The sequence below is a fragment of the Salarias fasciatus genome, chromosome 2 (assembly GCF_902148845.1).
Source record: "Salarias fasciatus chromosome 2, fSalaFa1.1, whole genome shotgun sequence".
In the NCBI taxonomy this organism is placed as follows: Eukaryota; Metazoa; Chordata; class Actinopteri; order Blenniiformes; family Blenniidae; genus Salarias; species Salarias fasciatus.
In genome coordinates this window covers 14,759,461-14,863,450 of record NC_043746.1, presented here as the reverse complement: position 1 = coordinate 14,863,450, position 103,990 = coordinate 14,759,461, and the positions used below count along the sequence as shown (strand labels likewise).

The following is a 103,990-nucleotide window of genomic DNA, read 5'->3' as shown; positions in this document are numbered from 1 at the left end:
GCTGAGGGTGGGACAACTTTACAGTCACCAGGTAACATCAATACATGTTTTTGTATTGTGGGAAGAGAGATACCAAAATAATCCAAAATAAAATCTTTAAATGTACAGGAAGAACGTGCAAACTCTATACAGAGAGGCCTCCAAGCTGGGACTCAAATTGAGTTTATTCACACTGTGAGGAAGTCGTGTTTAACATGCCATCCTCATGCAGCCCCTCAACTAGTCACATGAAAAATAACATCTTTATCTGATAAGGCCTTTCTTTCTACATTTTGATATGTAGATTTTCCAGTTAGCAGATGGTACCCTCCAACACCTACCTAGCTCTGACAGATGTTATTGATTGCAACACCCCAGGGAACACATGTTTTGATTTTACTGACTTAGGAAAGCCATAAAAACAAAACAAAAAAAACATGTAAGCACAAGTGTGAACTTGTATTGAAACATTCATTTTTTCTTTGACATACTGAGTCTCGACAGTAATGCTGTCTGACCAGCAGGTGGCGATCTCTATCAGGAGTCCCGACGCTGACAGGGCAAAATGTGTGTCCTCTGCAAGGAAAGTGCATGAGACGCATACACTCAGTTTAGTTTCACCATGGAGAGAGGCCAGACTTCCAAAAACAAACAACACGTGTTTTGCTGTGATAAAAGCATCCACCCAGTGTTAACTAGTCCAATGCTAAAAAACATCACAAAAAGCTCTTCAAAGTAATTCTCAACTGACTATAAAGACATGAACCTACTGCAGCCCAGAATCTTCTCTGCAGTGAAGTTTTGAAGTGGGAGTCAGGACCACTGAATCCAGTGCAGACTTCAAAATTTCCCATCACTTTGTTTGCATCCATTTTATTCCCTTCTTTTAATAAGTCATTCTATTTAATAATAATAATAATGCATTGGTTTTATATAGCGCTTTTCAGGACACTCAAAGACGCTTTACATTGCATTGCATTATTCATTCACACCATACTGGGTGGTGGTAAGCTACTACTGTAGCCACAGCTGCCCTGAGGCAGACTGACGTAAGCGAGGCTGCCAATCTGCGCCATCGGCCCCTCCGACCACCACCAACCATTCACTCTCACAACTTTCATACTAGGCAAGGTGGGTGAAGTGTCTTGCCCAAGGACACAACGACACGTCACATACTCACAAACTGACATAACCACACAAATCAAACAAGTGAATAAACACTTAAATATAAGCTGAATGTGATCCTCATTTGCTCTTTGACCGTCATTAGTTGCACTTAAGGTTTAGAAGACCTTATAAACTTTACTTTTTAAGACTATAAGGCTTACACAGTTCACCTTTAACATAATGATTTTACAATCATGTTTGTCTTGAAGCGCAGTTTCAAATTTGAAGCCCATATTTGTTCTCACTAAAATGTGCCTTTTGTATGATTTTGTAGAATGGCATGAGTGGTTTATATCTTGCTTTTCAATCTTTTCACTTGGGTACATGTGGCAAAAATATTTTTTTGCCAAGGGGTTTTTTGTTTACTCTGTTTATGACAGCTCAGGAAGCTTTGATGTTTCAAAGAAAAGTACAGGTTTAAACTGATGAACCATATTCTGAGGAAATAAAATGTCTTTTGTGGTTACAGATGCCTTGACCTTGTGGTGGTATAACTTTGAAGGCAATTGATTTTGTACAAGTGATAAAACATATTTGTGTTGTATTGTGAATCTTTCAGGTAAACAAATCTGTCTAATTCAAAAACATTGTCTACATATTTCACATAAATTGTCTTATTTAGTGAATGCTGTCTCCAATGATGTGGCTTTCAGAAGTAACAATACATGCACACATATTTTTTTCACAATTTGAAAAGGAATGTATCTGTACTGCCTTTTGCTTTACCCTCATGTCTGATGGTCTAAGAGCAAATTGACTTGACTTTTTTCTTGTTCACATGAAGTTTTCAGGTGGGGTCAGAGGCGGCATTTCCTGGTGCCCACAGCTGGAGAGAGCTCACACAAATTCCACGGGGATTATTTGATTAAGAAATTGGGTCCCAGAGTTCACAGATTTACACCTGCAGCTGGAAGAAATATGTTGTGACCAACTGTAAAGCTGTCACTAACATGACTACGCCAACAGCAAATTGCAATAGATTTGAAATGGAAAAGTTCCCTGCGAAGCCCTGCAGGGGGCTGCTTTGATTTTCTGATCCAAACCGTGTCAGAGTCAGGAGTTAAAGGGACTAATGCTTTTGTATGTGCCTGAATTACCCAAGAATTACCAGAACTTGGCTCAGTCCAAGCAGGTAATAAAGCTGAATGTCTGCACACAGGAGGGTTAAGCTGATATAACCTCAGTGCTCCTCTGTGTTCAAAATTACTGCCCTCTCTGCAAGTGGAGGATTATTTTTAGCAGATTTCCACCTTCAAATAACAACACTCATTAGTGTATCTTTTATTAGTGGGCTAGTGATATTTTGTCTCAGCATTAGAGATGTACTTCAAAGCCATTCAAGATATTTCTTACTTTTCAGATGATTTCAGCTCCTTTTTTCAACATTTCCTTCAGTTCCACAATTATCATTCCATTCCAGTTCCACAATTCCATTTCTCACATCACTTTTTACATATGCGCCACAGTTGATGCATTTCTCAAAACAATTAGTACAAATTGCAAAACCTAGTTTCTTTCTTTCTTTCTTTCTTTTCTTTCTGATGACAAGCAATAGTGTGTCACTTGCATAAAATAGATTTTGTAGATTCATTTTGTAAAAGCACATTTTCAGGTCAATGAAAGCATCAGTGTCTTTAAAAAAAAAGTCCTGACACTATTGTTTATGAACAAAATAGTCAAATGGCTTGGTCATTTTTGTTGTTGTGATGGTTTACTGACAGTTTTCAGAAGAAAAACAGTCAGATCTTGATGAAACTACCTGAAAATGATCAAGACAGCCCTATTATTCACACAGCCATTTTAAAACTACACTAAAGTTACACATTGTTGTATTTAGTGAGGTGACAGAGTCCAAGACTGAATATTTACTCCATAAAGCAACAGACACACCAAGTGTGTATTTGTGAGGTTGCCTTCATTTCATATTATTTTTCTGTTAGCTCTTCAGGTTTAAGAGAATAATGACACTGCGGTGCACAACAAACATTTCCTTCCAGTTTGAGTATTAGATTTGTGCTATTGAAAGCTGTTGTGCTCTCACTTAGTTAAGAACCCTAAAATCAATAGACAGACACAGACAGATAGATAGAGGCCAGTTCTTTCTAGAATAAGTTTGCATGGTCTTCCTATATGATTGGGGTTTCTCCATTCCAGTACTCTGATTTAAGGTCAGTCTCAGAACATGTGTTTCAGTCTGTGTCTCTTATGCCCCCTTCAGGTGTGAATATTATGAGACCACTTGTTTCTCTGTTTGTCCTGTTACGGATTGGTAGCCTGCACAGGTTATCTTTGCCAGTTCTCTGCTGGACTGGCTCCAGTACTTTCCACCCAGCAAGTTGGATGGATAAGCTTTGTGTTACTGTTGTGACCTGAGTGATGGTTTCAGATATCAGTGACGGCAGAGAGCTGTTAATGTTGTATAAGTGCAGTTCATATCCACGTTTAAAGTCTTGGTAAAAGTAGCAATAAACACTGAAGTTAATATTTACAAATAAAATAAACGGATGTACTCTCAGTTCCTCATTGAGCAATAAATAACAGTGAAACACACACACGATTAAAACAAGGAGAGCGACCTGGTGAAAGACACCACTTGTGACAGAAACATGTACCATTGTATCTACAGCTTTCTTCGTGTTGAGTAGTGCAATTTACATTTCAAGTGCCTGACTGCAGATTCCATGGGGGGGCATTTGCATTGAGTTAAGTCCTGTAAATGCATTTGGCCTGTGGAGGGAGAGGTGGTGAATGGGTGACTTCTCTCCACCCTCTGAGGCACTAAACCACGCAAAGAGGCAGGCAATTAAAAGTCAAATGGAAAAGAAGAGGAGGAGTCTGCAATGTAACCAGAGAGAGGGAGTGAGAGAGAAGTGTCTTATAGGGTCTAACACCAACCCTCAACAAGGAAGAAAGAAAGCAGTGTGTATGAGAGAGGGCAGAATTTTAGGGTCCAGTCTGTCACATCCTATACAAAGTGAAGAACCAGTCTGCTTTTGTTTGTTTTTAAACCTCAATTTGCTATCAGAGAACAACTAAAGCCTTCAATTCAAGCATTTCCCTTTGTGAGAAGACACACGAGTCAAGTAAGTAAGTATTTTCACGTGAATATTTACAACTTTGCTGCTCAGTGTTTGTTAAACGTGTATAAAGTGTAATAATGCACTCTGAGAAAGTGAATTGCCGTTGAAGGCTGATTTTTACTTACACACGTGGCATGAGTCACACGGGGACATATTTCTCGTCACATCCAGAAGAAAAACGCGCCTCCCTCTTAAAACCCGCCAAAGAAATAAGTGATGGTTAAAAAAAAAAAAAAAAAACGCTAACAAAATCTCGAAGCAGGAAAACTGAAACGAGAAGAAGCTACCTGGAGTTGATGAGTGAAAGACTGCAAGTTTGGAGTAGTTTCGGAAGTGAGTGCCTTGCTGTTACAGGAAGGTTTTTTTTTTTTCTTTTTTCTTGATTTCTTTTAGACAAATGATGGTTAAAGTTAAATAAGTTCTGCCACGATTCTCGTTTATAAGTCAATAAACAACCACTTCGGCTAATTTGTTTAATGAAGCCCAATTAAAAAGTTATCATTGTGGGAGCCGGAAGAGGTTCACGCACGAGTCTTTGTGCCACCAAACTGAAGTCATGCTGTGCTGCCTTCACGGACCCCGCGTGGACTCTGCTCACTGCAGCTGTGGAGTGGAAATATAGTTAAATCTTTAAACATATTCACACTGTCGCTGCATTTAGAGGAGGAGATTCATGATGTGGGGGAAAAAGCAGGAAAAAAAGTGCCTAAAAATCAAATTTAGAAATTCATTTTTATCATGAGGCAAAGTATGAAATATAATAACTGTCCACTAGTGGTAATGTCACACCTGGACATCTTATTGATCACAGCAACACAGTGTGTGAAGTTTCAGACTGAAAATTCCAACACTTAGAAATACCAATAATTTAGAATCAGAATATTGTCATTGTTTTCAACAACTAAACTGTAAGTGCCATCTGTACATGTGCCACATTATAAATATAGAAAGAGGTGTAAGGTTTACATGTGAACAATACAGTGCTTTAAAAAAAAACACTCACAACAGTCAGTTATTGCACTTTTCATTCCAGTTGTAATGGACTGGTCAGTTTGATGATGGCTCTGTATAATCTTATTCTGCTCCTTATGTCCCTTTAAAGCCGATCAATAGTTTTATTTGGTCAGTTGTTATTTGTGTGGCCTGCAGCTTCAGAAATAGATGTGGGGCAAAAAAAAAAGTAGTGTGCACAGGATTATTTCATGTTCTGGCTCTCCACGCAGTGCTTTATGCTCACATTTTCAACACGTTGGGCAGCAGGTGAACGCAGCCCCGCCGGCCGGTAACTGGACCCGGGGTGAGGTCACGCCCGTGGAGAAGCAGCTGCTCGGTCGCGTTGTGGGACTCATCGGGGAACAGAGGCGCCTATGGAGTGTGGTTTATTTTCTTGGAAACTTGTGAGGATAAAGAGTTTGGCCTGCGGTTCTTTGAGTCCTGCAGAGGTTGATAAACACGGCTGGTCAAGGTCAGCAATAACCCCGCGGGGAAAAAAGAGCAGTGCTACATGTGGGCAGCAGCAGACAGACTTGAAAGGAAGCCGCACACGTGATGCTTAATTCTCATTGTGTTCATATCCATCAAGAAAAGATAACTTAAGTAAACAATAATCTCACAGGTGGCTCCATTTAACATCCATTCACTATCAAAACCTAAACTCCCCCTTGGCAATAAAACTCCTCACAAGTCTACAACATTGCATCATGCAGCTGAAGCAGGTATTTCAGGAAACAACCTCCTAATATGGTCAGCCAGCCATAGCAGCCTTCACCTGCTCTTCCTTTCAGCAAACACACACACACACATACACACACACTTCACAGCTTCATGACAGAAGCTCACAACAGGCTGCCAACACTAAAAGCACCATTCTTAAATATTTAACTTGTAGGTGTGCTTTTGTTGTGTGTCGGCATCCTACAACACACGACTACAGAAAAAAGAGATAGCTACAGAAGAGTGGAGGAAGAATATGCTTATGATAAGCAGTTAGGGAGACGGTTGCGTTGATGGAGAAGTTGTTTGACTGAGCGATCGGCATCGGTCCATGCGGTCCCTCAAACTGAGATAAACCCTCCTGACGACTGATACCTGACACCCCAACGCTTTCTTATAGACGCATGCTTGTGATGTGACACCGAGTCGCCGTGACTCCCTGTTTTATTTACTACATTATCTCCCGAGCAGTTTGCCGCCGGTGCGTGAGTGGTGAGCAATGCTTATTGTGTGTGTGTTTGACACTCGTGATACAGCCACGGCAGTAAATCCAACACATGTGACGGGAACCCTCTATACTTAGGCCTCTTTAATGGACTGGGGCTGTCCTGTACGTGCACATGCACTGTTTGCAGTATCAGCAAATAAGACAAGTCAATCTCATATGTGAATTGTAATGCTCCAATTTCATATTTGATGCCAACAATGGCAATGATCACACCCAAAACACCTTCTTTAACATAGTTTCACCGGAACATGTAAGAAGACAAAAATGAAATACCTCCTGAAAAGTATTAAATTGATATGATATGCAGAACAAATCACTGGAGGGACCGTGCGCCTCAGTCAGTAAACCGGAGCTACAGACAGCAACAACAGACCGAGTGATGTTTACACAGGTATCATGGATTTTACTGTCTGTGAGTTCCAGTGAAACTGCAGGCAGACATGCAGAAATTGTAGTTATTTTTGTTTCTTGGTTGTTAAATTTGGTTTTGAGGTGCTTGATTTTCAAATGTAAAGATGTGTTGGTTTTCTTCTGATTCTCTTTGGTAGCAATCCCATTGATTTTTGTGTGTTTGTGTGTGGTGGGTGGACTAAAGGAATGTTTTCCCAATGTTGCCAAGGTTTTAGGAGGAACTACTGACTCAAGCAGCAAATGTCTCAACTATCGATGTATTTGGATTTAATTAACAAGTTAATCTGCTGTACAACTACTTGACTTTGTGAATGAGGAGCCTTGGTCTGTTCGCTCATTGTCGAGATTTGGGAGAAGTGTGTGTGTGCGTGCGCATTCATGTGTGTGTGTGTTGAGGGGGTTTTTTTTCATGGGGTGTCAATTACAAAGAAATCCCCCCTTTTCAAACTCTTTTCAGCACAAAGCCAGTTGACTGGGCTATGGGTAATCGCATTACACACACGCCTCATGAGCACCCAGGCAGACACATGGGCACACGCAAAGACAAATCTGTCCCATTAGGGCCTCCTTCACTCTGCATGAACGCGCTGAATTGACTCCCTCATTAAAAAGTCCTGAAAGTGTTTCCTGTTTGAGGCCTTGACTGATGCCTCCAGTTGGCTCTCCTCGCAGACTTTTCCTCTCTGTTCTTCCTTTTTTTTTTTTTTTTTTTTTTTTTTTCTGGTTCTCAGCCAGAAGACTGAGAACCTGGGTTCTCAGTTCGCTGGGTATATTTGGATCTTTGAGCCGTGTGTGTGTATACGTTCTCCATATGCATGCGTGTCTATTTGTGTATGATCCTGTCAGGTTTGAATTGCTGGAGGAGCTTCGTGTCCCTCGTGCTGCAGGTTGTGGCGACTGCTGACCTCCCCCGTGTGTGTGTGTGTGTGTGTGTGTGTGTGTGTGTGTGTGTGTGTGTGTGTGTGTGTGTCTGCGTGTATCCGTGTGTGTTTTTCAGGTGGTCATGACTAACCTGACATTGATTCCCTCAGTCGTGTCGCTGTTTGTTAACCGTCTTTGTTTGCTTCTGTTTTTTTTTTTATGTTTGCACAAAAGCTTGTCGTGTTTGCATGAGCTCAAAAGAAGGGAAAAACATGGCGAGACATGCTCGCGCATCTCGGTGCTGCTTCAGGATGAAAACGCTAGTTTTCAGGGCAAAAGTGCTCTGACTCATTTCTAAATCAGTTCTGAAGACGCTGCCGTGTTGACGGCACATTTCATGGATCACTGTGGACAATGAAAGGTGACGGCGAGATTTACAAAAGGAACGACTCTCCACATGATCGGCTGTTGTGTAAGCTGGGAGAAAAATGTACCACCTCAACCAGGAGGCTCCATCAGCTCTCCACAGCGACGCAAACACACTGCCTCAGTAGTTTTCTCACAAACCATGTGGAGCCGAGTGAGCGGAAAGTTTTGCAAGAATTTGACTGTGTTCCAGTGTGTGTTCAGTGGAAATCTGGTGAAAAAGTTGAAAGGTTACATTTTATCAAGGAAAATTCCTGTTTGCCGTTGCATGATGGCAAATTCAATATCTTTAAAGCTATTATATCCACTAACAAGGGAAATATCTCATCAGTAGGCATGCGTTGGTGGTTTTGCTGATTTTTATTAATTTACAGTCGCTGCGGTTATTCCTGCAGGAAGACTGATGAGAAGTGCCGTGCTCTGCAGTTTGTACTGTTGTGTTTTGATCTTACATAATCAGTGTTTACAATAAGCGGCTGCCAGGTTTCTCTTGAAAAACAAATATTGGATATAAACGGTTAAATAAAGGTTCAGTGAAATTAGATAATCATACCAAAGAAAAGGTCAAATTTTCTTAAAATTTTTAATTTTATTCAGAAAAAAACAAATAAATCTTAATATTTCAGTGGTTAGATTGAGACTATTTCACTTTTTAAATACTTTTTTGCTCAGCAAATGGCTAAAATGGCCGAAAATTTTTCCATCACTGTCTTTTTAATTTTAATATAATAACTAAAACAGCTTTGCGGTGCTTCTCATATTATTTTTCTCTATTTAAGATTTCAAAAAAATCAAAAAATAAATTACCAGGACATGTTCCTAATAGTCAAACAAACTTATTCAATTTCATTTTATCTTAATCTCCTGCCCACACTGTTAGAAATAATGCGACACATCAGGATATATATTTAGTTCAACAGCTGTTTTTCTGTCTTCTTCCCGCCTCCAGCAGACATCAGCAGCCATGGCGCCCTCTCTCGTCCAGGCCTACAGACGGCGCTGGTGGATGGCGGTGACGGCGGTGATTGAAAACCTGCTGTGCTCTGCGGTGCTGCTGGGCTGGGGCTCCCTGCTCATCATGCTGAAGAGGCAGGGCTTCTACTCCCACCTGTGCTCAGGTGAAGCCACCCGACTCTGTCATGTGTTCGGTTTTTAGAGCGCACACACACACACACACACACACACACATCTGGCCGTTTGAACCTCAGAAACACGGTTCATGTTTGATCATTTCGAAATGCTTTTGCTTTGATACCATGTTACTCATGTTTGCTCAAGACAATTGAGACAGCGGTTCTGTTTCAAGTTCCTAAACACAGTATTAAACAGCTTCTTTTTTTTTTTTAAATTGCACACCAATCCTCTCAAAGTTCATTGAAGATTGCTTCAAATTTACTCAATGCGTATCCCCAAAACATTAAAAAAAAATCACTCGGATGGAAAGAGGAAATTATGCATTTAAAAAAACAAAACGAAACTGTGTTTTTTTTTTTTTTTTTGTTTTGTTTTGTTTGGAATTGATTTTGTTTATGCTTATCCCATGAAACTTTTAAAACATGAAATAAGTCATTTTTATTCTTTAGAAGTATCAATTGTTTCCTTTTCGGTTCACCCAGTTGCACGACAATACTCAATAAGTATCAAGACGATAAAAATAAAGAAAAATGATCGCGTCTGATTTTTTGCAATCATGAGACTATTTTGACCTCTGAAGACGTCACACCATTAAAAATCTGTTTGGAACTCATCCTCATGTATCCTATTCGAGTCTGTTTGTTATGTGTCAGACTGATGTTTCTTTTTCAGCCGAAATGCTCTTCTTTTCCTTCACTGCACACATCCTGCTAGATATGTGATATTTCGTTACAGTCTCAAGTCAAGATAACCCCGGTGACCCCGTGAGGAGACAGGGCTTTCTGTCTGTGGGCTGTCTCTGTACCCTGTCTTATCACTTGTCCACTCTTATCGACCGTGCACACTTGTCCCCACAGAAAATGACTCAGTGGTTGTGAATTTGGGCAACCACTCTGCTGGCGAGGAGGAGTGGCTGAGCTGCGTGGACCAGGAGGAGATGCTGAATCTGGGCTTCACCATTGGCTCCTTCCTGCTCAGCGCCACCACCCTGCCTCTGGGCATCCTCATGGACAAGTTCGGTCCTCGTCCCATTCGGCTGGTGGGCAGGTAATGAGATTCAAGGGTCAACACAACAGACACGGGGTTATGCTTGGTAGAGGTCACAAACAGAGTGATGCAAGATTTCATCAAGCGAAAGAGCGCACATGCCACAAATATCTGCTGCTACTATGCCCACAATGAGTAGTGAGAGTAGCCAGATCACATTCCCACAGTGGGAGGTGGAGGGTTCAGCCTTTAGTCTCTCATTCATGTGTAAGTTTCTCATAGTGGGTGTGGTAGTATCTCCTCTGTGAGTAGCACTCTTGCATGCCTTATCGGTGGCAGTGAGAATATGAAAACAGCTGCACTGTCTCACATTATTGTTTGACACTGGTATGTTACAGTAGAGTAGTCACCATATGAAGAAACACAGAAAAAAATATATATGTATAAACATTGATGTATGTTCAGACATGCATGTACAGGCATTTTAAAATGCTTTGCATTCTGTAAGATTAACAAAGCAATTGTATTAATTAAACATAAAAATGAATATGAAAGGTTATAAATTCATGGCTTAGACAAGCGACACCTGAAGAGGTCCGTGAGGTGATATTTTAATGAATAATAATCATCGTGATGACCTGTTGCTAATATGATAAAAGAGGGAAAGTTTCAGTTGTTTGTATTATTACGTACCTTCCACTCTTTAGATCTTTCCTGCTTGTGAACTTTTGCGGGTCCTCACTTGTGATTCAAATTAAGCCGAACCCTTTTCGTAAGACTTCCTGTAAATGGTGCGTCACTGGTATGACTCAGATGTCCCGTCACTCTTAAGTCATCAGCAGCTAATTATTTTTCACCTATTTTCCTGCCGTTCGCTGCAAGTTTTAATGCTCTTCTTTTTTCCCCCCATTGCAGTTCATGTTTTGGTCTGTCGTGCATCATGATGGCTTCGTCTGCGTACGACCCGAATAGTGAGTATTAGTGATTGCACATTAAGACTTTTACCTGTAAACAATCATCACTGGCAAGCCGTTACGTCCATATCGCGTTTTTAACTTGAATGCTCACCTGTAAGACTGCTGTTTAACATGAAACTCTTCATTCAACTCTCTAAACCTGCACTTGAGTCATTCGATGCAAAAACGCAAACCACTATATCAGCCTGCGGTCTTAAAGTACTATCATTCAGTGTTTTTTTTTTGGTCATGGCACTTCACTGAGTCATTTCACTCAGACTGCTGAACCACACGTTTACACCGTTTGGAAACTACTCCAACCACCTTGTTGAATAGTTTGGATCACTAATCACTCAGATTATAAGAAGTAGGTCAGCCGCATGGTGCAGAAAATCATAAACAGGGAGGGTTGAGTACTAACTCTGTTACACACAGGTCCAGTATGATACTTGTCATTGTTATTTGTTTGACATACAATAACTCATTCACCCATGAATCGTATTCTCTTCTTGTGGTCTCCAATTATTGACTGTCAATTTTCTCATCAATTTATAAGTTAAACAGAATTGTTAGTTCAGTCTGATTCAAAATTGTTGTCAGTCAGATCATTTATAAAGTTTGGCTCTTGGTTTGCATTTTGGACAAAGCGTCCTGGAGTTCTGAGCAAGTGATTTTTATTTGTCAGTGTTGATTTGAGGACTCTCTTCCTGCTGTTTGTCTCCAGCTCTGTCAGCGCTCATCTTCTTGGCTCTCTCCTTGAACGGCTTTGGGGGAATCTGCCTGACCTTCACCTCCCTCACGGTGAGACTCACACACCAGAGACCAACACGAGTGTAAAATGTCTCATTGATAGTTATTGGAAAATATTTATGAATGTAAGCCACGTGAATGTTTCCACCTGAGACGAGGTAGAAGTTGTGGGAACACTGAGGGTGAGGAGTAAACATGACTCCTTCCTGTCTTCATACACTGGTCACAAAAGGCCCAACCTAAAGTCAAGCTCCAGCAGGTTTTCACTTTAACTGAAAAAGTGTGGTAAAGCACACAGTGTTCTTTTTGTCCAAAGAGAAGTATAAAAGAAAGAAAAGAGTTAACGGTAACAATCCTCCTGAAACAGTTTTTTCTTCCCCTCCGCGTTTTCTCATTGGCCGCAATCCCCATATTATAATTCTGAAACTCCCCAAAAAAGGATCTGCGCTCTGGTTACATAACTGAGATTCTGAGAAAGTCCCGATGTCGGGTTTTGTTCCTGGAACGACCGAGCGGAGAGGTTTTGGTAGCTGACCGTCTCAGCGTGTCTGGCTCCTCTGTTTGTGTCAGCTGAGGAAACAGCGCGTTGTCACCGGGAGCTGTGTTTGTTTACCTCCACGTCAGGCTTGTCGAGGTGCTTGTGATGTGTCAGCTGGTGCCACCATTATCAAGTGTGCTTTATAGCCGTCCCTGCCTCCAGTGTCCTGCCAAGCATTTCGATGTTTGCTCTGCATGTCAGTACAGCGTGTTTCCATCAGAGCTGCACATGACTTCTCCCAGATGGAAAGTTTTGTTTCAACCAATAAAGACTCGCGACTCACCACACACCCTCCCAAAGCCGAGCCACGCTACCTCTGTTCAAAAATAGCCAAGGACGCTTTCTCTCTCTCTCTCTCTTTTCTTTTTTTTTTAAATCATGGCTTCCATCTGTTCTCTGTTCCTTCTCCACGATGTTCCCTTTCTTTCTATGCTGCTCATGCAAGAAAATCAATACAAGCTTTAAACTCTGCATGACTGTGCACACATGGGTATGTTCACACAGGGAGACGAACATGAAACAGATGTTTGGATAGCGATGGCCGCGGCGCTCCGCGGACAGATGACCTTGTGTTATGACGTATATACTGTACGCCTGTTGCCGTCTGACTCTGCAGTCTGGTGTCGAAGTGGAGGGGCGTCACAAGCGATAGAGGAACACCAGGGCTGGATGGAAAATTTGGGGGTTTAAAGTTTTTTTAAAGAAGTTTTTCAGAAAATTTAAATCATTCAAAGGAGGGACTAAATGGTTAAATTTATGCAAAGTTTAAAATTTGACTGATAGTTTACACAATGTTCCACAATTTTATTGACACCGGGCCATAGATTCTGGGGGGAGGGTTGTACATTTTGTACGCTAAAACCGATGAAAGCAGAATGATAATGATTCAATGGAAAAAGCAGCAAAACTCAAGGTTTTAGCTGTTCCTCCTGACAATGGAGAAAATAATAGATTTGGACTCAGTGGATCTGTATGAGCAGCATGAACACTCAATCTTTAATATCACGTGCAATTACATAACGCTCTGTCCGTCGCATTAATCATACCATCACAAAAGGTTAACACTACACAAACACACACTTGAGCAATGTGCCGCCGCCCCCTCTTGTTTTGTCCCCGGCCGACCTCCACATGCGTCGTCCCCTCCCTCTGCTTACGCTGGTAATTGGGCTGAGTTTACCATCAGTGCCTGACCTCCACGCTGCTGTTGTTGCCGTTTTGAAGTGCGAATGACGGCAGAGCATGAGGACCGAGAGACACGCACACTCATGCCATCATTATTTAAACCATGTGCTGGAGGGTAATAAATCTGACTGGAGTGCAACACAAGACCACTCTGTTCTTTTGGACTGTGGTGGAAGAGAGGACGACTCTTACAGACCTCTTCATTTGGATTTGTTATTGTAGCTTCTATTATATTTTTGTTTTTATTTCTTTTTTTACTGCTTGTATGTCTTTTTTAATGTGCGACCTCACTTTTATGCATTGATTTTAAAAGAAGCACATGAAGTGTGAAGTGCATCATAAATTAAATGTGTTATTATTATGTTATTATTAAGTCAAACAGTAAAATACACCCTCTAGCACTCTCTCCTCTAATGTGGTGGAACGACAAAAACACTGATGAAGTACCCTTGAGCCGCACTGTTGCACCAGTGCAGTTTTTTTTTCCGTGTGCACAGTTTCTCTTTGTTTACAACAGTAACACCACATGAACTAATAAAGCCATGTTGTCAAGAAAAGCATCAACCTGGCAGAGGAAGGATTCCACATCGACTGCACAGGAGAGGGAACGTTTGAAACCGAGCCTGTTTCGAGGTTTCTGCTCGGAGATGATTTTATGTATCAAGGCGTGACTGAGATTTGGAAAGTGGCAAAATGATCATGATTCGTTAATGTTGGAGTTGTGTTTGGAACAAAGAGCTAAAAAAATGTTTTTGTCTGCATTCAAACGATCAGTTTATTGTTTTTATAACACAGATTTTTTTTTTTTTTTTTGCCAGCCACCTAATTGGAGGTTCCTGTTTTTGAAATGTGAAGTATTGCAGAGTTTGACTAGAAGCAATGGAGGAAATTTGAAATGACTCAATTACGAGATAATCATCTCATTAATTCAGAAAAACAGAGCCAATTCTTCCTTTCTTCATGTGAATGCAGTAGACCTCTGTGGATACGCGTCTGTAGCAGCGTGTTGTGGAAACTGTCTGCAAATGAAGTAATTCACTTTGAGAGTAACTGACTTATCTGGTTAAATTGCTTACAAAATACTTGATGGGAAGGTAACTAAATTAGCTTTTGCAGTCTATTTGTGTTATTATGTTAGGCCACATGAGAACATGAAAGTGTGTGAATTGGACAGCCATTGACGTGTCAAGAGGTCAATGAAACTGGTGCCGAGAGCAGTTTTTGTCAGTTTTTTTTTACTTAAATGTAACATAAAAGAAAGTCTGCCAACTTCTTAAAACTACCATTAGCCTCTCCTCCAACAGCCTGAACCGCCACTGCTTTCCACTCTTGGAATTTCAAAGTGTGGGTCAGTTCTTCATCAGGTGTTCACAGAGCTTGGGGCCTCTGCACCCGTAGTTTCAGGAGAAGACCCATCAAGAATCCTGTGTGGACATGCTCCTGCACTGTGCTTTTTAATAGAGGCGTGGCTGAATAGCAGCCTGCTGATTCACTGGTGCATTGTTCACCTGAGAAGCAGCGAGGGTTGTGCCACTTTTTTAATGGACGAATACAAGTATGGGCGCTGACGTTCAGCTTACTGCGGACACCCAGTACCGATGACAGCACTTATTGAAGGCCATGAAGCCTAATTTGTTGATACTGCGTGTACCTCCAACAGACAGGCTCCAGCTCGCTGCTAATGAGTGTCTCAGTTAAACTTTAATCACATTCAGCGAGTAGCGTTGCTGGTTTGTGCGCCATTAAGCTCCTTAGCTTGTAGTCTTCATCCTTCTCAATAACAATACATTCGCTCGTGCTCTCTTGCGTACCTGCGCGCGAAATTGCTGACGCACGACGTCACGTAGAGCTCCCCGGGTTGTATCTATTTCCGAGCATGAGTGCCTGACCTGATACCGGCATTGATACCGGTGTCTCCCTGGAGGCAACATGCCGACACAACTGTCAGCGAGTCGCGAGGGTCACGAACCACTTCTCAACCGTTAATGATCAACGTTAGCTATGTTCAGTATGAATGGGAGCCGGTGCCGACGTTGACATCGGAGGAATGACTGGCCGCCTGTAGTTGGTGAAACACACACGGGATCGCCCTCAAACAGCACTGGCTACAGGCGGGGGCCCGTCCGATCACATGCTAGCGGTGGGGAAAAAGAAAAAAGGCCTCAGTTGTTCTTCACACGTTATAAGAGCTGTCAGTCTTATGCCTTCATATATAAGTGTCAGGGAGCACACGGAGGCCACATTCATTTAAAATTGTTAAGCAAACAGATGTCAGTACAGAGAAGTGAGGCGAGCTCCTGGAAGGATGCCTTCGCTAACATGTGAAGAAACCTGGAAAGCGACGGTCACATACCACCGCTTTGATGGTTTATGTGGTTATTGTGCCACATTTTGTCGTATACGTGTTGTTCTGCTGAACAGCGGGGGCAATAAAGGTGGACCGATCTTTGAGTGGCAAGAAGAGGCGGCGAAGAGCTGAGATGGAAAGAAGAAACCGCTGATAATCATCGGGGGTTTTGTGTTTCCTGCTGCGATCTCTACAGAGAGAGGAACTGCAGCTGCAGCATGGGGAGATCACTCAAATCCAGTGGGGTTGAGGGGGTCTCTGTGTGGCGTTTACATGTTCTCCCTTTGCATCCGTGAGTTTTCTTCGGTTATACTTTCTCTCAAAGTTGCACAAACGTGTGTGAGCAACTTTCAGTCTCTTTGCAGCCATGAGTTTGATGAAGCACTATAGAACAAGAGCCGATCAAGATTACTGTCTCGGCTAACTCCAATGCATTTCTCAACTTTCCTACACAGTTTTGCCACTTATTTATGTAATCTGCCTTTATTTCATAACTTCAGGGCTCAATCAGAACTTCTGTGCTCATTAATCTACTATTTGGCCCTTTCTTTTAATGATTACAGTCTTAATTAAACTCGGTGCCAGGGTCTTACAACACCCAAGTGAGTGAGCACAGTGGGAGCAGAGCCTGAACTGATTAGTCCCGACAACCAAAGCCCCACTCTGTGTGGCTTTCTGACACTGGTTGACCTCTGTGTGCCTCCCTGCAGTCACGTGTTCGCCGCAACGTTAGCGTGCGAGGATGTGCGCTGCGAGGCCCCCCCTGTGTGAAATGTGTGTTTTATAGGTGCTGTCAGAACAGAGAGGTGGCGCATGCAAGGACATATTTCACACACTTGCTTGTTTTCTGCATCGCAGGCAATTTGTTTGACACATGCATCTGTTGTCCGTCTCCTTTGAGCAAAGGCTGGTCACCTCGACGCTCACGTGGGCGGACTTTCTCTGCTTTAATGTTGGTAGGAGGCGCAGAGTCTCCCCAGTGTGCTCCGAGGGGCCGGTTTCATACATTCTTCAAACCTCCGCAGCCCGTCAAGCCCGGCTCAGCAGATGCTTCAGCCATATTTAGATGTGAAGTATTTTGTTTCTTAGAATCACTGAATGAAGACGGGTGTTCTCTTGGATGTTTTTCTTGTCACTGCCAGGCAGTCTGACTCTCCAACATCCTCAGGAAAACCTTTTTTTTTTCCCTCCCTGTTTACCCTCTAGCGTCTTGGTATCAGCTCTGATGACTTTGTTCTTCCCGCCGTGTGTGCGTTTGTGCGTGTGTGTCCCAAAATTGTAAAGCTGAGACGGTGTTTTATTTGTTGTAGGCTTTTACTCTAATCTCCAACACAGTTATTACTACTGGCTACACACTAATGCCATCACCCACAAACTGAAGTGTATGCAGCAGGGGAGGTCATGACAACTTCCGCCGTGCAGCGATTAAAGGATTCCAGCTGTACTGAAGCTACTTGAATCACTATTTTCATATCAAAAGTAGATCAGGTGACAGTAGCGTGGGGGAGGAAGTTCACAGTAATGCATCCACAGACTGCAGATTCCATCCTGTCAAAGACCAATGCTCCTGTTTCACTCTGTTTTGGTTCTTTTGGCAGACCACTCCACTTCCCCACCACTGGAGCAGTGTTATTTCGGTAGCAGCAGACAGCTGCTTTCAACAAAAGCCCTACTGTAATCTATGTATCAATCACCAAACAGCATAAAGCTGTAAAAGCGAAGCTGTAAGCATGAGATGGTACAGACTGAAATACTCGTAACTAAAAAATGTAAACACATCACAAGTTACAGTAAAGTCTAAATAAGATACTCTTAAAAAGAACTTAAATTATTAACAGAAAACCATTTATATATGATTATCAAGAATAACAACAGCAAGATGTATATTTGAACAAAAATTAGTTTCTTCAAAATCTCAATAAAATCTTGTGAAATGTTGTGCAATCTGTGAGAAAAAGTACCCCGAATGGACAAGAAAGTAAACCTGAGGTATTTGCTCTTGGTTTAGGTTTACAGTGGACATGCTGAAGCAGGGCGTTGTCATTTTTGTTGAAAACATCAATCAGGTGCTCTGACTGCAAACAAGGAAGCTCAGGACAAAATCATTTCCCTTCAAGTCTCGCAGGTCCGCAGGAAAGCAGCGCATATCTCAATCTTTTTAATCATTTAATCTCTTACATAACTTAGCGTATATTATGATTTTCAGCAATCATTCCTTATCCATTCACTTTGAGACATGCATTTCTTTTCTTTTTTGTCCATTCATTCCTCTTTCGGCCACCTGAAAACTGAAAAACACCTCGTTGACATAAATGCTGGGGTTTGGAGAGTGCACACTGCAGTTGCATGGAAAAAGAAGTCCTGACACGGCTCGGTGAACTCTGACACAGCGAGGAGATTAGGTGGCAGCAGTTTGGAGGACCACGTTCAAGCGCTGAGAGAAAATAGCCAGCTTGTCATGCAGCGCACCAAAAATCCCTCACATGTGATTTTATAATCGTGATTGACCCACTTAAAACTCTAATCAAAGGACACTAAATGAGCTGCCAGCACAATAGGTCATTGTTATGTTGACTAAGCGCCTTACTACTGTAAATAGGTCGACCTAATATATGATGTGTGAGTGCCTGGTGCCCGCCACCTCGTCCCTGTTGCCTTGTGTCATGCATGGCCTCGTGCTGGGTGCAAAGAGCCCAGTGAAGTTCACCCACAGCAGGCTATAGATTGGCTCTAATCCCCACACTGGAAAAATTGTTGAAACGGCAAAAAAAAAAAAAAAAAAAAAAAAAGTAGCCATGAATGTTGTCTTAAGTAAGGCTTAGTCTGTGTTTGAACCACGGGGTCAACACACAAACTGGGTCGCGACTTTGTTTCTTCTTTCCCATGACATGGACACTAATATTTTTTTAATGAGGCTGCTCTGCGGGGTGAGAGAAGTGTTACTGAGTGCAAAAAGTCTGCAGACAGGAACAATTCATGCCTGTTGGTCCAGACTCACCTCCTGGGTCTGGATCCTGCGGCTCTCGCAAAGCAGCCGTGCGCCCTCTGCTGACAAACCGCTGTAGTGCGCCGCCGCCGCCTCCACCACGGGCCTTTCCTTATCCTCACTCATTTAACCAGTGTGATAAATCTTTTGTGTTTCCATTCCCTCTGCAGCTGCCCAACATGTTTGGCGCCCTGAGCTCCACCGTCATGTCTCTGATGATCGGTTCGTACGCCTCCTCTGCAGTCACCTTCCCCGGAGTCAAGGTAAAGCACAAAGGTTAAGTTAACAGTCTGTTATAATTACACGCTTACCTGCTCTTCAAGCGATGTGAATTTAAAGGCATGTGGCTACATCCTGATGCCTCTGAGACATCAGCAGGGTTATGAGCCATGGCTGTAAAGCGTAATTGGCCGAGACCAGCACTCTCTAGATGGTAATATTGTTCTGTGTTTGCCGGATGAGTAAAAAAAAAAAAAAAAAGTTGGTTAACACGTTCACTGTAAAAGCTTTACAAGGTGATAATATGTCAATGTTGTGTTTACAACTTTGTCTGTTGCAGCCATGTGGTTTAAAATAAAAAGAACATTGAGGGTTTTTTTTTTTAACAGAAGAGCAATTTGAATCTTACAAGCCCTCAGCAGCCCTCTCCCTTCTCCTCAGCTGATCTACGACGAAGGAGTCTCCTTCCAGGTCATCATGTGGGTGTGGGCCGGTCTGGCCGGGTTCGTCTTTCTCAACTGTTTCTTCAACTGGCCCATCGAAGGCTTCCCAACCCCAGATGAGGTGGACTACAGGTCAGTGTCTGCTCAGGTTCGCAAGTCGTCAAAGTGTTTTTCTGAATCTTAATCCCCTCATTGGTGTGTTTGTCTGCAACAGTAAGATCCACACGCTGCTGGAGGTTCCTTCGCCTGAGCAGAACGGTGTCATTGAGGGGCTGAAGGAAAAAAACGGAGACGTCCCACACCCCACTGAGAAGCTTCCCAATGGAACTGATGCTGCACCCAGTAAGTCTTCACTGACGTCAGTTCAGAGGACATTGCTCTGATCTTTTCCTGGAGACATTTAGGACAAAAATTCACCCTAAACTCGAATAGTGCACATTTTGAGGAGAAATTAAAAAGAATATTTGAAACCGTGTGACAGTTAAAACCAACTTGTCACATAAGCTGACGGGTTATTTTGCAGGAATGTCTTTGTATGGATAGAAGATTAAGTTGATGACAGAATTAAATTTCCCAATAACCAAACACAAATTCAGGCAGGCTTCTGAGAAATTATCCAACATGCTTTATGATGACTGAAAGCAATCACTGGTAAAGAAAGAGCCCAAAAATCTCTGGAAACAAATAATACAGACTGACCCACTGCGATTTGCTCTGATGAGCTGAATGTTGAGAGGCTGAAGAGGGTCGTCTCCCCCCTCAGGTGCCGTTCCTTTCCGTCGGTCTGTGTTTTCTCCCATCTTCCTGTGGAGTCTGGTCACGATGGGCATGACTCAGCTCAGAATCATCTTCTTCATGGGCGCAATGAACAAGATGCTGGAGTTCATGGTCACACATGGACAGGAGCACCGTGAGTTTCCAGCAGTTCTTTCATCCTTTTCTTTTTTTTTTTGAATAATGCTTCTTTATTAAAGCATCTATAAGCCATATTAACAGCAGGCATCTTTTTTTGTATTGCAGCATCTGATGAGCTGGCGCTGCAAGCACAGGAGCAAGGTGAGATACCCGACGATAAAGGTTTGTAGACTTCAGATCATTTCTTTGTGATTTAAATATATATTTTTTGTCACATCTTTTCATAGTGAGTTTCTACTCGTCCATCTTCGGGACACTGCAGCTGCTGTGTCTGGCCACGTGTCCTCTGATTGGCTACATCATGGACTGGAAGATGAAGGAGTGCGAAGAGGAGAAAACCAAGATCTCGGGCACAGAGCAGGGGTACATTATGCAATGAAACATGGAAAGAACATTATTTTTGCATGTTTTTTCAGTTCAGGTAACACATGAATGAGTTTTGGTCATCTTATTAGAAACAAGGCCACTAATTTGCTCGACAATTCTTCTTTTTAAATAAAGTGGTGCAGGACATCAGCAGATTCTGACTTAATCAAAATTCTGCAAATCAAATGTTTAATTTAATTTAGTAATTCTGGATTTGTAATAATGGTGGATCTGTTAAAGACAACATAGACAGACAAATAAAGTGAGGTCAGATAATTTAATAAAAGCTCAGAACAACAGTTGATCATCAGCATTCATGTTTGAACACTGTTTCCTGCCGTCAGGTTGATGACCGGGACCAAGAAGAGAGACCGTAAGATCCAGAAAGTGACGAACGCCATGCGGGCCTTCATCCTCACCAACATGCTGCTGCTCTCCTTTGGAATCTGCTGCCTGATCGACAACCTTCCTCTACAGGTAGTGTAGAAATGTGTTTAAAATTAAAAAAAAAAAAAAAAAAAAAAAAAAAAGTGTGTTCTGTTGGCTGCATTGTGTCATTGCTCGTTTCCGTGTTGTAGATTTTGACCTTCATTCTCCACACGATGGTGCGAGGCTTCATCCACTCCTGCTGCGGGGGGCTTTACGCTGCCGTGTGAGTGCTGGACGGCTGAAACACTTCTGTCAGCTTCATGACACTTCCTGTTCAGATCACACAGGACGACTGAGTAACGTTTTGAACAAAATCAACATTTTTTTTTCAACTTTTTGATTCATGAATAAGATAATGAACAACTTAACAGCCATACAGTGTGTGAGTCCTGGCGGCCTGTTCTCTCACCCATGTTATGTTACTTCCTAACACCATATAAACACCTGAACTAAAGCAGCGCTTTACAGTGTGATAAAAGCAACCAGATGTGGTCACAGAAGGAGATGGCGTACTGTGTGTGTGCTGAGAAACCGCAGCGCCACAGCCAAACAGTGTTTTCTCATCGACTGTATCATTCATGATTAACCTGAAACACAAGGAGAGTCTCCATTAATGTGGCATAATGTGCGTGACAATGTGTGGGCCTGCACAACATATGAACAAACAAACAAGGGAAACAATTCTCTTTGTGTGTCTATTTTTTTTTTTAATCTTCTGCAGCTCGCCGTACATTCATTCAGACTTTAACCACCTTGTTTCTGTCCCTCTTAGTTATCCATCAAACCACTTTGGTACACTGACCGGCCTTCAGTCCATGATCAGCGCCGTGGTCGCTCTGCTGCAGCAGCCGCTCTTCATCGCCATGTTGGGACCGCTGCATGGAGACCCCTACTGGGTGAGGGAAACACTGTCAAAGTCCACATGTTGCTACTGGGTCATTATTACTGTAATTGTATTATTTGATAGGACAAAACTAAGAAAAATCAGAAAGTTGCTGTCACTACTTTCAGAGACACACCATGAAATGACTGTAAACTTTAACTTTCCATCTCTGTCTTCTCTCAGATCAACCTGGGCCTGCTCATCTTCTCACTGGCCGGCTTCTGGCTGCCAGCCTATCTGTTCTACCACCGCAGAAACCTGCTGAGGGAAAAGGAGTCCAGAGAGAAGCGGTAAAGAGACGGGGGCCTCTCAGACGCAGCGAGACGAACGGCCTCACAACAAAACCGAAGCTGAGGGAGAACTCTGCCTTCAAAAACGAGCACCAGCAGCCTTTACCCTTCCAGTAGTTTTATATTTTTTAGAAATATAAATATATGGCTGTCGTGCCACAGCGGGGTCAGCTTTCCCTGCTCCCATTTCAAAATTAAAGTCCGAGTTTCAAATCAAAGCCCTCTGTTGTTTCGCACACAGGCCAGCCACGTACTAAGTTCTGATACGGTCGGGTTTCCATCACTGCTGGTGCCGACGTTGCTCACCACAAACCATTTCTGAACTGACCTGGAGTTCTCTGCGACGTGGGAGAAGATGTGTCATCTTTTGTTTCTGTTTTATTTATTTTGGTGTCAGTCAAAGAGCCAAATTAGTGTGATACAAAGCCATAGATTTCATTTGCAGCCAATGCAAAGACGACCTGTGGACATCACAGTACTTGAAATGCTATCGTGTACTTTTCACAGCAATCATCACAATCCTTGCTCAAACCAAAGAATAGCTTGAAATTTGAAATTTTCAGTACTGTTTTGCACAATGGAGCTTTTAGTATATAAATTGTGCTACTACTGTATTTCCCCCTTAAAGAACTAGAAGTATGTGTGTTCCACTGTATTCAATACAGAGAATTGTAAAATTTGGATGTTTGAATATCACAATTTGTATGTCATTTTGAAGGACTTTTGGGGGGTATTTTTTTAAAACCTGCTTATTCTTCAACAGACAAACACACACCCACACACACACAGAGATAGGCTGGTTAGAGAGACACATCTACCTCCTGTTTCCTATTTTATTTTTTTTGTATTGTCTCTGTGCAACTGACTCCTGTCTTTTTTTTTCTCATGAGTTTATTTTTAACGCCAATTGTAAAAATCCGCAATCAGGAAATGCGTTTTTCCCTCTCTACAGAGGTTGACTTTACTCAGCCCCCGGATTAGTGAAACTTTTATCATAAAGCAATAATAATTGAGGACATTTCTCTTTGGAAATTGTGACTGATTTCAATCATTGTGACGCACAGTGCGTGTCAGTGTTGTGGAACACTTTTTACTGCTTTATGCACAGAAATGAACTAGTGTGTATAAAATATGTATTTAAGTGTATTTTTTTTATACTCTAGCTGCATTAGTATTGAAAAGGGAAGTGTTTGTTTCAATATCAGAAACTGCTTTTTTGTAGTGGGCGCATTATAAATAAAGTCCAGATGATTTATTGTGTATTCTGCTTTTACCTTTTTTTTTTTTTTTTGCCATGTATTGATTTAGGAACAAACATCTAGCACATTTATGTTTTGTAAATAGAAGTGAGGTGTGGCTGATATGTTGTTACATTTTCTGCTTGGTTCACTACATATGGGTGTGTACAGTGTCTGAACTCGTATCTGAGTCGAAACCAGCTCGTGCCTTTTACAAATCAGCGCTCACATTTTAGAGAAAAACATCAAAAATTTTACATTTTTCTTCCCAAAGTGACACATTTGTTTGATACAATTCATTAGAATACCTAAGTTGGACTCTTTCACTGCTTGAACAGTTTACTTTGTAATTTTGTGCTCTTTTCTGTTGCGTTGCTTCTGTTCTTGAATCATATTAAACTTTTTTGTCATTTTTAATTAAGCTATTTGCTGCCTTCTCATGCCACAGAAATGTAAGAACAACACAATCTCTCTGTATACCAAAGCCATCTGTAGGGACTGTAAAAAAAATGTGTGACACTGTTCCTCAGGTGAGCATATAGGAACAAAATAACAGCAGTGTCTCATCAAACTATGCATTACTCTGTAAATAAAAACACGTTTGTTTCTTGATGACTGACACAGGTGTTGATTTACGTTGTTTGGTGGTCATAATATTTTCATAAATGAGGGCATTTTAATCAAACCTCATGCTGACGAACATTCAACTTAAAACAAGCTCCTTTGTATCTGATTGAGTATTTTCTTCCTTAAATGTTATTTGATAACATTTAATCAACACCTCTGCCAGTCTTCAAGAAAAAAAGTCATCTGTATGTTGAGATCAGATCAATGTGTGTGTGTTGTTGTTTTCCAATGGTCTCGTTTCAGCCCGTTGTTCCGAGAGTATTTTTTTGGTAATTGTACACCTTTTTGCTGCCTTCAATCATTCTATCCAGCTTGTGCGTTTGATGAACAAATAAATGTATGAACGCAAAATGTATTTTTGGTCATTTTTTACAATCTGTTACTGTTAAACATCTAGCCCAAATCATCATGGAGCATTCAGCATTTTTCACCAAAGTTGCTATTTCTCATGTGTCCACTGGGGGTCGCACGTCATTAATAATATGTATTTGACACCTCCGCAGTAAATCAGCTCCAATAATATAACCTTGAAAGAACAGTAAGAGGAAAACAAAGATAATCAAAGTTCGTTTTTATTTTGGCATTATGGTCAAAAGATATCAACACACGCGCAGCTTTTACACTGTTCTGTAACATTTTGTTTGCTCCATCACGAAACATCCACTCTGTCACTGCTCGCTCTCACAGTCACGCAGCATTCTTCAATTTGTTTCTCTCATTAAACATACTCTGAATAATACAATTATCTGTAAAATACACACACACACACACACACATACCCTCTTACAAAAGTTGCACATTCAGACACGGGCATGCACACAGTGGGCTCCTGTCTATCTGAGGCTGTTGCTGTTGGGTTGTGAGCCAGCGAGCCCGGGGTGGTCGGGGCTGTGTCGGTTCTGCAGGCAGAGAGAAAGGAGGAGAAATGAAAACAGTGTGAATACGCATGGTTTTCATACACCGTCCCCCGACTGAAGCCCCGCCTCTGAAACATCACCGAGTTGGCAAAGTGGTTTTTCATTTTACAGCTTAGATTTTAGAATGAAAGGCAAGATCTGAGAAAAGTAAAACACAAGATGAAAGTGTGGATAACATATCACGCTGCAGCATTATTGATGTTATCATTTCATTTAGTCAATTAGAAATCTATAATTAAAAAACCCATCTGCACTGTCACTTTAGACTTGTGTTACTTTTAATTCATAGAAAGTACTAAAAGATCAGGATTTGATTATTGTCCATCATTATTTGCTTTCAAATGTTGGAAACATGATTAACAGATTATCAGTGAGTCTTCCCCAGAAACAGAACCGTGCACTGATCAAAACATGTGAAAATGAGTAATTTTCTAGCTTTACTATTTTCACCTTTTTCTTTTTCTTGTCTTTCTTCTTTTTCTTGCGGTCGGGATCGTCGTCTCTTTTCTTCTTTTTCTTCTTGGGATCAGAGTCTGATGGAGTTTCTGTGTGTCAGAAAGAAGAAGGTCAGTCACCCCCCCAAAAAATGTTGTTTTTGTTTGTTGTTCATGTTTCTTTGCGTCCGAGTGGAGGGTACCTGGAGTCGTACCTTGTGGTAACGGGTCTTGCGGTCGATGGTGCTTGTGCTTGTGTTTGCTCTTCTTCTTTGGAGGCTGTATGTGCATGAGTCTGTACTGTTCTGGAAGCTGTGGACAAACATCAGGATGCACATCAGTAAGGAACTTTACAGGAAATGTGCACGAGCAGAAAAGATGTGGCGTCTTGCTGTGTTGTGCTATAAGTACCGGTCCTGTGTGTAGTCTGAAGCCTGTGAGCAGCGCGCCAGTCAGTGGGCTGAACGAGTTCCCACAGACGGGAGGTTTATCGATGAGAGAGCGAAGTGAGCTGCCATCCTGAGTGCCCGGACAGTCAATCATCCCTGCACCAGGAGGAACACAAAGGAATGTTGGAATTAAACAGGGTCACAAAAATGAAACCACTCGCTGAATTAGGAACTGTGTTTAGCGTTTTATCAATAAGGGATCCAGAACGGATTGAAGTCAGTAATTAGCAATAAAAATGTAATTAGCAGTAATTAGCAATAAAAATGTAATATCACAGCTTAAAGGTATCCAAATTACTTTTAACTGAGGACCACGTGTCTCTCTAAAAGTTAGTATTTCTTATGTTTAACACTGAATCATGGGAAACCCCTGGCCCATAGGTTTGGACACCTCTGGAGCAGTACTAGCCATAAAAAAGAAGACAGAAGTGAAAAAGAAATAGTTTTTTGATTATTCTTTGTAGGACCAGACTTGGAAGGTTCATCAAAACCAATGATGTACAGTTGCAACTATCAAATAATCATGAGTTGGTCCATGCTGAGGTTACTCAAGTCCAAAACTGTGATGGCTATGTTACATAATATGCAAAACACATGCAGTGTTTGTGCACAGATCAGTTTGCAGCTTTAATCGATGATGTCCATGCTCATGTGTGTGATTTCTTAATCATTAAGGTTTGCAGGTCTGAAGCTCACCTGGCAACTCTGGCAGGAAGTTGCTGAGTTTCTCCTTCACCTTCTTCCCACAGAACTTGTTGTAAGCGTGCTCCAAATTGTAGTGCGTGATGAGGTTGGTGTTTCCCGTTAGCTCGTTTCCAACTAAACACAAAGAGTCATGACAGGATAATCCAGAAACCACAAGTAATGCAACAAATATTTCCTACATGCAAATAATGTCAGTAAGTCAACAGGAACAAGCTGATCATATGAACATTCGTTATAGAGGAATGTTCGATGACCACTGTTCGACCACCTATTCACTGAAAACAGAGACGTAACATTAGCTAAAGGATATTTCTCTGTATAAATACAGAAAACACAACTCTTCACATGAGGGAAAAAAAGCATGAGGATTACCTGGAACCTAACATTTATCCAACACCTGTTTAGTTAGCCGCGTTAGCTAGCATTGTTTACAAAGTGCTTAGCAACCTCTGACGGCAGATAAACGTTCTTTTTTTCCGCAAATCATCATAAAAATAATAAAGAATACACGCAACAGCCTTAATAATCTGACTGTACCGGGAAGCTCTCGCAGTAAGTAGAAAGGCTCATTCATGGCTCCGGGTTTCCGCAGAGCAGGCCCTTCATCCCCGAGCTGCGCTGGCATCTGACCCGTCATGGAGACTTGATTCTGCGGCATGGGCGGCGGAGGTTTCCCCGGTCCGAAGCCCAGAGACGAGGAGCCGGCCGGTCCCTGAGTTTCGTTTTGCCCGAACAGAGTTGAGTACATTTCCGTCATATCTATCGCTCATAATATATTTAAATCCAAAGAAAACGTCGATTAGTTTTAGCTTATGGACTGCTTATTAAAAGGCAACGCTTGATGGATTCCTCAGAGATCACCTACTCCTCTCCTCACTTCTTTGTGGCATTATTTCCAGCAGGGCCCAGTACCGTAATACCCTAAAGCAGCACGCGCGCTACCGTAATGCACAGTGTAAACAACAGACGGAGTCAGGTGTCTTTGCTCCACAGAAAAAATAGACCATAAAAGAACGCAAATAACAAGAAATAAGAATGTAATAAGTGATATTAAATATTAATATATAGGCTTAATTATTACTTAAATAGGCATGGAAAGAATAAACAGTTTCCAACATTTCTTCTTTATTTCCAGGCAAGGTGCAGCAAACAAACGTAAAATATACAGATAAGATAGTTTACACAAGAATCCTTTGTGGGTCAAACATCGAACACATCAGCAGGTTGGAGAGACGCTGCCAGTGTTTCAAACTCTGTAACCGATGCCTGAAAGTGAAAGGAAAAGAAAACAAAAGCAACATTATGAACATCTGAAAAAGATTTTTGGCTCAAAATTCAGCAATGGAAAAATGTCCGTAAGACATTTATAATTTCCCGCATGATTATAGTTATGACCAGTGAAATGGTCTGCAGAAAAGTCACAAGAACAGACAAACATAATGTGACTAAAATGGTAGATTAAAATAAAAACTCTCATTCTTGTTAAAACAAATGAAATATTTGAATATATGAATCATGAAATATAATCTATGTATTTCGTGAACATTTTGGTGTTTGCACTCCCAGATGTATGATGCATGTCAGCCATACAATTTACACAATTTATTGTGTTAAAGAAAACATGCAAAAACCCATGAAACAAAGCTTTTAAAAAGAAGACATTCTCAATATGACCGTTGAGCTTTCCCTCTTACCTTCCATTCATCAACCGCAGCAGAAATAGAATGTTCAGTCTGAGTAATACTGTCTCTGCCAGCCTGAACTTTCTGTGCAAGCGCAGCGTTCTCTGCCTTAATCTTCTTCAGCTTCAGCAGCATGTAGGCCTCCTGCTTTTGATAATACGGCACCAGAAAGCTGCAAAAGTCTTTCTCAGGGACCCCAGTTGGTCGCCTAGGAAAACATCGAACATGACACTGCATTAAAACACTTTCAATGTCAGGTGTGATGATCCCACATGTACTGTTATTTACCATATGTGATTTCATAAACCTGTGCCCTTGGTATGGTTTTGATGCTACTTTACTGGCATTACCATAGTTTCACTGCTGCTTCACTCATTCCTTCACTGCACATATTACTGTCTACTACTAGTTTTTGACTTTTTTGTCATTTTTACACTTTCCAGAATTTGCCTTTAGCCATTTTGGCCCTGGGACAACATGTTTACTCTCTTGAGGTAATAAGTAGATGCTCACAGACTCCTCATTGCTATTCAGACATGCACAATTCTGAATGTAATTTTAAGAGTGAAAGAAGTTAGTCAATTTTTGACAAGCTCGTGTAGCAACAGAAATAAGAAAAGATGATCGACAGGATTCTAGGTGGGAGTTAGTCTCATTTCAGTGGTGTGAAAACAGAAGGAAATGGAAGAGTTGTAATGGCGCTCACTGACCATGCAGGGCTTGGATTGCTTTTGGCAGCGCTCTCCAATTTGTCCAGCTCATTCAGTTTGAGTTCCAGTCGTCCTTCTTCAATCAGTTTGCTAATGTCCTCCTTTATGCACGCACAAACACAAACATTCTTTAATGAAAATGGAAAACAAATATATCTAGAGCAGTCTCTGTATGTGCATGAGTATAAAGACTATTTTTCTGTAGTTTTGTTCTTTGTTAGTTTTTTTGCATGCTGAACAAAATGAATTTACAAGGTTTAAACATTGAGACAAAGTAACAAACTCAATGCAGTCCAGCAATTTTCATGTGAGCGGATACTTTTTTTCCAAACAGAATGTGGTGAAGAGCATAAAGAAGTAATAGCATTAATTAATGTTTCTTAACTATGGACTTAATTCAATATAATTGAGATAGACATTTTAAGATGCTCTCTTTCATATATGGCACAAACCTGTATGCTCTTTTGTAAGTCCTCTATGAACTGTTCATGAATTCTTTCCATCCTCTGGGGGTTCTCTTTGTACAGTGGACGAAACATGCTGGCAAATCTGTTGAAACTGAGTGAAACAACAAACACAAGGGTAAATTATATATAAAGTTAAAACAATTCAGAATGTTCTAATTTGATATATCTGATATTCACAAGAATTATCGACAACAAATGTGGTTTTTAATCCATATATCAGAATTAAACAAACACCAAACACACTTTGAAATAACTCTTAAATTCAACTATACTAAAATGCCTTATACTTGCATTTAAGAGGCTTATCAAATACTGATGTTGATCTAAACCTTGGTAATGTAGTCTGAACATTATAACGCCAACTCATAGTAATAAAATAAACCTCTAAACAAAAATAGTAGACTATTTGGATTATTAATGTAGAGGAGGCAAAATTAATGCTGTTTGTTTATGAATCCATTGATTTCTAAATCAGCTCGGATTTAATGTTGGCATGAATGCAGGAGCACTGCACTGATTAAACAACCAAAAATAAACTTGCATTGCCACTTGGCTTGATGCATAGAAACGCTGTTTTGAGAGGTTTAGGAAAACAGTCAGACACAAACATGTTACCTGATATGCTCGATGAACTTGTTCATGCTTTTCTGTATCACCTTATCGAACAACTTCAGCCTGTTGAACCGAGGCTCGGTCTTCTCGGACGGTTTTCCCGCAGACATCTGTGAGGAAACTTCTCCCGAAGCGTCAGTACTTTGGTTTTGGGTAGACTCCTTTGAACTGACGTTGTTTGCAGCCTCATTCTGTGTTGTATCTTTACTTTCCTCCATTTTTGCTACTCGGTCTCGTCTGCAGTGTTTACATTTCACATCTCCCGCCAAATCTACGGCGAGCTGTTGGACCCACAAATACCGAAACGCGCATTTCCCGGCGCATGCGCAGTGCACTCCGTTCCCTTGATTCTTCAGCTGTCACTTCACTCTCAGCCTCGCGCTGTGGTCTCCGTCCACATGGCTCTAATAACCGGACTCTTCACCTTTTTATACCATCTACCCCAGATCTACAAATGGCTTCTCAAACCGTATTACGTGGTGTCCTTCTTGATGACCGTCGCCTTCGTGCTGGTCAGGAAGGCTCCGGGGCTGTGCGAGCACCTGGCCAGCGACAGGGAGGACGGAAACTCCTGCGACTTTGACTGGGTGAGAGTGGTGGAGCTGCTGCGGATTGTATTGCGCTGCTAAATATGGAGGGACGATCTGCAGCCCTGCTGCAGTCCAACGGGAAGGTTGTTGCTGTCATTTTATAGATATTATTGTTTTATTTTTTTCGTTTTGTTTTGCAGAGGGAGATGGAAATCCTCATGTTTCTCAGCGCAATAGTAATGATGAAGAACAGAAGAGCCAGTGAGTACTCATCATCACTACCCCCCCCCCCCCCCCTCACACACACACACACACACACACACGCACGTGTGTTTATGTGTAAACTCACTGGTTTACACTGTCAACATTAATGAAAAAAAAGAAAAAGAAAGCAGCCTACTCACGCATGCAGCATGGGCGGATTTGGAAATAAACAGGCCCCTGGGCCAGATGTATGTTTATCGACCCTCTCACAAAGAACAAGGCCTCCACACTGAGATACACAATCAGAAAATTGAAAGTGTAATTGTGGACTCAAATTAGTTATTTTGCACATTTACTGGATGTGTGACTTTCTTGAAGCTCATGTCTTCTGGAGGAATTGTGTCATCTATTTGCTGGAGTTCTGTGTCTCTTTGTCTTTCCTTCAGCTAGATAAACATTCCTTTAGGGGTCTATTTTATAGACCCTCTTGGAAAACACCTTTGACCACTTCTTGGCACCAAGCAACTCAGTCACCAGGGCAAATAAGAGATATCTTAGAAGTAGTTTCCTGATCGAACCTTATCTTTTACTTAAACCTTCACAGTTGCCTTAATGGCGCCGAACTGGTAAACATTAACTAGGATGGTTTGAAATGTAACTGCCTCTCGCGAAGGAGGCACTTCTTGAAAGCGTCAGCTTTGTTTTGTAAATGTTACAGTCAGGCCTGCTTTTATCTGACCTTGATCACCAGTGTGAAGGTCTTTTCTCCTCATCTCTCCTTCTCCTGTTCTTCCTCAGTCACACTGGAGCAGCACGTTGGGAATTTGTTCCTGTTCAGCAAAGTGGCCAACGTCATCCTCTTCTTCAGGCTGGACATTCGGCTTGGCATCCTGTACTTGGCGTTGTGTGTAGGTCAGTGGACATAAAGCACCTGTTACAATCCCCTCAAGGCTGCAAGGTGATGGAAAGAGTTACAATCTAATAGAAAAGAGTTATAATCGAATTGAATGTTACAGGTTGTTTAAAAGGACTGAAGGAAGGAAAGTTTTTCAGTCTGGAATTAAGGGAACAATAATCTTTGATATCTGTATGTGTGATGCTTATGCTTAAAGCTTCAGGCACATTTTTATGACAAAATGCTTGAAACATGAACAGTGAGCTGAAAACTGCAGTCTCTTGTGAGAATGTGTGGCAAGTCAAATGTGTGACAGGTACAAAAGTAACTTCTGTTAACTTATCTTTGGTGAAAAGGAAGAAATAATAGGCAGACGTTAAAATAAGACAGCACACTGTTTTTTTTCTCTGCTGTGTATGAATTAGTTAGTTCTTCTAACTAACTAACCTGCACCAAGTTGAATAAGTTGTGTACCTCTCATTGTACTTTCAGGTTTTTGGTAAAGGTTAATCTGTTGATTGCTGATGTGAACTTACCTGTTGATGGGTTTTGTCCCCAGCTTTCGTCATGACCTGTAAGCCTCCTCTCTACATGGGCCCGGAGTACATTAAATACTTCAGTGACAAGACCATCGATGTGAGTCTGTTTTGATATTGGATTAATATTTGGATGTTATTAGTATGAAAGGCCTCTTTGATATTATTTAAACCCAGCTGATTGGTATCTTTTTTCAGTGAATAAATCTGCACATTTATGCGGTTGTTAGTGTTTTATCCATGCTCTGATCATGTGATGCTGGCGTTTTTCCCAGTCAGCAGAGCGAGTTTCTATTTACTGATATTAACAAACAACTGACAGTTTCTCAAAAAGACACATTCACAACTAAGTACAAATTCCAGTCACCAAATAGCTGAACTGAAGGTTTCTGCCTTGATTCAATAGTGGACTTTATTTATGGAGAAACAGTGCCCCCTACTGGAACATTGTGTCACCTGCAATCACGCGACCTCGTCTTATATGGGAAAAAATAAGGAAGTATTTGAGGAATTTGTATCTTTTTCTAATTGTTTTTAAATGCAGTTTGCATGCTTTTTACATGGCACTCTGCCTTTGGTTCAGTATTAACTGGAAGCAGCTCTAGACACAAATGATCCTCGTCTGAATACAGCAGACATCAAGGATGGATTGATTTTTTTTTTTGACAAGTGTCCATCAAATAACTGATACAGCAGGAGTTTGTCACCAAATGTTAGAATTAGATAAACATACTTTGCCAAACGATGATGTCCCCATGTCAAAGGTGAACATTTGCTGTGATGTTTTGTTGAACTGTCAGGACGAGCTACAGAGGGACAGCCGAGTCACCTGGATCGTGGAGTTTTACGCAAATTGGTCCTCTGACTGCCAGTCATTCGCTTCGATCTTTGCTGACCTTTCTCTCAAGTGAGTAATCCTCTCTTTCTTAAATAACAGTGTCATGTTCTCTCACCGAACAGTGTTTACAGTTTGTGATATATTAGCATTTCTTTTTTTTAATCAGTCAGAGATGATACTTTTTAAAAAGGCTGTGGTTATGGTCAGATTCAAGAAAACAGCCAAAATGTCACATTAACTTTCTGCCTGCAGGTACAACTGTACTGGACTCCGGTTTGGGAAGGTGGACATTGGACGCTATGGAGATGTTTCACAGAGGTCAGTCATCCGTTACATTCTGCCTTTACGTTCACAGCTTAATTGCAGATGCATTATTCAGCCATTACCTGCAGACGTGTTAACTTTTCCCTGAATTCTGTCTGAGCAGGTACAAGGTGAGCACGTCTCCTCTGGCCAAGCAGCTGCCGTCAGTGCTGCTCTTTCAGGGAGGGCGAGAAGTCATGAGACGCCCGATGGTGGACAACAAAGGGAGAGCTGTGTCCTGGACCTTCAATGACGTGAGTTCAAATGTCGCGGAAGATTAAATATTTCCTGTTAGTAGATGTCAACAGTGAGCCCGTGTTTTCATCCACAGGAGAACATCATCCGAGAGTTTAACCTCAACGAGCTCTTCGAGAAATCTAAGAAGCTGAATAAAAGCCGGGGCTTGAAAGAGGAGCAGCAGAACGGCTCGCCGGTCGAGGGTGGTGATGAGAACGACGGCACAGAGCAAACCCCAGAGAGCAAGAAGGACCAGTGAGGAAGAGGAGCAGAACCAAGCCTTACATGTTTGCAAGAGCAGATTAGTTCAACCTCGACTGAATACGGATGGTGCCACGTCACTGGGTGATTTCAGGCATTTTGTTGAAGCCTTAAAGTTATTTTAGACTCTTTGTTTTGTAAATTGATTTTTTTTTTCCTCTCCTTGCAGCAAGCTCTCATCACTGCATGTGAACTGTATTTTACACCTGCTGTGTTTACTTTTGTGTTGTATTTCATAAGCAAAGTAAAAGTGGTAATGAGACCGAAAACATGCGTGGGATTTTTAACAGTTTGACCTTTTTATTCTGAGAAGACATCTTTTTAAAAAGTCTTTGTAAGGCCATTTTGGAAATGTTTTCAATGTACTTGTTACAGATATTTGTGAAACTCATTTCATTCATCATCACAGCTCACAATAGCAATATTTTATCTCACAAAACAAGTAGATTCTCTTTTCTCGGTAAATTTCAGATTGTTCAATGGCCGCCGTCTCTTGGCCAGTGCAGGAAGAAAAGTAACACAGGTTTTCTGAATCTCTGTATGATGGTTGCGTCTTGTGCCATTAATGATGCCTCTTCCTCGATGCTGCCCACACACACACACACGCACGCACGCGCACACACACACGTCTGGTGGACATTTAACAATAATCACACAAGAACGCACACCAGTGAAGCATTCAGCATGACAGACGGGGGAAAAATAAAAAGTAAAAAATTAAATCAAATGCACACTGAGAAGACGCAGCCCAGCTGGGTTGAAAGCTTCTGACAGCTGTTTGGGTTGACAGATGATATTTGTGTGCTTCAAACGAGTAATTTGCCCCCTGAAAAAAAGATGTGCCACCTTCAGACAGTTTTGACTTTCTGCTGTGGGGCTTGATATCAAAACAGAATTCAATAAATAAATCCTCTGTAATGCCCAGTCCACAAAGAAACTGACGAACCCGTATCCTTCCCTCGAATTATTCCTCTCTCTGCATGGCAGTGGATTAACAAAAACATCGGCTGTACCTTTACTGAAGTTTAACAACTCAATCAAAAGAAATCTAATCTGCCTTGTTTCAGGATAATTGTTTAAAAAAAAGTTTGTCAATAAAAAAAAAATTTAAAAAAAACTTCCTTTACTGAATGGTCTCAAGGCAAAAACCAGAAGTGTCCAACTACAAACCAGTCTTCTCTGAATCTACATCTAATATTTCATGTACAACCATTTTTTTTTTTCCTCATAAAAATATTCCAGCTGTCTCATCTTTGAAATTATGTCCAGACCTCCAAGATCATTGTTGTCTGGTGAAATAAATAAGCCCTTCCCTCACTGCCCCATTTGGCTGGCCATCCATTAAAGGTATGACTCCACTAGCGTCTTGATGGACTGACAGAAACTATGCTGAAAAAAATAAACAGAAAAAAAAAAAAAAAAACACCAAAAGACATAAAATGATCTTAAAGCTACAAACAGATTTTGCATAATGTCTCTAACATCAACATTACAAGCGTACATTCCACAAAGATGCTTGTGCTGCAATCCTGACAATTAAATTTCTTTGTGGCTTTCAAGAAAGAAAGGAAAAGAAAAAAAAATAGTTGAGCTAAACTATTTGCCACTTCAGGTGTCTACCAAAACGATCGTCATCTCTGGACAATGAAAACTCCAGCAAGAGCTCAAGACCGGCTGATGCAGCCATCAATTATAAACAGGCAACTGATTTGAAATCGCTTTCATGAATAATTACATACAGTACATCTGCCAAAAGTCATCAAGGTCATCTGCCATACCTAACAATTTCACCCAATGATAATCTGTACGATTTTTATACATTTATAAAAAAAAAAAAAAAAAAATCTTAAAAAAAGATTTATAAAACTAAAATGATACTGTTTATAGGTCGGACTCTTCGATAAATCAGGCTGTGTGGTCCGTTGAGACGTTCATCATTGGTCAGCAGTCCTAAATCCTCCCCTCTGAAATTTTTTTACATCCACGGGATAAAGGCCATCCATTCCTCGAGTGTCGGACACCGTTGTCAATACGCCGTGTGCTAATGTACCAAAGTAAAAGAGCAAATCATTTGGATAGCGATGTGTATTTCTATAGACATATCTGTACCCAGCCGTGACCGTACGGTCACATCAGTCTATGGCTCTCGCACGGAGACAACCGATCCTGTGAAAAATGAAGCAGTTACTCTTTGTTCAAATCTGAAAGGCTGGCAGAGAGAGAGAATGGCCAGTGGCATTAACAAAGATGACAAACTGAGTACCGGACAGGCGTGCTCCTTGAGTCCACTGCAGCAGGAAAACGGTCATGAATAATATCCAGCTCAGACAAGAGACAAGTGGAAGTTGTCCGGTGACTTTTTTTTTTCCCCCCAACCAGTCTTTGTGAAACGACCTCGTGGGGAACTTTAGTCACTCAAACCGATATCTCGTATGTGGTCCCTCCAACGCCGGTTACCTTCTTCACTCCGCCCCCTGGTTTGGATGTGGTGTGATTGGCCAAGATTGGGCGAGAAGTGGATCTGATTGGACAGCCGCCCGGAAAAGGGAAGCAAGGGGAGGATGGAGGGGGAGAGGGGAGTGAGGAGAGAGGAGAATGGGAGGTGGAGGTGAGTGGTTCTACCTCGAAAACATCAAGCAAGCACAGACAAAACTGTTTCTTTTTTTGTTTTTGTGTTTTTCTTATCGGTGGTTTTGTAAGGCATTTGGTAGTTGAGGATGTGTTCACACCGTGGAAGTCTTTATTCTAACATGAACAAATTACAGTGCGACTGCTGCTCGGGGGATTTGTAAGTACAAATTCTGCAGAGTGTACAAATTATGTGAGCAAAAAGTATATATTCTTTATAACAGTGACTCCATCTCAAAAGAAAAAAAAAAACTAGCACAGCTCGACTGAAATCTGAAATCAATACGGAACAAAAGAGCCTCTGGACAGACTGAAATGAATCAGAGCCACTGTACTGATTTAAAAACTTTACATTTAGCCCGTCTTGCACTATTGCTGGTAAATTTATTACATTTCTGCCACATAATTGGCGTCAAAAGACAAATTCAATGCAAACGTTTCCACTTTTGGATCTAATGCCAAAAATGTCAAATTCAAACTTGTCTACTTTGTCCCCCTTGCTTTCGTCCAGACAAACCCAGCAGTGTGAAAACAACCCAAGTGTGTCAGGGTAGACAAAGACGAAAAAAGGCTACAGGACAGAAGTAAATCGCAGCATGAGTAAGCATGCTGTCACAGAGCTAAACACACACTGGCATGCTTTTAACACTAATGGGCGCGCACACACACACACACACACTGCAACTAGGAAACCCTTAAAAACATCCATACACACATCAAACAACATTAAACAAGCACAGACTGAATGTAAACCATGAAGGAGGAAAAGGAAGACTCACACAGATCAGGGAGGAGCGGGAGAGCTGACACAAACCGGGCAGGAAGAAGAGGAGGTAAAGGAGAAGGAGGAAGAAGAGTATCAGGCTGACGGATTTATGGAAGGATCACTACTCACTGTGGAGCCGGCTGCCCTCCTCCAACTCCTCCCCCTCCCAGCACAGCGCCCCCTCCTGCAAGTCGAGGCTTGTGCTGGGACCCTGCCTCCCCAGTGTAGGACAGGGACTTGCCGAGGGAGAGGCCACGAGGTGGTGGGGAGACAGGGGGCTCTAGGGAGCGAGCCCCGGGGGAAGAGGACGAGGAGGAAGGGTTGCGGGGGGCTCGGGAGGAGAAGTCCTGGTTGTGTTGGAGCAGGTGGTGGGTCTCGGGAGGCCCGAAGGAGGAAGGGGGGGGCGGGCTGACGGCCCGCAGGTACGCCCTGTGTGGGGAGGAGAAAGTGGCAGAGCCCTGGAGCAGCTGCCCTTCCCTCTGCTGGGCGAGCTGAGCTGAGAGGAAGGGCGACGTGTAGCCCTGCAGCGGGCTACCGGGGGACGCCACCCCGGGCTGGCCTGACACCACCGCCGAGGGAAACGGAGCGCGAGGCTTCTGCGGCGACAGCTCGTGGGCGGCCGACTCGAACTCCGGGCTCTCGGAAGGCGTCAGCAGGCTGTCGTACGACAGGCTGCCGTTCCGAGGCGTCTGATTGGCCAGGCTTTTGTAGCTGGTGTCTGTGGTGCCCTCTGACTGGAGCGTGGCCAGCGGGTTATGTGCGGTGTGCGCCGAGCGCAGGCTGGAGGAGCGCGAGCCGCCGGTGGACAGAACCAGAGAGGATGGGTAGGAGGTGTAGGAGCGCCCAGTCAGGGAGTAACCTGACATGCCCCCCGACACCCCCCCAGTGAACCCGCCGGGGCCCCCGGGGCCCTCACCCCTTTCCCCTCCCACTCTGCGCACCCCTACACCTCCCCCCACCACTGTGGCCCCGTCCAGGCTGCTTGGCTCCGAGCGGTAGCTGGGCTGGCGGCTGGACTGGAGGATGGATGGAGATGGAGAGTCAAGGCTCTCTCCACGGATCATCTGAGGAGAGAGGAGGACAGACAGACCAGAGGTAGAGGAGGGGAGAGGGTGAGGAAAAGAGATGACGATGAAGAAAGGAGCGGAGGAGGAGGAAGGAGGGGGTTAAAAATTAACGTCTTACCACTGGGACAGAAAGGTTTTTTTGGTTTTTTTTTTTGCACAATTTTGGATAGAAGAGTGGTGAGGAGAACTGGATGCTTGACCGGTGCTCTACTCCATCATCACACTACTGGATTGTAAACATTGACTGGTTGGAACCATCGACTGTATAATGAGACGGAGGACATGACAGCGGCTCGAAAGTGAAGCTAAAACATCTTCATCGCTCTCAGCGGTTGGCCGTTGTTAAAACTCCAAGGTACTGTGTCAATTTAGGGCCATTTTAAATCTCCATCGGTGTCCAAGAACTTCTTTTTTATTAATTATATTGTGTTATTTGATACCATAAAATCGGATGAAACATTGAGCTTATTTGTAGCCCTGGTGACTAGTAACTTGAGACAGAGTTGTCAGGACTGCAGTTCTTTCGCTCAGTCACTGCTGCAGTCTGGTAGCCATTGATAGAACTAGTTAGGCGATCGGCATCTTGTATGTCTTGACTTCACTTTCAAAAACTGTGTGAAAAGGAGATGACGAGTCGTCCATCTTTATATACAGTCTGGTCTGAACAAGCACTGATACTGCATGTCAAGGACTCTGTGTGTCAACACGGAAATGGAGGTACAAATACATACGATACATGAACTACACATTCCAGTCAATGCAGTCTCGGGGGGGAAAAGGAGAGATTTCACTCAAACACACAGAGACAGCCAAAGAGAAACACACACACTGAAACTTACTGATCGACCGATGGCCACTGAATGATCAATTTAGAGTAAAAACAAAAAAGAGGGGCATGAATTAACCACAGAGAAAAATATAAGGGGGACGGCATATGAGCCACTAATCCCACTGTTACAGTAAACTACAGGAAATTGTTATGCTCTTAGCAACTGACTACAGCTGTTGTTTTAGAAAAGAAAAAGACAAATCAGGAGCACTAACGACCACCACAGCTGTTTGTTCCCTGGATATACGCGGCGTATAAAATATTAACTACACCGAAGAGCCAGTGTCGTGCGTGCATGTGTGACGTACCTTGTTTGTATGTGGGTGGCCGGCGTGGTTCCTTCCCGGACTGTTGTAAGCTGGCCGGTACTTGTACATCGACGGTGTGCGTGGAGCTTCGGTTAACAAGCTGCTCTCTGAGTGAAGAGAAACCAAGAGCGACACTTAAATGAGAGGTGTGTGTGTGATCAGAATACGAACGGATGTCTGCTCACCAAGAGGTAAAACATATCCAGCAAAACACCTGCAACTGGCTGGATTCATTTTTGTGTTTTTGTGTGTGTGTTTCTCACCCTCTGTGTCAGCCCGGGGCAGGCCAGGGTAACGAAGCTCCGGCTTCGGAGGAGGTGGAGGCTCTGCATCAGCTGACTGGCTCTCCATCGGATCCAGACTGCTCTTGGACTGGAAAGAACAGAAACAACAGCAGGAACAGAAACGTTAAGTTCAGACTCGCAGACAAGGCTGTCCGGTACAGACGGGGATGGGAGGAAAAAAAAGAAAAAAACACATTGTTTCCAACATAACTTGATGGTTTCCATGAGCTCAATACACGGCTCAATACTTCATCCTGGAACAGCAGTTACAGAGCTGCCTGTTTTGTATTATTTCCATAAGTTCACATTGTCCAATAACCAAACATGAAACAAAACATTTCAGTACAATTTCACAGAGCTAAAAAGTTTCTATTTTGTAAAACCAACTCCAAAGTACTATTCTAAGTTAGTTTTCAATATGCTCTGGCTCTCTACCACAATCCAACCTGTTTAGAAAGAACCCTCCCTTACGCCCAGCATCTGCTGGCGGGACCTGACTGACATGGTCTGATAAAGCTGAGATCTAAGATGGAAAGATGATCTGAGACACAAATATTTGCAGACTCCTCTTGTTCTTCAATAACCTCTTAGCAGTACAGTCACGGAACCCCTTCAAATTTAAAACTGCAATGCATTCATCCCTCCGAAGTATGTATTTTAAAACTAAACATGCAGCATAAAGCAGACATGTCTGAATATCGCAATTCATGTATGAAGAAGTCCTCTATAAAACATGTATAACTCATGTTTCTGTTGGATTGAATGTTCCTCACCCTGGTGCTGTGCCGGTCGTTCTGAATGCCGTTGTCCAAGACCTTGGCTTCAAGCTGAGCCTCGGTGAGAGACGGTCTGAGGAACGGTGGCTGGACGTCCACCGTCTGTTGGCTCCGCCATCGGCCCATGTATCTACAGCACATACATGTACTTAAATACCGTTGACCCACGCATGAAACAGAAGGCGGAGCAAGGCCAATCTCATACTTACAAAGAACAATAAAGTGTGTGTGTGTGTGTGTGTGTGTGTGTGTGGGGGGGGGGGGGGGGGGGGGGGGGGGGCATGGAGAAAAAACAATAATTGCGGAGCAGGGCGTAAAAAGACTGAAGGAGAAGAGGCGATGACTGACCTGGGGGCCTGGGAGCTGCAGAGCACATGCGAGATATTCCTCAAACAGCCGTTGGTGAAAGGGTTAACGCCTCCCCGAAACTTCCCTGTCACCTACGGGGACAGACAAGGGGGAGTGGGAAAATCCACTGTCCTTACTTATGCATAGTTTCCAACCCATTTCAGTTGCAACATAAACAATACAGCAGAACAAAAGGTGTTAAAATTAATGCAACGACGCAGGGAGAAAGCACTTGTGTGTACCTGCTCGTTTGTGGTCCGTCCGCGGGCCACCAACACTATGTGGAACCCAGTCAGGCCAGCGACTGGGACAAAAAACAGACCGGCTACACACATCACAGCCATGCTGGGAACACAGGGTCAAGGAGATCACACCACACCAAAGGAAAGTGAAACAATACATAAGTCAATATAACAACGTAGCTGTAATGGAAACAAAGTGTTTTTAATGTGTTCGGAATTTTTAGGACTTTGGCCGGCCAAGAAAAGGATACGTAACAGCAGCATGTGGCGTGTCCAGCTGCTGGCGGTGGTGCAGGACATAAACCAAGCCAAAGCCAAACACATCTATGATGTGGGTGGTGAGTGACAGCAAGAAGAGGAAGAAATAGCGATAATTTCTCCGTCCAATACAGTTGTTTACCCATGGACAATGGTGGTCAAAATCCTAAGAGAGAACAAGGTCGAAACATATTTAAAGATATTACTGACAAATAAGTAATGATGACAAAGCTCCCATCCAGACTTCTACTTTCAAGGTTCCATGTGGAAAACTAAGAATCTGAGAGATCTGGGCGGTTGCAGAAGCTCACTGTGAAATCAAACTGTCTCCTCTGGGATTAGAAACCATCCTGCTCCCAACTGAGCCAAAGCTACATCAGCCATTAAAGAATAAAAACGCATTTATTTTCAAATATGTAATTGAAGAATTTACAACCTCAAGCTGTCTTATCAGATGTTACTTCTAGATAAAAAAAGAAAAGCTCACATGGCAAAGTCATCCCCCCCCCCCCCCCCCCCCCCCCCCCCCCCCCCCCCCCAACAGTGGTTTGAACTTTCAAATCTTCCTCTTTGATATAATTAAACAAGTAATTTATTGATATGACACAGCATGTCATTGCATCGTGTGCGTACACATACCTCCACACAGTTGTCGCAGACTGAGCAGTGCGAGCAGCGGGGCGGGCGGTAGAAGCGACAGGTGGAGCACCACTTCATGCGCACCTGGATGCCTTTGATCTCCACTGTTTTGTACAGGGGAGCACGGAAATCATCCTCTTTGTCCTCATCCTCCTCCGCTAAAAACGACACGCAAAGACACACAAAATTGACACCAGGCTTCTTGGTGATCACCGATCGCTCTCACTCTGTCGGGTTATCACTTCAGTTGGTTTCCACAAGCTCGTGGTCACAACCGCTGATAGTTTTCACTGTATTTCAACTCTTCAAGAGCACCGCACTGCCATCATTGGAACTTTCTTGGAAAGAAAACTCACACTGCTGATGTGTTTTTACCTCTGGGGAAAACTCCCGGGTCCATGAACGTGGCCATGCAGAAGTTGGCGAGGGTGAAGAGAAAGATCACAGCAACGTAGATGGGAATGAGGGAGGAGAAATACTCTGACAACCATGGGCATCTAGATAATGAGAGAAGAGAGGAGGGGATCAATACTCAAACAAAAAAGGAAAAAAAAAACCCCATCATAATGTTGGCTCGGCACAGAAAAATAATCAAGTGAAACTCCATAGTCCAACAACTGTTAAAAAGCTTTTTAAAATCTAAGTCACTGAAGTGAGGGTGTGATCGAAAATGAGCTTTCACGTGTGAGGATGTGAAACTGCAAACAATAAAAGTCATCTGAATGAAGCTTGAGGAAAAAAACAAACACCGCAATGTGTACACTTCTATTGCAAACACACGTAATATCATCAGCACATTCACACGGCCTCTTTTTCTCTACAAATGTAGATGATGTGCGAGTGTGCACTGCAGGTATTACATAGTCCAGACACCAGAAGCCACATGAAGGAAGTATCACTTGTAGTTACTGTTATATTAAAAACGTACGTGTCAATTTAGTCGATAAAATTCCATCGTTATTTAGATTTAATGAGGTGACGTTTCTCACGATGGTGGAAATGTTAGTGGCAAATACATTTTCGCTGCTCAAACACATGAACACTCAAAGTTGCCTTGAAACACTCACGTGAAGCAGAAGAAGAGGGTTGTTGATCCGACAAGAAACGTGGTGGCTGCGGACACCGGGACGTACCGGCTGGGGCGAAACGGACGGGGAGGAGCAGAAGCAGGGCCGCCTACTCCTCCCCCGACCCCGCCACCGCTGAAGCCCGGCATGAGAGAGGAAAGGGAGACGGAGAGATAGAAAGAAAACTATTGTCTACAGGGGTGAAGGGGAAATCTGAATGGTCAAAAAGGTAAAAAGAGTGTTTGTCTGACGGGAGGGGCCATGACTACAGACTTGAAGAGGGGGGACACTATGCAAAGCAGCCGGTGGAAGAAAACATGGGGGATTCTCTGTTTAGACACAAATCGTCTTCCAAAACTAATTTGTTCACAAGTAAACAAATTAGATTCAATTCAGTTTGCAAATATTTAATATCTATGCATAATGTTCATTAAAGCTTATCAAAGCAAAGCTATACAAGAGCAATGTGATACAAAAATATGTGTAGATAATATGTATATATTTAGTTATGGCTTGAATGCAAGTGGATTTGGTGCAAAATAGAAATTTAATCCCTAACTTCTCACTGGCACCAGTACAACTGAATGACTGCAGTGCATCTACAAGAGATTTTTTTTAATGCTCCTGAAACTTGTGCTGACGAGAATGTTCGTCACTAGGCTTCAGTTCTGATTATCTTTCTCAGAGAAAAGTGAATATAAAAAGAAACAACCGAAAAATTAAAGAGGTAACTGGTGGGAAACCAACAGGCCAGGAGCAGAAGCACATGGAGGAGAAGAGGCAGAGGATTGAGCGCAGCAGCTGCTGATGACTTCTGTGATCGTCCCGGGAGGGCTTATTTAGGCACTGGGTGGGAGGAAGAAACTGAGGATGGCGGCAGAAGGGACAGTTCCAGCATTTCAAGCGTCAGCAGAGGAAAATAAACAAATTCACTTTTGAACCAGTGGTGGGAAGCTGCTCAACATTTAAAAAAAAAAAAAAAAAAAAAAAAAATAGTAAAATAAAAATCCAGCTGCAATTTATCTTAAAAAAGCTGAATTAAAAAAAAATAATAATCCAGCCTTGCCAATACATGTAAAATGGCTCAGTTAGCCAGGCAGAGTCCGCTGGATCTCAAAAGTTCCTGATCTTCAGTCTTTGTTAAAATGAGAGAAAAATCAGCTCCTTCCATAAAGAAGTCCTGCATATGTCACAGAGGTGTCACCGCACTGGTCCTGGTGTGGGTGTAGCAACCTCTCGCTCCTCCAAATTCTCTGCAGAAACACCTCCTTCGCCATTTCGCATCTCTTCCAGAATGTCTTTTACAGCGTGGGTGCTACATGGTCTGAAACATTGTCGTCCCTTTTGAAAACCTTGGTGTCCCGTATTCTGTCACCCGCTGGTTCGCTGTGTACACTGCAAAATGCCCCTGTCAAAAAAATAAATAAATAAATAAATAAAATAAAGTGACACAAGTGACTGGACATACAATGACTGAAGTGATCACAACAAAAACGACCTAATCATAAGAGGAATGAACTGTAAGTCTATCAAAAATCCTGATATTTACAGAAGGGAAAAAACATCAAGCTTCTTCTCACGGTAACTTTTGCAATTTCCTTTATAACACTGATGTATGATAAATTTTCTGATGGTGTTAAGAGATATTTATCTAGGTCAAGTCTAGGGCTAAGCCTAAAGCGCCTGTTAAGTTGTGAGAGAGAAGTGAATAGTTTCACTCAGGTTGCGCAACAATCTGAGTGTCTAACAAAGTGTCCTAAAAAGATTGCGTTAACACGTGTGAGCATACACATTTCACCATTAGGCATAAAAGTGTTGTTTAAGAAGTTCCTGTCGTTAGGCAGTTGTCATATCAATGTCTTAAGGTGGTCATAAGAAACCCCTCCCATTATGGAAGTCAACGCACAAGAAACCACAACCTGTCATTAGTCCAGACATGTGAACAACGCATGTATCAAATTGTAATGCCCCACCAAGGCTGGCTGAGATTGATCATTGATTTTATCTGTCACTGATAAAGCACAGCAGGGCCGATCACTGGATTACAGCTAAATTGCAGTCCCTGTTCTAACCTGTGTGTTACTTAAGATCGTCAGGCAGAAACCTGCTGGCAGTTCCTGCCAGTGCCAAAATGCTACGGGAAAACAACCTGCTGGATGATCTCCAGATCCCTCAGTCAGTATTATCATTTAAGAGCATCTTTAAAGGACCACAAGATGAAGTAATGGGTAATCATTTCCCTTGGCAGAGAGAATATGAGCAGTTTGAGCATGAGCTGGGTCTGTCTGTGCTGAGTTTGCATGTTCTCTGCATGGCACTGTGCTTCTGTAAAAAGCCTTTTTTGTTATTTTCTTGGTAGTAGTGATATGCAGACTCTTGGATTTCTGATGGAGGGAATACCTGTAAGTCACCTAATGTTCAAAGTTTCTTTACTATTCAACATTTAAAGTTATGTGTTGTGAAAGGAGTTGTAAATCAACTTGAAACACTGGTTTTACTTGCTCTGTATAGATATTTATCGATGATTCAATAACCATGCTAATTTCCTTCATTTTCGGGTGAAAAACTCGTTTGTGAACACAGTGAAAACGGATCCGGAGTAACAGCGTAACCTGATAGTTTGGACACACCCCTCTCCTCAGCAATCATCCGTACGAACAAACACACAGCTACAGTCGAGGCAGAATGTCAGTGTGCCTGTTGTTAATCATCTCATCTGCCCAACAACAAATCCCCCCCTCCCGACTATAATGGATGTTAATCCTAAAATCTGTGTCCAGCCCTGCCTGTCATGCCGCCGCAACAATCTGTACCTCGCAGGCGACATGGCTAAGTGGCCGACCGAGACGATTTAACCCGTTTACCGAGGGACAGTGACACACCTACAGTCACTTGCTGGTGTCTTGTGTAAATCCCAGCCACTGGATTTACTGTCATTTCATTTTTTTGGATGATAAAACAGACCGAGCGGTGCACAGCAGGCCAGCGCAGAGGAGTCAGTCAAGACAACTGCCATAATCTTCTCCCAGCACCACGAACCTCATCAAAAGCCCTGCCTCAAACTAGCACACCATGCAGTGTTCCGCGTCAGCGTATTTTCAAGAACGGCGTTAAATCACTTGGTAGTGGCTCCCTGAGCTTTCACCAAGCCTCGAAAGTTTTTTTTTCTTTTTTTTTTTTTTTTTTGTTTTGCGACACCACTCGGTCCTTTACCACAGCTACAAGAGTTAGCTAACGTTAGTTACCTGGCGGACTAGCTTTCACTGATGACCGACGCGGCGCCTCAAGCCGCTTTCATTTCAACAACAAACAGCAAAAGCAAGAAGAACACACACCTGATATTAAACATGTGGGCTGCCTTGTCTTTAGGATGTAGGTAGTTTCGGTCCTCCTTGAGTTAGCCGCTAGCAAACTACTTAGCCCTCTTCCTAGGCCGACATCGGAATCCCGGAACTAGTCCCTCGTCCCCCAGGTGGGACGAGCAGCCAATCAGAATCGAGGGGGCGTGGCCTGTAGAGTAGCTCCATACGTCACAATTTAGTCGTGAATTTAATTAATAAAACACCAGATTTATTGACAATGAATCAATCGATCATACAGGTAGTTTGTAGTAAACAGCTTCACACTTGCATGGTAAAAAATAAACATAAAAGGATAAAAAAAAGACATTGCAACGAAAAAAAAACATTTGATCAATTGAGTTTAATTAAACAAAATAGCAACGGATTATTTGAGGGGCTGAATGAAAATGCAGACATAAAAGTCAATCAAAAATAATATCAAAATAAAAAAGAGAGAAAATTAAAAGTAGATGTTGATTTACTGAATTAAACTAAAAAGTCAAGTTAATGTAAGACATGCATCGATGCCATTTAGATCCAACTGGTATTTGAACTCATAGCATTCTGGCAATGAGGTGAGAGCACCATCCTATGCATCTTCAATTTGAGGCATGACAAACGGTAAAATAATTCTAAGAAATGTAGTATGTTATTATTGTGTTATTGTTTTTTTGTACACCTGTCACATAACATCACACAGAAATTGGCCAAATGCTTAATTTTGGTTTTCTTCATGTTCAAAATATCAATACTACTAGCTATTGTAACAACTTGGACTGTTCACTTTTGTTATATATTTATTACATTCGTTTCTGTGGGATTAACAATACAAACAATTTGTATTTGTTTGTTTGTTTATCTGGGAGTAAAAAAACTATTTCTGTCCTGTGTGAAATTCGCAAAGCTATTTTTCTCGTTTTTAGAGTGGTTTATTGGTTGAGGAAAACTATGTCAAGCATTTGAGAGACTTCAAAAGAAAACAATCCACTGCTTCGAAAAGGCAATGGTTGCCAACACCGTTTATGGATTATTCTGTTTATTGTATTGAGCATAATCAGAATCTGATTCTGATCTAGAAAACAGCCAGATCCTATCGATTAAATCAAAATGTTTGTCTACAAGTACAGAAAACACGAGTCAAGAAAATATGTTAAGAATATCAAATAACTAAATCATCTTTCAAACTAGATGTTCAGAAAAAACAAACAATAAACAATTGCATTCAAATGCAATCTGTACCTGACCAACTTTACTGAATTGTTAGCATATTTATGACCATCTGTGAGAGAGACACATTCACTCATTTAACACAGTATTGTGTTAGTATCGTGGCCAAAATATGTGCCCATCATTATGTAATGCTGTCAGCCTGGGAGACGTATTCAGAACTGAACAGAAAATGTTAAAGCACAGGTGGGTGTAAAGAACACTCAGTGCACTCCACTATGAGGTGCCGGCTGTTTACAACATAAATATCTGATGAGCTCCTGTTGTAGTGCTCATAAACAGTTCCTGCCATACTGGTTAGGATATGGCCTACAGGTCAGTGCACTTTGTGTTACAAAATAGATACAACAAATGAACTCTGCAGGAAGGACACAATACAAAGAAAAACATGTCAAACAACTTTTAGACACATTCAAAAGTCTCTGAAGGAGTTCAGTCCAGTTTGATTTCTTTAGGAGTGGAACCTCGGTGAAAAATTTGGTTATAATTAAGACATGCCTGTTTTTTTTTTAAATTAGCAGTCTGTTTCATAAGAGTGATAAGATAAAGCACACAGACATTTTCGCACATTAAAAATTTTATTAATAAAAAATGGATTAGGTATTCCTGGAACAGTTTAAAAAAAAAGTTATTGAGGACATATAAAACAACCCTTTCTACAGAAACCAATGGACTCTATGCACAACTTCACCACTTCCTGAACTTCTGGAGGCTCCTTGTTTCCTGTCTTTCATGATAGGACGAGCTGATTAATGCAGGTGTGTCTGACCTCTGTAACAACTTCAGACACACCTGTATTAATCAGCTCGTCCTATCATGAAAGACAGCAAAGAAGGAGCCTCCTGAAGTTCAGGAAGTGGTTGAGTTGTGCATAGAGCCTATGGTCAATGCAATCCAGTGAAATGAATAGTCGCTACCAATTTCAACAATTTGATAATATATTCACTGGGGAAAAAAATGTCTAGCAATACTCTTTGCTTACAGAAGTTCCACTTCCCGGAGGTGTTGCTTCATTTCATATCCATGAAGCGGATGTCCATGATCAGCAGAGTATGTCTCTGCAGTGGTCTTGGTGCCGGAGACAATACCTTCATGACCTGTGCCTGGGTGTCTACGTAAGTTACCACAATGAAGCCACAAACTGGGCTCTCCACTATTCCTTTTCTCACACCTTCCTCTCCATCCTCAGCACTGCTCACACTCAGAACATGGTATGTGAGATCTCTCCCTGGTGTCACTGGCACCAGTTTCAGCTGTGTGTCGTCTTGAGACATTCCCAGGGGTAAGCAGGAGTCTGGGATTGACGGTGCCCCGATCTTGTAGATGCGGACATCTGAGAAACGCACTTCAAAAGAAAAAGGGTAGAAAGACACTCCACGGAAGCCATAGAAATACTCGCGGATCTTCTCCTCCCGAGCCTCTCGCCGGCAGTCCTTTGAGCGTTCCACTACTCCACCAGACTTGGGGAGAAGCACGACCCGTACAAAGTGAGGAAGGTCTCGTTTTAATTCGTTATACAGTCTCTCGTGGTCCAACACGAGCACCACATCCACCTGAAAGGTGGAAGCACAGTGGACAAGAGCCTGGTAACCAGAGCCTTTGACCCAGCCGCAGGTGTTGATGATGCAGCCTCCCACACTGGCCTTTCTGTTTACTTCACAGCGCTGGGAAAACACCTCAGCCAGACACGACGTCAGCTTGAGAGTAGAGTAAGAATAAAGTGAAAAAATTAATTAATTGATTATTAAACAATGACTAAAGTTGTGGTTTACAGTAGGTCAAGTATATGTTGTCTTACCTTGTTGTAAAGTTTGATATTGGTGCCCGGAGTGGTAGAGCCAAAGTGATAGACCAAAGGAGCCTGAACTGAGAAACCTTCCTCCACATCTGCTGGGCGCTCAATACACAGTGCTGACACAGTGCCAGGTACAGACACCTGATGAAACCCAACAGCATTTCACATGATTATTCTTGATTTCGATGCTTAGTGCATGAAGAAACATGGCTACTGGTACATCACTCTTCAAAAAATGTTTATGATGTCTGCCAACTTATCTTACCCCACTTTGTCCAACATCAAGTTCCACAAGTGTTGGTCTCCTGCCAACTCTCACAGCATAGCTGAGGAGCAAACGGCACACTGTTGACTTCCCAACATCTGTTGGCCCCACCACCATCACCTGAAGGCCATTCAATTGGTGTTATTTCAAACAAGTCTACCCTGGACCAAGAATCTTACAATAAAGATTCCTGAACACAAGAGTTCCTTCTTCAAACATACCCTAGGCCCCCTCTCATTGTCCCGTTCCGCTTGTTTTCTCATCTGTTCCAGAGCAGCATGTGTGTTCAGATAGAGCAGCATAGGAGTGTCCTTTGACACATAAGCAACCTGAAAACACACAATGATCACAGTGAATTTGTAAAAGTATACACTAGGAAAAACACAAAAAAGCTACAGTGTCAAATGTGGAAAAAAGAAGAGGCTCATACTTATATGGGTACCTACCTCTGGTTTCCCATAAAGATTCACGCTGCAGCCTTGCCAAGTGAAAACTGCAATCTTTGAGCCTGGTCCGAAAGTATACTTCTTGTTTCGGTTCAATTCGGAGCCAAACACCTCAGCCATTCCTGTGAGAAGTTCGAGTTCAACTTGCTCTGCTGCTTCAGCTGCTTCCACCTCAAACCGGAGCTCGGTCTCCTTCTCCAGGTCAAACCTGGTACTCAGCTTCCCAGCAGCAGGAGCATCCTCGCCCGTCTTTTCCACAACCTCTGTTGCCATGACTGGCGAGAGAAGCATGGGTTACATGTGCGGTCAGAAAGGTATATCGAGAAGACATAGGAACACAAGTATTCCACAGTGCTTAGGTGTTGGCTATGCTGCGAAACGCTGACAACGTTTCTCAAAACGTTCGTCAAGCAATATAGTGAAGTGGTTGTAAATAAATCAACGCATAAAGGTAGAAGAGACAAATAACACAACTATGTAAACACGACAGAAGGACGTGCACGCATGCGTCACAAACCAGTTAGCTTACCGATGCTAATCTATTGTTACTCATGTGGATAAATCCACAAAATAACGAATAAAACCAAGTGTAACATCGTCAACTCTCTTGTAACGTTACCAGATATGAGAGTGCCTTTTAATTTTGGATATACACTACTTACAGACAACTTTTGAGCCTTAATGTCGGTTAAAAGTGAGCCCTCACTTGTGCTCATGAAGAACTGCTTCCGTGTCTCGTCGCGGGATGATGTCGTCACGTCCGTCGAACTCAATCCGACCAATTAAAAGAATTCACAAGCCACCTTTATGCTTTATTTCGTTAAATTCTTAATATTTTAGGAATTAAATTACAGCTGAATAATGTTTTAATGTCAATTTTTTATACGCACTTTACTTGTATAGATAAGTAAGGGCCTGTTCAGTCTTTGGGTAACATAAGCAATTTCCACATGATACAGTCAATGCATCACACCATGCATCAGGGAATAATTGTCATTTTTAATGCGTAAGTTATTTTTCAGAGTTCTGAAATTTTTGTGTGTCCTGTGTCAAACTTCAGGTCGGTGGATGTCAGTCTTCTTTAAATTGACCTGTGATAGACTGATAATTTGACCAGGATGTACTCTACCTTCTCCCATAATTACCTGGGACTGGCTCCAGCCCCCACTGACAGTATAAAAATGATAGATGGAAGAATAGATGGAGAAAACAAGGGAAACTTGAGAAAACCGACTTATGCACAGGAGAACACAGAACCTTTACACCAAAGTGCGATCCACTCTCCCGCTCCTTAATTACTCAAGAATATTTTACGTCAAATGTGAGCTTGGAGTAATCTCGACATTTATCAAATTCATACTTCATTTAGAATAAAGTGTGGAACCAAGTTTCTCTAAAAGCCCAAGTTACATATTAGGTCAACTACAGATATGATGGTATCTGAGGTTGCCATTGGAACAGAGGCACACATGAAACATCTACACAATATGAGAAACTTTATTTAGCAAAATATATTCAAAAAAGCAATGAACCCTTTGATAAATGACAACAGGAACGCTTGAAAAAGATGAAAACGCAGCACTGGGTATTTTAGCTCAGAGATGCTCCACTAGATGGCACTGTGTATCCAGAAGACAATGGCAGCTGGAGCTTGGCTCATCAGGGGAGAGACTGAGAACCTCTCTTTAGTCACTCCTCATCATTTTGCTTCCAACAGTCGTATCTCCTGAATGCACTGCTGCACATGACACATGACAAGAAACAACCAAAAGCAAAGACATATTGTTCATATTAGTCTTGAGCATTCCTACAACAGTTTATTCCATGTTTGTCTTTCTGCACATCAGTGGGAGAGTTATTCAGACAGACCTTCTATGGGCATCTATTCAGCCTTCAAAGCCTCCTGCAGGGCAGCAACAACCGCATCAGGTGGAGGAAACTTGAGCTTTCGTGGTGGACCCTTCTTTATTCCAGTCCACAGAGATGTTTCTGTAGAGATGAGGCACAGCAGACATATGTATGACATGAAAAGGAAAAGTATGAAAATCAATTTGGTGTCAAATATAAATGTTGTGGGAAATGTATGTTAAAATCTGTGGAATTCAATATGAGTTTTGCAAGGATAACATGCAATTTTATATGACTGCTGTTAATTATAACCAGTGTTTTCATAGTTCCTTGTTCAAAGACTTTAAGGTCACATTCCTTGCAGTGGTTGCTTTTACATAGAAGGCAGAGTTACTCTGAATTTGTCATAATGTACTCCACCTTTGCTTCCATCCAGCAGAGTGACCTCAAAGCTATTCCTTCGAGGTTTTTCAGGGTTGAGGACCACATTCAGTTCAGGGTTGGCAGCCAAGAGGGCAGATTTCACCTCCTCGGCATTACGCCCATACACTCGTCAGCTTTTACTGTTAAAGAGAATAGACCAGTCTGTAGAGCATATCAAACATCATAAATCACTGCATAAATCAGTCCAGGTATTTGTGCACGTTGCTTTTAGGTATTGAGGGGGATTATGTGAAATCAATTGAAACCTGAAGTTACAACTCATGAAGTGGAAACTTGAAAGAAATGCACATAGAACAATGACGATGCAGAAAATGTGATATTGCTAAATAGATGATGGATTCCACAAGTAACAAATCTTTCATCAAGTGCCGACATGCTGCATCATGTCTTTTAAGACATTTGCTGCCAAAAAGCCGGTCTTTCCAGAAGTGAGAACAGGGAACACAAACATCGTTGGCTGCCCTGTACGAATGCACTTCTCCAATGGAAAGTATGCAGTGGTATTCAGCAACGCCCTTTCAGTGTAATGTGTGCACAAACTACTCTGAAATTCTGTCATTTACTCACCAGTGTTCAATGATGACTTTTGGCCCACTTTGCTCTTCATCTTCAGCCTCTTTCTCCTCACCTTGTTCTTTCTTCTCCAGACACGGCTCCTCCTCGGGCTGGACCTCCGCTTTGCGCTTCGTCCCTCTTCGACCTGGACAAACAAACGTTCTCTGTGAGCACAACGCAGCCTGTGTTTGTACTGCAATGTTTACAGTCTTCTTCACACTCACCTGCCTTGGACGCCATTACTGCTGATGATGGACTTTACCGCGCAAAGCGGACCGTACCATCTTGTACGGAAGAGGGGCGACCCTCGAGGGACGTGCTTAAACCGTCGCCATCTTGGGGAGGTGCTTGCAGGCTCAGAGATGGTAGTGTATGGACGTCTGTGGAGGTAAGAGGTACTTCTTCACTGAATTTTCTATTTATTTCTCTATTTCCAAGCGATTAAGTTTTTCAAAAAAAAAAAACACATTAAGCTATGGCACAGGATCTTTGGATGTTTTTAAAATGCCAGTTTTACCACACAAATACAAATTGTGCTTAGTGTTTCCAGCAGACAATCTTCTGCCAGACTCGAAAAGAAGTATAACCTTTGCGCCTCTTGTGAATTGTCTAATATGAGGAACTTACAAACCAAATCTCGAGGAATCATGTTTCAAAGGCAATGTGTACTCTAAGAATAACATTAAGTGAGCTGGTTGGTAAATAGTGAAATAAACCCATGTATGCATATTTCAAAATAAAGTAAAGTACAGTACACTTTCTGGCATTCAAAACTTAAAAAAATATAATGTGTTTCTTACTTTATTTAGCAAGTGCTAACAAAGAGTACACAGCCTCCAAGGAAAGCTGAGAGAGCCTGCAGGTAGACTTACCTCAGCATTTCCATGAAGCTGACCCGAAGCCTAATGTATGTATTTGCATGGAATATTTCTCTTGCACATCAAGAGCATCAAGGCCTTAATCATTTTAAAATCTCTGTTGGAGTTGTTCTCTGCCTCTCATTTCAAAGAATACACATGAGTATGGCTTAAAACATTCTGTAGCCGTTCAATATGTGTCCCTGACTATAAGACATTCATAGCCAAGGCACCAACAATGGGAGTGAAAGATGAGATGATGAATATAGGCCAGCTTCATCTGTGATTGATGAGTTAGAAACATTACTCAATAATTTCATCTCCCTTTCCACTGGGACCACATTTATGCTTTGTCTGCTTTTCCCACTGCTCTAAAGGCCAGAGTTAGTGCAGCTGTGGCTTGAGTGGAGAATCTGGAGCACAAGGAGAAAAGCAGCGCGATCCGGGAGCGAGGGGCAAAGATGCACACCTTCTTCTTGAGGATTTGACAGACTTGAACTGTAGTCAGGTAAAATAGAAATACTGATTTGAATATTTTATATAGGTAGCCTGTACACTCGACTGTAGCTGTAAACTCTGTTCTCTGTGGCCTCTTCCTGTTAGGCTCCTCCTTTCTTGTTATTATTAAAGGGGTCCTAGTCATTTGTTTTTACTAACTTATTTTTAGATCTTCCGGTCGACCTCTTGGCCAAAAAGGGCCATAAGAACACCAGAAAGCAGAGACAAGTCCAAGTCCAGCAGTATGTCTGCATCTGCCAGTTTAGCCAAGATCGCTTGGAGCATCTCTTTATTTCAATCAGAGCATCGGTAATGTTGACAATCTACAGTCTTAAGGGAATAACAGCAACAACCAGAAACGATAGTTCAAATAACTCTGCATGTTCTTTCCCCACCCTCCTTTTAAAGGGGGCTGGAACCACAATCCATCTGCCAGCGAGCTCCAGAGCAATGAGCATCTTCCGGCGTCTGATGGCCCGGTGTGGTGTCTCACCAAGTAGGCAAGGCAGCATGGCAGCATGGCAACACAGTGTCCCTGTCTGCTGTAGAGTTCTCTACAGAAACTGCTGGGGAGCTACATCCTCCCCTTGTCAACGTTGCAGCAGTATTGGATAACCACAGCTCCTTCACTGGGTTGCCTTGTGGACAATTCTCCGGGGTACATTGCAGGTTTTGTTGCTCGACAGGTTATGGGAAGGCTCCTTTGTGGTGCAGCAAGGCGCCTCATTTGGTGAGAACTATCACCTTCTTGTGCTGAAAAAAAACAATGTTGGGCTGATGATTCCATGTGGTGGCACAGTGAAGGTGGTGAAAGCAGCACATTGGGTGATTTGCCTTCTCCAACCAGGGCAAGCTCTCAAGGTGTCAGTGGTGACACAGACGAGCACAGAGGATGTGGTGTTTGTTCGGGGAACATATTCAAGAAGCACAGTTTGGCTTTGACAACCCTGCTGAGAATAGAGTGTCAGTATTTCTGAAATTCAGGCTGCACCACATTGAAAAATTGATTTCACTCTGGTACAAGAGTGGCAGCACAAGAAGGAAACACTGCAAAACAGTTCTCTGTCAGGGATTCAAGTTCCCATAGGCCTGGTGAATGATGGTCTTCTAAATAGATTTCTAGGGGGATTTTTTTATGTTCTTACTACTTAGTTCTCAGGAATCTATTAATAATAATAAAATCATAATATCAATATTAATCAAAATAGTGAGAAAAAAATGCCAATGATCACTTTTATAGTGAAAACACTTGTGAATCTTTTGTGAAGACTGCATTCCCATATTTTGTTTTAAATGACATAAATTTGTGACTGTTATGGTAAACATGGTTATAAGATATATTCAAACATTATAAAAATGCCTTATTTTAAAAGCATTATATTTTCTCTAAGTTTGATGCTTTTTTTGTGTGTTTGTGCTTGAACAGATGATTTTTGCATTGAACAAATGTAAATGAAGACGAGAGCGAGCTTTGACTCATACAGAAGGTAAGCCATCTTTCCTGTTCTGGCTGCGTTCACTGCTTGTGTCTAAGCCACATTTGGTAAGTAGCAAATGTTTCTGTTCTACAGCTAGGATAGATTTTGTATGTCATCGTTAAAGTCAGCCAGGCTGCTGCTAGGAAACGCAATTAGCTAATGAAACATCCACTGGATGAGTTGTTATTGTTGAAGAGTCAGACGATTATTAAAGTTACAACTTGATATATTTTTGAATGAACCTCTCATTGCATTTCTTCCCTTGCATTCTTCATGAATGACACACATTGAAGGCGGCTGATGAAAAAAAGGATAAAAATCGACACCGGTAGTGGGGCTTCGATCAGCAGACTCTGTTGGTTCGTATGTGCGTCATTCCTTCATGCTAAGGCCTGGGCATGCTTGTAGATAAATCTTCCCTTCTGGCTGTTCCAAATAAAGATCTGTGAGTTGTCCTCTGGAAACTGAGGGACAGATGAATGTAGGCCCCAAGAGAGCTGCTTCCACATTTTCTAATGGCTTGTATAATCTCCTACAGTGGATTATGGAGGATTGATTTGAAGACTGCATACAAGATCAACGTGAAAAAAGTGAACTAAAACGTAGCAGAGACACAGACGGATGTGTTTGAGTAAATCAAAGTCAAGGGCAAATATGGTGCTGCCGGAATGACAATCCTGGCGTCTGTCACAGTGAGCGTGGCGGACATGCACTCATAGTAATTGACGTTAGGATGCAGCAAGTTGCGTGTGTGCCAGAAAATACAGAACCTCCCAGAGCGAGGCGGAGTGACTGACTCACAGCCATTCATATAATCACCACTCTTTTCTTTACTTGTTCACAACAAAGTCAAGACTTGAATTCATTGGCAGCGTCGTCAGTTTTGATGTTGTTTCCTTTGTCAGATGGTTATATCCGTCACACTTTCTACGTCAAACCATGGTAAGGATGCACCAAATCCTTCCAGTGTGTCTGGCTCCGTCTGTCGTCGTAGTCAGTGGCAGTGTATTTTTAGCTGGGTTAGGAAGCCTTCAGAGGTGGGGGGACAGATCACTTGACAGATGTGACCTGTCTTCACCCTCTTCCTGTTCTGATCTTTTTCACTTTACTTGCAACTGACTCATGAACGGATGCCCAAAGTCGGCTGCCTCCACACTGGTTCTACAAGACTGGAGGATCCACGTGCATGCATATGAACATATCTGTGCGCTCCCACTCATTCATGCAGTGCAGGAGCAGCAGCAGAAGGGAAATGATTTATTTACCCATATAAGACATTTCCGCACACTGTGTCCAGTAGTATTTCCGCAATATTCATTCATGAAATTTGGTGCCTTCCCTCATCTATTGCTCATTTTCAGGACTACTTTTCTTCAGATATGTAGTGTTTAAAATCTTTGGCAGTATGTCATCCAGCCATTTGAATTTTTGTTTATGCTGTGAAATTTCTACACTGTTGTGCAAGTGAGTGAAAAAGAGCACAAACAATAGCAAACAAATGACAACAATCACAACCTCTCCTCTCAATCTCACAAAACACACTAGTAGAATAACAGCAATAATACAATGAAAATTTGCTCAAAAAAAGAGCTAAAGTGATATAAAAACTGAAACACAGATACAACCTGGCCAAGCTCTCTCACTTTGTCCTGTGAATATCTCTGTTGGAGTCTGACTAGTCTTGGAGGCGTCTTTCCATGAGTTTGTATGTTCTTCCTGAGCATGTGTGGGTTTTCTCCAGGAATTCTGTTTTCCTCCCGCATTTTTCACCATGTGTGAAGATGTCTGATCGCTCGAAGCTTTTCCATAAGTTTAAATATGAGTGTGTATGACTATCTGTTCCTCCGATGACTTGTCCAGGGCGTATCCTGCCAGCTGGAATCGACTCCAGACCTGGGCGACCGCGAGTAAGTGATGTAGAAGTTGAATGAATGGACTGACGAACTGTATCGTCATCAACAGCACAGTTTTGTTTGCGTCTCATACGACACAGCTGATACATTTATCGTGAATTCTGGGTAGAGTGACATGATATCCTGCATTTTGCCATCCATGCGTCTATCGGTTTATCCTCTTCTAGGTTGCAAGGGAGTGGAGTGAACGCTGGATCGGTTGCCAGTTCATTTACAAAAACTGTCTCATTTGTTAACTGAAATCAACAAGGTTTAATAATCAGATACAGAAAAAAACAGCAGAGATTAAATGTGAATATAGTGGCAGCATTCCAGAGATATGACAAAGACATACAGTAGGTGTACTGAGGAATATGAATGGGTACATTGCTTCACTCGTGACTTCTAAAAATAAAACTTTGAATTGTTGCCACTAATTAAAATTTCACGGGCATGAATTAGTATTTAATTCGCGGCCATGACTATTTAGAGGCCATGAAATAAAATTTTATTTCAGATGCCATGCCTGGACTACAGAGAAAGGCCGCTTCCTCAAAAGTTACAGTTGACATTCCCGCTTAATGACAAAAAATATCCAAATGTGAGAAACGGCCAAGAGACAGTTATTTACTTTGATCTTTCATGATAGAAAACATTCATCCATCTTCTGTACCACTTTATCTAGTTAAGAGTCATGAGGCATTGGAGCTGATCACAGCAAACTGATCTAATGACACATTATTAAAAGGGTTAATTTGATTAGCATGCAGTGTGTTAAGTGTGTATTATAGCCTTTAATTAAGCCTTTAAGTAAAAAAAAAGAAAAAAATTACCTGATTTAAACAAACTCACTTCATTGTTAAGATGTTAAATTGTCATGAACTTTTTCCTCTGTGTGTCACTCTAACGTGAGATTACCTAAAACAATATATATTTATATTATTCTAGCATCCAAAAATTCTACTTGTGAAAAATATTTCAAAAAGTTACATTTTATGTCTTGTTTTTCTCAGAGCCCTTGCTTTATGTTCGACTTTCCAAAGAACGATATTTTGACCCTTTTATCCAGTGGCAATGGGATCATGCTGAGTGGCATCGTGAAGTCTCTGCTTCCTATAGAGTGACAGTTGTTTCCATTCAGAATGTTTTATTTAGGCAGTGTCAGGATCTCCTCAGCTCTCTGTTTTGCCTCACTCTTCCGGTTCGTGACTTTTCAGTTGCATCGGTTCACTGCCCTGCAGGCTCATGTTTTCACGTGCTGTGTACAGTCAGACGGAACAACAGAGCTGCGAATGAGGTTCCTCAATTATGAATGACCGGTCAATAGTCACGTTGACCAAAACACTATTCTACTCTGTTCTATTTGATTCTATTATTCCTCAGAGTAATTGCAAAGGCACTGACATGGATTGTTTTCATTGTTTTCTCTGAGCAGCCTGCCATCAGGGTGTGAGTCTCAGTTCCCCCCTCTACAAACAACACGTGTGAGGGTGGACGTCAGCAAACACGCCAACAAGACGCAAGCCGGCACGCCAACTCATACAAGCCATCCCATAGGCCTGGCCAAGACAAGCATTGCCATGTGGGAGGGGGACAGGGAGTGAGGAGTGCTGGAGTGACAGGGCTTCAGACAAAGACTGAGTGACAGCAACACAAAAGACTCACAAACACAAAAGAGAGGAAAGAACGCACAAGCTAGAAAAATAGGATAGGGAATTGGGGAAGAACGAGTGGGCGCACATCATCAAAGTCTGGCGACTTCAGAGAAATTCGCCTTCACTGATGGCGTCGTTGAGTTCCTGCACCGGAAAAACACAGTCAGCACGTCCCATGACCACCCAGGCAGCTGCTTTGGACCATATAAGGCAAACGCCTACAATTGTGCTGTGAACCGGGAACTTGGAAGTATGGTGAGAGTAATCATATTGGTCACGAAGAACGTTTCTGATGTGCATTTCTGCAGGTGGTTATCTCTGGCAGAGACAGATAAGAGGGCATGCTCAGAGTCGTGTATTTCTGACACTCGCTCAGTTCTGTGAAATTACGGCCTACAGCGAGTGCTGTTTTATGTAACATAAGCTCTAAAGTTTTTCAGAGGAACTTTTTCTGACAAGACATGTATTTAATCATTTTTCAAGAGTGTTTCATTTGTGTCAGAGTCAGGGGAGCTTGAGCCCATTCAAGACATTTTTTGGTGAAAATCATGCTGCCATACTAACACCAAGAATCCTCAACATATCACAACCACATCTGGCTATCGACACACCGTTGCTTTTACTGTCAATTTTTTGGGGGAGAAAAGGTAGGGTCTTTTTTTTTGCCCTGATAACCAGATTTGCAATCCGTCCATCCAGCACACCCGGCAGGTCACCAGTCCATCACAGGGCAGACTAATAATGGAGTAATGTAAAGATACGATGACAAAGGGAACCACTCGATGTGGATTTCATGAAGTGTAATAAAATTCACTGTTATCTCAACATCTCCCGAATGACCATTAAGGTTTACCTAGTGTTTATAATTCTGTTATTGCTTTTTTCATTTATTGCCTTGACGCATAGGCTACAGTGTTCAAAAGAAGAAGCAGCATTTGCAGAGCCTGGCTCAGATGGCAGCTTTCTGCTGCTCCAGTTGTGGTTTGTGGATAGAAGGAGAGAAGAGGATAGGACAGAGGCAGAGAGCAGAGAGCAACAAACAGATAATCCTGACAAAGTTGGCTGCACTGCTGGAGGAAGCTGATTGTGGGGATTGGTACAAACCCTTGTCAAGGCAGGGTAGGACGTACGCAAAAAGCAACAGAATCGTTGATGATCATAAAAAAGTCTCAAATCCACTCATTGCTGCAACAGCTCCTCTCAGTTGTTACTTTTAGAGTCAAGTGTGAAACAAATCACCCTGAGTGGGATTAATGCTAAGATAAAAGAAAACTGCTCACCATTGGATCCACACTTAGAATTGAAGTGATTATTGACGGGATTATTTGTTAGGCCATCATTGTAATGATGCATTAAGTTAAAGTCGCCCACTATCATAATTTTATCTGAAGTCAGTGCTAAAGTGGAAGGTGTTTAGAATTCAGACAAAATTCAAAATGTGGAGGCAGAGAACGATATTGCATGATAAATAAAAGCTGCTTCTGTATTTTCCAGATGCACATAACAGTGACAGATAACAGTGAGATTTCTCTCTGATTTTAGGTTCGTTAGTGATCTTCATATTAGGGTTGTAGATGGATAGTTTTCCTACGCCTCCATCAGTTTCTCAAGGAATGTTAGTTATAGGAATGTTAATATTAGAGGCAGTTTTGATTTTAATTAAATTTCTTCGTCCTCTCCTGTGGAATTCAGTTTGTCTTAATTAAAATCGTTTGGGAACAGACAGAGTCTTGACAGGATAAAAACATGTTTGGTGGGTGAAATTTCTAAAGCATCAAATTGTGTATTTTCCTTTCCAAGTGTTTATATTTATAATCAGACGAAACAAATAACATATGGTAATTGGTGTGATTTGTATTGGTTTGCTGGCTGATTTAATTAATTCCCCAATAAAACCAGCCTCCATGTTTTGTCTTGATTCTCGCCATGGAGCTAAACTGCCAAACTAACACATTGATTGGTGGGTGTGGCAGATGTTTTTCACTGTGGAAAACAAAAAATAGAATATCTGCATAAAGAATTCTTCACAAATCTGAATGTTTCTTTGTATGTTAATGGTTATGTGAACAGGTTTTCACACATGCAAGCATATTCATGAATGTGTGCATCATAATCATTATCACGAGTTAATCTGTTGAGGGGGTGTTGTGATGCCAGGACATTTCGTCACATTTTCATCCCAGTTTCATCCCTATTCTGTCTCCTCTCTGAATCATACCCCCTCCCACCAAGACCCCTGAACACACACACGCACACAAAGTTAACAGCCTATTCATCCCTTTTCACTGTATAATGCGGCTCGATATAGCAGCCTTCTGTGCATGACAAGAAAAGTGACGAGGAAGAGGAGTGAACATATTTGAGGCTGGTGACCTTTTGGACTCACACACTCCATCTCACACAACTTGCTCAGATGTCCAACAAATTCCACGTCCCTCCTGTCATTGTGTGCACAGTATGTCCGTACAACCCCAACTGCTACTGAACCGAGGGCTGTATGTGTCTGTATGTATGCAACTCAATTTGGAGTGAAAGCCTAGAATAGCACTTTTAACAGACAAATATTATTCAACTGAATATAAATAGAGGATGTCATAAACTAACTTTAGTGCTGCTGTAATATTTGTGTTTATCCCTCACAATGTATTTGCTCAATGCTTCTGGAGCTGATTTCTGTTTATGGACCACCGAATTAACTGTAGCTTCTACTGTTGTAGCCCCCTCAGAGGGTAAATATAGCCATGAATAACAACAGAGTCATTTGTGTCATATTGTTTCTTTATTTTTATTATAAAACAAGAGAATTTTATTACAACTCTTCCCAATGAAAAATACAGAATCTTAACAACATCACAGTATCGTCCATGTTCTACTCAGAAACTCACAGTCATAAAGCAGGCTGGGGCTTTAAATATGTTACAGTCAGGGGACCTCCTTCAGGAATAATTTGGTGGATTGACAGTGCATTTAATTTGTTATAAAAGTGACAAAATGTAGTCAAACTGGAAGTAAAAAGGCGGAACCTTGTTAATCTGACCACATCAAGTGTCACTGAGGGCAAATTAAATCAATGAACATAAGAAATGACATTGATTGCTTCAATCGTGTGCATTTTGAAAAAAAAAACAAACAAACAATAAAACACACACATACACACACCGTAGAGAAAATGCAGGTCTAAGTGCTTCGAAACTGGAGTCAACAGAAGTGCGACCTGAGGCTTTAAACAAGACAAACAAGCATGTAGGCCTCACGCCTAGTGTCACTCTATATCCTGTTCTGTGTCAGTCTGAACATCCACACTAACAGGCTGATGAAGAGGCGTACACATACGGGCACTTTGTTGGTTTAGTTCACAGCACAAGTTTCACACACCCACAGCAAAAACAGAGACATAAAAAAATAATTTTACCTGGAGGATAGCCTTTCTAATTTGTGGGCAGAAGGCATTCATGTTCATTAATCAGTGGAAATTATATATATTTTTGAATTTCTTCTTCAGTCTGAATCATCTGAAAAAAGAAAGGGAAAAAGACTACCGTGGTAAACACATGAAAAATAAGAATTTCCACTTGTAATCACTTTGCCTTCCTACTTTTTACCACTAAAGTCAGTTTTCTACTAAATTGTGAAAAAAATCAAGTACAAATCCTAACTAGTTCAAAGTCCTCGATGTAGTGGGTGTATGTACAGTGATGATGTGTTTTATCTACAGGTGGCAGTTTTTTGATATCACTTGATTTTCCTTCTGAAGGGGAGAACAGAGTCACTCCTACCTGCAGATTTAATGATGCTTTTCCTCTATTCTATGTGGACCATCTGAAACTTACTGTTTTTCCTCCCACATCTCTCTTTGTTTGTGTTTTTCAGTCTCGTCTCCTGGGAGTGTGACACTACCTACCAGTGCCATCTTTTCTCTTTAATATAAAAGAATGAGGCATGATTTTAGTGTATCGGTGATGGTGAACACCAGTTAATATATTAAAAAAATAGCAGAGAAAATGACTCACAACGCCTGCGTTGTTTGCAGCCTTGATATCACAGAGACAGATCCTACTTGGTAGGTTTCTGTTTGTTACTCACTGCCAGAGCTGTTTTCTCGAATGTCATGTCTGCATTTTAAAGACCTTATTCTGCTCTAAGTCAACCCAACTACTGATTGCTGTTTTTTTAAAACAGCTCTTCTGCCTCAGTGTTGCATTCCTGCGTGTCCAGAAAGCCACTGAAGATACCCCTGATCCAAGCTTTAGTTAAGAGTTGGAAAGAGTAGGGGGAAGAAATCAGAGGGGAAATAGGACCGAAGGGGAGAAGAAAGTTCAGCTAAACAGAAAGTTCAGGGAAAATATGACAATGTAGAGGGAGAGGAGGCGGAGGGCTGATGGAGTGACGGTTAAAGAGGAGGATGAGTGAAAGGCTGGGTTGTCGTAGTTTGGAGCACAATCCAACTCGTAGCAGCGGATCGAGGAGTCTTCGTTTCCATAGTTGGCCCAGTACTCTTCCTGGTCCAGCTTGGGGAGCGCGGCCTCATCCGCTGACAGCTCATACTTGACGGGAACTGTTTCGACGGGGGCTTTGGGGAGGTACTGGGGCTTGATGGGAGAGAAAGGGAAGGTCTTCACTGTCTCCGAACTCTTCTGGTGAGAAGCTTTGGATTTGTGTTCGGCTTTGTGTTTGGAGAACCACCAGCGGGTCTTGGTGCTGAAGGTGGTCGTGGTGGTTCCAGCCAAGGAGCCGGGGTCAGGCATGGGGCAGAGAGCGAAATCCATTTCGCGCAGGAACCTGAGGTCCTGGCCCCGACGCTGCGATGGGGAGGTGCACATGAGCTCAGAGGAGGAGATGCGGGCCTTGCGGAACCACTCCCAGAGGGGACGGGCCTCACAGCCGCAGGACCAGGGGTTCGCATTGAGGCGCAGGAACTGAATGCCCTGGGCATCTCTCATGGCCTGACCCGGGAGCTCGGCCAGGGTGTTATTGAACAGGTAAAGGATGGTGAGTCGGCCCAGGTCGCGGAAGGCCCGGCGGTTTACCTGCCTAATGCGGTTGTCATGGAGAAGGAGGCGGTCCAAGTTGACCAGACCTCTGAACACATTCTCAGAAAGGGCGCGGATTCGGTTTCCGTGCAAAAAGAGGTGGGTGAGGTTGACCAGATCTGAGAACAGGTCATCCTGCAGAAAGTGGAGTTGATTTTCCTGCAGCAAAGTCAAAACACAAAACAATTAGGTGCTGTGAAGAAGCGCTGAGGGAAAAGACAAAATGTTGAAAATTGAGACCTCAAGAAAAATGTCTCTCGAATTACTCTCCTAATTACATGAGGAGTGCATAATTCTCCTCAGGAAAGTTGAGCTTTTTGTCACCACCAGTTGGTTGTGAAAAAAAGTGCCTCGCTTCTGATGTGACCATTTTTGTACATCTGGGAAGTTTCCGGTTTGGATGCAATGAGGTCAGAAGTGACCTGAATTGTTCGGAGGCTCACTGAACGTGGGATGTGTTTTCTTTCATTTCAGGCAAAGGCATCTTGGCAGGGATTTGATTTCTGATTGGAACGGAGTTGCATTCAAAGACACAGTCAGCTGTCAGCAACTGACAGCATCCAAGAAAAACAACAACTTGGGCACAAACAGCAACATAAAATGCACGTGACAGCTCTGCATGTTAATTCTCTGAAGTGTAGTTAAGTGTATTATTGCTTGAAAAATACAGAAGACTGATGCAGTGTAGGAATAATATAAATTAAGATGCATCATGGTTTAACTCTCCTTCTGATTTATACATGATGTTTAGCATTTAAAAGATTATCCTCCAAACATTTTCGGGAAAACTAAAGTATCAAATTTTAATCAAATCAAGTCCAGTTGTATCTTCAACAGTGCATTTTCAAGGTTTTCTGTTTCATGTAATCTAGTTGAAGGCTTATATGTGTGATTTGGCTCTAAATTCGAACTGACAAGAACAGTGTGGGCAATGTTCATTCTGTGAATTATACAGCTGATCACTCTGTTTTGTAATCTATTGAGACTTTCAGATTGACATAAATGCAACAGTTTGCTTTAACATGATTATAATCTGTCAGTTGTGCAGATATTGCAAGCTACTTTTGTTTGAAATGAATAGTGATTTATTTCAAAACTTGTTAGTTTAGTTTTGGATCACAGCGACTGTGTGCATCTCACTGGAGTTGTGAGCGCTCCTTTGTGCTGCACGTGCTGTATAAAGTGTGTGGGAGTGCTGCCTCCATTTGGGCATCTATAAGTGACTTTAGAAAAAAAAAAAGAGTTCTACAAAACAAATGTGTGCTCCTGCAAGCATCACGACTTTAGCCATCTGTCAGTCTGTGTGTGTGTGTCCTGTGCATTGCCTTGCATGTGCTTTAGGTGGACTCTGTGTGTCGTGTGTTTACCTGCAGGTAGAGAAACTGCAGACTGTACAGCTTGTGGAAAATATCATGGGGGAGAGTGGCCAGCCTGCAGCGGTGCATGTGCAGGCTCTGCAACTTCTCCAGTCCCCTGAAAGCTCCACCTTCCAGGTGCCGCAGCGAGGGGTTGTCGCCCAGATCGAGCTCCTCCAGAACCCTGAGGTTACTGAAAGCCCCAGCCTCGATCCAGGTGATGTTGTTCCCATAAAGCCAAAGCACCTGTAATAAGATTCAGCAGGTCAAGAATAAAGAAAAACACAGTTCAGAAAACAAGTAAATGCAATACAAACACACACACACACACACACGTTCGTGCTGCCACTTTTCTCACCTGAGTCTCAAAGCCGAAAGAGTCTGCACGAAGCTCGGTGATGCGGTTGTTCTGCAGGAAAACACGCTGCGAGTCATAGGGCACGCCGGCCGGCACTATGGTGAGGTTCTGGGACTGGCAGCTGACCGTCATGGGCGTAGGGTAACACACGCACAGCTTGGGGCATGCTGTCACCCCACCCGGCTTCACCACCACCAGCCACAGAATCAGCCACAAAGTCAGTCCGCCTGCAAAAGCAAAGAGAGAAGAAAAAAAGCATGATCATTTTTCTTAGAAAATTAGGGCCACAGTTTAGAGTGTGGTTAGCAGCACGGGGTAATTGCTGAAGCAATGCACACTGTTTGTGAAAATGAGGGAGAGACAAAGAAAGAGGTTGATTTCAGCTTTTCTTCTCTGCTTATCAGTCACTCCTGCAGCTATTGTCAGTGATTCTTTTCAGCACCGCTGTCCTCTCACCCATGACTTGTTGATGGCTCGGAGAACTCCCAACTTCATTTATAATTCATCAGATTACATTACAAAAATCATTCACCTATTCATAGCCACCTGATCGTTTTACCTGGGTGGCATCAGTGGCTTTTGTTACATGGTTACATAACTTTGAATTTCAACAGCTGGAAAAAGCATGAAAATAAAAAGCCACAAGCAAATATCCAAAAGACCAAGAACTGCAACTAGTTGTGATTCTCTGCATGGTATGAACCCTGTTCTCAGACTGCATGTGCCTGGGGGATGCTCCCCTAAAGAGATTCATGGTGCGGAAGGCACGCGTAAACCCGGTAACCAGAACCAGATCAGTTTCAGTTATTGTAAATAATTTGGCAGTTTCTTGGCACAGCTCGGATAACCTTGCACAAAAGTGTCCACCGCAGGAAAAGTACATGCATTAATATGTAAAGAAGCTCCCATTCATGCAGCCAGTGCAAGATTTTCCAGCGTCTCACTCCTTGACCTTTTAACAAGTTGGACTATTAGGTGTGCGGAACTCTGAGGGCCAGCTAGTTATGAGTCGCTTGAGATCATCAGGACATTTCACTCAAATGGCGAAGTGGGATAGCGACAGAAATTGATAGATAAAATTCACAATTCTGTTTTTCAGTGCGTAAAATAAGTTTGTCAGAATTTCATCTACAGGTTTTTAGGAGCTTGACAGTGGAAACCATCAACACTGTGGAGTGATGCTTAAGGTCGTATTCAACTTGAATAGTTTACTTATAAAACAAAAAGTTGGAACAAAAACATGTAGCCTAATATTCTATAGTGATGTAAACTTTACACATGCAAAGCAGACCATTCAAATCAGCAGGAAACAATGCAAAATCACAAAACCAGGACAAGTTAAAGTTTTACACCACATATGCAAAAGCAAGCTAAAAGCCATAATAATAAAATATTGATATAATTTAAAATTTGGAGTATGACCATTGCAAAAATTATTTTTTTGTTGTTTTTTCATGTATATATACAAAGTACTGTTTAAGTCAGACAACTGTTTGAATTAATTTACAAAGATTTATAGTAAAGTAAAAAAAAAAAAAAAGCAAGAAGATGTGTAACTTACTCTTGAACTTGCGGGCGCCTGAAAGCCTGGATGTCCTGCGAGTCTCCATCTCGAACCAAAGCCGAAAGCGAGTTAGCCTGCGCGGCGCGGAGGTGCCTGCTTGCTGCTATCTCTGCTGGGCTTCAGCTCTGGTGTCCGAGTGGCCGCGGCTCCGAGCAGTGACGCCGAGGAGTCCCGGGGAAGTGTTTATACCCGCGGCCGGAGCTCGCCCACGGCCGTGGGCAGCGGAGCATCCTCTGTGCGTCAGGCCGGGAGGAGGGGGGAGGAGGGGGGAGTCACCGGAGGAAGGGACAAGAAAGGCACTGGGCGTGTTCTGCTTTCCTGCTGTCTGTCAGAGAAAACAATTCTCTCTCTTTCTCTTTTTTTTAACATTATCATTAGGAATAATAATAGGAATATGTGAAGAAAAATCTGCTTTCTGGTGAAATCTCTAAACATCCGCATGAATTTAATAAAATGGGAACCTTCTCTATTCATCATCTAAAACAAAGCAGAATGTGAGGAATGCTTTTGGAGAAAGATGTCGGTGGATTGAAGGTTATCTGGTGACAATAAACTATATATCCCTGAGAGATCATGACTACTCCTTATTAGAGGTACCGTATTTGTGCGGCACATGGGCTCCCAGGGGGAGCTGGAGGAGGACAAGAGGTGGGAAAAACTCATTTGGCATTAAAGGCAGAATAGCCTGTAGTACAGCGCTTCAGTGTAGGCTGGTTTGGACCCAAGCCGAGAGACGCCTACAATGCAGAACAGATGAAGATGAGAGGAAAACCCAGCGGTGGAGCGAAATGATCCAACACAGCATATGGAGCCGTTGCAATTGTGTGAGGCAGCGATGACACAATGTGTGTGGCACTACACGCTTTGTTCTTCAAGTAACATTTGTCACCAAACGATTCTGTTCGAATAACATGTCGCGTTGTTTGAAGAAATACAATCCAGCATTGTGTTTTAATCAGCTGGATCAATAAGTGGTTTATGATGCAGGATGAAGGTTCAATTACAGATTATTGATTTTGACAGTGAAAGACTCATCCAATCATCCATCCATCCATCCATCCAACCATCCACTCATTTGTGAGTTCAACAAAAGTTGTCACAGACTGGAATCATTCTCAGCGGATTGTGGGTTAAAGGTCACAGTCACATGCACTTACATTCACAATGGGCAATTTTAGGTTCATTAATGAACCCTAAACAGGCATTTTTGGACCACTGGTAGAATCCAGAGTTCAATGTGCACGCTGAAAGAACATACAAACTGAAAACCCAAGCAAGAGTTCTAATCACTTGACCCATAATATGGCTGCAGAAATGAACGCCTAAAATGAGGCTGCCCGGATGGGACATAAGAACATGGAGGTCTTGAGCATGTCAGCTGTCAGGGCAGGGGTGGGCCGTGTTTACCGATGACTGACTCCTTCGTTAATGGCACGGGTCAAGGCCAAGTCCACCATGATGCACATCATCTGTTCCCAAGTGAACACATAATCACCAAAACCTGCTCTTTGGAAGGTCATCTGTAAGCCCAAGCTGTGGGCACAGTGCAGGGAATAAATTGCTCCTGTGGAATCACACTGTTTCTTGGCCGCGGCGCGGTTGACTGCATGGGGGAGGCAGACAGCTCACCAAGCAGGCCTCTGCAGGGGGCCCTGGAGCTGATAAGGTCGTGTGTGTTTCTGCACATGTATGTATTCACAGCACCATTGGGTATCTGGGGGAGGCTGCCAACTCACTAATTAGTGTCCGTGATCTAAGAGGTTTTGAGAGCTTGCGGTGCAAGATCTACCAATAATGTGGGATCCTGGTCATTACGAGACATTGCAATGAAACACGAAGTCCTTACATGTGAAGCTTAGGGTCGGTGCAGGCGTGACTTTCTCTTTTAGTCTGGTTGTGGTCCCGAAACCTTTTCGATTTTATCTTGATGTTCATCTCGTTGCGCAACATGATCAAGATCCATGTACTTGCCAAAGAAAATGAAGATGTATTAATCTGGGTGGGAGCATATGAGCACACACACAGCTCCACTGCCAGATTCCCTCCCAGTTATCTTCACATTTGCCTGCTGCTTCAAAGTGATTCACGGGTACACTGACATTTGAACTGGTGTAAACACAGTATGCTCTCTGGATCTGTCTTGATCCCACAAAAAAGAAAAAAAAAATATGTTGCTGACTTCTTTTATAATGCTGACACACACACACACACACACACACACACACACACACACACACACACACACACGCCATATACATGAAAAACCAAAAACATTGTTTAACTCACATATACAGATATTCTTTAAAGACTAATATATTCAAGGCAGAATGAAGTCGATGAAAATGTATGAATCAGACAAAATGTGGGAGTTATTTGCGACAGTTAAGGTCTGAGAAACTTTTTTTGCAAGATAATGAATCATTTGATATTTTGTTTAAGTGTCAAAAGAGACACTTTGGTCTAAGTACATCATGTTTACAACTTATTTACATTTCCACCTGTTCGGGTCGCTGAAAGGTCATAAAGGTGCAGCGTGGGCGCATAAACGCATGAAAACCTCTCATATGAATCTAATTTCATCAAAATAAATGAACAGTAAAATAACATAAAATCTATAGTGATGCTGCATATGAGCTTGCTGTGTTTATTTTTTCAGCAAATCAAAACGTTGCTGAACTTGTTTTTGTATAAGCTACTAGCAGCAGATGGAAAACAGTATACAGCAGCTGTCAGTGAGGCCATCGCATCTTTTTTTTTTTTTTTCCTCCTGTTGTTGCACCAGTGAAAGAGAACAGGCACATTTCAATTGACAGTTTGAGTAAGCCGGTGTGTGTCATAAAGTCATCCGCAGTGTCCACACGAACACACAAACACTTAACAAATCATCTCATTAACAAGACGGCTTATTTTTATCTCCCCCTCCTTTGGACATCACCCCGATTTCTGCCAGGAACTTATGTAAGTCTGTATGTTTGAAACTGGTGAGATGCTGAAACTGTGATCACTGATGACGCAGATGGAACGCACGCGCTCGCCACGCAGACGTACATATACTCATGCACATGCATGCACGCACGCACGCACAACCACACCTTTGTGATGTGATAGACTCGGAGTTGAAGTTGAAGTTATTTCTGGGTTGCGAGTGTTTGGGAGTCAGGCCAGAGCAGGTGTTGCGGGGGTGTGTCCCCGCTATTTCAGGTGCCAGAGATGATTTTCTTCCCCCCCCAGACTAAAGTCTCTCCACCACTTTCAGCAATAACGTGGCAGATGCTGTCCAGTATCACCAGTTTCAGTGTGACTGAAGAAGTCAGGCTGTAGTTCGATGCTACTCTGAAGTTCTGCAGGTTTTAACTTTATCCACGAAATCCAGTTTTTACTCGAAGAAATCCTCCACAGACGTAGGACTGCAGGACTTTGTCAATATACATGTATTTAAAAATAAACCATATATAATGCATTACAATCATACATATGGGCCTAATTAGAGAAAAAGACATTTGTTATTTATTGCCGTCATATTAACGTATTGTCTTAAGCACAGCTTTTGAACAGATCAGGAACTACTTTTATGAAGGTTTGAATAGCTACCGGCCGGTAAGGTTCAACTCACTAGTGTTTTATAAGTTTAAGATCCTCATAACAATCATGAAACACGGTTGTTAAAATGAAGTGTAGAAGGTACATTTGTACATCTGCTGTTTAACTGTTACTTTTTTTTCTGTTGTTGAATATTTTCATATCTTATAACTGCTGCCATAAAACTTTATAGTTACAAATGACAAATGTGATTCATTGAATTGGCTCGTGGATGAGTCGTAATTTATGCCAGGGAGTAAAATCAAATTTGAGATGAGAATGTTACTTGTGGGTGGGATAAGCATGTCTTAAATTCCAAAAAACTGAACTGCTGTCGTGCCGAGTGAAGCCAGACATCCCTGACCTGAAAAGGTGAAGTGAAGCCTTTTCAACTCCCCAGTTACTCATGAATGCACCAAGAGGGTCTTCATGAGTAAGATGCTGTAATTTTGGTTATTTTAACATCAAATTATACACACTCATACATGAGCGAGTGACTGAGCTTGTACAGTTTAAAACTTGATCTACCACATTCAGGTAAGCCTGCACGTTTTTGTGAGAAAACCACATTATCCCAAAGTACACCTTGCATCGTGGGGAAATCAGTAAAAAACTATCCCTGCATAGTGTTGCTGAACTCAAGCAATACTTGGCAAATGGTTTGTTTTTTTGGGCAACCACACACACACCCACGCACATCTGCTCGCTTTTGTGAGAATCATCAATAGAAACTATTGATGAGAATATTGTTGATGCACAAAAGTGGTCACATCTTCCAAGACCATTAACATTATTAAAAGTTTCAACTCTGGAATCAAACCTGTTTATTTTCCCTGTGAGAAAACAATGCAAAGTACTGCTGCAATGTGCATCGCAACTACATAACCGCAGTCACCTTCTGTTAGTGATATAACTGCTGTTTAAAATGTTAAGCAATTTATTATATTCATGTTGCATTTTGTACACTACACCTCATACATCCCCATAAATTAATTCACCAATCGGTAAATAGAAACCAAGGACTCATTGAAAAACACTGTGGTAGCAAAGCTTTAAATTAGCACTTTAATGGCATTTTTGCTGGCATGTATACAAATAACACATTAGCTGAACATGTTTCACATGTCTTTGTTTCACTTTAAAGGACACCAGTAACAGACAATCACCTGAATTCGACCGCAAAACAGACTGAAAACTAACAGAACAGATATTTTGGCGGTAAAACATAAGTGCGGCAGTATCTATTCCCTTTTAAAAACTGTAACTGTTAATATAAAAAGTTGAATAATATTTGGCTGAGCACAGTGGATTAAACTATACTTGTATAGCTTTTAATTATATTTCAATCACATGACTACCATTTCAAACTTTCAAACTCTCTCATCACAAAAGAAAACATTAAATTTCCCTTCATGAGTTATTGCATATTAGTATTAGTTATGGTGTACATATCCTCATGACACCTGAGACTGCACAAACCAGGCGTCTGATCTGATGTATGTTAGGATTGAACATGTCAAGTTCAAGGCCAGTAGAGGGCAGAGCTGTGCTTCCTCTGGCCCACTCCTATTGAACAGTGACACAGACATCAGAACAGTTGTACTGACAGAAGGGCTCGGCTGAGGAGCTGCTGAGGATTCATCCAGATCTGACGACAGAAATCCCCTCCTTATGGGGACAGTACTCCTCACTGAGGTGTAGGTCTGCATTAATATACATTTCTGGCATCCTTAAGCTTAACTGACAGCTGGCCACGGATACGTACATGTAATATAAAAAAACAGCACTGAGTGGATACGTTACTCAACAGACTGCAAAGGACATATTGTACATAATAGTTAAGGCAGCTTACAATTAGAGCAGGCGACATTGGTTACAAAAAAAATCAAACATACAGATTTTCATAATTATGTATCCATAGATAGTTTTTCATTAATATTCTGAATTATTCCATATAGCAGGGAAGATATTGATGCGGTCTGAACTCACTCTACGATGTCAGATACATTTAAAGGCACAGGACCGTAGAGGAAACAGCTCAGATCTTACATATTTTGATTTGCACTTATGTTTGTACATGCAAAGTCATCTTTTGTTGAATTATTCAGAATAAAATAAATCATTTTGAGGGCTGAGCAATCAATAATTTTCTTAACAGTTAGTTAAATGATTTTATTCAAAATGGTCCTAGATTTTATACTGTCTGCTTTACATTGTGACATTTGATTGTCGTCGTTAGAGTGAAACATTTAGTTGCAAAGTTTATGCTTCAGGAAAGCTAACACTGTTTTACTCTCTTCAACTATGGCTTTTTCATTCGATTTCCTGTTTTATATCCAACCACCAGCTGTTGAAATAAGTCAAGCAGCATTATATCAGTAAAAACACAAGCGTGCGAGAGATTTGACTGTTTCATCTGAGTGTAAAACAACATGACAACATGCTTATTTAAAGCTGAGTGTTGACACTTGAAATCGGAGTTATCTGCTGTTATAAAAAAGTACTGATGTGACTTTGGAAATTAAAGATGCAATGATAAAATAGTAAAACTGAATTGAAAAAGATAGAGGTAGTTGATTTGGCAACATTTACAAAGTTTAAGGTACACATGTACCGCAAAAGTGTCCCTGAAGACTGAGGAGCACAAGTGCTTTTTGATTATCACAAAAATCTTTCGCTTGACGAAGAAAAATCAGAAGTGCTCACCAAAACGTAGGCGTTCAAGAGAAGATATGATGAAATCTCCACAATTCACCACAAGCACCAGAAACAGAGGACGTCATCAAGATGACTTAAAGAGGACCATGTGGCGAAAGCGAAACGCCCAAAAACAAAACACGTCACTTGCTGGCTCTAGTATGACTTGAACATGTAAAATGTGGAAATGACACATTTACTGGTGATTTCACTGCTGAGGGAAGCAGCAGGATGAAGACAGAGATAAGACTATTACGTGTGCTCAGGTTCGGCCAAATTTCAAGCTGAGGAGGAGGATTATCCTCAAACTGGCTGATGATTCACTGGATTTCGGGCACAGAGGCCTTTCTTTAACAGAGGAAGAAGAGTAATGGCAGTGGCTTTTAATTTAATGGAAACCGACCGTCTGAGGAACCAAAACCAACTTCAACCTTGAACACGAGAGCACAGTCTAATAAGTTATCGGTGTGACTGATGAGAAATTCAGTGCGCAAGTCATCATTTTCGTTTTACAGACTTCACGAGGAGGCAGCGGCAGCTTTGTTTCTGGAAGTCCGCCGACAGTGCAGGTAGACGGAGAGAGGATGGACGAAGGCCAGCAGACTGAGCACCGTCAGGCCGACGTTCACCTGCAGACACGAGGAGGGGGGAGAAGAGGAGTCGAAGTGAGAGCATGACGGGAGGACTACAGCATGAGTCGTGGGTGACGGTTCCTCACATATAAAGGATCTCCATGCAGCGCGCCTTTCACCAGAGCAAAGCAGGGATACTGCAGCAATGAAAACACTGCCGACAGGCCCATGACCATACCATAGAGCTTCCCAAAGTGGCAGGAAGGGAACCTACAATGAGAAAAAGAGATGAAAGAGGAGAAAAATCAAATCCGTTATAATAAACACAATACATTCATTTAAAAGAAATGTTGGGATTTTATCCCTGTAACTCCCAGTTGTACACACAGGATTCCATGTTGTACATGGGAAGACTTTCCGTGCTTGATACTCACGCCAAGTTGATGAAGGCTGCATTCCCACCGTAGAGGAAGGAGCGGTTAAGCACCTGCAGGATGAAGGTGAGGTACTGGAGGGGCAGGTAGGGGGTGGAGGCACAAAGCGAGAACAAGACACACTGCAGCGCCGTCAGGAAGAGGGACAGCACCGAGGCCCGCAAGTCTGCCTCCTGCTCTGTCTCTCCTGCAAACGCACAGCCGGGCAGAACATTAAAACACAAACGCTGTTCTTCTAGAAAGAAAAAAACAATAATTAATTGAAAACCTCGGTCTAAATTCAAACCGCACCAAGTTTTATTTATGTTTTCCACTGCTGTAATGTGGTTATTGAGATTTCTGAATGTCATTCATGTTACCTGCAGCTCGGGGTTTGCCTTTGTGTCGGTCCATGATGAGGCCGTTCCAGGGAGCGCACAGCACCCCACACAGCTGGGTGATGGCGAAGGCATTGATGTACTGACTCACTGCAGACACAAACAAAGTCGTCCGATATGAATAACGCCAACACGTGTTTCATACATCAAACAAAAGACACCATAAACTGGTTTGACGTTTTGAGACTGCCGTTTCCAGTGTTTAATCATTTCTGTTCAGGGGCCACACACAGATTATAGTTTCATTTTGACTACTATTACGATAAGCTCGAAATAACCAGTACTGCAATGTTTCATGTGGTTTGAGCACAAAAAAGTAAAAGTAATTGACTAAAATGCTTGGAAATATATGGTGCAAATGCAGTGTGATCAAATTATATTTCTAGTTGAGGTCAATGTCTGGTTGTTTTGAAAAAACTTGGTTGATACTAATTTCTCTCTTCATTTAAGATTACAGCTTCAGTGCAGAAATAAATGCAGAGAGTTGAGTGTTTGCTGAATTGGACTTGCTAATGGGGAGGATGACTGAATTTTACAAACAAGAAAGTGTCTGTAAAGCTCCCGTGTGTTTACCCAGTGAGGCTTCTCCGCCGCTCAGCCTCTGCAGCATGGGGTTGAGGGTGCCGATGAACAGGTAGTGTCTGAGCTGCATCACCGACAACCAAAGCAGGTGAAGCACAAAGAACCTGGAGAGCACACACTGACGGAAAGTCTTCACTGAGGGAGATGAAGACAGGAAAAAAGAAAATCAGAGAGTAAAAATTGCACAATGACGAAACGTATGAAACTGTTGTTTTTTGGATGGAAACACAAACCTTGTGTCACAGTTGCGTCTTTGTTGAGGGGCGTTTCGTCCACCGCCGTCTGAGCATTGTCAGTCGCGGACTCCTCCGAGCTCAGAGCCTCTGATTTACCGCAGGTTAATCTGGCAGGTAAAGGTCACAGTGAGGCCAGCCAGACACTGACGAGATCCAGGTAATTATCGTCTGTCTATGTTTGTGTCTGCTTTATAAATTAGGTTTTCAAATCCAAGCTCACGAATCAGAAAATAGACATGAAAGCAAAATTTAAGGAGCAACAAGATTAAAAACACAACTTGAAAGTTGTGTCTCGATATCTCCGTGGTCTGTTGGCGATCTTTACCCATAGGTGTAGTGATCGGGCACAGGGTAAGGGATGAATTTCCTTGGCAGCAGGAAGAAGGTCCTGAGCAGGTGAATGACGCTGCAGGCGGACAGGAAGAGGAAGGCGGCACGAAGAGAGACGCCGGACTCGTGCACCAGCTGCACGGGGCGGTGGGGAGGGGTAATCGTTGATAGATGAGATGGGATCAATACAGCCTGCCGGTTTTATAAATGTGTAAATATCTCTATGCGAGTCACCTTGATGATGAGGAAGAGGGCTGAGGAAGAATCAAAGGCCCCGTTGTAAAGGGTGATGATGGTGGATCGGTGAGAGCCAAATAAGTTGCCAACCTTTAAGAAAAACATTTGAAATAGTTCAAACAAATAAGTAATAATGTGTATTTACTCTTTCTTTAAAATCCTGACTCGATGTTGTCCAACTTAAACTGGAAATGATCGATATAATCAGATAACAATGTTTACAACTGTGACCTAATCGGTGTTTAATAAGATTGCTTATGGTCCAGCTGCTGCAGCGACATGGACCGTGTTCATTCTGTGAGCAATGTTCATGTGATCACCTGCATGTTGGTGATCAGGAGCAAAATACCACCCATAGCCAAGAAGCAAAGGGCTGGGAAGAGCAGGTTTGGAACAGCTGAGGGGGAAACAAGAGGAAGAAGTCATCTTTGTAACGTATCTGGCCGTTCATCTGGTAAATCTTAGAGACAGCAAAGGTCTGAAAAAGAGAGCTAAAAAAGATTTAGAGAAAGAAATGTTTTTCACCTGAACTTGAGAAAGCCACCATCAAGGTTCCTGCTGTGTAAAGAAATCTGTTGGTAGAGAAGAAAAGTGTCGAAAGAGGCAAACAACAACAAGAACAACAGAAATCTCATCACAACTGATCTTAAAGGCACACTGGTTTCATCAGGAATACATATTGGAAAATACTAATAGAACCAATTCAGCTGGCGAAGTCTTTGACAATTCCTCAACAATCCTTGATCAAAATTGCATCACGTCACAAAAGTGTCACATAAATATCAAACTCATAGTTTTTCATGAATTAATGTAGTTTTACAAGAGAAAGCTCCATTGTCCTTTTTGAGGGAATTAGCATAAAGGGTAACACTTGAGTCACAGGAGAATTGTGAATAGTTCATGTACTGTATTTGTTCAGTGAAGTCTTGAAAATAGATCATTCTTGTATGAGAGTGACTCACATTCTGTTTGCATTTGACAATAAAATCCAGATCAGATCAAAAGTAATAATCAAGTTATGTGAAAAAAAAACACATGAAAAAAAGAGCACATTTTCTTTCTTCTCTGTAGCCTATATTCAAATTACTTGCAGAAAAATGTGGGTCTTTATAGAGTGGAATAACATCTGAGTCTTGCTAATCTCCAGATTTGTGTCTCGTTTTGTTTGTACAACTTCTGGCCGACTTTAATTTCCTCTCTTGACTTTTCTAAAGCATCCAGATCTTCATTTGCCAGCGACTCAAATTCCTTGGCTCTTTATTTTCCCTCCACCCTCTTTTAGTGGAAACATATGGGTGTCCTTAGTGCCAGTTTGTTATCATGGATTTAGATAAACTGGACAGGTATGTGTACGCGGCGTTTTAATATATGAGCGATAATAACTATGAAGCGAGAGGGAGGATGGCTTAGTCATGAAGTCTGAACATCTGTAGAAAAAAAGTTTATCCTTTTTATTTTTTCTTTAAAAAACTAACATTCCTCCACCACCCTCTGGTGAGTAACGGTCCTGACCTGGATATTTATTCGTATTTCTCTCTCCACTGGGACTTCGCACAGAGTTGAGATGTTCATTAGACCTGTCTTCCGTCATTTTTCAGAAAACATTTCCAGTTGTTGGACTGGTATGCTGCTGTTTGTTCTCACATCTGTTCCTGTCTAGATAAAAACAACACTTTCCCAAAGTGGAATTTTCTCAGGAAGGTCACCTGAGTATCTCTAACAAGGGTCGTCTCAGGTTTCTGATCATAATTTTGGTAGTTTAATGTCGCCAACAGTAAATTATAACCATTTTGACTTGATGTTGGGCCGACTCCAAAGCATGAGCACTGGACGTGAGAAAGTGCAGCCATGAGAGTGCAACAAGTTTCACTGCCAGTCTAGCAAAGTGAAAAACTTTGTGGGGACAAATCACAGATGCAGCAGTAGAGAAGCTACTTTCATGGCCGCTCTCGTTGGTGATCACTTGCAAACAGTGACGGCCAGCAGCTGAAAATTTATCCATTCAGGAATATTGGGAGTTTCTTGGGAGAAGCAGCTTTTATCCTAATGTAACCTTTTACATCAGGATAAAGTTTTACAGGCTGAAAGGTGTTTGGCACTCTGGCCTGACAGTGAGAATACCACGGTTTGCATGTTCCCATTTTGCATTAGGTTGTCTACTCCAGGCCAGTCCAAAAACAATTTCTCTGCTTTAGAAGTTCTTTAAAAATTGCCAACAGGCAATGTTAGTGTGTTGTTGTTTGCATCAGTTTTTGACTTTTGACTTTTTTTCTTAGGTTGCATTTTTTTAGACATGCACATCAACAGCAGATAAAGCACAACAGGTTCGGTTAAATTTATCTCTGTTCCGTGAATAATTGAATTTTCCAAAGTGAATAAATAACCTATTGTTGTGGACACTATCAATAACAAACCTCCACGTCATAAAATACTCCAGTTTTAGCACGTGCAATGTTAAAATAATATTTCTATCATGTTTTCCAAAAATGAATCTGTGTTGAAATATTTCTCCAGGCTCCAGTGACAAAAACAATGTTTTAACCCTTTAAATAGTGGAAGCTGCAGCCGGTGCTTTTTGTGTATGTGGTTTGTTTATCTAATATATTATTTTGGATCTGAACTATGTTTAAAGACGGGGAGTGGTCGATGACCAGAAAATGCCCTGCTGTGGGGAGTAAAGTTCCTGTTATTGTTATCAGAGTCTGGTGCCTTCAAAGAGAGTGTAGATGGAAATATGGCACACTGCAGAGATGGAAAAAAATGTGTATAACAAATCACTTATGGGAATAGACTGAGCTTAAACATTTAGAAATGTCAAAATCTCCAAAAAATTTAAAAATGGAAAAAAAAATAGAATTATATAACATTGAATATGTTTGTATTTAACTGAAACACTAAATTCTAAGCATTAATAGAACTGATGCAAATGTCAAAAAGTATTGGATTTCAAGTCATAAACACATCTGATGTGCGGCTCGTCACAGGTCTTGACACAGAATGAAAACCCTGATTGTCCCTAATTAACATGTCTTCTTGACTTCTTAAAATAATTTGAATAAATTGCGTTGCTGGACTTACATGCCAACGAGACGAGCCACCGTAGTGCCATAGCGGTCGAAGATGAAACCGTTGGGCATTGTCATGAAATTATTCATAAACGAGGCGATGGTGAAAATGAGAGAGAATTGCTCATCTTGTCTGCTGCAATCTGCAAACACAAAAAAACAGAGAAGACGATGCATCACAGGTATAATTTGTCTTTCATTCAGATTAGAAATATTCATTATGCAGCTTCAAATCATATCCATGATTCACAGTGGTAACACTCACCTAGGATCTGTGTTGCGTTGGCCCCTGTGGAGTTGACACACAGCGAGCTGAAGTAGCCATCCTCTTTCAGCACGAAGACGAGTGAAGCCCAGCCAAAGACCGCTCCAGCAAAGCCCAGGCACTCCACCAGGCCCGTGGCAAAGGTGAAGTAGCGCTTCACCGACAAGCTGCCAGCCATGATCCTACACTCACACGCACAGACAGAACACTGACAGAGAGGCAAACCCACACATATGCAGGGTTTTTCTTTCTTTCTTTCGACACTGTGCCTGCCAATAAAAAGAAAGAAAGAAAACAAGAAAAGAAACGATGAATGCATTTGGCTCGGTGGTACCTTTGATACCTGCACCTGTAAAATCAATCAGTCACTTTTATCAATGACAACTAATCATTCATGTCAAATCACATTGAAATGAGAAGTCATGAAGTTAAGGGATATCGGCTGCAACTCAAAAGGGGTTTAAAACATTTTGGTCAAATCTAGTTCAAAAGGTCGCTCCGCTTCCAAAAACATACAGACACTGGACAGGAAGAAGTGAAGTAAGCCTTACTGGAAAACTTACTGTTCACAGGGCACATTTCATCCAAATAACCTATTTGTGTTCCCATAAAACAAAAATACTCCTTGTTTGCATTGCAAACTAGCTTGTACTCACAATTCAGCCTGTGAGGATCGCTCCAAACTGCTTTCACAACCCACAACCGTCCCGCTCCAGGCCTGCAGTCTGGCTTTATACTGACAAGGGCTTCCTTCCTCCGGCCCGCCCTCTGTCCCCTTCTCGGTCTTCCCCTTACTGAAACTCACTTCTCTGCTCTGCAGCAGAGAAAACCGCCTGGACAGTGAGCTATTGGCTGCTGAAAATAAACAACGTTTTCCCAGCGGAGCCTTAAGCAGAGCCACAGAAACTGCAAGACATGTTCCAGATGAGGACGCACTGGCCGGGCCTGGTTTACCAAAAGATCGTTGGAAAATTTAAGAAAATAACTTTTCTTTTGTGTCCATATGACAAAACATTATTGATCTGTCTTATCACTGAATGGCAGGTTGTTAAAAGATGCTACAGAGTCTCCTGACTTTGCATGATGCTACATGTCTCTCATGAGAAAGAAAGCTTTAAACCCATGAGAGTACAGTAGATTTCAGTATGAAGACAATCACAAGGCAGTTGAAAGAGAGTGAGAGATAAGAGCACTTTTGTTTGTGATAGGCTTGATTGTACACTAACTGTGAGTTGTCACTTCATCACAAACCTATAAAACACACTGCAGTTAGAGTTATTGAAGCAGATATACTACTAAAGCTTAACATGAAGGGGCTCATTAAGAAAATTCCAAGTGGCCATATTATTTTTATTTTATCTAATGATGGTAGAGAACTTCTTTCCTTAATTGTCTTTATTTTTTCTAGCACAGAGACAACATTACATAGTGTGATGTCAAAATAAACAAATTCGCCACCTTTTTTTAAAATCTCTTAACGTATAACTAAACATGCAGTGCATTTTTTTTCCATTGAATTGAAAATATTAACAACTACTTTACTACTTTGATTGTCTGTTTAGTTATAACAATGTTTACAAATAGTGAATATTGAAAAGAATAAAACATGTTAAAAAATGCAACATTGTCTAATATAAAGACACACCATGTGTCCATTATACTGCCGAGTCTGTCAAGGTGAAAACAACCTGAGCTCTGTCTCCATAAATTCATTGACACAGAGGTCAAGGCTTCAGGGACCAGATCTGAACACCAGGCCTGGGATCAAACAGCCGTGTACTGAATCTGTCCCATGATGGAGAAAACAGAAATCAGGTCATCACAGTGAAAATGAGTCCCATGTTGATGCTTTATGTTGATGCCAGTCAAGGCGTACTGAATACAGTGAGATCGAATCACAAGCAATAGAGCAAATATTAGAACAAGAGAAGCAATACTGTGCGTTGTTGTCTGAGTTCAGCAGTCTGATGGACCATGGGGTAGAAACTGTCTCTCATCCTGTTCGTCCAGCAGTTTAAGGCTCTAAGTCTCTTTGCTAATGGCAGCAGGCTGAACAGCTGCCGGCCAGGGTGGGTGCCGTCTGCCGATGCCGAGGATCTGTGGGAACCTTTGGTGGGTTGGACAGAAAGTCCTTTATCCAGGAGTACATCAGGGGGGCCATATAGACATCCATCAGCTTCTCCACTCAGACATTCAGACAAGAACACAGAATCTAGTTCATCGACTTTTCCTCTGTGGCTGGAACAAGTGAGCTGACCTTGAAGAAGAGGCTCTTGTTGAACGGAGCAACACAACTGAAAGTGAGCCAGATAAAAATGACGACATAGCCACAGCTTATCACCCGTCCTTTATGAAACGGAAATGTTTAAATTTGTCACCCTTAAAAACAGGAAGAGTCTTAAGACACACTTTTTCCGTTCAACATGTGGTTTTTTGATTAGCTTGAGTTCAGAGTCGCTGCATGTCCTCCTAGTTCATTGTTACCTTGATTGTTCGTGCATCAATTTAAGAGAAGAATGTGTGTTATTTTTTGCAGAAAGCCTGGTAGGGGAATTAAAAACAGATTGGCAGTTATATACTTCAAAAAGCGTGTCTGACAATGACAATACCAGATGACAAAGGTAAGTCGCATCATGCGAAGCGCCAACACTATAACAAATATAATCAGAGCCTTTGGCATGAATTTTAAGAGCGGTGCCAAATAACCACAGAAGCATCACAATGGAGAGTCAACACGTCCCACCCAACGACTTCAACACACACTAATGTGGCAGTTTCTCTTACGTGGGCTGTCACCACACCGCTGTTGACACGGCAGACGATCAATCTGAGTTCACGCTGGTTCATAATCATCATTAGTAAAACCCAGATAATTAGAGTAACGTTGAAGCCTCGTCGAATGTTGTCTTTTCTGTGTTTGCAGAGTCCACAAGATGATGGAGGCTGAAGGTTGGGAGTCGCCGAAAGGCAGACGTGTTCGTCACTGGAGGTCGTCTAACAATAACTCAAGTCATGCAACATAAAGACCCACTGAAAACTGCAATCATCACCTCATCACAAGACAGCCCATAAGCACAAAGCAGCGGCATGCAAACCTCCGGAAACACTTCCTGAAACCGCTGACCTGGCATTAACACCGCCATCACACAACACATATCTGGGAATATAAAGCAATGGCTTCAAAAAACAAACCCATGACTTCTTTCAAACCATAATCTACAATCGTTGTAGTAGTTGAACAATACTGATATTATTCATTTTTTTTTTCCCCCACAGGGCTTATTTGATCTTTATGGTGCCATCCCCCTCTAGCACAAATTTCGAAGAATAAATTCTGCAATAGCGAGAAAATCGTATTGTTTCACTGGATTGACCCTAAATACTAACGTCAACCTTTAGAAAATAACAAGTATGAGCTCTAATGGAGCGATTTATGGATTCAGACACACAGCTGACAAATTAAAATAAAAAAAAAAGAATGATGATTTAGAGACACGTAGTTAATGCTCTCGCACAGATTTGTGACATAGCCATATATATAATTTTCATTCATCGTCATTCTGTAGTGATTTACCGAACTGAAGGTTGTGGGGAGCTGGAGACGATGGTGAAGGCGGGATACACTCTGGACCGGCTGTTCAGAGATGTCAATTCTGCAGGTATGCATGTCCAGAATACATGAGAAAACCCACACCCAGGTAAAACATGCAAACTGCGTCAGCCTTCAAGCTCCAGCAGCACCATGCAGCTCCAGCTGACATACAGACTTCTGGGAAAACTACTAAGAAGACTCAGTTGCTTCTGGAGTTTCAGTCACAACGGAAAAAAAAAAAATCAGTTTACAGGAGCAGTGACTCAAATCATTCCAGTGTTGAATGTGGACAAATTACATTTGATGCGGTTATAGCAGTGCAATACGAAAGAAATAAAATACAGAGGAACAACTGTTGTGCAGGTGTCATTCACTGTCAGTGGGAACAGTAAATTGAAATATGACATACAGAGAGAAACGAAAGTGAGTCTGGTGAATAAACCTCCAGAAACAATGTGAATGTACCTTTGATTGTGTGGGTTCATGGTAGAACTGCTGGTACTGACAACATGTTATTTTATGTATTTTTGTATAGCACATTATAAGTACATTATAGCACTGTATAACTATAGTTATAAACACTCATAAATGATCACAATGCTTTATAACATCAGGACCTAACCCTAACCCTAATCCTATGCTGTATAGTGGGTTATAAAGCATTGTGATCATTTATGAGTGTTTATAACTACTTATAATGTGTTATACCGGGTGCTTCAAGTAAAGTGTTACCGTATTTTTTTTCTTCCACTATACCTTACATGTTGCAGCAATGTTTGATTACTGGAAGGGAAAAAAATGTAACCGGAGGAATCACGTGTTTTGCAATTGTGCAATCAGCCTCCAGCTCTCTCCATTTATGCCAACAATAAAAGTGTTAGTTTCAGCAATTTCAGAAGCAGTAAGTAGTCACGCCATCTTTGTTCAAAAAAAGATTTTAAAAAGCGTAAAGACCACGGGACTCTTTCTCCATCACACTCACTACTTCCTCTTTACGTTTCAACTAAATGCTGCACATGATGCTTGAGGTCAGGTGGTGACAGAGTCGTTAACATCACGCTTTTGAATACCCTCACCATAATGTTTGAGGTGTTTTTATAGATGTGTCATGGTTTTATGTGTTTCTCACCCGCAGGCACGGAGAAACTGTGCTTCACTCTCTTTATATAATCTAATCAAACAATGCAGTAACAATGAGACAAAGTGAGTCTGGAGTGAATGTTTGACCTGAGATGACTGTGGAGCCACACACTGTCATTGGTTGAGAGTGGAGCACAAACATCTCCCAGTCAGGATCTGATGTGCTTGTTGTGAATAACTGTGATCTGCCAGCGTGTGACAGCCCTTCAGAATCCCTTAGAGTGACTGGAGAAAAAAAACATATGAACCAATTTAAATGGACTGATTCATAAATGCTGATAAAAACAAATGACTAAGAAATATGCTGTGCATCTGTTTTCGTTTGCACTGTAGTGCCTTTTGTTTTAAGAGCTGCGAGTTTTCCTTTTTGAGTTTTCCTTTTTCTGATGCATACTTTTTTTGTCCTTTTATTCATTTTAATTTCATTTCATTTTATTTATTTTCAATTAATGATCTCTTCCATTGATAATGAGCAATGAAAATACAACGGAAATGGCTGAAATGATTCGGAAAATGCACAGTTCAAAGGCCTCTGCTGCCTGCCCCAAACTGAGATTGTTGGAAAATCCCTTTTATAAGCTTTTGGTCTGTACTGTCACTGTGCTCGCATGGTGAAATTAACTTTGTTTACTCAAAAGGGACTTAAAGTTACTGCAGGACAGAAGCCGCCTTTTTTCAGGGTGATTAGAAAATACAATCTGGTGCACGTTTCTCAGGTTCTCTGCACAAAAGGACCTTGAAAGACAAACAAGGTCTGTAAATTTTGGAGATTCTCTCTTAATTTTCATTGTTTTAGAGGCTGCTGAGGCCTCTATCAACAAACGAACTTTGTAACCTGTATTTACACAGTGAGAGCGCAGTGGATTTTGTCCCCATCAGTGATACTGAAAGAACAGAACTCTGCTGAATGAGGAGAATGAATAACAGCAGCAACCTGAGCGTGTTTCCACATAGATACAGTCAGATTCATACTGAGAGACATGTAGACTCACGCCTCTTTGTGAAAATGTCCTCAGCTTCAGCCTGTGAAACCTTCTTTGTAGAGTTTGCATGTTCTCCCTTTGGAAGTGTGTAGTTTCTCTGGCTACTCCAGTTTCCTCCCACAGTATAAAGATTAAGATCAACTGATGATTCTAAATTTCCCTCTTGTGTTGATCCAGTATGTGTGAGTCTGTGTTTGCCTTGTGATTGAATAATAAACCTGTCATGAATACTGGATTTGAGCAACCAGGTAAAGTCCACAAGATGTAAACGCCGTTTGTCAAGGTGAGCAGAAGTAGGCTGAACTTCCACCACCACTGATCACAGACTTTCAAAAGGTTTTATGAAATAATGAAATTGCTTTTTTTTATGGAAAAGTTACAAATATTTATATGTACATTTTCTGTTGATCATTAATTAAACTTGGACAGATGAAAATAAACAAGTGAGGAGGGGAAATGTTAGTTTTTCATTCAGCTGCCTGATAATTCTGCTCACCCAAATTTGCCACATAATTCTTCACTCTGAGATATTCTCTTCAGAAAGGGAACGCCTGAGTTTTGTTGACATTTTGGCTTGACCCTGAGTGCTGTAGATGTTGAGAAAATTAAATCAATTATCAAAAATACAACTTGATCAACAATCCTAAAAACAGTCTAGATAAGGTAAACTCAAGGATAAAACGAATCAATAAAAGACCCAGGTAGAACCCACACAATCACTGAGAGAAGATGCAAACTCCACAGAGAAAGATATTGGAGCGGACCATTGAAGTGGAGATATTTTCATTGTGAGACAACAGAGCTGACCACTGCAGTACTGTATGACCAATAACAACAATAAATAAAGGTTGCTTAAGCAACAAGCATGCGGATGATCAGAAACTGACAGGATTGCACAGGAATCTGATTGATGCAGAATGATTTTCAGCCTAGATTGACTCTTCTTTTCGTACTGCAGTGTGAGTGTTCCCTGCTGCAGTGTGGGCAGGACTTGATGCTGTGGTCAGCTGCTCACACTGAACTGTAACCTGCATTAACAGTCGTGTGACAGACTTGGGCAAGAAGAAAGCCCGTCTCCTGTTTTCAGGGTGTATGTTCACGGCGGGATGTACACTTACGTGGTGTTGTGATCTCCTACTGTGCTTCCATTGTCCATGAAATCCACACATTGTCCGTCCAGTGGCTATAAGACGTGAGGACCTGCAGGAGCCCGCTGATTCTGAACTGTTTTTTATTTCCTCCCGATAACACACGGCTGCCCCCTCCAGGTCCAAATGCGCCCTAAATGAGTAAAAAATCAACCTCGCATGAAAACTTTTAAGATTTTTTTTTTCTCTAGTTTTTATGTATGTAATTTTTTTTGTGATCATTTTGGTATTTATCTGAAAGAAAAACATATACCTAAAAAATACAATTCATTCCCTTCATCATGTATTTTGATATTTTAATATTTCTTCAAATGTATTTGCCATGATGTGGGCTGTTAAATGTAAAATGCACCAGACTGAGAAAAGTGTGATTAAAACATGAATTTACTGACCTCTCAGAGGAGTGATGTTTTATGAACAGACTGTTGGCGCCATCGTGTGGTCATTTTGTGTAACTGCATTACCTAGGGTCAATCAGGACTGATTCGGTGTTGTCATCCTATCACGCTTAATTACACAAAGACGAAAATACAGTTCACGTTAAGTGCAGATTGTAGGAGAGTTGAGATATTGTTTTCTTATAAGGGTTTATTTAAACAAATTTTATTTTGTGTCTATTTTGAACAAGTTGTACTTTGTTTGGTGAAATAAGCATGTTTGAAAATCAACCACAGAAAGCCAAAGTTTTCTGAACAAATTGAATCAATTAAAGATGAAGCTGTTTCACGCCACTGATGCAAAATAGGCGCAAAAATTAAGAATAGTAACTGATTTTCTTAATATTATCTCTGTGTTACAGCAGTTTTGCAGCAACATTTTTATTTCAAGACTGATATTTATGTTATGTTTCTTAGAAAGGAATCAAATCTCTCTACTACCATTGACCTTTTAGTGCTATTGTGCATGCAATGAGCTGCAAACAACTGGCTGAATAATAAGCTGTTGGGTCATTAGATGAAATAAAGATGCATTGTTGTGGGGATGAAAAGAAAACATCAGTTTTGTTAATCAAAGCAAGAAGTGGATTATTAAACTGCTGCAGGCCGATGATATTGTGAAATCCAGGGTTGGGCAATTAATTCTTGTGAGGAGACTACAAGGAAAACTGACTTCTATGAAAGGTAAAAGTCAAGTTTGAACTCGGTTCAGCTCAATATCCATTTCTGACAATCAGTGTGTTGCAGGGTCTTGATAAGTTATTGCTTCTACTTTGCATCAGACAAATGATTTCTTTGACTGATAAAAGGGATTAGAATTGAAACTGTAACCTTCAAACATCGCAAAAGATACACTTGTATCCATGACAAAATAAATTAATAATAATCAAATAAGCAAAGAGTAGAAGAGTAGACGTATTTTTATTTCGGTTTTTTTGATCACTGACCTCTCACAATGTGGTCTGCACTGAAGGGTCACATGTGACCTGCGGGTCAATATAATACCTAGATCTAGTATGAACAGGGAGACCGCCTCTGTTCTTGAGATTATGCCTTCCATTTGATTTTAAAATATATATACATGGTTAACACTCTATTAGAGAAGTAACCATATTTTGCAACAGCCACATTTCTTCCTATTTTTTTAAACTAACTGTAAGTTGATGACGAATATAAAGGTGGCATCATCTACATGCAGTTAGTATCTCAGTGCACCTGATTGATGTTTTAAATTAGAAAAATAAGTGTGAAACAATGTGTTTAGTATGATGACATTGGTTTCCATCCATGGTAAATGTGTCCAGGTAATCCTACTTTAAGAAAATATTCCCCTATGTTCTTCGAGAAAAAAAAATACCAATAACTTTAGCCCATGTATGGAACAGAAAAACAGATTTTACAGATTGTATGAGACGCTTGTCTCTAATCTTTGTATTCAGAGTCAACACAAACTAGAATTATTGTGGGAAACCAAGACCCTGTTGTACTTGACCTCCCTTTAACAGACACCTGAAGCGCTCCTCTGCTTTGAGTCCTTCATCCTCAGCTGTCTGTTGTCAGCTCATCAAGCACTGATTGGTCCCTGCAACGCTGCAGCATCACAAATGACCCAAAACATGTTTGCACTTGGCTCTACAGCAGGTCTTCATCATGACAACTGTAAGGTTCTCCTTGGGGTAAGGTGCATGAAGTGCAGTCACTTGGCTGCGTCCTGGCTATCATTTAAAGCTTGTTAATACTTTCTAATCTTTCCAGAGTTTCCCTTTTTGTTTTGCTGATTGTGGATAGTACTTGCTATCCTTTACCTAAAGGTAAAACGTCTTCCACTCTTTTCAAACATTGCATATGTAGTTTGAAACTATTATGTTCTTTGTTTCTCCTGTAGGTATACCTCTCAGTCTCTCTGGTGGCACCGCTAACTTTGACACCAAATTCAGAGCACCCCCTGGCCGCTATTTACCTGCGTTTGCGCCCAGAACAGTTAATTCTGGTAACGTTTACATGAGTGGGTCTGAGGGTGGTCCCATTTCCCACAGAGGCCCGGCGTCCAGTGTTGGTGTTGTTGCTGCTATGCCAGGATTCACCGCTGAGCTCTCGGAGCCTGCTCGGTCCGTCTTCGCTCATGGCCCCTCACCACCTGCTCAACCAGGATATTTTGCTGACTCTTTTATGTCGGATCAGCCAGGACTTGTTAGTAGTTCAGACGTGTCCAGTCGGCCAGGGTACGCTGCTGGCTCGTCCTTTCCTCGGTTCTCCACTGCTGTGTCAAATCACCCAGGAGCCACCGGTCCGAGGCCCGCCCAACCAGTTGTACATGCTGGAGCTTCAAAAGCTGCTTCTCAGAGCTCTGGTTCTGGTAACATGCTTTTCTGTTTTGACAACCTGAAAGATTTTTGTCCTCTTGCAGTGTCAGGTTGAACTGTTTTCCTCCCCTCCAGATGTTGGCTGGGTGGTTTCACCCCCTGTCTTCTCTGCTAACCAGCATGCATCAGTACATCCTTCCGGCTCAGCTGGACACCGCCACGGGCCTGCTCATGCTGATAACGGTCAGATGTTCCCAGATCCACCACGACCAGTGTATCAGCCAGGACAGCTGTCTCACTTTGAAAATAAAGCAGAGAGTGGAAACTTTGAAAGCGAGACAGAAGAAATAGGCTACCCATCGGTCTCTTCCTCCAACACTGTCCTACTCCCTCCTGATGTGGCGTTCACAAGTCCTGGTCGACGAGGACCCGGTGGCGTCGGCATGTGGAGGAACCCTTTTCCTTACTTTGACTACATGTTCCTGACCGGCCAGTATCCTCCCGGAACACTCAGTCACTTCAGTCAAGACTTTGAGCATGGAAAAGACTACTACCAAGACACCCGCTACAACAAGGAGCATGCAGCAGACCCTGGCTCGAGCCAGCAGACCCAGCAGATCGCTGAACCACCTGACTGAGTTCAAATCAACAGCTAAAGGTAAAATTTGCATATCAGGTTGGGGAAGTCTCCCGATGAGAATTCGTGTCCTAACTTCTGCTCTTCTTCCAGGTGGGATATTGTTCCCCAACACAAAATTGATGTGTGAATAAAATTGTGAAATGTCAGGCTGTTCCTGTTCCCATTTATCACAAAGCCTCCATTGGGTTTAAACAGACTTTGAGTTTTGTGTTTTAAATACAGTCCTTAAACACTATTGAGAGAGTTGATTAACTTTCTGTTCAGTACAACCATCAGGAGGACACTTTTGTGCAAACTGTCATTTCAATGTTTTTGTTGCTACACTGCTCAAGCAGTGTAAAGCTAAGTTAAGTGATTTTACTGGAGCTATACTGTACACATTCACACTTTGGCAGAAACAGTGCATCAAAACTATGTACTTGTGTGTCAAGCTATGTTGAAAAGCAGAAGTTTATAGTCAATGTTGATTTTATTTGCAAAATCTAAACTGAAATGAACACTGACACATTGTTGAGAAACATGACTTTTAAATGAAGTTGCGATTTCTCAACATCGATTAAATTTGCAAAATCTAAACAAAATTCAACAGTTAATCAACACTGGCCCCTGATATTGATTCAACAGTAGCTCAATGCTGACAGGACAGCTGGGAATTTATCAATCCATGTGGGCGAAGATGACTATTTTTTTCTAATTCTAGAAAGTAATGTCCATTAAAACAGAGAAAAATACAGACCTCTTTGAACAGAAGCATAAAGACATATTAATTTACTTGGAATTATAATTGTATGGCAGATTTGGTTTTTCGATTCAGTTCCAATACACATTCAGCCACTGCGCCTCCCATTCCAACAGTCAGACTGCTTCTTTGTTTTATTCATTGTATTGCATCAAGTCTTCTGCCCACAAAAATATTTGAGGCGCTGCATGTGCGCAGCTGTGATTCACTGATTGGTCCACGACGGAGTTGGAGGGATACACAAGAAGGTGCTGGCATATTTATAGCCCCTCAAGACATGTACAGAGGGGAGGAGGAGATAATGACAGAGCTGGAATAAAGATAGACCTTTATTTTTAAAACCATCTGTTTTGTGCTGAATGAGTGGACGCAGTAAGGACGGCGAGCTGAGAGGCTCTACTTGACTTGTGTAACTTCATTCCAACTTGAGCACTTGGATGAAACAGAATGGAAACAATAGAATAACACAAGAGTTGGCATGAAAATTAGATCACAAAGGGAGAAATTATAATAAAAATGCATCTGTTATAAACTTTTTTCTAGAAATAAATGTTAAATTCATACTGATAAATGTGTTGATATAACTACATATCTGGGGCAAGATGATGAACCCACTTTTTGATGCCATGAGGGTATTTCAGGGCTACAATAGGACATATTGAGTATCTACTGCTTCACCTTGGTATCACTTGAAACTTTATATGTTGGTTCGTACAAATTTCTGTTAAATATCTTTCAATTTAGAAGGAAATTGCTCTTGGTGGACAAAATTCACTTTCTTGCTAATGGATCATAGATTTCTTATGAGAGTATTGTTTGACTTTGATTTAGGACAAAAAATTATGGTTTTATTTGTTGAACTTAAAAAATATTGCAGTATTATAATATCACTCTAAGTAGGTATAGTTGAAGTCTTGGAGTAAAGTTTATACCGTCATGGTTCCAGTGTCATTTGTGATATACTTATACAGTGCTGGCATTAAAGTGAAAACATGCTCATCCAGATTTTATTTCAGCCATTTCAACATCCAAGCACTGCAATTCATATGTTAGCAAGAACATTTAAAGGATCCCATGTGAGCGCCCACATGTGCGTTTGTGTGCACAACCACGGTTTCCACAGCAGACGCAGCTGTCCGGCCCAGAGGACCTTGCCTATGCCGCCCTATGACTCTATTTCAGGAGCCAGTGTTGTTCGAAAGGTCAGATAAAGAAGCGTAGGAATCCTCACAAAGAAGTGGGTGGGGGTGTCGGGTGAAGGGGGTTGAAGGCGGATGTCCACAAACACGGGGCAGTCCTGATAGAGAGCGTGAAAGGAGAAAGGGAGACAGACGCCAAGTCCCACACAGAGAGAGCTGTGCCGAGGAGGATTCACCTTTACTTCACTGAGAATCTCCTGAAGGAGTGTAGAAAGGAAGAGAAATTTGGTTCAGGTGGACACACTGACATTTCTGGACATCATGGAGGGAGGAACACTCAGCCAGGATACAGCCGAGTCTCCAGGGACGACCAATCAGACTGACACAAACAACAATGAAGAGGTGCTTGCTTGCTTATATCTTCCTTTGCTTGGGTGTTTCAGTGTTTGTATAACCTGTGATGAGTGGCGATATGTTCCGTTCTGGGAAAAGGCAGTAAGAGTATTTGTGTCCATGGCAGGTGCTGTGTTTTTTTGCAGTCGGACAGGAGAAGCGATTTTGGCAGCATTTGCTGTCCTGCACCTGTTCTATCTCCTGGCTGAAGCATGACCACACACACAAACACACACACACACACACACACACACACACACACACACACACACACACACACACACACACACACACACACACACACACACACACACACCACACACTACGCACAGACAGTGAAGTTTCCTATTCCTGCCGATGAGTCACCGCTGTTCGGTTTGACCTGGTGTGACTGATCCTGCAGTAGGTCATCAAGAAACAAGGTGCACGGGTACATTTAACACTGATTTTTAATATCTTGATATCATGTCTCGATGACACATTTTCACACTGTAGCTGACCTTAAAAACTACCCAAAAAAATATTTTCCATCTGAGAGTTCAACATCAAGCTGATCTAAATATTGTATGTGAGATGATAAAAAAAAAAAAAAAACATGAGACAGGAGCTTCAGGTCTCACATTACGAGTACCATGTTATCCCTGAGTAATGTGCACACACTAAATTTAGCAATCCTTACATAATATCACTGTTTAAATGCAGACAGTGTTCCTAATTATTCAGATCCAACTTTCACTACATTATCAAGCTTTTTACTTTTAAATCTTTATTTTCATGATTAGAGTTAAGGATTAAATCAAATCAAATCAAATCAAATGCCTATCTATGCACTACACTAACAAGAATAGAGAAAGTTTTGTTGGCTAATCAGTTCTCATCAGGATTGCTTTTTATTTTTTACATAGAAATAAATCGAGGAATCTGAGAGCAACTAGTAAGAAATATTCTGTTTGAGATATTAACAATTGAAACTATAAACAATAAACAACTGGTTGAATAGAATCATGAAAATGCTGCTCTGTATTACACCTGTTACTGTTTGAAGAGTTCACATCAGTCTCATTTATACACCCGGGGTGACACTGACTACTCAAAGTACTTGAAAAACACTGGAACGATGTGAGGTGCAGTGTCTCCCTCAAAGACATTTTGACACATATACAGGAAAGATGGGAAAATGAGCCAGTAATGTTTGGAACTGAAGACTACCTGCTCTTTTCACTCAACTACAACTGGAAGTAGATGGTGTCATGTGGCCTTCACTGACCCATCATAGCCATGTTTAACATAACAAGAGAGACATTTGGATGATAACAGGAGCACAATGTTGGGTCTTTTATTTCAAACAGAAGAAAATATCTTGAAAAAGATGAAATGGACACTGCACACACATTTTATTAACCTACAGTAAATGTCAACACATCCAACATGAAGACTACACTAATGGACTTAGGGTTCTGTTGTGGTCAAGAGAGAGCTGAGTTAGATAAGATGGGAAGATTGTGGACAGACAAAGCTTTTAAAATGATATTCTAATATTGTCAAAGAGTAAAGCATCTAAATAAATCAAATCTCTATTTAGCAGGTCCCAGGACTGGCCTGGAACCTGCTAGAGTCAGATTATGGAGTGCAAGGGTACGGGGTTATCTGGGTTTCTGTGCTCTCTATACTGCCACCACAACCCAATGTGGACTTGCAGAAAAGAAAACGGTTGGAAATATTCATTGGCACAATAAAATACAGTCCGAGCTCTGTTGAAATGTGATACTCAGCACAAAAATCTTCTTAAAAAATGCTTTTGCTATTCTTGTTGTCCAGACAGGTGAGCCAGAGCAGGTGGAAAATAAAGAACCCGTGACCACAGGAGAAAGTCCAGGGCTAATGGATGTGGGTGAGAAGGAGGAGGAAAGTGCTGCATCAGAGATTGTAGGAGAAGAGATGGCCATTAGTGGTGAGACGAACAAACCCCAGACGACGTCAACGCCTGCTCAAAGTGAGAGTGAAGAGACCGGACAAGATAAAGACAAACCATCTACTGGTGATGTTGCGAAGGATTCCGAAACAACAGGGGAAGAAACTAAGGAAAAGGGAAAAGCGGAAGCAGACGAGAAGAAAGAGGCTCAAAAGTCTGGTGAGGATGAAAAGGAGACAAAGGACAAAAACAAAGACAGAGAGAAGAGTAAATCTGAGAAAGAGGGGAAAGATGTCGCTGACAAAGAGGCCAAAGGTGTGGAGAAGAACAAACAAGTCAAGGAGGCCGATACAGACACGAAAGATAAAGGAAAAACAAAGGAGGCAGAAAAACAGGGGAAGCCCAGAAGAAAGGCTGGTCCTCCCTCCTCTGTAGCCAGACCGAGGCAATCGGCACGCTCGATTAGAGCCGCTGCTAGAAACGACATCATTGCTAAGTTCCAACAAGGTGCACCAGAGTGAGTCGCTGTGGGACGCCGAGCGTGAAACATCCGTCTGTAGAGAGCTGCTGCAAATGATGAGCTGATAAATGTTTCACTCTCTGATTCTATGATATGTTTAGGACACCGATAGCCCGCAACTTCAAAATCCAAAAGTCATCAACGGCTGCAGCTACAGGAGCTTCAATCAAACAGAAGATGCTTCAGTGGTGTCGAAGCAAGACTCGCAAGTATGAGGTGTGTTCACCTCTGAACCTACAGCTTTGCCTCCAGATTTGTTCTGTAAATTGAAGAACAGCAAAAGATGTGCGTTTCTCTGCATGCAGCCACTCATCTTTTGTCTCTTTTCAGGGTGTCGACATAGAAAACTTCTCCTCGTCCTGGTCTGACGGGATGGCGTTTTGTGCTCTGATCCATCGTTTCTTCCCAGAAGCTTTTGACTATAAGTCACTGAATCCAAAGGACAGGAAGAAAAACTTCACACTGGCCTTCGAAACTGCAGAGTACAGGAACTTTTAATTGCTTTAAAGTCATTGTTTTCTCTCTATTCTGTAGTATATTGTTTATGATGTTCAATTATTGATTGGGTTAGCCTTAGGTTTGATCAGCTGTCTTTGACAGGTTTTATTTATTCTATTTTACATATTTCACCTTGAGAGCTTCTCAAAGTTTTGTATTGTCTCACGGAGCTGTAGATCCATGTCTCTTATATTGTCCTTGTTCATGTGTGGATATACGTAAGTGAGGTTGTTTTACAAGTAAATAAACCAATGATCAAACTAAAACAGAGGCCATAAATGACAAGCATCGGCCATTACTGAAAATGTTTATTGGTTTGCTAACAGAGGAGCGATTGTTAAAAAGTCTGTGAGCTGTAAACACATATTAATTACAATTGATGTGAGTAAATCAAATCAAATCCATAAAGTGACTTTATTGAGATTGTGGGCCCTGTTGCTGATTGAAAACTTTTTTTTTTTTATCCTCTTCCTTTCTCCTCCTTTCATACCAGGACTCTGGCTGACTGCTACCCTTTGCTGGAAGTGGACGACATGATCATGATGGGGTCCAACCCAGACCCCATGTGTGTTTTCACTTACGTCCAGTCCCTCTGCCACAGCCTCTCGAAAATAGAGAAGGAGAGGAAAGACAAAGAAGAGAAGGAAAAGGAGAAAACTGGCAAAAAAGAAGACGAAAACAAAGAAGACAATGAAGAGTCAGAGGTGTTGGAGAAGAATGAGGAAGAATCTGCTGAGACAGCAGACAGTCAAGTGGAGAAGGAAGCAGACGACGTGGCGGCAGAGGGACCCAGAGAGGAAGATCAGCCACTGAAAAGTTGTGAGGTGGAAGAAGGTGAGAGTCTGCTGGCTGATACAGAATCCTAGAGGAATGCTCACGCCAAACAAAGAGACTGTAAAGACCAAAATGATTGCTGCTGGTTGTACAATGAGTAAGTCTTAGTTTGTTGTTGAATCGATGACAGTAAGCCACATGAGGTCGAAGCTCAGCTCAGTAATGTCCCACAGAAAGTGTGTTTGCAAATGGACGGTACTGTGTGTATTTTAAAATTCACTTTTGAGTTTTTGTCTATGTTTTGAACACAGAAAACTGATATGTTTGTTTTTACATTACTTACTGTGTGTTTATGGATTAAAAAATAATTGAATAATATGAATAATAAAGTTTTTTGGGTGTCAGTGAATCTTTTTGGGAGATGGATATGTGATGAAATATCTTGTCCTTTTCTTTTGTCCAGAGCAACAACAGAATTTTAGAATACCTCATGGTAATTAGTCCTACTTGACAGTGAAATACATGGTAAAATACTTTTATAATGTCAGAAATCAGCCCTTCTTTGTGCAGTTTGTGCTCATCAGTTAGTTCGTGGCTGTGGAAATGAAAATTCATTGTGTATAACTTTACAGGTAATACAAAAGCAAAACTTCAATAGACTATGATTTCTATTCTTTACTTTGTATTTTTACCCTGTGCTCTCTTGGAACAATCAAAATAACAAAATGAGAAGCATAGGTATTTATAGATTAAAAATTAAGCATTATATGTTACATAAAATATGCAATTAAACGTGCAAATAAAGCTAAAAAAGGAGTCAACTCCTGCTGACAATCAAAGGGTAACCAGAGACAGACAGTCACACACAATTTACAGAAGGGAGTCAAGGATTAACTTAAAATGCATGTTTTTGGACGATGAGAGACATCCCATGTTTATAGGAGAACATCCACAGAAAAGCCCTTAAACCCAGATTTCAGCAGGGGGTCTTCTCATTCTGAGGGGAGACAGCCAGCCATTATGCTGCCGTGTAATCTTCATGCAACACATTTAATACAAATAATTATGAACCGACAATATTAACATGACAATCTCATATGGAAACAACCTCATATGGAAAGACCAGCTGGATTTGGCTGGCTGATTAAAGCAATCCAGGAGAAGACAAGCTTATATGTACAGCTCCATTCATACACAGTGCTTCACAAGGGCAATGAAATGCATAAAAATCATAAGAGAGATGATACTGACAGCTCAGAACATTTGAACCTTACTTTTGATTTTCAACCATAAATTTTGTCCCCAAAGACTGTTTATGTCTGTTTATATGACAAAAAATGATGCTATTAACGCATTCATGTAAGTCTGACACCTGCTGTATGAAATGCATCAACGAAATAAACTAAACAAACAAAGAAACAAACAAAAATTACAACTAATTGTGGAAATGTAAAAAAAAAACAAGGCTTTTTCAAACAGAAGCCTATTCTAAGCACTAAAACAAAGGAAAACCTAATTTCACTGGTTGAAGAAATAAAATGAGTTCGACAACTCTGTCTAAAAGATTTGCTTTATATTAATGCATCTGTCATCAAGCAACTTTTTCAGATTTCCCACTTTTATACTCGGCAGAGGAACCTGAACGTGGCCCCAGACGGGAGTTGACCTCACTTCCTCGTGCATTTGCTCGGTCTCCGCTTTACGGTCATTACGGTAATCTGCACCACCGGGTGTCAGGAAGGCCATTGTGCTGCCTGTTTTGTGGGCTAAGCTAACGTGTGTTGTGCTCCTCTCTGCAACACTCTCCGCAGAGGCAGCTCCGTGGAACATGTCTGAAAACATGCCTCCGGGCAGCCTGAACCTGGAGGCGCAGCTCCTGTCCATCATGGACGTGCTGGTGAAGGCGGCGGTGGGGGAAATCACTCAGCTGTTCTCGGAGAGCTCGTCGTCTCTCCGCCTGCATCTGACCCAGAGCCTGAAGGAAAACGAAGCCCTGAGGATGAAGATGAAGGTGATGAGGAGCGAGCTCTTCTCCCTCCGGCTCCAGACCAGGACGAACAGACCCGCCAGCCGCTTCGCCCTGACCAGAGGAAACCTCTCCAAACCGCGACCCAAGTGTCAAGGTAAGTAACGATACTTTACTCCGGAAAGAAATACTTTGTGCCGCAGGAGCAGGTAGTACCAGCCGCTGTTACTGACTCACATGTCTGTTTTGATTTTTAATTGAAGTTTATCAGCTTAAAACTATAAATAGAAATACGCTGAATAGGCAATAAACTACTCACCGTGAGCACGTGACAGATACGCCACGTGTTTAGTGGTTTCCGAGATTTTTCAATGAAATGATCAAGATGTAAACAATAGGAGGAGTGGCTGTTCATGTGGACATAAACCTGGAGTACAGGGTGGTGGAAGATGTGACAAAAGTAGAGGATGAAATATTTCAATGTGTAACAGTAGATATCTATATGAAACAGAAAAAATACGGAATTGTGAACTGCATCTATTAGACCAGGTTCTAAGAGAAACAGCTTCAGGTTGGAGAAACATATCCAACTTCAACTCAGAAGGTTTTCTTTATTTTGTGGATGTTATAACATTAGTATTCTCAACCCCAGAGTGTATGAAGGCTGGAATTAAACATGAACTACTCCAAACTCAGTGTTTTTCACAGCAGTGGAGGAGAGACAAACCTTAGATATTGTACATAAATGTAAAAACAAGATGTCAACTGACTGCAGTGTTGTAAATACAACAAATGATTCTTTTGTTCCAAGCTGTAGATGTACTGTACAGGTTTGGAAACACTTGAAGGGTATTTCCATAAGTCACATCCTTTGGGGCTATTTTTATACCACTGTAATAACTACAGTTGGACTTTTACTAAATGTTTTCAAGAAATCCAGGTAACATTTGGTGTTCTTAGCTGTAAAATGTCTCCACGTTGTATTTTTTCGATGTTTAGTTAAATCTCAACTTTGATGGGAAAAAAGTTATAGAATAGAAATTTGCATATACACTACCGGTCAAAAGTTTTAGAGCACCCCAATTTTTCCAGTGTTTTTACTGAAAATTATGCCATTTAATGTCTCATTGCACTCAGACGTCAAAGCATAGTAAAAATAAGCAATTGGAGTCAAAAAAGAAATCATGGAATCAATTTATAGACCAAAATGTATTCTAAACTGTTGACTCATCAAAGTAGCCACCTTTGGCAGATATAACAGCTGAACACACACGGCATTCTTTCTACAGTAGAAACCAAATATTCTTCAGAAAGTTCTTCCCATGTCTGTTGCAGAAGTTCCCATAAATGTGTGGCACTTGTGGGTTGCTTTGCTTTCACTCTTCTGTCCATTTCATCCCAAACCAGCTCAATGGGGTTTAAGTCTGGAGACTGTGCTGGCCACTCCATGTTTTCAAGTTTACCAGCTTTTTCTTTTGTCGCAAGATAGTTCTGGCATAGCTTGGACTTCTGTTTTGCGTCATTATCTTGCTGTAAGATAAACCCCTGACCAACTAGACGCATGCCAGAGGGTATTGCATGGCGCTGCAGGATGCTGTGATAGCCGTTTTGGTTCAGGGTGCCTCTCACTCTGAACAAGTCACCAACCCTGGATCCAACAAAACAAACCCCAGACCATCACATTTCCTGCTCCAAGTTTGACAGTTGAAGCCACATCCTGCGTGATGAACCGAAGATTTCAGATTTTGATTCATCAGTCCATAATACCTTTTTCCAGTCTTCAGTAGGCCAATGGCAGTGTTTCTTGGCCCAGGCAAGCCTCTTTGTCTTATTCTGACGTCTTAGCAATGGTTTTCTTGCTGCAACTCGTCCAGTCAAACCCGCAGCTCGAAGTCTTCTCTTCACAGTTGAAACAGAGACTTGCTTACTACGACTACTATGAAGCTGTGCTTGAAGCTGTTGTCCTGTGAGCCGCCTATCACGCAAACTGTTGATTCTCAGAAACTTGTCCTCTGATTCAGTTGTGGCTTTGGGTCTGCCAGACCTGTTCCTGTCAAAGGTTGCCCCAGTTTCTGATTTGCTTACTGACACCTTGACTTTCTTTGCAATTTCTCTGTAGGAAAGACCTACATTTTTCAGTGTTATGATGGTCTGTCTCTCTTTCACTGTTAATTGTCTTTTTCTTGCCATTTCTGTAGCAACACACTACTTTCTGCAGTACAATACTGTTCAACTGATGCTCACGAGGGTATGGTACCACACTGCGTTCAAAAACTGCTTTTATGCTGACAGAGGGGCTTGTTAGTAAGCAAGCAAACTTGGAACACCTGTAGGAATTAGTAGCACCAGCTTTTTAAGGCTTGGTCACCCTCCGTTGCTGCAGGACAGCGATCAATTATTAACCCGTTTTGTGTTATTGTTCTGAAATGTACTCTGTTTTTCAGTTTTGGGTAACCTTACTTTTTATTTTACCCTCTGGTAGTTCACCACTTACCGTTGTATCATTTCAAGCTACTGATTGGACTTCAGTGACTTGAATTGCAATAAATAACTGGAAAAACTGAGGTGTTCTAAAAGTTCTGACCAGTAGTGTATGTTCAAAACATGGCATTCAAAAACAATTAAGTTACAAATTGTCTTCCTGGTGGCTAGTGGCTGAAGTCAGAATCCTGTACCTAAAAACTGTTTCCAAAGTATGCAGATGTCAAAGTACAGAGTTCACAACAACCAAGGAACTCCATACTGGTGTGAAACCTATTTATTTCGCTGGATAGAGGTCACTCACGAAAGTAACCTTGTTCACTTGATCCACTTGACCCTGTTGTTGTAAAGAACTGTTGTCAAACAAGGATCGACTGACTAACAGCAGCAGTGCAGCAGGGTCGGTGAACTGAATCATCTGAGTCTGATTTGTTTTTGGTGAGTCGGCCCGTATCTCACCCCGTGTGCTCAGCCAGCCAGACGACTCATGGGTCGAGAACATCGACTCATCGTTCATGATTTGGAGCATGATTCAAACATTAACATTATCATTACAGTCATAAACATGAAATGTGTCAGGCCATTCTGTTGATGTTAGAAAAAATGTTGGAGTTTGACATGTTCCTTTGCCATTGCTTTATTAAATATTATATTTGATTAGTGTTCTAATAAATTAGGTAATGGTTTTACCTGCAGTGCTTTCCTAAAAGGAAAACATTAATGCCACAACTAGAGCTTCAAATAAAGCCATTCTTTCAAATTGTTTCCAAAAACCTAAAAAGAGCTGAATCATTTTTATATCAGGTAAAGAAATATCCCTTGTAATTCAGAAATCTGCTTTGTAGAACATAAACATTCAGTTCTTTGTTCTGATCCATGCACCCCTTCTGTTTATTTTTCTCTCCTCGACTGTGGCCTGACTATTAATTATGTGGGTGTTTTTTGTCTTGCAGTGGTTATTAAGGCTCCAGTGGCTCAAAAGGCTGTTGTGGATGCTGCTACCATAACTCTGCAATCAGAGGGCAAGATATCCCCTGCAGTCACACAAGTGCAGGTTGGTAGAGCAGTGTTTTGGATGCACCACTAGGTCTCCTACTATTTTGTTTTGTGGAGTTGTTTTCTTTTTTCTTATGTAGTTCTGCTATTATTTTCCAGTGTGCAAAAGAGGAGAGTCCGGATGTTATTCTGATCAAAGATGAAGATGACATTGGTGAATGTGAACCAGTTGAAGGTGAGCTTTTTTTTTTTAGTGAAGCATAATCTTCATAAGGAATCTTACTCAGTAGCACAAAAGTTCTAGTACATTTTTGTGCACTTTGCTTCCAACACTCATATGGGCTCATACGGGTCTGTTTCTGTCGCTGCAGGTCAGGATGAGTTTGGGAACCACGGTCTGCAGGCCGGTGTCTCCGCCGAGACTCAGAGTTTGGAGCCGTCGGGCTCATCCTGCTTGGCACACGAAGAAGAGGAGTTGAGAATTGTGAGCGTTCACGGCAGAGGAGACGGCCCCCTAAAGGACCAGACTGACACCCTCTTCTCCGCGTCTGAACTTGAAGCATTTACCTCGCTGTCTGACCACAGCGTCCCCCATGACTCTCTACTGACTTTCACTACCAGTGCGAATGACAGGGCGCCCATGAACGTGATGCAGGACAGCAGCGCCGCGTCGGGTAGGAACAGCCACCTTGAAAGGAACCATGCCACACAAATGTCTTCAGCAGCGCTGAAATCGACTGCAGTGGGAGCTGAGAGCCAGGCGGGGCACCCCAGTCACATCAGCCAGTTTGGCCAGCAGCAGAACGTCTTCCCTCACGCCGTCAGCAAATCGCTGGATTGCAGCTTCTGTGGCGAGCGCTTCCTCAACCGCGAAGACCTGATCGTGCATCGGGCGAGCCACACCGGCGAGTCGCCCGTCCCGTGCCCCATGTGCGGCAAGTCGTTCGTCAACAAAACCACACTGACCATCCACATGCGCATCCACACCGGGGAGAAGCCGTACGCCTGCTCGCAGTGCGGGAAGCGCTTCACGCAGAACGGCAGCCTGAAGATCCACATGAGGACTCACTCCGGAGAGAAGCCGTACATATGCAACCAGTGTCCCGCCAGCTTCAACAACCCCAGCAACCTACGCAGACACATGATTACACACAACTCCAACGGAGGCTTCTGACCGTAACACGTCAGGAGTTTGAGTGTACTGATGTGGATTTCACATGTTTCGGCATGTTTTCTTCACTGTGTGGCAGAGAAATGTTTGTCATGGGTCACAGCTCGTATTTCCGCCATCGCTCCAGAATAATCTGCATGATCTCTGCTCTGTATGAGTAAACTGCAATTCTTTCAGTCTCGATAAGATCAGTAAGAAGAAAAACAGCTTTCAACCAAAAAAAAAAAAAAAACCCTGAGTTTTTATGCTGAAAAACAAAAAACATTGAAGCCGAGCAAACTCTTTAGTTTTAAACTGATGTGTCTAAGTTTAACTTGAGTCCCTGTTTTTTTTTTTCTATTATGACTTGAATAACTGCATTATACAACTGTAATGCTGCATTCGTGTTACTTTTTACTGTAGGAAAAAGGCGCATTGGGGTGTTCTGATCTAAATTTGAAGAGTGTCATAAGAATGTCACACAGTCAGTGAAAATGAGAAACTCAGTTTCAGCAGTTTAATATATTACATATTTGAAATACAAGATGAATTTTGATTAATCAAAATCAAGAGTCCAACTCATTCGTCAACAGAGTTGGCAGCTGTTAACATTTCTGTTCATGTTTTTTTTATTTACTCAACTCAAGAGATACAATGTGAGTTAGGATTATTGTAAAGATATGAAACTTTTATTTTTTGTTCACTTTTTTAATTAGCTAGTTTTTTATATACCACTAAGCATGGTTTCATCATTCTTCGCCCTGAAC

General features: G+C 41.8%; 11 protein-coding genes across 18 annotated transcripts; 4 read left to right on the top strand and 7 right to left on the bottom strand.

The window, feature by feature from the left end:
- The first annotated feature begins 4,037 nt into the window (after window positions 1-4,037).
- Window positions 4,038-23,749, top strand: slc43a1a (solute carrier family 43 member 1a). 4 transcript variants are annotated; one of them, XM_030113943.1, is made up of 15 exons: window positions 4,038-4,229; window positions 9,098-9,263; window positions 10,137-10,326; window positions 11,182-11,237; window positions 11,947-12,023; window positions 19,199-19,291; window positions 19,689-19,822; window positions 19,905-20,032; window positions 20,454-20,600; window positions 20,711-20,746; window positions 20,833-20,968; window positions 21,316-21,448; window positions 21,550-21,623; window positions 22,173-22,296; window positions 22,467-23,749. In XM_030113943.1, the coding sequence occupies exons 2-15, from the start codon at window positions 9,110-9,112 to the stop codon at window positions 22,575-22,577; spliced, it is 1,593 nt and encodes a 530-aa protein (XP_029969803.1). In that variant the 5' UTR covers window positions 4,038-4,229; window positions 9,098-9,109; the 3' UTR covers window positions 22,578-23,749. The 4 variants fall into 4 exon arrangements, with proteins under 4 accessions (XP_029969803.1, XP_029969810.1, XP_029969820.1 ...); XM_030113950.1 differs by having other exon boundaries at window positions 9,095-9,263; XM_030113960.1 differs by having other exon boundaries at window positions 4,038-4,233.
- Window positions 23,750-24,988: 1,239 nt separating this feature from the next.
- med19a (mediator complex subunit 19a) lies at window positions 24,989-27,872 on the bottom strand. 2 transcript variants are annotated; one of them, XM_030116248.1, is made up of 6 exons: window positions 27,481-27,872; window positions 26,935-27,057; window positions 26,201-26,334; window positions 25,993-26,101; window positions 25,806-25,900; window positions 24,989-25,337 (listed from the first exon to the last, which is right to left on the bottom strand). In XM_030116248.1, the coding sequence occupies exons 1-6, from the start codon at window positions 27,698-27,700 to the stop codon at window positions 25,272-25,274; spliced, it is 747 nt and encodes a 248-aa protein (XP_029972108.1). In that variant the 5' UTR covers window positions 27,701-27,872; the 3' UTR covers window positions 24,989-25,271. The 2 variants fall into 2 exon arrangements, with proteins under 2 accessions (XP_029972108.1, XP_029972114.1); XM_030116254.1 differs by having other exon boundaries at window positions 26,005-26,101.
- A 197-nt stretch (window positions 27,873-28,069) lies between these two features.
- pmf1 (polyamine modulated factor 1) lies at window positions 28,070-30,915 on the bottom strand. Its single transcript, XM_030104786.1, has 5 exons — window positions 30,418-30,915; window positions 29,788-29,893; window positions 29,336-29,436; window positions 28,638-28,833; window positions 28,070-28,209 (listed from the first exon to the last, which is right to left on the bottom strand). Exons 1-5 carry the CDS (start codon window positions 30,630-30,632, stop codon window positions 28,144-28,146), a joined length of 684 nt encoding a protein of 227 aa, XP_029960646.1. The 5' UTR covers window positions 30,633-30,915; the 3' UTR covers window positions 28,070-28,143.
- On the top strand, window positions 30,813-35,773 carry tmx2a (thioredoxin-related transmembrane protein 2a). The gene is made up of 8 exons (XM_030104776.1): window positions 30,813-31,001; window positions 31,145-31,205; window positions 31,947-32,060; window positions 32,603-32,679; window positions 33,380-33,486; window positions 33,670-33,735; window positions 33,845-33,974; window positions 34,052-35,773. The coding sequence occupies exons 1-8, from the start codon at window positions 30,813-30,815 to the stop codon at window positions 34,214-34,216; spliced, it is 909 nt and encodes a 302-aa protein (XP_029960636.1). The 3' UTR covers window positions 34,217-35,773.
- Window positions 35,303-46,924, bottom strand: zdhhc5b (zDHHC palmitoyltransferase 5b). 2 transcript variants are annotated; one of them, XM_030104757.1, is made up of 12 exons: window positions 46,766-46,924; window positions 43,431-44,838; window positions 42,739-42,860; window positions 42,364-42,521; window positions 41,718-41,890; window positions 41,467-41,569; window positions 41,225-41,316; window positions 40,874-41,006; window positions 40,080-40,188; window positions 39,817-39,923; window positions 37,742-38,676; window positions 35,303-36,739 (listed from the first exon to the last, which is right to left on the bottom strand). In XM_030104757.1, the coding sequence occupies exons 2-12, from the start codon at window positions 43,577-43,579 to the stop codon at window positions 36,634-36,636; spliced, it is 2,187 nt and encodes a 728-aa protein (XP_029960617.1). In that variant the 5' UTR covers window positions 43,580-44,838; window positions 46,766-46,924; the 3' UTR covers window positions 35,303-36,633. The 2 variants fall into 2 exon arrangements, with proteins under 2 accessions (XP_029960617.1, XP_029960625.1); XM_030104765.1 differs by having other exon boundaries at window positions 46,676-46,902.
- A 188-nt stretch (window positions 46,925-47,112) lies between these two features.
- clp1 (cleavage factor polyribonucleotide kinase subunit 1) lies at window positions 47,113-51,249 on the bottom strand. Of its 2 annotated transcripts, none has more exons than XM_030115846.1 (6): window positions 51,167-51,249; window positions 50,505-50,779; window positions 50,280-50,387; window positions 50,059-50,178; window positions 49,797-49,934; window positions 47,113-49,695 (listed from the first exon to the last, which is right to left on the bottom strand). In XM_030115846.1, the coding sequence occupies exons 2-6, from the start codon at window positions 50,775-50,777 to the stop codon at window positions 49,009-49,011; spliced, it is 1,326 nt and encodes a 441-aa protein (XP_029971706.1). In that variant the 5' UTR covers window positions 50,778-50,779; window positions 51,167-51,249; the 3' UTR covers window positions 47,113-49,008. The 2 variants fall into 2 exon arrangements, with proteins under 2 accessions (XP_029971706.1, XP_029971697.1); XM_030115837.1 differs by having other exon boundaries at window positions 51,211-51,231.
- Window positions 51,250-51,985: 736 nt separating this feature from the next.
- Window positions 51,986-53,681, bottom strand: selenoh (selenoprotein H). Of its 2 annotated transcripts, none has more exons than XM_030110015.1 (5): window positions 53,576-53,681; window positions 53,364-53,496; window positions 52,773-52,915; window positions 52,374-52,493; window positions 51,986-52,242 (listed from the first exon to the last, which is right to left on the bottom strand). In XM_030110015.1, exons 1-4 carry the CDS (start codon window positions 53,589-53,591, stop codon window positions 52,387-52,389), a joined length of 399 nt encoding a protein of 132 aa, XP_029965875.1. In that variant the 5' UTR covers window positions 53,592-53,681; the 3' UTR covers window positions 51,986-52,242; window positions 52,374-52,386. The 2 variants fall into 2 exon arrangements, with proteins under 2 accessions (XP_029965875.1, XP_029965884.1); XM_030110024.1 differs by having other exon boundaries at window positions 51,986-52,239.
- Window positions 53,682-63,717: 10,036 nt separating this feature from the next.
- rtn4rl2b (reticulon 4 receptor-like 2b) lies at window positions 63,718-68,179 on the bottom strand. Its single transcript, XM_030106069.1, has 4 exons — window positions 68,036-68,179; window positions 66,475-66,701; window positions 66,129-66,362; window positions 63,718-64,920 (listed from the first exon to the last, which is right to left on the bottom strand). Exons 1-4 carry the CDS (start codon window positions 68,082-68,084, stop codon window positions 64,048-64,050), a joined length of 1,383 nt encoding a protein of 460 aa, XP_029961929.1. The 5' UTR covers window positions 68,085-68,179; the 3' UTR covers window positions 63,718-64,047.
- A 6,623-nt stretch (window positions 68,180-74,802) lies between these two features.
- On the bottom strand, window positions 74,803-87,317 carry slc43a3b (solute carrier family 43 member 3b). The gene is made up of 13 exons (XM_030115989.1): window positions 87,246-87,317; window positions 80,413-80,594; window positions 80,161-80,290; window positions 77,608-77,654; window positions 77,403-77,479; window positions 77,080-77,172; window positions 76,841-76,980; window positions 76,513-76,622; window positions 76,271-76,414; window positions 75,680-75,787; window positions 75,321-75,507; window positions 75,033-75,156; window positions 74,803-74,943 (listed from the first exon to the last, which is right to left on the bottom strand). The coding sequence occupies exons 1-13, from the start codon at window positions 87,281-87,283 to the stop codon at window positions 74,833-74,835; spliced, it is 1,491 nt and encodes a 496-aa protein (XP_029971849.1). The 5' UTR covers window positions 87,284-87,317; the 3' UTR covers window positions 74,803-74,832.
- A 5,391-nt stretch (window positions 87,318-92,708) lies between these two features.
- Window positions 92,709-97,033, top strand: smtnl1 (smoothelin-like 1). Its single transcript, XM_030116003.1, has 5 exons — window positions 92,709-92,935; window positions 94,745-95,355; window positions 95,460-95,574; window positions 95,689-95,840; window positions 96,350-97,033. The coding sequence occupies exons 1-5, from the start codon at window positions 92,855-92,857 to the stop codon at window positions 96,720-96,722; spliced, it is 1,332 nt and encodes a 443-aa protein (XP_029971863.1). The 5' UTR covers window positions 92,709-92,854; the 3' UTR covers window positions 96,723-97,033.
- A 1,314-nt stretch (window positions 97,034-98,347) lies between these two features.
- On the top strand, window positions 98,348-103,508 carry LOC115404355 (zinc finger and SCAN domain-containing protein 22-like). The gene is made up of 4 exons (XM_030113656.1): window positions 98,348-98,753; window positions 102,031-102,131; window positions 102,233-102,308; window positions 102,445-103,508. The coding sequence occupies exons 1-4, from the start codon at window positions 98,459-98,461 to the stop codon at window positions 103,245-103,247; spliced, it is 1,275 nt and encodes a 424-aa protein (XP_029969516.1). The 5' UTR covers window positions 98,348-98,458; the 3' UTR covers window positions 103,248-103,508.
- Window positions 103,509-103,990: the final 482 nt, after the last annotated feature.

Bases quoted from the DNA above. Each gene is read 5' to 3' on its own strand.
- slc43a1a (XM_030113943.1), top strand. From the start codon at position 9,110: ATGGCGCCCTCTCTCGTCCAGGCCTACAGACGGCGCTGGTGGATGGCG. The intron at 9,264-10,136 runs GTGAAGCCACCC...TTGTCCCCACAG, and splicing joins CTACTCCCACCTGTGCTCAG to AAAATGACTCAGTGGTTGTG. The intron at 20,969-21,315 runs GTACATTATGCA...TCCTGCCGTCAG, and splicing joins ATCTCGGGCACAGAGCAGGG to GTTGATGACCGGGACCAAGA.
- med19a (XM_030116248.1), bottom strand. From the start codon at position 27,700: ATGACGGAAATGTACTCAACTCTGTTCGGGCAAAACGAAACTCAGGGA. The intron at 27,058-27,480 runs GTACAGTCAGAT...CTTTGTGTTTAG, and splicing joins CTTACTGCGAGAGCTTCCCG to TTGGAAACGAGCTAACGGGA. The intron at 25,901-25,992 runs GTACCCTCCACT...TCTGACACACAG, and splicing joins ACCACAAGGTACGACTCCAG to AAACTCCATCAGACTCTGAT.
- pmf1 (XM_030104786.1), bottom strand. From the start codon at position 30,632: ATGGAGGAAAGTAAAGATACAACACAGAATGAGGCTGCAAACAACGTC. The intron at 29,894-30,417 runs GTAACATGTTTG...TGTTTCACTCAG, and splicing joins AAGTTCATCGAGCATATCAG to TTTCAACAGATTTGCCAGCA. The intron at 28,210-28,637 runs GTAAGAGGGAAA...TTTCACTTTCAG, and splicing joins CTGCGGTTGATGAATGGAAG to GCATCGGTTACAGAGTTTGA.
- tmx2a (XM_030104776.1), top strand. From the start codon at position 30,813: ATGGCTCTAATAACCGGACTCTTCACCTTTTTATACCATCTACCCCAG. The intron at 31,002-31,144 runs GTGAGAGTGGTG...TTTGTTTTGCAG, and splicing joins ACTCCTGCGACTTTGACTGG to AGGGAGATGGAAATCCTCAT. The intron at 32,680-33,379 runs GTGAGTCTGTTT...TTGAACTGTCAG, and splicing joins TCAGTGACAAGACCATCGAT to GACGAGCTACAGAGGGACAG.
- zdhhc5b (XM_030104757.1), bottom strand. From the start codon at position 43,579: ATGCCGGGCTTCAGCGGTGGCGGGGTCGGGGGAGGAGTAGGCGGCCCT. The intron at 42,861-43,430 runs GTGAGTGTTTCA...CTCATTATCTAG, and splicing joins ACCCTCTTCTTCTGCTTCAC to ATGCCCATGGTTGTCAGAGT. The intron at 39,924-40,079 runs GTGAGAAACACA...CTCTTCACTCAG, and splicing joins GCCCCGGGCTGACACAGAGG to AGAGCAGCTTGTTAACCGAA.
- clp1 (XM_030115837.1), bottom strand. The intron at 50,179-50,279 runs GTATGTTTGAAG...AATGGCCTTCAG, and splicing joins ACAATGAGAGGGGGCCTAGG to GTGATGGTGGTGGGGCCAAC. The intron at 49,696-49,796 runs GTAAGACAACAT...TCTACTCTCAAG, and splicing joins ATATCAAACTTTACAACAAG to CTGACGTCGTGTCTGGCTGA.
- rtn4rl2b (XM_030106069.1), bottom strand. From the start codon at position 68,084: ATGGAGACTCGCAGGACATCCAGGCTTTCAGGCGCCCGCAAGTTCAAG. The intron at 66,702-68,035 runs GTAAGTTACACA...TTGCTTTTGCAG, and splicing joins AGGCGCCCGCAAGTTCAAGA to GCGGACTGACTTTGTGGCTG. The intron at 64,921-66,128 runs GTAAACACACGA...ACTTTGCTGCAG, and splicing joins TGCAGTTTCTCTACCTGCAG to GAAAATCAACTCCACTTTCT.
- slc43a3b (XM_030115989.1), bottom strand. From the start codon at position 87,283: ATGGACAATGGAAGCACAGTAGGAGATCACAACACCAC. The intron at 80,595-87,245 runs GTAAGTGTACAT...GTGTGAGTGTAG, and splicing joins GTAGGAGATCACAACACCAC to GATCATGGCTGGCAGCTTGT. The intron at 76,981-77,079 runs GTGACTCGCATA...CGCCCCGTGCAG, and splicing joins CCCTCTTCCTCATCATCAAG to CTGGTGCACGAGTCCGGCGT.
- smtnl1 (XM_030116003.1), top strand. From the start codon at position 92,855: ATGGAGGGAGGAACACTCAGCCAGGATACAGCCGAGTCTCCAGGGACG. The intron at 95,575-95,688 runs GTGTGTTCACCT...GTCTCTTTTCAG, and splicing joins GCAAGACTCGCAAGTATGAG to GGTGTCGACATAGAAAACTT. The intron at 95,841-96,349 runs GTACAGGAACTT...CTTTCATACCAG, and splicing joins CTGGCCTTCGAAACTGCAGA to GACTCTGGCTGACTGCTACC.
- LOC115404355 (XM_030113656.1), top strand. From the start codon at position 98,459: ATGTCTGAAAACATGCCTCCGGGCAGCCTGAACCTGGAGGCGCAGCTC. The intron at 98,754-102,030 runs GTAAGTAACGAT...TTTGTCTTGCAG, and splicing joins ACCGCGACCCAAGTGTCAAG to TGGTTATTAAGGCTCCAGTG. The intron at 102,132-102,232 runs GTTGGTAGAGCA...ATTATTTTCCAG, and splicing joins CTGCAGTCACACAAGTGCAG to TGTGCAAAAGAGGAGAGTCC.